At 34.4% G+C, this 121,896-nt stretch overlaps 13 protein-coding genes, 4 long non-coding RNA genes and 2 pseudogenes across 25 annotated transcripts; 10 read left to right on the top strand and 9 right to left on the bottom strand.

Annotated features, from left to right (window-relative positions):
• Positions 1 to 10,135: 10,135 nt before the first annotated feature.
• On the bottom strand, positions 10,136 to 13,476 carry LOC142555866 (putative disease resistance protein At1g58400). The gene is made up of 2 exons (XM_075666995.1): positions 12,297 to 13,476; positions 10,136 to 12,126 (listed from the first exon to the last, which is right to left on the bottom strand). The coding sequence occupies exons 1-2, from the start codon at positions 13,369 to 13,371 to the stop codon at positions 10,436 to 10,438; spliced, it is 2,766 nt and encodes a 921-aa protein (XP_075523110.1). The 5' UTR covers positions 13,372 to 13,476; the 3' UTR covers positions 10,136 to 10,435.
• Positions 13,477 to 22,275: 8,799 nt separating this feature from the next.
• Positions 22,276 to 24,631, top strand: LOC142520564 (putative trehalose-phosphate phosphatase D). Of its 3 annotated transcripts, XM_075623610.1 has the most exons (11): positions 22,276 to 22,377; positions 22,488 to 22,807; positions 22,914 to 23,057; positions 23,151 to 23,222; positions 23,310 to 23,402; positions 23,529 to 23,585; positions 23,679 to 23,780; positions 23,869 to 24,016; positions 24,119 to 24,189; positions 24,271 to 24,363; positions 24,441 to 24,631. In XM_075623610.1, the coding sequence occupies exons 2-11, from the start codon at positions 22,559 to 22,561 to the stop codon at positions 24,495 to 24,497; spliced, it is 1,086 nt and encodes a 361-aa protein (XP_075479725.1). In that variant the 5' UTR covers positions 22,276 to 22,377; positions 22,488 to 22,558; the 3' UTR covers positions 24,498 to 24,631. The 3 variants fall into 3 exon arrangements, with proteins under 3 accessions (XP_075479725.1, XP_075479717.1, XP_075479734.1); XM_075623602.1 differs by having other exon boundaries at positions 22,917 to 23,057; positions 23,310 to 23,585; XM_075623619.1 differs by lacking the exon at positions 22,276 to 22,377 and having other exon boundaries at positions 22,524 to 22,807; positions 22,917 to 23,057.
• A 4,873-nt stretch (positions 24,632 to 29,504) lies between these two features.
• On the bottom strand, positions 29,505 to 33,336 carry LOC142520582 (uncharacterized). Its single transcript, XR_012813957.1, has 3 exons — positions 32,930 to 33,336; positions 32,669 to 32,842; positions 29,505 to 29,620 (listed from the first exon to the last, which is right to left on the bottom strand). It is a non-coding gene; the product is annotated as an uncharacterized LOC142520582 (long non-coding RNA).
• A 5,303-nt stretch (positions 33,337 to 38,639) lies between these two features.
• LOC142555875 (uncharacterized) lies at positions 38,640 to 40,298 on the top strand. The gene has a single exon (XM_075667006.1). It carries the CDS (start codon positions 38,875 to 38,877, stop codon positions 40,066 to 40,068), a length of 1,194 nt encoding a protein of 397 aa, XP_075523121.1. The 5' UTR covers positions 38,640 to 38,874; the 3' UTR covers positions 40,069 to 40,298.
• Positions 40,299 to 49,752: 9,454 nt separating this feature from the next.
• On the top strand, positions 49,753 to 51,411 carry LOC142555883 (uncharacterized). Its single transcript, XM_075667018.1, has one exon. It carries the CDS (start codon positions 50,153 to 50,155, stop codon positions 51,191 to 51,193), a length of 1,041 nt encoding a protein of 346 aa, XP_075523133.1. The 5' UTR covers positions 49,753 to 50,152; the 3' UTR covers positions 51,194 to 51,411.
• Positions 51,412 to 53,358: 1,947 nt separating this feature from the next.
• On the bottom strand, positions 53,359 to 56,214 carry LOC142555891 (putative methyltransferase At1g78140, chloroplastic). The gene is made up of 8 exons (XM_075667027.1): positions 55,904 to 56,214; positions 55,475 to 55,578; positions 55,224 to 55,364; positions 54,840 to 54,924; positions 54,573 to 54,766; positions 54,349 to 54,460; positions 53,811 to 53,918; positions 53,359 to 53,674 (listed from the first exon to the last, which is right to left on the bottom strand). Exons 1-8 carry the CDS (start codon positions 56,093 to 56,095, stop codon positions 53,528 to 53,530), a joined length of 1,083 nt encoding a protein of 360 aa, XP_075523142.1. The 5' UTR covers positions 56,096 to 56,214; the 3' UTR covers positions 53,359 to 53,527.
• A 240-nt stretch (positions 56,215 to 56,454) lies between these two features.
• On the bottom strand, positions 56,455 to 59,231 carry LOC142555899 (annexin Gh1-like). The gene is made up of 5 exons (XM_075667037.1): positions 58,981 to 59,231; positions 58,257 to 58,402; positions 57,742 to 57,960; positions 57,153 to 57,365; positions 56,455 to 57,006 (listed from the first exon to the last, which is right to left on the bottom strand). The coding sequence occupies exons 1-5, from the start codon at positions 59,054 to 59,056 to the stop codon at positions 56,710 to 56,712; spliced, it is 951 nt and encodes a 316-aa protein (XP_075523152.1). The 5' UTR covers positions 59,057 to 59,231; the 3' UTR covers positions 56,455 to 56,709.
• Positions 59,232 to 60,425: 1,194 nt separating this feature from the next.
• Positions 60,426 to 64,779, bottom strand: LOC142555907 (uncharacterized). Of its 7 annotated transcripts, XR_012822469.1 has the most exons (10): positions 64,600 to 64,777; positions 64,452 to 64,530; positions 63,251 to 63,330; positions 63,082 to 63,148; positions 62,733 to 62,804; positions 61,997 to 62,233; positions 61,726 to 61,918; positions 61,517 to 61,647; positions 60,898 to 61,254; positions 60,426 to 60,808 (listed from the first exon to the last, which is right to left on the bottom strand). XR_012822469.1 is itself a non-coding variant. In XM_075667092.1 (9 exons), the coding sequence occupies exons 3-9, from the start codon at positions 63,424 to 63,426 to the stop codon at positions 61,642 to 61,644; spliced, it is 669 nt and encodes a 222-aa protein (XP_075523207.1). In that variant the 5' UTR covers positions 63,427 to 63,497; positions 64,452 to 64,530; positions 64,600 to 64,735; the 3' UTR covers positions 61,289 to 61,641. The 7 variants fall into 7 exon arrangements, 6 of the variants coding, with proteins under 6 accessions (XP_075523207.1, XP_075523190.1, XP_075523200.1 ...); XM_075667092.1 differs by lacking the exons at positions 60,426 to 60,808; positions 60,898 to 61,254 and adding an exon at positions 63,413 to 63,497 and having other exon boundaries at positions 61,289 to 61,647; positions 64,600 to 64,735; XM_075667075.1 differs by lacking the exons at positions 60,426 to 60,808; positions 60,898 to 61,254 and having other exon boundaries at positions 61,289 to 61,647; positions 61,997 to 62,131; positions 64,600 to 64,779.
• An 8,471-nt stretch (positions 64,780 to 73,250) lies between these two features.
• LOC142520588 (uncharacterized) lies at positions 73,251 to 74,689 on the bottom strand. Its single transcript, XR_012813958.1, has 2 exons — positions 74,407 to 74,689; positions 73,251 to 73,679 (listed from the first exon to the last, which is right to left on the bottom strand). It is a non-coding gene; the product is annotated as an uncharacterized LOC142520588 (long non-coding RNA).
• A 1,237-nt stretch (positions 74,690 to 75,926) lies between these two features.
• On the bottom strand, positions 75,927 to 76,621 carry LOC142520595 (signal peptidase complex-like protein DTM1). The gene is made up of 2 exons (XM_075623644.1): positions 76,295 to 76,621; positions 75,927 to 76,153 (listed from the first exon to the last, which is right to left on the bottom strand). Exons 1-2 carry the CDS (start codon positions 76,528 to 76,530, stop codon positions 76,066 to 76,068), a joined length of 324 nt encoding a protein of 107 aa, XP_075479759.1. The 5' UTR covers positions 76,531 to 76,621; the 3' UTR covers positions 75,927 to 76,065.
• Positions 76,622 to 79,500: 2,879 nt separating this feature from the next.
• LOC142555941 (cryptochrome-1-like) lies at positions 79,501 to 83,722 on the top strand. The gene is given in 5 exon segments (XM_075667105.1): positions 79,501 to 79,968; positions 79,970 to 80,147; positions 80,723 to 80,941; positions 82,101 to 82,807; positions 82,916 to 83,722. Coding segments are annotated over 5 exon segments (2,046 nt in total). The 5' UTR covers positions 79,501 to 79,833.
• Positions 83,723 to 85,849: 2,127 nt separating this feature from the next.
• On the top strand, positions 85,850 to 87,112 carry LOC142520603 (protein TRANSPARENT TESTA 1-like). The gene is made up of 2 exons (XM_075623655.1): positions 85,850 to 86,322; positions 86,626 to 87,112. The coding sequence occupies exons 1-2, from the start codon at positions 85,948 to 85,950 to the stop codon at positions 87,028 to 87,030; spliced, it is 780 nt and encodes a 259-aa protein (XP_075479770.1). The 5' UTR covers positions 85,850 to 85,947; the 3' UTR covers positions 87,031 to 87,112.
• A 6,286-nt stretch (positions 87,113 to 93,398) lies between these two features.
• LOC142515058 (7-deoxyloganetin glucosyltransferase-like) lies at positions 93,399 to 97,520 on the bottom strand (annotated as a pseudogene).
• Positions 97,521 to 98,555: 1,035 nt separating this feature from the next.
• LOC142520612 (uncharacterized) lies at positions 98,556 to 100,234 on the top strand. Its single transcript, XR_012813961.1, has 3 exons — positions 98,556 to 98,987; positions 99,074 to 99,097; positions 99,336 to 100,234. It is a non-coding gene; the product is annotated as an uncharacterized LOC142520612 (long non-coding RNA).
• Positions 100,235 to 103,062: 2,828 nt separating this feature from the next.
• On the top strand, positions 103,063 to 106,763 carry LOC142555945 (phospho-2-dehydro-3-deoxyheptonate aldolase 1, chloroplastic-like). The gene is made up of 5 exons (XM_075667119.1): positions 103,063 to 103,676; positions 104,380 to 104,657; positions 104,972 to 105,248; positions 105,356 to 105,601; positions 106,382 to 106,763. The coding sequence occupies exons 1-5, from the start codon at positions 103,128 to 103,130 to the stop codon at positions 106,637 to 106,639; spliced, it is 1,608 nt and encodes a 535-aa protein (XP_075523234.1). The 5' UTR covers positions 103,063 to 103,127; the 3' UTR covers positions 106,640 to 106,763.
• An 820-nt stretch (positions 106,764 to 107,583) lies between these two features.
• On the top strand, positions 107,584 to 109,856 carry LOC142555957 (14-3-3-like protein B). Its single transcript, XM_075667139.1, has 4 exons — positions 107,584 to 108,224; positions 108,918 to 109,040; positions 109,240 to 109,356; positions 109,607 to 109,856. The coding sequence occupies exons 1-4, from the start codon at positions 107,748 to 107,750 to the stop codon at positions 109,661 to 109,663; spliced, it is 774 nt and encodes a 257-aa protein (XP_075523254.1). The 5' UTR covers positions 107,584 to 107,747; the 3' UTR covers positions 109,664 to 109,856.
• LOC142555961 (uncharacterized) lies at positions 109,740 to 110,594 on the bottom strand. The gene is made up of 2 exons (XR_012822486.1): positions 110,543 to 110,594; positions 109,740 to 110,464 (listed from the first exon to the last, which is right to left on the bottom strand). It is a non-coding gene; the product is annotated as an uncharacterized LOC142555961 (long non-coding RNA).
• Positions 110,595 to 112,705: 2,111 nt separating this feature from the next.
• Positions 112,706 to 113,971, top strand: LOC142515074 (diphthamide biosynthesis protein 4-like; annotated as a pseudogene).
• A 735-nt stretch (positions 113,972 to 114,706) lies between these two features.
• On the top strand, positions 114,707 to 120,395 carry LOC142555950 (uncharacterized). Its single transcript, XM_075667126.1, has 7 exons — positions 114,707 to 115,104; positions 115,885 to 115,942; positions 118,701 to 118,781; positions 118,918 to 118,953; positions 119,112 to 119,351; positions 119,434 to 119,575; positions 119,746 to 120,395. The coding sequence occupies exons 1-7, from the start codon at positions 114,929 to 114,931 to the stop codon at positions 120,237 to 120,239; spliced, it is 1,227 nt and encodes a 408-aa protein (XP_075523241.1). The 5' UTR covers positions 114,707 to 114,928; the 3' UTR covers positions 120,240 to 120,395.
• The last annotated feature ends 1,501 nt before the right edge of the window (positions 120,396 to 121,896 follow it).

Consider the following 121,896-nt stretch of genomic DNA (forward strand, 5'->3'; position numbering starts at 1 on the left):
GGATTTTACTCGGTTGAAATTTGAAGCACAAGAAACCAACACTTTCTCTCAATTCTCCATTGATTTCTTTGATGGAATACGTGTAATATGTATATATATATATATATATACATCTCGCATGCCCCGTAACGTGTCTTCCGCAAATTCATCCAAAGCATCTCGCGCATATGCGCGCCTCAATTCCGCGCATATGCGCGAGGCTCTCTGGACTCGACCTGTGCAGCTCGCGCATATGCGCGCCCTCATTTCGCGCATATGCGCGAGGTCTTCTGCCCATTTGGCGCATGGGTGCGCATCACGTCGCGCACGTTCGCCGATGGTACTGTCCTCGCACATACATTTTCACACGTTACTTCAAATCGTGTCTCGGTTAATCCTTTCATAATCATATCAAATTATAAATCCATAATTACAGATTACTAGGATTAAATTTCCGGGCATTACATTTCTCCCCCCCTAAGATATGATTTCGTCCCCGAAATCACAGGCAATCCATCATATCAATAAGAAGGTATGTAATAAAACTGAACAGAAATTTACATCAGTGAAATAATGCTGGGAATTCTTGTCTCATATCTGATTCAGTCTCCCAAGTGGCTTCTTCAATGCCATGACGAGTCCATTGTACTTTCACCAACGGAATCATCTTCGTTCTGAGCTGTTTTTCCTTACGATCGATAATCCGAATCAGTTTCTCGACATAACTCAATGTCTCGTCCAGCTCGGTTTCGTTTGGCTGAATAACGTGAGAATCATCAGGGAGATACTTCCGCAGCATTGATACATGAAAGACATCATGTATTGCAGATAATGAAGGTGGCAATGCTAGTCGATAGGCACGATCTCCTATCTTTTCAAGAATTTCATAAGGACCAACATATCGTGGAGACAATTTTCCTTTCTTCCCAAATCTAACCACACCTCTGAATGGAGAAATCTTCAGGAATACTCGGTCTCCTGCTTCAAATACCAACGGTCTTCGCCGAAGGTTGGCATATTTAGCTTGTCTGTCCTGGGCTGCCTTCATTTTCTTCTGAATCAATTTCACTTTTTCAGTCATATCTCTGATCATATCAGGTCCAGTCTCCGGAACTTCAGAGATATCATCCCAATAAAGAGGGGATCGACACTTTTTTCCGTACAACGCTTCAAATGGTGCCATCTCAATACTCGTTTGATAGCTATTGTTCTACGAAAACTCGCAAAGAGGCAACGCATCTTGCCAATTAGTGCTAAAATCAAGCATCACAGCTCTCAGCATATCTTCCAATGTCTGAATCGTTCGTTCTGAATGTCTGTCAGTCTGAGGATGATATGCGGTACTCAGATGTAACTTTGTATCAAGAGCTTGCTGCAAACTCTGCCAGAAGTGCGAAGTAAATCGAGGATCTCGGTCTGAAACAATCGACTTCTGCACTCCGTGCAGTCCAACCACTTCCTTGACGTAGATATCGACCATCTGATCATATCTATAGGTCATTTTGTATGGAATAAAGCATGCGGATTTGGTCAATCGATCAATCACGACCCAAATCGCATCACAACCTCGGGAGGATCTCGGTAACTGTGTCACAAAATCCATGGAAATGTGATCCCATTTTCATTCAGGAATCGACAAACTTTGCAACAATCCTCCGGGTTTTTTCCTCTCAGCTTTCACCTGTTGGCAATTCAGACACTTGGCTACAAATTCAGTAACATCAGATTTCATTTGCTTCCACCAATACTGTGTCTTCAAATCATTATACATTTTCCTGCCACCAGGATGAATGCTAAAACGACTGTTGTGCGCTTCTGTCAGTATTCGCTGTCTCAATTCCGAAACATTCGGCACAACAAGACGATTATTCACATACAAAACACTATCTCGAACCTAATATTCCGATTGATGACCAGCTTTGACCATTGCAATCGAATTCTGTACGTTCTGATCAACTTTTTGTGCCTCTTTGATTCTCAATATCAATTCTGGTTCAGCTCGAATTGCATATAATCTCAGAGGCTGACAATCTGTTTCAAAAGCTAATTCAGACATACAGCAGTCTTCTATTAAATTCGAGACATCTATCGTCGATAAGGATAAAGAACATATCTTTCGACTCAGTGCATCGACTACTGCATTGGACTTTCCTGGGTAGTATTTGATTTCACAATCGAAATCCTTTAGCAAATCAAGCCATCTCCTCTGTCTCATATTCAACTCGGATTGTGAAAAAAAATACTTCAAGCTCTTATGATCAGAATAGATTTCGAATTTCTCACCGTAGAGGTAATGTCGTCATATCTTCAAAGCAAAAACTATGGCTGTCAATTCAAGATCATGAATTGGGTAACGAGATTCATGGGGCTTCAGTTGTCTCGAGGCATAAGCAATAACATGTCCTCGCTGCATCAACACACAGCCCAATCCTCGGTGAGATGCGTCACAATAAACCACAAAGTCACCAGTACCTGAAGGAATCGTCAACACAGGCGCACTGGTTAATCTTTTCTTCAATTCGAGAAAACTGGTCTCACATTCCTCAGACCAAAAAAATGGAGCATTCTTCTGAGTCAACTGTGAAATCGGTTTGGCAATACTCGAAAAATCTTTAATAAATCGGCGATAATATCCTGTCAAATCCATAAAGCTGCGTATCTCTGGTACAGAGGTCGGTCTCGGCCAAGAAATCACTGCCTCAACCTTACTGGGATCAACTGATATACCATCTCCGGATATAATATGCCCCAGAAATACCACCTGTTTCAACCAGAACTCGCATTTCGATAGTTTAGCATATAACTTTTCAGCCCTCAAAATTCGCAACACAGTCCTCAGATGATCAGCATGCTCAATCATATTCTTTGAATAAATCAATATATCATCAATGAATATGATAACAAAATCATCCAAATATTTCTGAAAGACGCGGTTCATTAATCCCATAAATACCGCTGGTGCATTCGTCAAACCAAAAGGCATGACAACAAATTCATAGTGTCCATACCTGGTTCTGAATGCTGTCTTTGAGATATCAGAATCCCTGACTCTCAGTTGATGGTATCCAGATCTCAGATCGATCTTGGAATACACCGAAGAACCCTGCAACTGATCAAATAAATCATCAATACGAGGCAATGGATATTTATTCTTTACCGTTGCCTTGTTCAGTTGCCGGTAGTCGATACAAAGTCTCATCGACCCATCCTTCTTCCTCACAAACAGTACTGGAGCACCCCCAGGAGATACACTCGGTCTGATATATCCCTTGGCCAGTAAATCCTTCAGCTGTTCTTTCAACTATTTCAACTCGATAGGTGCCATCCGGTACGGAGCCCTCGAAATCGGAACTGTTCCCGGCATCAACTCAATGCTGAAGTCTATCTCTCGAATCGGAGGCAATCCATGAATCTCATCTGGAAAGACATCAGCAAACTCACACACCACTGGCAAGTCCGCCAATGATGGGCTCGACTTCAGTAAATCAACTGAATATACCAGGAATCCATCCGCTCCTTTCTGCAATAATCGAGTCATATTTATTGCAGATATCAAAGGAATTCTAGCTCGAGAACCCTTACCATAAAATTTCCACTCCTCAGCCATTTCAGGTCTGAATCGAACAATCTTGTGGAAACAATCGACTGTAGCCCTGTACTTGGTCAACGTATCGATACCGATAATACAATCAAAGTCAGATATCCCAAGCACAATACAGTCTAACTCAATTTCATGCCCATCATACTGTAATATACACGATCTAACAGATTTCACTGATATCAAACCCGTCCCTAACGGAGAAGAAACAGACACTACTGCAGACAATGACTCAATAGGTAACGCATGACTCAATGCAAATCTCTCAGAAATAAAAGTATGCAATGCACCAGTATCAATCAATACATATGCAGGATAACCAGAAATAAAACAGTTACCTGCCACGACATCATCAGGTGCATCCTGTGTCTGCTCCTCAGTCAAAGCAAATAGTCGGGCCTGCTGTCTAGGAGGCTGGCTCGCTGTCTGGCTCCCTCCTATCCTCTGCTGTGACTGAGTAGACGGTGCTGGCTGAAAGGAATGAACGGCAGAAGATCGTCTTCCTGTTGGAGCCACTGATCCAGACGACTCAGCGGCCTGGGATCCCTGGGCACCTCTCTGGGGACACACTCGGGCGAAGTGTCCCTGCTGCCTACAAACGCGGCAGTTGCCGAACACTCCTCGGCATTGCTCGGTGGAATGCTTCCCTCCACAAGTGCTACAGTAGGGTCCTGTATAACTCTGGCCCTGACCAGTCTGTCTAGAGCCACTCGAACTGGATGAGCTACTTCCAGCTTTCTTGAATTTCTTCCCCTTAGCTTTCAGGAAGTCTTTCTTCCCACTACCACTGCCGCTCTCAAATCGAGGAGCTGGTGGAGGCATCTGTGATCTCGGTGCTGAAGACACAAACGAAGCCTCTTTCTGTCTCATCAGACCAGCTTCAGCTCCCTTGGCTCGGTTCAAGGCATCGGTGAAATTGTTTGGCCTCCCGGTATTGACCAAGGTAAAGATTTCAGGATTTAGGCCATTTATAAACTGGTCCGCAACGGCCTCATCATGTTCAGCCACATGAGGAGCAAATCGGAGTAGAGTAGAGAACTTGGCCACGTATTCCTCGATATTTAGTTGGCCCTGTCTCAAGTTGGCGAACTCGGCTCCCTTGTCCTTCCTATATGAAACTGGAAAGAACCGTTGATAAAATTCAGCCTTAAACACATTCCAGGTGATAGTCGTACCTCGTTGTTCCAAGGCCCGCTTTGTGGTAATCCACCAGTTCTTTGCCACATCATGTAACTGGTGCCCTATCAGTTTCACCCTCTTCTCATCAATATAGTCCAAAGACTCAAACAACATCTCGATATCATCTAACCAACTCTCGCATTCCACTGAATTCTCCGTACCCTTCAGAGTTGGTGGATGGAATGACTGAAATCTCTTTAACAAGGTCTCCATTGGAGTGGCTGTAACGTCCATTGGAGGATTTGAAGTACTACCCTGTTCAGGTACTCTTCTCGGAGGCATATCAGATAATCAAAAGGATTAGTAATCCCAATTACAGCAGATCAGTTTCAATCCTCCTCGGATCATCTTACAATTGATCCATTCCAGATAATACACAATACCATATCAAAATCAGATATTTCAGGTAAACATGTATTAAAACAATAAATCATGCTAGCAATCAAAAGCAGGAAGGAAAACCTCAATCTACCCCGCTCACTAGCTCCTATCTCAGTCTCAAGGATCTATTGCTCTGATACCACCTGTTGTGGGGACCCGGACGCTAATCATGTTCTTAATCATCATTGGGACTAATTAATCAATTATAATAACCAGGGTCTAATTTTTTTTTTAAAATAATGCGGAACGTAGTGACATAAAAACATATATACATCTTAGTATATAAAAGTACCAATTCTGTACCACATACATTTATTTAATTAAGGTTTAACGGCTAATATCAAGTGTCCAACCCTATCTCTAATCCAAGTCCGGTGCCGCCACTCTAATCACGATCCCTCTCTTTATCTCCGTGACCCTGAACCTGTCCCACCTGTTGTCATGTACACATACAGACAAGACAACAGCCGGATAATTCCGGTGAGAATATAATCCCAGTATAAATAAACGAAACATGAAATCATATAAACAAATATAAAGCATGTAACAGGTAACAGCAATATGTATCAAAATCTGAAACATAACTAATATCAAATTGTCGACAATACTCGTAGCTACACAATTTAGACTAGACTCAATCCTAGTCTAGGGATCCCGGTTTCCAAAAGTTGGCATTCCTATATCGACCAACAGTAATAGAAAAGACTCCAGTTCTATCCACGTCGATAAGGTATCGATCACCAGAAATAGAAAAAGGTCTGATTCTATCCACACTGATATGGTATCGATCACCAGTAATAGAAGGAACTATAATTCTATCCACACCGATATAATATCGATCACCAGTAATAGAAGAAGCTCCAATTCTATCCACACCGATACGACATCGATCAACAGTAATAGAAGAAACCCAAATTCTATCCACATCGATAGCCAATCATCCGGTGACAGACTTTGGCACTATCGCCAATACACTATCTTGTGACATCGAGCAATGTGCCCGTGGCGATCCCGCCACTATCAGGCACTTCTGTCACAAGATTACTCGTCTAGTACCTGCTATCTATAAATCAAGAGAACAAGTACATCAATCAAAGCAATGCAAATATCAATGCAACAAAATAAAGTATGTGATTTGGGGAAACTCAAGTCTAAACCGACTTAAGTCGATCTCCCGATATCACATTGACTTATACCTTTCGTTTGTAGTCTCGGTCTGAAGCAATATCAGTTCTGAACTCAAGACTGTCTCTGTAAATCTGAAACGACATATTGAGAATCATAATATCAATATTCCATTCTCAATTCAACACTGAATCTGATTAATCCGGATTTAATTCAAATAACAGCATAACGGCACAATCTCAGTATCCCCGTCAATACCATATCAACAGACATCAATTACAAATCATAACCCATATCCGATACAATTTGTAATCCATTCATAATCCAAATATGTCCGATTTCAGATCAATATAATCAAAAAATCATAACAATTCCATAATCAGTCCGTTTCTTAATCTGACTTCGATTCTATGATGTCTAACATATCAAGAACATCATATATGAATCCTATTCAATTCTGACAATGAAATAATTTCAAAGCATGTCAAAACGTAGCAAAACTTACGTCCAGTTGTAGCCTACGTCGATAGGATTACAGTACTGAAGTCGGATTACGATTCAGACGGACGGATTTTACACGGTTGAAATTGAAGCACAAGAAACCAACACTTTATCTCAATTCTCCGTTGATTTCTTTGATGGAATACGTGTAATATGTATATATATATACATCTCGCATGCCCCGAAACGTGTCTTCCGCAAACTCATCCAAAGAATCTCGCGCATATGCGCGAACTATCTTCGCGCATATGCGCGAGACTATTGTCTCGGCGCGTGTCTTCCCAGCCGCTCGCGCATATGCGCGCCTCAATTCTGCGCATATGCGCGAGGCTCTCTGGACTCGACCTGTGCAGCTCGCGCATATGCGCGCCCTCATGTCGCGCATATGCGCGAGGTCTTCTGCCCATTTGGCGCATGGGTGCGCATCACGTCGCGCACGTGCGCCGATGGTACTGTCCTCGCACATACATTTTCACACGTTACTTCAAATCGTGTCTCGGTTAATCCTTTCATAATCATATCAAATTATAAATCCATAATTACAGATTACTAGGATTAAATTTTCGGGCATTACAGAGCATCTGGGCATACTAGGACAGACCACCCGGGAGTCCACGACAGAGCACCCGGGCATACTAGGCCAGAACACTCGGGGTCATCCTATCAGGTCAGGCCACACTCATTCCAACAGGTCAAAATATTTACAGGGAAGGCAAACTTTTCTACTCGAGTAGATTGCTCACCCCAACTCGCTCAATCTTCTCGAACATCATCATCTTTAATTACTATTAGCATTCTTTTTATAATCCATCGATTGAAATCAATTAACACCAACTTAAAGCATCAAAATGCATAATAATTAATATATATGAATAAAATTAATATCAATAAATTAATTCCAGGGGAGTTCGAAAATTAATTAATATTAAATAAAAAATTAATGATATTGACTTATTTTACTAATGTATAACTTTTGAGTTATTCGAGCTTACTTTTGATTACTTGTATGTATTAAATTCACATTTAGAATTTTATTTTAGACTCTTCTAGAAGTTTAATTACAAAGAATATCGAAACTCTATGAAAATCATTGATAGTAATGAACTATAAATAAATAAAAAAAGATGTTCTAATTAGTTATTAAACGACCACTCACCAATTTAAATAAAAGATTTGAATATCTTCCAACACTAAATGCACCATAGAGAAATGATCATTTAAAATCACCAGTTATATCGGGTGCTAACAATGTTTAAACGTTAACTCAAATATTTTAAAATCATACATTAGCTCAAGCGTCACGTTTCGATTGCTCTATCCAGCGGAGACAGTTATTGTACCCCAACAATCGCACTTTTTTGCAATGAATGAGAATCGAATTCGTGAGACTGACTATGATACCAATTATAAGACATGACATTTGTCGCTTTACCAAAACTATAGCTGGTGGTAACGGCACAACTCAAATATTTTAAACGGTGTTGTAGTTCAATCGTCATGGTTCGATCGATGTATCCAGCAAAGACAATTATTACATTCCAACAATCTCACACCCTACACTCATTGCCATCTATGAGAATTGAACTCATGACTTTTTCTCTGATATATATCAATTGTATGATCATTCACTTCCGTTTTACCAAAAGTTATAACAGGTGGTAACCGTGCAACGTTAACTAAAATCTTTTAAAACCATAAAGCAACTCAAACGTCACGTTTCAATTGTTCTACCTATCATGAACAATTATTGCACCTAACAAATCCGATATGGACGTTATTTTACATTACAGAAATTATTTCTCTAAATCAAATATATTCTCACTAATCAAATAATTTCATCGAACACAAAGTAATTTTAATTAATAATAATAATTTAAACACAAATATTAATTGGTGGGGTGACAATCCTATGCACTCACATATGCTTCATTAAGTTGCAGTCATAATAACAAGGCACAATGAATTGGTAAATATAATTTAGTTAACTCATTAAGTGAGTAATATTAAATAACAATTTTGTGACTTTGAAATGTGGAGCATAGTTTTTTTATGTATATAAATTCATCATATATAATGATAATCTGTAGAAAGGCGGAAAAATTATTTTTATGTATATAATTTCATCATGTACAATGAGAAATAAATTAATAATGAGAAATATAATTTTAAAAACATTATTATATAAAATATTATAATAACACATAATGAATCATAAGTTAAATTACTAAATTACTGAGCTACTATTTATTTAATTATTATCTAAATCAATTTATTGAAATTTATGAACATTTAACATTTTTTTATCGTCTAAATAAAAATATCAAAGAGTTTAATAAATTTTTTGATATTAAATAATAAAAATAATTTAAATACATAATAAATTCTTTCCTAAAAAAATTATTTTATAATAATAACCTAATGTAATTGTAATAATCTGATAAAGTTGAAAACATATAATAAAGTTGAAAAGTTCACAAAATTTATTAGTTATATCTCAAATATTAAACATTTTATTAGAAATTTTAAACTTTAGCTTTTTTTTTTTTTTTATCAATCTATCAATATAAAAATACAAGAGTTTCACAAATTTATAGATATTAATTAATAAAAATAATTTAAAATGAATATATAAAAATTATAAAATTCATAAAAATAATATAACGGGTTTATAATAGTATGAAAAAACTGAAAAATAGTGTTGAAGAACACATAAATTTTATTAATTATATTTTAAAAATTAAAACAATCATTAAATAAAAATATTATAATTATTGTGAAATAAAATTGGTGGACCATTAATGTGTATTATCAATGACACATTATGATTTAAATTTTCTATGCGTATAATATTTCTAACAATGTTAAATAAAAACAATAAGCACAAAAACACCCGCAAACATTAAAAAATATATATAAGAAAAAAATAATGTCAGAAAAACAAAATGACATATTTAAATAAAAAAGTATGATGCTTCTTAGTTCACATTTAAAATTAACTTGTTATAAAAGTGATGTATTTATATATAAAATAAAAGAAAAAGATAAGATATAAACATTAAATATTTATCAGCAACAATGAAAAAATCAACTCATTTTAGCAACCAATTTTAGTAACAATAAAGAAAAACCATCGGTAAATTGATGAATTCAATATATATGTATTAATGTTCAAAATCATTTAAGATGGATAATGAATTACAAAAGAACCCACTAAAAAACTATTGATTTAATTTGCTAACTTAAATGAATAAATGTATATTAGAAAATTCACGATTAGAAGTCATATATTTATATGTACGTTAGATTGGATTAAATTAGATTGGATTAGATAAATGTATTGATTGTTTTCAATTCCTAGAACAACTTATATGAAACTTTCAGTACTCAAACATTTATACACTCAAAAGAAGGAAATTTTTTACACATGATTATTAATGATTATGGTGGAAACACTGAAATTGATGAAATAGGAAAGATACCAACGTGTGGAAACAACATGAAATGGAACTCTGGAAAGCAAATTAAAGTTAGCCTTTCAACCTGCAGTCTATGCTGCCAGCTCCGAAACTGGTGCACCAAAGGGATAAGCCTGCATGCATAGATGGCTTTTATATATGTCGGGCAGCCAAATCCTAAGGAATTCTTCAACCATTGATGTTACTGTAGGAATGATCAGTTGTCAAAGGTGACAATCAGGCCTTCCATTCGCTGAAAGGTCCTCCGAATAGTTTCTTCAAAGATTTTAGGCATTGAGATAATCTTTAATTCTCTCAGAGTTCCCGTATCCATCAATTCGATAGGGGCCATTGCCAGTTTCTTGCAGTCCTTGATCACCAAAACAGAAAGCTTTGCCATGGCACCTTCTTCCACTACCCAATTCTCCAAAAACCTCAAATTTTTAAGCTCCAAGCGTCTCAGTTCCCCGAAGCCTGATTCACAACACACCATGCTATGACCTACGAATGCATCGTTTTGCAGAACAAGACTCCTAAGATTACGTAGGCGCCCCAGTATTGGCATTGGGTCGCTGTCAAATTCAGATTCATCAAAAACAATCTCGGTGACTCTCGAATATTCTATATTTGGGTTCATAGATAGTGTCTTCATGTGACCTTCGACATGCAAAGCATGAAGAGGGGCCAAATCCCACAATGTTTTGAAAATCGAGAGCCTCTCTTCCGAGTGATAACAATCAAAGTCTTTAATAACAAGTGATACTTGACGCAGGTGTTTATTCTTACGGACAAATTCGATGATCTTATTCAAGTCTTTGGGGAGCCCAACTGCAATATCAACTGTGACTATTTGAAGAAGTGTCAATTCGAGTAGATCATCCATATCACATGACATGGAATTAAAATTCTCTAGCAACTCGAGCCTTCTCAAAGCTCTCAGCTTCAGATTACCAGCAATAGTTTGAAAAACTGAAGGAAGATATAAATGGCTCAATCTTGTAACTTTCTTCAGGATATGGTTGTCTGATATAATCAATCTGCAAGCTTTAGCCACACGTAAATCCAATATTTCAAGAAGTTTAAGTTTGCTCACAAATGATGGCAGCTCATTCAGATTACATCCTTGGAAACTAAGGTACCTCAGATAACGCAGTTTTCCTAAGCCATCTGGAAGCTTTTTAACTACAAAATCAACTTTATCAAAGTTCAACACTCTCATCCATTGAAACGCTGCAAGGTCATCGACTCCTGTGGGCCATTTCTTCGCTGGTGGAGACTCGTCTGTTTCGAAGAAAAGGAGGGCTCGCATGTTCTTGGGCTCATTTATTTTTAAATAAACTTTGTCTCCATCTTTTATGTTCAAATATATGGCAACTCGATATACTGAAGATATCTCTGCTTGATAACTTGTGTTTATGACCTGGAAAAAGTTTTCCTTCACCCCAAATGACACGCATATATCATGCACTAAACCCTGGAGCTGACAGGATTTAAACCTTCTAACAGCTGATTCGTTCTCAGTTTCGGCTATAACCAGGCTTGTGAAAATAAGTTTTTTCAAATATTCCTCAGCAACATTCATTCTTATGTTTACGTGCAACGTTTCTTTTGATATGAGCCCTTCAGCCATCCACAATAGGTATAGTTTCTCCACCGGCATCACTTGATCGAGTAGCAGATGCGCCAGATAGAGAAAACAAGGCTTCAAATGTAATGGTAAGTATTTGTAGCTTAGACAAAGGACATTCATTACTACATCACCAGGATCCTGTAGTCTTTCAAGCACTCGATTCCATTCATCAAAATTCTTTCCCCTCAAGATACGGCCAACGACGGCTATAGCCAAAGGTATGCCCCCACAAGCACCTGCTATTTGCGCCCCAATCTCCATTTGACGTGCTGTTCCTTCTGCAAAACACAGACAACATACCAAATTTATTTAATCCTCAATTCGTCAGATTTAGAACATCCGTCCTTAAATGTCAACACTAAATGTGGGAAAAAAATTGGCAACAAGAATGTTAAGCAGATAGTTCTTGTGGTCTACAATGATTGAGAAAAGAATATCGATTGGCGACCTTGGTGCTCTGATATTTCCGATTGGCATTTGAAAAGCATGTTGCTCTCCTCAAGGGTCAACTCTTTCATATGATGTATGTAACCGTTGAGCTGTCCGGCCACTTCTGAGGAACGGGTTGTGATCAGCATCTTGGTGCCACTAATCATAGGGAAAACAAATTTTATCGTGTCGATGCTCGAGACATCATCAAAAACAATGAAGCACCTCCTCCCCTTCTGGGCTTTGTAAACTTCGTCTCTCGACTGCACCGGATCCATCCGGAAGATCACCTCTTTCTTAACTGGGGTAGGCGAGAGACTGATCAAGATAGACTCTAGAATGTCCCTGATCGGTGCATCAGAGCGTACGCTAGCCCACGCGCGGCCATCAAAATGTTCAACCAGCGCAGTGTTATTATAGACCAATTTTGCGAGAGTCGTCTTTCCCAATCCACGCTTACCGCATATGGAGACAAACGAAGAAGAAGCTGTACCTGTATCATTGCTTATCAAAATGGAGAGTAACTTTTGAACGTCTCGTTGGACCACAATCACCTCACTTGGAGCCACAAAATCATCCACAGCTGAAACGGAAGAAGTACTTGCTCTATCAGACCAGGACATTGTTCTTGATACTGGAAGGACGTAGTCAGGCCGTGGCATTGATACTTCCGATACTGGGATTGGAAGAAGATCACTGTCCCGGATTGCATCTACCCTCAACCTGAAGCCTTGGAGAGTGTCCAGGAGTCTCTTCGCATGCGAGCGCTTGAAGAGACTCGTGAATCTACCTCCTGATGATGCACAAGTGGCGTTCTTAACGAAGTAAGATTCCACTGAGTTTTCGAAGTCGTAGGCCAATCCTAAGATTTTTTTTTGTTTGGCCTCGTCCTGATTCATTTCATCTTCATTACGCACTAACAAGAATAAATACCTCTGAACAATTGAGCGGATGTCTGATAGAAGATTCTGAACCATTTCCCTCATTTGTGAATCCCATTTCGTCATAGGAGCCGCCCCTTCCTCCTCCAACATCAACTGCTCAGTCCTGGCCATAACAGCAGATACCATGGCGATTGTCACCTGCATCGTCATCTGGATTACCGCCCTGAAAAATTGTACCCGGTACAGGAATTATGCAAATTATTTCAAGAAAGACAAATACCACCAAGTCAATTCGCTGCGTCAACGAAACAACCGTACAAGATAGCTAACCATTCATTATGCAACAAACATATAAAATAAAAACATATAAAATTATATATCTGTTTGTATTGAAAAAAAAAAATACCAGGTATTGGTCAAAACTGAAACTATGTACCATTTTTGTTTGGATTAACACGTAGACGAATAATGTCTTACCTCGCCAAACACCTTGAAATCACCACTCACAAAATTGGATTAATGAAAATATTTTGTCAACTTTTCTTAGGAATTGGATCGATTTATTTACTTTTCAACTGATGCTCGCTTCTACAAGTTCTGGAACTCTGGTCTAATTTAGATTATGCATATCTGATCATTTATCTAATGATCGCATGAATTAGGAAACAAAAGAACAATGACTATTCGGACAATATAATTTCCTAGTTCTAATCTTCCGAACCACTTAGTTAAAACGACAAGAACAAGAGTATTTATTTTAAAAATGCGTCGACTCAATTTGCCAGCCTAAATTATTAAACGCATGGGATCATTTTATTTTTCTTTAGACATAAAATTAACTCAAAAACTTACATATGCCAACAATACTACCAAATTATACAGAAATTTAAATTTTAGTACAAATGAAGAAAAACTATTAAGAAATAATCCGACAGGGTTACTTTAAATTTAACACATTCAAATACAAGTCATTCACCCAACAATATATGGGCTTAGCCCAAGAAACTTATTATTGATTTCATTGAATCGAATGTGGCGAGGCTCTTGTTCTCCCATGATCCAAAGTCCAACCCAAATAACAAAACTAATCCACAAATTTTATTTGTGATGTCAAGAATACGAACGAAACCGATTTCTATTCATATTTTCGTATTCATGCTCAAACTCATCAAATTATTATTATTATTAATTTTTTTTTTTTAAAAAAAACCATAGATTAGCTTAGTTATCGAGTTCTATCAAACAAAAAGATCAAAATAATATCTGATTAACATGATTTGCATGTTATCGTGGTAGCTTGAGAATTTACGCACTGAAAATAGTAGTTGTTAATTTTATCGTCATAGAAAAAAACAGAGATCGAAACAATACTTTTTAGATAAATAACATACAGACCTTTTGATTATACTTTTTAGACGATAACATGCAAACCTTTTGATTGTATATATTTATCTTTAGAATTGCCGATCCCAACAGGTAAGTACAAGAAATATAAATTTGGTTTGGCAGTCATTACACCAAGAACATGCAATTTGAATTTTATTTTTTGAAATTAGAAATTTTATATTATATTTATGGATGAATATATTTTTAGCTTTTAGGAGAAATCTAACACGATATCCAACATGTACAAGTTAGTGGGGTTTCTGGCAGACAAAAATTTTCAATTTCCAACGTATTAATTGAGTTGTCAACCCGTAAAAGATCGATTAAAGTTTATTATTTCTTCATCAAACCATACTCTATATTTTCACATGGGAGATATGGGCCAACTGGAAGTTTCATGTTTCAAGGATAATATGAGGTACATAGACTATTGTTGTGATATGCACACACATTCATATACATATATTTTAAAATAGAAATATATTTTTTTAAATTTTATCATCTGATTGATATTTTGATACTTTACGCCATAAATTTCAGTTTTAATATCTTATTTTTATCTTTTTTTTTAAAAAAAAAACAATGTTAGTTATTTTTTAAATGTAGAGATGATGTGACACCAATGTAGTGCTATATGTGTAGAGTCATAGTCTCAATTTAAAAAATCAAAATCGCAAAAAGTCAAAGCTAAAACAACTTTCCCTTCTAAAATATATGAGTGTTCAATATGAATGTGCGTGTGTTTTTTTAAAAAATTAGGTGTAAATATATATAAATAAAAATGTATTCTATTTTTTAGAAGATGGACCATTTTCTGTTCCCTATTAATTAAGCTGGTTCATGTACATTGGATTTTGGCCACATCCCGCATAAAGTTTGTTATCTTCGAGTATTAGGTATGACTTGGGAAGAAGAGTGAAAACAAAATTAAAGTCATTTAATTCATCCCAAGATAAGAAAATGGATATATGTATTACTTTAATAACTAATCCCAAAAACCTTCCCCACAGGAAGATATACATACGGATCGAACAAGTTCCTGTGTGTGGGTTTAAAAAATGTATTGTTAGAAATTTAAAATTTCAGTAAAATAATAAAATATTTTTAAATCTTTTATTATATGATACTTTTAAAATATATATTCAATTTGTTCCCACGAGAGTTTGAACTTATCTTGACAACCTGACCACGCTTGTCATGATAACATTTTATAATCCATTTCAACTCTAAGAAGCTCATTCCCATTCTCTCCGCCGTCGATTATTTCGGTCTTTTCAGTTCCGCTTTATGTTACAGCAAAAACAGGACATTTCGTCTACTCCATATATACTCCATATAATATTATATATTTAACAAACAAGTGAAAAACTTTGATTTATCGAGCTACAAATCACTTTTCACTTCTCGGTGGTGCTTGGGCGTGCGAGGATAAAAAGTTGGCATCAAATCAAGAATTGGTTTTAATTTATTTTCCTGATGCCGATTGATTTTCCCTTTTCCAAGATTTTCAACTTTATTTTTTGAAGTTTTTTAATGGAAAAACCAGTTTCCAGTTTGGCTTTGACAATGCAATTTGCTAATATAGATTATTTTGCTGCCTTCCTGCATCCTTGCTCTTGTATTTATTTTTGACAGTTCACGTTTAATAACCAAAAACTAGACATCAGAATTTTTATTTTATTTTTTTGCATTCATTTGAATAGATTTACATTCATCCATTGTTTAAAGTGTTTGCTGCTACTTTTCGAAGGTCGGCAATATGTTCTTGCATCGCATCAGTATCTATCTATCCAGAGACGTAGATATATTTACAACTTAGAAAGTAATAATCTTAAATCCAAAGGTAACTTTCCAGCTTCTATATATGTAATTTGGGAGGCCCATAAGGCACCGAAGAGTTGTGGACCTTCATTGTCTCAAAAGGTTAATTTGACCTTGGATTGTAGCAAGCCAAGATTGTGAACAAGTACCATTATATTTCAATCTATTATTAATTTTAATTTGCATGGAATAAAGAAGGGTTAGGATAGGGCGTTCTGAAGTGGGATTTAAAAAAAAAAATTATAAGAGATAGGGACATTGTTGTTGCCTAAGTGTGGCACATTCTATATTCTAAATTTGTTAAAAATGTGATTTATGAAATATTATGATGAATTAAGTGACAACCGTTATTTTGTGTGCACACTGAGTAAATACATGGACGAACGCATTAGCATGCAAATTACATTGAACAAATCATGTGCGACGACTTGCCCGAGCAAGATTAAGAAGAGAGAATATAACTCATGACCATTAATCAAACGCTTACCTACTCCGTCAACTCGAAAATTCATTCGGGGTGTGATTAAATGATATTTTTTTTATGACAATGGAACTCGTATTCGCTATCTTTCGATGTATATTGGGTAAATCTCCATGTTAAAGCAGTAGCCTGCCATGTTAAAGCAGTAGTGTACATACCATGCGAGCCAGTTAAACTATAATGGGCAAACCTAGTCCAAAAAGTTCACCCGATAAAGTGTTGGGAGGGGGAATCAGATCATTGCTAAGTACCCACCTACTTCACAAACTCGAACAACCCCTCATACATGTGATTATAATATTTATTTTTGTATGACGATGAAACCCTCAACAATCACATCTCGATGCACACTGGGTAAACCTCTGTATTAGCATAATAGCTTGCAGATCAAGCTAATCAAGTCAACAATACTAGACAAGTAATATGCGACATGCTCGTCCAAAAAATGTTGGTAGGAGGAATTAACTGCTGATCATTATTTAAGTGTTCACATACTTCAACAACTCATACACCTATTATAAACATGATTTATTATTTTCTTGATATTACTTATTGTTGCTTTTTTGTGAGACCATTTTAGCACTCGAGGTAGCTTTGAATAGGTGAAGGAAATCATCTGCTTCATTTTATACTATATTTCATGATATATATATATATCATAATCTTAGTTGCGGTAAAACATTATCTGAAAAAGAAAAAATTCGAGGGTCAGATTACTATATATGTGTGTGCATGTGTGTGTTTTGAATTTGGATGATGGGAGAAAATATTTAAAAAACTTGAATACATGGCTAAATAGTTTATTTTATAAATTATCATACATAAAAAAAACAAGAGTAGCTCCATTCTGAATTTTCTTGGTAGCTGATATTAACGGGCACAATTTTAGTTGGTATCCTTGTACGGATACGTGGACAACCATTTGTCACAATATTAGTCGTTCTCCATTCTTATACAAATTTAATAAACTGACAAGTTGCCTTTTTGGTTCTCATACAGCTTCTATACTAATATATCCATGTCTTGCTGTCTAATGATTAATTGACTGAAAATAAAAGGCGAAGGGACTAAGATTTTAAGTAGGGTACGTAACCCACCACCTTTTTAAATAAATGAATTTTCAAGAAATAAAATTTTTTACTTCTTAAAGTTGGATGTCTTTATAATATCTCAAATTCCTACTTTTGAAGCTCTGAATGAAAGTACTCGAAACGTTTCCGAATGAATTGGATGACAGGGTTAGCAAATTGTTTCTTTGCCAGAAAAAATGACGAAAGAAACCCTATCGGATTGTGCCTAAATCTTCACCCAACTCATTTCTCGTTGCTTTAATGTGAAATGGAAACTTATATGGGCCATCTTTATTCTTCATATATTTGTACATTTTAAAAAAAAAAAAACAAAGAAATAATGCACATGATCAGTTATGCCATTAAGAGGCAGAAAAAATGACCTCCTTTAAAGTCTAAAACCAGCCGATCAATCATTACGCCCTATCAAAGCACTCGTGCTTTCAAGAAAGTAGGCTACAACACTTGAAGCTAGCTAGACATATTCAAAAATGGAGATCAAGGAAAAAAAAGTGATTCACGATCCGCGATTTAATTAGCATAGGTAGGAGAATATATAATCGAGCAATAGATTATACATTTTTTAAACAACAAAAACATGTACCGCTTCCGATTAGCTAGCTCCGCCCCTATGCATGATATTGAATAATACCACAGTCTCGTTCGTTATATTTGGATTTTAAATCAGTCGGCTGATGATTTAATATCCAATGTCAAATGGATTTATCGAAAGAAACTATAATAGGTCTTTTGTGAGACGGTCTCACGAATCTTTATTCGTGAGACGAGTCAACCCTACCGATATTCACAATAAAAAATAATAATCTTAATATAAAAAGTGATATTTTTTCATGGATGACCCGAATAAGATATTCGTCTCACAAAATACGACTCGTGAGACCGTCTCACACAAGTTTTTGCCAAGAAACTAATAAATTTGAAATCTTTAACTCGACACGATTAAAAAATCGTAGATACATATATATAAAATTATCATAAAGGATTCTACAAGATATATTAAACGGTAACAACTGTTGCCTAACCAGGGCCATATCTAAATAAAAGGTGCTTTTTTCACAGATCTTACATGATAGATTAAACTTATTCCCACTCACACAAATTTACAACTAAAAATATCTTTAGAAAATGACTTAAAATGAAGAGTGGGGGTAGTTTGGGTGCAAATACTAATAGTATTTTGGTGGAAGTGGTGTATTAATTAGTGGGTCGAGCATTTTGGGCTTAGCGGGCCATGATTAGTGGGCCCAGATGAATCATTGCATTGTCATATCCTATGTGAATACGGGCCCACTAATAGTATGTTTCTCTCATTTCCAGTGGGCCATGGCTGGCAGTTGTTACGGTTGGATTAGTGCGAATTAAGTTGGACTTATTAAATTGAGAAGATTGACAAAGACGCTACGAATTTCAGCAAAATCTCATGGATTTAAATTTTAACATAAAGTGTTTAAGTCCTTGTTGAAATAATAAAAAAAATATGTGCAATGATTTATTTTTCGTTGATTTTAGGCTATATAATTTTTTTCCTAAGTTTAAACGTTTTCATATGCTAGCATGATAAATATATGTTAATATTAAATTCACATAGTAAACAGAGTAGTTATCTTGTAAAACGTTCTCACGAATCTTTATCTGTAAAACGGGTAAATCCTATCGATATTCACAATAAAAAGTAATACTCTTAACATAAAAAATAATAATTTTTCATGGATGATCGAAATAAGAGATCCGTCTCACAAAATACGACCCGTGAGATCGTCTCACACAAATTTTTGCTCAGCAGTAAACAAACGTAATTTACTGATCAAGATGGAAATATATTTAAGAAAAGTAAAAATTGTTATTTGGGTCATTTATGATTTCTCTCTTTACTATTCTAATTCCATGTGTCGTCAAATTTCAATTGAAGGAAGAAGAAATTACATATATATTTAATGATAGCATCTTAGATTCAAATTTGCGTAAATTTATTTTTGACAAGTTCTTCCTTAAAACTTCGAACTTATTAAAAACAGTCTTTCAAAATTCAGCTTTACTTTGTCCAACAAGCATCCTGCTCCCTTTGGTTTTGACTGCAAATCTCCAGATCGAGACATATAAATTGGAATGATGAATCTATTCCTTGTTCTCAGATTCCTGTAAAATGAATATGGACGGTATTCAAGATCGAAAATACGACGATTTTTTGTAAGATATTTAACTTTGCATTTCTGAGTTCATACTATCGCGCTGATGAAAAATCCAAGGGTTCAAAATTGATTTGGACATGTGATGTTCGTAAAAATATATGAAATCCACATGATCAAATTAAAATCGGCTATTAGATATAGTGCGAAAATACTACATTTGTGCTGATATCTCTTCGTTATATAACAGTCTACTTGACTCAGTCACATGGAATACAAGTCTGTTCAATATATGCGTGCGCATGTGCGTAAAAATCACTATTTTACTGCGTCACCATAAAAAAAAATCGACACATTAAAAAATAACTTAAAATCTTACGACTTCACGTTAAATTTTAATTATTCGAAACACAGTTCCAAAAATATTTTGAGTTAGAGAAAATTAAGAATAAGACAAAACGTCGAAATAATTATTAAATTACGAAGGGACCTCGACAAGACTGTAATTCAGTAATTTACAAGCGGTTTGTAGCAATTGAAATAGAACTTTAAACGGAAGAAAGGACATCATACGATCACATTTCTGTCTGAGTAAAATCCAAACAATATTAAATTACAGCTTGTTTTGAGCCAACAGTTTAGGTTGAAGTTGAAGTTGTTGGTTTTAATAAAAATTTCAAGGGGTCGCTCTAATTAATATATATATATATATATATTAACAAAATGTTAAAGTTTTAACGTAAGTTATATGTAGTTCATCGGATAGAGTCATTGTTTTTTGGGATTTTTAGTTATATGTTCAATTCTTATTGAGATCATTTTTTTATTTTTTTACTTTTTTCATTTATTTTTTAATTTATATATCAAAATTACAGTGTAGTTTCTCATTATTTCTTATAATTATATTTTGATCCTCATTTAAATATAAATCAAATGAATTATAAAAAATATTATATAAGCACGCAGCGCGTGCGTCGGTGTACAATATTAATGATGTAATAATGTAACTTTGTTTCATTCCAGGAAAAGGGCTTACTAACGCATGATTACAGTTAGTCCCCACTAGCAAATTATACAAGGCAAAGAATGTAACTCCACAACTAACATCTCCAAATATTTTACATAATGTTCAATAATTGAATTTATTATTTTCCAGGTCAGCTGTAAAATGGTTATATATTTAAAGTTTTGCTATGCTGACAACAAACTGTGTTCATCTTTGTGCCCACCACCTCATTCATGAGCGTCAAGACTACATAACAAAATTATATATATATATATATATATTCGATTTAAAAAATATATACATTATTTATATTTCATTCAACCATGAACCATACATGGTTTGTCCGCATAGTCTTACCCATTGGATAGTTGGGATCCACCCGATCCAATAGTTATGTTTTATATAGATGTTTTATCTATGAATGTATATATATATATAATGTCGTCTCTACTTCATTATTATAATAACAAAAATAGTAATTGGATCCTTTAATTTTTCTTCCCCCAAATGATTGATAACAACACATAATGTTTTTAAAAATAATTCTCTCTAGGTAAAAAAAAAATAAACAGTGTACTACATTATAATCAAAATAATATGATTGCTGTCAAAATTGAATGACTTTTAAAAAACCATTTAACTTGAAAGTATTGCCCAATCTTACAATTACGTCAGTTTCCCAAAAAAAAATAAAAAAATAAAACTATAAGCATTACTTAGTTTAAATACGCATTTAATTTGAGTTAATACATCCGTTTATGATTTTTTCTGTTTGACTCAAATGAATATTTTCAATTATTATACAATTAAATATAATATAAAAATTAACGTGACAGTTTGTGTGTGTGTGTGTGTGTGTGTGTGTGTGGGTTGGATAAATCATATCCTGATTGTTACGAGAAGTTACTGTGGGTGTTTATCACAATTGAAGGAAAACTTGATTTGGCACGCAAAAAGACCCGAAAAAAGAAAAAGATTCTTACTCTGAAAAAGAAAAAAAGAAGACTGGAAACGAAATATTAAAGAGAAAAGAAGGGCATAATGACTCCAAAAGAGTACTTGTAAAATATGAATTTATTTACCCACTCATAATTATTAGGGACTGGATTGTACTAGAAGAGTTGGAAAAATAAAAGTTGGTCTCTTTTTTTGCAGTGAAGTTGCTTATAAATTCGAACACAAATGCATTCGTTTGTCACTTGTAACACATTTGCCTCGAGTCTTGTTGGCTTTCTTTGTTTCATTCTCTCTCTCTTGCCTCTGTTTTTTCATTTCATTTCCTGCAAACTTCGAGCCCTTTTCCAGGTACTTTACATTCCTTGTATATTCTATAAATTTTTTTTTTTTTTTTTTACGATATCGATGGGTCTTATTACAAATTATTATTATTTTTTTGACCCTTGATGTCAATGCAGGCTTGCAAGGTAGCTTCTATATATACAGTTGAAGAGCTTTTAAGGAGTATAATTTATCATATCACTTGATCATGACCAACCAAAATATGGTCATTTCTGATGCAAAATCCTGCTTTACGGCAATCGCCGTAGCCATGTCCGACTCGACTATGTTCCCGCAGACGGTTTCACAGAATGGATACTTGTCACGAAAAAAGTTGTTAAAGAAACTCGAAAGTACCTGCGGGAACGGCGCTAGGATCAATGCCTTGCTTGATTCAATGCGAGCTTCTTCACCCACCCGAAAGGCCTCAGATACCAAAGATCAAAGTTCTTGGACTGTAAGTACACCAGAAATTAAAGAAAGAAAAAAAACAAGGTTTTGTTTGAAATCACTGGATTTTATCGTGGGTGATTGACACATGATTTTTTTATTACCAAATCAAGCAGCTTCACCGTCCCTCTGCTTTGACCATGTTTGAAGAGATAATGAATGCTTCAAAGGGGAAACAAATAGTGGTTTTCTTGGATTATGATGGCACATTATCACCTATCGTGGAGGATCCCGACCGCGCTTTCATGACTAACGAGGTTCGACATCAATTTCATCAAAATTTTTACTCCCTCGACTCATATAGTAAAGAAAAAAACTAACATTCAACTTGTTCTGCATCGTATAATCAGATGAGAGACGCTGTAAAAGGCGTAGCCAAGTTTTTCCCAACCGCCATTGTTAGCGGGAGGAGCCGAGCTAAGGTACATTTTTGTGTTTCAAGTTCATCATCAAATATTAAAACAGGTAATTGTATTTAATTAGTTGTAATCTGGGAAATTTTCTCGCAGGTGTCTAGTTTCGTTAGATTATCAGAGCTTTATTACGCCGGTAGTCACGGTATGGACATCAGGGGACCAACAAAAGGACACAAACAAAGAAGAGTGAGTGTTAAGATAATTATACATTTGATTTTAATTTTATTAAGCACGAGATTACTAACATTAACAAGCATATTGAATATATTTTTTGCCAAGAAAATAATTTCTGTTTATGTTATAATTGTTCAGGAAAATCAAACTGTCATCTGTCAACCGGCCAGAGAGTTTCTGTCAACGATTAATGAAGTTAGTATCACTTCTCTTACAATTATCAATCACTATTTATATACGGTGAAAACTTTGTCACTAACATGCCGATAATATGGCTTTAATTCTTAGGTATACAAAACTTTGATAGAGAAAATCAAACACATCCCAGGCGCTAAAGTTGAGAACAATAAATTCTGTCTGTCGGTTCACTACCGTTGCGTTGAAGAAAAGGTACTGATCGTGTGTGTATATATATATCCTGCTAGTTATATGAAAAATTAAAACAATAATATAAATAAAATTGAAATTTTACTTGCAGAACTGGGGAGAATTGGGTGATCAAGTTAAATCAATAATGAAGGGGTACCAGCAGCTTAGATTAACTCAAGGAAGGAAGGTTATAGAGATTCGTCCCACTATTAAATGGGACAAAGGCAATGCACTTGAATTCTTGTTGGAATCATTAGGTAAGGACAAGGAAATTTCCATACATTTGTGTACATAAAATTTATATACAAGACTAGAAGGAAAAATTATTCATGCATTATATATTTCTCAATATTCTTTAGGTTACGCGGAGTCGAACGATATTTTTCCGATATACATAGGAGATGATCGCACCGATGAAGATGCATTCAAAGTAAGTCTGGGATTTTCATATTTTCATGGCTTAATTAATTATATTTTCGATGTCGAGCTTATAATGAGAAGCGATCTGCAGGTTCTACGGAGGAAGGGACAAGGTCTAGGAATTCTTGTATCCAAGGCTCCGAAAGAAACCTATGCATCATATTCTTTAAAAGAACCATCCGAGGTAAGTACGAGGAAGATCAAATTCGTATGAATTTTGAAGATAGAGTTGGTCTGGTTGTAACACGTGATGTTCTACAGGTTATGGACTTCTTAACACGTTTAGTGGGGTGGAAACAATCACAGTATCCCTGTTAAGGCACTACCAAAAACTTACCCCAGATGTTTTATTGGAGATGGGGTTGGTCGAGATTATATTATATTCTGCACTTTCTTTTATTTTTGTAATTGTAATTTTTGCCCCAAGGGATTATTCCCTTTTTCGAAGAAATCGTGAAATAGTCTATTTTCTTTTTTACAAAGAAATCGTGAAGAAGCAAGTAGATAAAACTATAATTAAATTTATTGAATTTCTATTTATGTAATTGTCTTATTATTATTATTATTATTATTATTATAACTACAATGACATATGTAGTTAAACTACTGATACTACGTATATTTACTGAACTGTACATTGTGTTGATTTATCAGATGCGACCACAAATTACGTACAATATAATTCACTCACAATCATACAACTGTCCTATTTTTATTTATTTAGGGGAAACGGTTTTTTTATCCATTAATATGTGTTCAGTTTTGAGTTTTGGTACATTAAAAGTTAGTGTAATAAAAGTAAATTTTGTAGATCAAAACTAAAAACGACGGACCACAAAAAAAAAAGACCCTTTTATTTGTTTACTTCATTCTAAACTTGAGACATTGATTATAAGTCATCGACCCTATTTAATTTAATTATAAGAATTCTAACGATTAAGACACGATGATCTTGTGAATATATATGTAAATTATTACAGATTTTTAATATATATGTATGTATGTATGTTTGGTAAGTATCGTTCTCATTATAAGTATTTGAGAATTAGCACGAAAGAAACAAATTGAAATCAATGCACATTTATATCGCACGTGCAAACCTATTGTTCGGTTTCTACTTGAAAGTTCTTGGGACCTTCTGAATGTATAGAAAGTCTTCAATTGGCAACCCAAGCATGATTCGATTCGTTGTTTTTGTTGTATTTTCAAGGCATTCACATTTAAGCGTGCTTAAATTGTTTTTAATTAATATTTTTTCTTCCCTTAATAAACTAATAATCAACTTTTATATCCACGACATGAAATACAACATGTTCATCATCATATATATATATATATATATATATATATATAATGAACATTTGAGTTGGGATATGTCACAATAATTTCAAGTAAATTTCATAAATATATTCCCTATTCTTGGCCATTTTCAAAAACACTTCACTCTAAATAATTATATCATATATATATGTGTGATATATGTGTGTGTGTGTTGCACATGCCTTGATTCTCTGAAACATTAAAGATGGAGACCTTTCGCCGGTCAAAACTTAGTATTCTTGATTGTCTTTCCACTCTTTTTGGGTAAAAGTTTTGGTAAGAGTATACTTAACTTAATCTACAAGTTATTAAAATGTTTAAATATTTAAACAGTGCTGAGATACTTACAAGTAATCGGTAAGATTTAAAACTTAATTTTAAAATTTATAAGCCATCAAAATTGTAATTAATTTGTAGTCTATACAAATATTCATATTATTTCTATCATGTTGCAAAAAAAATTTATATATAGCACTAAATTTGTTCACCAAGCGATCATCAACATAGAGATTAACTCTGATATCATTGTTCTGTTCTGTCACGAACACACTATATGAAAAACGTATTTATAAAGAATTAAGATTGGAACAACTTATATTCCCATTGTATCTTCTTGGAAATTCATGATGTAGCCAACTTTGAGTTGATTTTGGTTTTCCCCATTATATTGTACATGATGATGATGATGATGATGATAATAATAATAATAATAATAATAATAATAATAATAATAATAATAATAATAATAATGAAAAATGTGCTAGTGAAATGAATATGACAAAATTAATTTTTGTTTAAAATTAATGAGTATATATATATACATTATAAGCCAAGAAATCGACTAATTACGCCTTTAATTACAATTTTACGACCAAATAACAACAGAAATAGTGAAAACACTGATGATATATATGTTGAAGCTAATTAAACTTGATATATCTTAAGTAATAATGTTCCACATCTTATTTTTATTGTGATATGAAAAGAAATATAACGAGAATACCTTCTATAAACTCTATCATCTCAAAAGCACCACGTACGACATATATGGTAAAAATTGGTCAGCAGTTCAATATTTAAAAAAAAAACGAAAAATCTTTATGTTTCCAATCGAATTCTCCTAACCAAAATTAACCTCTAAAGTCCTACGTAGTACACCAGTAGTATTGTATATAACAATCGACTACATATTCATTACAGATGAGATCAAACCAAATTAAGATGTCTTATATATCAGCACAAAAATGGCTGAAGGCACTCATCCATATATTAATTTCTGATAAGATAATGTGAAATTCAGAAACAGAAAGATGAAAGATGAAAAGGAACTAAACCATTGCTCTCACAACACAAGCAATATTACACTATTGGGTGCTTGGATTTGCGAGTGCCCACCTGATCGAAAGATGAAAAGGAATCTCAAAGTGCATGTTTTTGTTTATGGATTCCATGCCTCCTTTTACTTTATTGGTATCATTATTTTTTAGAAGTGTTAGGTGGTGAAAGTGAAAACCCCTCTCCACTTCCATTGAATTTAGAGGAAAACCGATGAATATTTGTTGAAGGAGGAGTTGGATTCCACTTAGAGTGCTTGATTTATGTGAACAATACGTGGGTTTTGGGACACAAACATGCTACCAATTCATAGATGTAAAGAAAATCATTGTCCAAGAACTATCAGCTTTTTTATCTAGACGTGTAAAGAAGGCCTTCCAAATATAAACTCAATTAATGTGTAAACTATATTGATGGAAGGGACAGACAGAAAAATAGAGGCGATAAGAACAATATAGAGTCAGTGCTTCAAAAAGTTAATAATTTCTCGAAAAATATTATTTCATTTTTTTAAACAAAATTCAAATTTTGTAAACATGTATATATTTTTCGAAAAAATATAAACTTATATATATACATATATATTGTATAGCCCGTCTTGATTGGTGGCCTGGCCTAATAAAATAATTTCAAGTAAATAATAAATACATATAGACACCAATAATTGGTGGAAAAAGGCGCATATCTCCCCATAAGTACCACATTAACCTCATTAAGTAATCACTGGTTCGTTAAACAATGACAATTAGACTTGAATACATATCAAAATAACGCAACTGAGAATATTATATGTCAAATCTTTCTTATTGGCCTTAATCCTAAGGATCGGAAGATCTCAAGAATAATCAAGAACATAATCACAAATATATAAAGTTTCTAAAGTGCAACAATAATGTGAGTCGCGCGTGTTACATTATAAAAAATGGTGTGCATACATTATTCGGGCATTTTAGGGCTATATTTCATGGAACGTGTCAAGTAAAGAAAGAATTTGGGTCCCCACATCGATGCTCGAGCCGAGGTGGTACTGTTGATCCTCGGTTGTCTATGGATGGTTTCATTTCCATGTGGTCAAAAGTGACCAGGTTGGAGCCGACAGTGCGATATAATGTTGGGATGCTGGAAGTTGCCCTTTTTACTACCAAGATTCTTTATTTTTTCAGGATTTATTTTAGTACTGCTTTCACAATGCAGGTAACATGGAACGTGTACTGTGTGTAAACCGTGAAACTTGGTAAATACTAGCTAGATTTTATAATCAACGCAGCTCTGGTGTCCACTTTCCATCGATATTAACGTAAGTTTTAATTTGAAATATATTGAATTTCGACTTAACATTACATTTGGAGAACATAGAGTAGAAAATATGAATAGACCATGATTAATTCAATCTGTTAAAAGAAATTCTTGATTTTATAAATATTATTTGGTTACTTTGGATAACGAAATGTGATACTCTCAGTCCAAGATGTATGAATTTAGAGATGACATTGAGTAATATTGTACGTGAAAGATTTGATACTTCCACAAAATTTTTGATACTTTTCGAATTATACATTATGTTTATTGAAGATGCTATTGTGGGGATTCAACATCTGGATTCTAATTAGGAATCTGGACTTTTGGTTTGGCGGGCTGATTCGGTTTGGGCCAGGACTGGATTTGGTGGAGAATCGATGAGAAATGGTTTTGCGACGTATTTTTGAGCTGTAAACAAAAAAAATTTACAATTTCAAAAATAAATAAATGTTCAATACTCTCCATATTATTTGGTGTCTATTTTTACGCTGATTTGTTAAACAAAGAGCCCGCGAACTTGATAAATAAAAGAGAGAAACATTTAATTATTACATATAAAATATACAAAGTTATTAGCCATGGAAAGTGTCATTTTTCTTAGGGATGTTAATTCGGGTGGGTTAGGTTGGGTTCAGCAACAGCACTATTCAAAAATTGCTCAACCCGAACCCGAACCCGAGCCAACCCGAAAACTCTCAACCCGAATCAACCCGATAAACCCGTATAACCTGATTTTGAATTTTTTATAATTTTTTTAAAAGAAAATTAAATAAAATTCAAAAAAATAATACTAATATTTTAATTTAAACACATAATAATAAAATCTCTCTCATATATATGATTTAAATTTGAAAATCTAATTGTAGAAAAATAAAATATATTTACTAAATCAAATAAACAATTATTTAAAAAATAAAAAAATGTTCAAAATAAATAATAAATTATGAAAAGTTATGATATAAATATACAATAAATATGTTTACATACATACAATATATAAAAATATAAATAATATTTATTAAATATTTTTAAAAAATAAAATAAAATTTTCGGGTCAACCCGATCATTTTTTTCGGGTCAGTTATCGGGTCCAACCCGATCTGACCCGAACCCGAAAACCTCGAACTCAAATCTGATTTTTTTCGGGTTGAACCGTGTCGGGTTGGTGGGTCGTGTCTGATTTTGACGCCCCTGATTTGTGGGGACCCGGACGCTAATTCATATCCTAATCATTATTAATGTCAAATATAACAATTAAAAAAAGTGGAACTATTCTTTTTTTCTTTTTAAATTATAAATGCGGAAACGTAATAGTAATCTATCTGATATACATATCAAAATTAAAGTACAAATCATGTACTACATGTCTCTATCTCACTAGGTTCAACTACTATACATCCAGTGCTGAATCCTATTCTGCTTCTGGGCCCGGATCTCCACGCTAACTCTAATCTCTCATCCTCTTCCTGATCCTGATCATGTCCCACCTGTTGTCATGTACACATACAAACAAGACAACAGCCGGATAACTCCGGTGAGATATATATATCCCAGTATAAACAATGTAAACATGCAGTCATATAAAAACATGTATAGAAGCATGAAACACATATCAATAACAAGTATCAAATCTGAACAACATGTATCAATACAAATTCTGAATCACACTCTATGACTCCTAGACTCTGATTCGACTCATCCTAATATAGGGATCCCGATCTGAATAAGAACGCAACGTTCTCTCATCTACTTTACCCCAGCTAGATGGTGGTACGTTCTTAGTCCCAGACTTTGGCGGTCTATATCGAAGATCTGCAATAGGATTCGATCTTCTCCTCAGTTTATCGATATATATCCAAAAGTCCAGTGACTTGGCGGTTCTGCCATGGCGGTTCTGCCAAAGACTAGGCGGATTTGCCCAACTCTAACTCATGCAGAGTAAGCATATCAATATCAAGCATTGCAAATATCAAATGCAATAATTATTCAGTATGTGATTTTGGGAAACTCAAGTCAAATCTAACTCGAGTTGTGCAATACCGAATCAAAATTTATTTATACATTTCATTTCTTTCTGTCGATCTGACTCTGTCGAAGTCTCAAATTCACTGCCTGTCAAATCAATCTGGCAATAACAATATCGAATACACTGTATCAATGTATAACTCAATTCAAGACCTGTTCTGATCAATACTCAAATCAAATATAATCTGATCAATGTCAACGATGCGATGATACAACCTCAATAACCCCGTCAATTTCAACATTACCGATATAATAACACAGCTCATAATTAATGACAGTACAACCCATAATCTCAACAATAACAGATCATAATCTCAAATCTGTACAAGCTCGCGATACCGGCAATACAATATCAGTATATACGAATCAACAACTTATCTGATCTGACTCTGGATAATATCAATATACTCAGCAATACATTATCAATCAAATATCAATACCAAAATTCCATAATCGATAACAACACAATTCTGATATCAAATCGGTCTAATCACAATCAAATCGACTCTGAAAATTCATAACAATTTCATACGATATCTGTTCTTCGATCCGGTTTCAATTATACGATGTCTGATATCGCAAGAACAACATATATCAATCTTATCTAATTCTGACAGTATCATAATTTCAAATCATATCAAAATTCAATGAAACTTACGTCCTGTTATAGCTGTCGTCGCTAGGAACACAGTACTGTACTCGGATTCAAATTCGGACGGCAGATTGTACCGAATCACGATTAATCTCTTCGAAGGAATAAAACCATTCTTCTGAATTCCTTTCTCGATTTCTTCTGAGAATCAACGTGTATATGTGTATATATATATCCCAAGTGCATGCCAAGCCACGCGTCTTATTTTTCACACTGCACGTTTCACGCTCGGGCGGACATAAAGTTCCGCCCGGGCGCGGAACTCTCGGCCCTCGCAATTTAACAATCGCGCTCGGGCGGTCACAAGTTACCGCTCGGGCGCGGAAATTTCTGTCGAGATACTCAGCTGATCATCTCCTGGCGCTCGGGCGGTAATATTCTACCGCTCGGGCGCCAAACATTATGTCCAATGAGTTTATTGGCGCTCGGGCGGTTCTTTTCTACCGCTCGGACGCCAGATGTTCGGTCCAACATCTTGGCTTATACTGTAACGATGCCCTGCTTCTTCATTTGAGTTTCTATAACCTCAATTCTGTCAATTAATCAACGTCTGATTACAGTAATTAAATCTCGGGCATTACATGATTTTTCGGTGTTACCAGTTATATTATTGTATATTCTTCAAGTACACCTCGTTTCTCTTTCGATCACTACAAGAAAAATGGTTCGCTCAAAGACAAAACCGTCGCTAAGTTTTAAAACTGTTGTTAAAGTCATTGTTGTTAAATGGTTCTTTCAACGGTTTTTCACCGTTGTCGTAGCTATAATTTGCGACGGTTTTCAAAATCGTCGCAAATGATATTTGCAACGGAATCCATATATAAACCGTCGCTATTTAGCGACTGTTTGTTACACTGTCGCTAAACTTAACGACGTTTTATTAATAATCATCGCTAAATATAGCGACGGTTTTCATGTGCAAAACAGTTGCTACTTAGCGACGGTTTATACATGAATTCCGTCGCTAATATTTTAGGTAAAAAAAATTAATAATTTAATAAATCTGTGTTGTGAATTGGTACAATCGTGTAAGAGATAAACAAATTTAAGTGTTGTGAAGTGATAAAATCGTGTAAGAGAAAAAAATTTTAATTGTTTTGAAGTGGTAAAATCGTGTAAGAGATAAAAATTTTAAGTGTTGTGAAGTGGTAAAATCGTGTAAGAGATTAAAATTTTAAGTGTTGTGAAGTTGTAAAATCGTGTAAGTGAGAAAAATTTTAAGTATTGTGAAGTGAAGTGGAAGAAAATGGAGTGAATTTGCAGGTATTTATAGAGAAAGGTGGAAGAAAATGGAGGGAATCTTGGGCGTTGTCGAATTTTTGAAATTAGCGACGGTTTTACTTGATTATGTTGCTAACTTTAGCGACGTTTTAATAACCGTCGCTAATTTGAAATTAGCGTAGCGACGGTTAAAATTAAACCGTCGCTAATTTGAAATTAGCGACGATTTAGATAAAACCGTCGCTAACATTAGAGCGACGGTTGTAGGAAAACCATCGTTAAATACCGTTGTGTTTTATTCTAAACTCACGTTAATCGACAACGGTTATTTAAAAAAACCGTTGTCGATTGTCCAAAAAAACACGCTAGTAGACAACGGTTCATGAAACCGTTGATGAACCGTTGTCATAAACATTCAAAGACAACGGTTTTACAGAACCGTTGTCATTGACCCTAAAAACCGTTGTCTTTGACCCCCAAAAGACAACGATTTTATAAAAATCATTGTCTTTTGCTTAAAAAATATCTACGACAACGTTTTTAACTAAAACCGTATTTCTTGTAGTGGATGGCTATAATTACAAAATAGGGGTTCGGATTAAAAAACAATTTCATTTTTATTTTTGGAAAAACATACACAAAATTTAAAGAAAGCAGGAAGAGAAGTAGGTTCTTTCCGCAGGATCCATGCATTGGTGAAATCAACCAACTCCGCAAAATTGTTTTCACGAAATCTTTAGAATAGGATTTAGATATCGCTATGAGGTTTCCGAGTCGGCACTGCACTTTCTTTTCTTCGCGAACGTCCGAACTGCACGTGATGGGATGCAATCAATGGTTATGGAATAGATTTAAACGAATTAAAAGGTTATAATATTCTAAAATTTAGGATACTTACCGGTGGGAAGAAGAAACAACAAAATTGACAAGAGAAACAATAAGATCCCTTTTGCTTCTTTTGATGTGCATGGCGTTCCGCCAACAATATGGCGTGCTCGGGTGGAGGGACACGGTAGATTAGATCTTTGGGAACTTGAACCACGTACGTTGCTGGTTGAGATGATACAGGTAAAGGGTCGTCATCTTGTGTAGGCGATCCATTTCTGGTGGATTCGGGTAAAGGATCCTCTTTTGCATGTGAGAACTTTTGTGGTTTCATGACTTTGGATGGTATCATTTCCATCGTAGCGGGATCCCTTTTTTTCATATGTAAGAGACCTCTCCCGCTCCTCCATGGATGTGAGAAGGGGAGAGAAGGAATATTGCTGGTGAAATGGAGGGAAAGTGTCGGTATAATTTACAAGGGAAAGAATGTAAGGTGGAGCAAAGAATTAGCCATTAGGTGTGTTAAAAGTAAGACCAATTTTTTTTTGAAATTTGACGAGTCCAGGAGAATCTTGATGCGACATAGGCCGTTGGATAGCTCATTACATTTGGGCCCCATATAATCTTATAATACTTGACCAGTTTATCTCACCACACTACCCCAGCTCATGTTTCAGTTTTCTTGAATTGAGTTTAAGACCATCTCTAACCCACTGCACTATATTCTGTACTACAATAGTGTAACACTAAATTCATCTCCAACCCATCTACACTACATTCTACGCTAAAAAAAAATATTCTCATAATATTCTTATAATATTAATTTTAATTCAATAATAACTATTTATAATTCCATTACACAATTATACATAATAGATATAATTATATTATTTCATTATTTATTACAAAATCGATTAATTATTTTATATAAATAAAATAATTATTTAATTATACAAATATTTTATTTCAATATAATCATTGAAAACGATATAAATATTTATTTCAAGAATAAAATACAATACAAGCATAACATTATATATAAGATAAAAAACATTGAAAATGATACAAATATTTATTTTAAGAAATAAATACGATACATGTACAATATTAAATATTAGAATTACTATATTCTTCCCATAAGTGCTCAATTAACGCATTTCGTAGTTCATAGTGAGCATCTCTGTTTTTTATTTTCTTATACCGAGAGAGAAATTCTTCGAATCTTGTACTTTCGTCATTGACCACCATTTCCACATCGGCAAGCGGTGCTTCCCTTGCATCTTCAATTGGTGCACTGAGGTCACGTTCATCTTCAATAATCATGTTGTGCATGATAATGCATGCTGTCATTATATCATGCAAATTGTTTTTACACCACGAACGTGCTGGATTTGCCACGATTGCAATAATCTATTTAATTTTTTTAAAAAGTTTTAAAAAAATTTAAATTAATATTTAAGTTTCAAGAAAAAATTATTTTAAAAATTTAAAAAATAAAAATATTAATTATATAATTAATATATAATAAAATATTAAATATTTATAATTATTAAAAAACAAATAAAAAATTAAAAAAAAAAAAGAGATGTTTGTGCTGCGCCACATGTAGAGTGGTATATGGGGGAACTCCAGTCCAGCACCATTTTTGGTGCTGGATTGGAGTGAAAAACCTTGCTCCACAATGGAGCAACTCCATTGTGGAGCAAGGATTGGAGTTGCTCTAAGAAAACTGAAACATGACGAAGAATGACAACACAAATTCATTAATATTCGAGGTTGTGTTTGGATTTAAGGATTTATTTTCTGTGAAGGAATTAAAATGCAACTTAAGTTATTTCATTAATCGGGGGATAACAAAAATTGACGGTGAATTAAATGATTTAAAATAAGCGTCTATACATAAAATAGATAATCCGGGAAATCTAGATCCGCAACAACTTTGATTTCAAGCACAGCAGAACAGTCATTGTTCATGATCTTGGCTTGAATAAGCCTTGAAATATTTGCTAATTCTTCTATTCCACATTCTGTCGCTCCTATACGTTATAATATTCCTCCAAGAATCTTATATCGGGAGCAATTATTATAACATATAATCCATGCTACAATGATCAAATAGTTCGACAAACTACAAGCAAGAAAAAGCAAAAGAAACCAGCAGTGGAATAATTGAAGAAGGAAGAAGATAACGAGGGTTTTATCATCTTCGAACTCGATCTACAACATGATATATAGTAACAACAGGTCATAGAAGATCAACGTAATTAATCTTGCAGATAGCGGTCCATTTCCCAGTCCTAGATCGGCTTAAAGAACCGTTTGAATTAATTCCAGAAAAAAACTCAATCATGTCTCATAATTGACCAAGATTCCGGGCTTCCCCAGAGCACATGCGTTGTTTTAGTCCAGTTTCTTCTTAGTCCAATTGACTTGGGGAAATTCGATGAAAATCCTACATTGTGAAAGGGAAACAGACATTTAATGGTATGACAAGAAAAACACTTATAATAAGTTGCCTGTATATACAGGACAAGGAGAACTTAGTTTCGTAACATATTTCAGAAAGATCTATATTACTCAATTCAGGAGAGAAAAATAGAATCATGATGTAAACATTTGTACTACCGTAAGACATCGGCATAAAAAATGCATAAGCAAAGTACCTGTTTTTTCAAATTAGCTTCCACAGGTCACAGAACTAACCACCCGCCAACAAGTGAATTAGGAAAAGACTTGATCCCAGTAGTGTGAGCAGTTGCTAAAAGTTTCTAACGTCTTGAGCCCGCGAAAGCACTCCGGGACATATAGTTTGACAACTTTACTAAAATAAGGGTCAACAAATTTCTTAAGAAACTCCTCATCTGTCATGCCACATAGAATTCCAAGACTAGGCCATTTTTCCAAAAGATTCCAATTTTCCAAATGTTCCAAAACTTGCAGCCGTGGCTTATACCTCTCCGCAGAGCTATACCTAAATGTTATGGGTCTGTTAATAATACATAAAATATTGTACTTTACCGTGGCAAGCAGAAGTTCATTGATATTTTTAATCTTCTCCTCCCATACGCAAAATACCTGAGGTGCCTTCCTAAACACACTCAATATGTCATCCTCGGAAAATCCCAAATTCAGAAAAGCCTGAAACTTGATCTCCCATATCTCATTGCTCATCAAAGAAATAATCCTAACGGCATAAATATAACTTTTAGAGCTCCTAATAACTCCCATTCCATCAACCTTATCAACACATTTACTCAAAACTTCCGGTTTATGTAAAAGAAACCTCGGACAAAAAATTATATGATCAACAATGTGCTTCCTGGGTATGCCACAGCTCTCCAAGAACTTGACATTGGGTAATAAACTTTTTCAAATCCACAGAAAGAAATCAGGATGAAATCTTCAAAACCTTAGTCACGTTGGTAATGACCCGATGACTCTTTTGTTCGCACTACAATACAATATATTCACATCTTTAGAGATCATCTGAGCAGTTTCACTAGAAGAAAAGACTGGACAAAAGCAAGCAAGGCCTACTCCTCAAGAATTTCTCTAAGTGGGTTTTCGAAATTCATTTCCCTTCAGATATTCAAGTATCGAATCAGAGTTTTCTAGGTTTTTTAGACGAGTAAAAACAGATGCAACTCGTGACACCGTTTCAGGAGAGAACTGGTGTTTGTGCAGCAAGAAATCAGAAACAGAACAGATCTTAGAAGGGTTCCTCGCCCCCGAAGTATAGAAGCTGTGAAAGAGAGAGTGTGAAAGAAATATTGGATCAGCCAAGATTTGAAGGATTCTTCGAAAACATAAAGATTAACCTTTTGGGTATAAGTATGTTCATCATCATAAAAGTAACACAAACATGACATGTAGGTGTGATTATGGATGCAAATCAAATGCGAGTAAGAGGGAAAATTACTTGGCCGGAGTACGAAGATGTTTCAGTAAGAGGACAAGGTAGATACCAAAGGCTCTCCGCTATATTTTCTGGAAGAACATAGTAAAACGGGGTGATCGATTTAAAGCCGATTGCGATAAAAGTACTCGAAACGCATCTGGTTAGAATTCCTGCATCCGTTACATTTTTTAAATTATTAAATAAACTAAATTTAAGTTGGAAAAATGTATCAACAAATTTAAAGGAAAAAATCGTCCTTGTTAAATAATTTATCCATAAATATAAAATAAAATAAATATAAATTTAAAGATAAAAAATTTCGATCTGAAATGTCCTAGGGGTGTATTGGTTATAGACTTTTAATGACTTTTATGGAGTTTAAAAGTCTAGAGGTATTCAAACTAGATTTTTATATACTCCATAAAAGTTTAGTGGTATTCAATGTAAACTTTTGTAGAATTTTAAAAAGTCATGTGATATTCAAACTTGACTTTTGAAAACTCTACAAAAGACTATAGTTATTCAAAATATCAATAGACTTTTAACGACTCTATGGAATTCTATTAAGTACAAGAATTGTAGCCTAATGTACAACAATAAAATGTCAAGAAAAGTTTTTAATTCAATCTAAAGATTTGGATGTACATTTAATTGAGAAATCTACCAAATTCAATACAAACTTTCATTCTTTTGTCATCTATTTATTTTTTCATTTATTTGTACTTTTTAAAAACATAATTAAAATTTAAATTTTTTATTAATTATTATATAACATTTTATTTTTAATTATTTTCTTTAATTTTAGTTAATCTATATATTAAATTATTGTATAAGCAAATTCATACTGATACTATACCAAAATTTTCGGTATACCGAACCAAAAAAACCTTACATTTTGAAAAAAATTATAATTTATTCTTTTAAAATATTATATATTTTAAAATTTTGTATATTTTTCCGGTATTTTAGTATATACCAAAATTTTCAAATTGGATATCGTTACCGTACCGAAAAATTCGGTATTGTTATCGTAACGTATCGAAATCTTCGGTATACTTAAAATTCGGTAATTTCAATATTTTTTTGTTATGGTAATCTCGGTATACCGAAAATTCAGTATTTTTTCCCACTCCTAACAGCGCTTGTATTGACATGTGCTATATTACACAATTTTATTTGAAAGAATTGTCAATTTGATGAATTTCAAATTGAACTAGATAATGAAGCTTAATTGTCTTCATCAGCACAAATTTATAAAGGTGACGACTTTGATCAGTAATTAATACTCAAATACAACAACGAGCAAATGCTAATGCATGAAGAGATATCATAGCCAATGGAATGTAGAACGATGTTGATCAAATTGTCAGTAATGGTTAGATTTTTTTTATAAAAGACTACTCATTATTTTGAGTGTTGTTTTAATAAAATTTTATTATGAACTTATAAAAATATTATTCATTAATATGTTGAATTGACATAAAGAATTGAAATTTTGATTTCAATAAATTGGATAGTTCATTTGTCGTTTTTCACAAATTAAATTGATTTAACTTTTAAGTAAGTAAAATTCATTTAAATTCATAAATAAAAAAAATAATTTAAAATTGAAGAGGTTATCTATGTCCAATAATTATTTTAAAAAAATTAATAAAAAATAAATCACAATTATAAACTACAAAATTCACATAATTTCATGAAAAAGTTTACAAAAGTATACAAAAATCTTGAATAAAAGTCTATAAAAGTCTATAAAATTTGTTTTACAATTCTATGAGATTCCATAAAAATTAATAAAAATCTATCGACCCCGTAAAAATTCATCGTTTAAAAAAAATTACTAAAAATCTTTAAAAATATAAAACCAATACACCCCCTTAGTGTCGTCGGGCGAAGCTTCAGTTTAACAAATGTACGTACTACAATGTTGACGAAGGTGGGTGGGTCCGTTACAGAATTGGATGAGCCCCACTAGGTCTTCCGTCTTGGTGTCCTTTCACCTCGGAGCCGAAGATCCCTAATCGCAATTCTGATCGAAATCGCTGATTCTTTTAATTGGTGTGATTGAAGGCTAGTGATTTTATCTTTTCCAAATTCTTTAATTTGAACACAATTTGTTCATGATGTCTCTGATACATAGAAGTCGTATTTACTTGCTTTCGAGAAGTTATGCATCTGCATCTCAGCGCCATGTTTCCTTCTCTTTTTCTCGCCTTCATTTCTTCTCTACCTCATGGGAAGCGCAACCCTCGAACAGTCTTTCCGTTTATGATTACTTGATTCGAAGACACCAATTCTCTCAAGAAACGGCGTCACGAATCGGCTCTATTTTAACTCGTCTAAACAACCCAGAAAAGGCTGATTCAAATATCTCAATCCTGAAAGAGAGTGGATTTTCGAAAACCCAATTGGAGAGAGTTTTGACCTATAGACCTTTTTTGCTTTCGGCTAGTACCGAGAAAGTTATCAAGCCTAAAATCAAGATTTTTCAGGATTTAGGCCTTTCGAAAAGTGAAATTGCCAATATAATCTCAAAAGATCCAGGGATTTTGGGTTGCAGTGCAAAGAATAGAGTCATCCCTTCACTAGATGTGCTAAAGAATCTTTTTGGGTCCAACGCAGAGGTGGGGAAGCTCTTGAAGGTTTCTGGGTGGTTCCTCATAATGGATTTGGAAAAGACTCTGGTGCCCAATGTCAAGTTCTTAGAGAGCTGTGGTATTCCCATGAAGCAGATTGTTAATCATATCTACTTTTTTCCTAGATTTCTTTTACATAAACCAGAAGTTTTAAGGAAATGTGTTGATAAGGTTGATGAAATGGGAGTCAGTAGGAGCTCTAAAAGTTTTATTTATGCTGTTAGGATTGTGCGTTCATTCAGCAATGTGAATTGGGAGCTCAAGTTGAAGGCTTTTCGGGATATGGGTTTTTCTGAAACTGATATATTGAAAATGTTTCGGACCTCGTCTCCAGTGTTTACAATATCAAAGGAGAAGATGAAGATGGTAAAAGAGGTTCTTCTGGCCTCTGGGAAGTACGATCTGTCAAGTATCGTTCATTACCCTGTTTCACTCATGTACAGCATCGAGAAGAGGTATAAGCCCCGGCTGCAAGTTCTAAGGATTTTGGAAACAAAGAAACTCATAGAAAATTGGCCTAGTCTTGGACTGCTTTGCACGATCTCAAATGCTCATTTTTCTGATAGATTTGTTGCCCCTTATTTCAATGAATTGGGTAAAGTATGCATTGACGAACCCGGTGGTGAAGATAAAATAAACACGAAACAATTAGCATCTTTGTGGGGAAAATCAAGATGAGATCTTGGCATGTGTTGTCCGCGACAGTGTTGGTGCCTGTGGTGGGAACTGATTGAACATAATAGGTTCCTTGCTTTTCCACAGCTGGACTAGTATCTCTTATCTATTACCCAATCTTTCAAAACAGATTGTTTTTATTGTCGTTAGACTTGATTTAGATTTGATTTAAGCCATTCTCTCCAGCTAAGGTGTTGCTTATTTCATGTTCATTGGAAATTAATATTTTTATCCGTATTGCTACTAATTTATTGAAAAAGTTCAGATATTTGATTGACAGTAAAACACGTTCTGAACATGATATACCTCTGTTCTTGAAATCTCGGTGTCATTCATTGCAAGCACGTAATACACTTTGTCCAGCACTGCTGATGAAATGTCTCTTTCATTTTCTTTTGTTGTCCCTGTTGCTGTATGTGGTATGAAGTTTTAACGAGCATGTGTCAGCCTTTGGAGACTAATGTTTATGGGAGGACTTCAAAAAAATTGTATCTCTGATGTTCCTTGTGGTTCCAGAAATTTTGAAGATTTTGACGCACTGTTATGTCAACCCAGTCCGATGTGATGAAACATTTTTAGAATTAGCACATAATCAATTTGATTTGTTCTTTTTCATCAGATAGTCGTGGATACTGATTTGGTTTTTTCCACGAGGTGTAACACGGTTCGGTCGAACCTACCCCTGCGGGCACTGCCTGCAGGGTCGATCCAACGGCTCGGATATTTTCGAGCCAATTTTTTTTTTTTTTTTTTACAGGGAGGTGGGCCCGGATCACTCATGTGGAGTGATCCGGGCCGTTCATTGCCCGTGCAGGCACTGCCTGCACGGGTAGGTTGAAACAAACCGTGTAACACCTGTTAACCTAAGCTAAACTTCATTCAAGTGACCTACAGTCTATTCTGGTGGTGGGAGATTTTTTTCTGAGTGAATTTCGTCACCTTTTCTCTTCAATTAGTGGGTTGTTGCTCTGATCGCGAGAAAGACTGTGGATATACTAGCGATTGTAAATGTGTCACTTCAATTGTAAGGGGGTACTCAGAGGAGAATCTCTTGCATCTTGTTTGGAATGCTAATTTGATGCTTGGGTGCTACTGAATTGTACTGCCACAATGTGGTTAGCCGCAAAATCCTTCTTTGTGCCTTTTGTTGTGGGCATACCAGATATGTGAAGGTTCAAGTTTTTAACTTTGTGTTTATTGTTACCGCTCTCAATGAATAAACAATATTCAGGGAATGTCTGAAGTCCTTGTAATGATTCTGTCATCTAAATTAGTCTTCAATACTTCGGTTAGCATGTCATAATCTCCCGATAATCCAATCAAGAATATCTGCACGTCGTGTATGGAAACGGAATGATGCCATATTGATCTGGCTGTATCTAATACGTTAATAGATGTTTCTATCTTGTACTAGTATTCTATTTGACATGTCTTGGCATATGCTGGTTCTGCAGCATGAAAATAAACCCAAATAGGCTATGCACCGTCTCAAACTCATGACTTTTGACATTAGTACGAGTCATCAGCAATGCACCACCACTGGTTGGTTGCAAAGTATTTTTATGTTGGAAAGATTTATGGAGTTGGAATCTTCACCAAATTATAGTAGGATAATACATAAATATGATAACCAACCATTTTATTTACTACTATTGCTACTATACTAGTTCCAAAACTCAACTGCTCGATCCCCTCCATCCTGCCAACCCTAATACAAAGAAGCGAATGCAAAAGCGAGGGCGCTAGGTTGAATCATTTATGCATTTAATTCAACTTTTAAATCCTTTCTTGATATTGGTATTGGTCCACATGAGTTTAGTTAGGAATCTCTCACTATTCTAAGGGCACCCACGTTGGTTGGTTAATGGGTGTTAATAACACCCATTAATTTTCGCCCACCAATGTGGGCGCAAGAATTAATAATCTTGGCTGACATGGCAGCCAAGAAATTCATCAGAATGAACGGCGTTATTTCGAAATTTCGTTACTCTTATCAAATTTATATTAATATGGCGAGGATTTTGGCCAAAAGATTATTAAAAATTATAGAATAGTTTGAGAGAAAATATTCTTATATATCGTGCATATACATTTATTAGTTAATATTGATATATTACGTTAATTCTAAACACCGAACTTCAGCCATATCTAAGTATTAATTAATTATGAATCCAAAATCTTATAATACAAGGCCTGAAAGTATATTAAAAGTTAGTGAAATTATTTAATCTAGTGCCAAAATTTACAAAGACCGATTATTTTTTTCTGGTTTTATAACTTTATTACCTAGTTATCAGAGATAAATTATATGTTAAAAATCAAATTAGACTCGTCGACAATTCAAAGATTAAATTCAGATTAAGAAGCAGAAAATGACTCATTAATGTCCTACTAACCAGTTTCATTAATTTAACTAAATTTTTTTCACATTGGTCACTTTTGGTGTATGTATATCCTCTGAACCTTACGGAAAAACAAGCATTTTCTCCTATCAAAACTAAAAGTTTACTTGTATTTATAATTGGGGATCAGTATTTCAATCTTTATTTTATTATTTTTTCCCTCGGAAGAGAAAAAAAAATACATGCTCTGTCAATGGTTTTACTTTACAAATTTAATTTTGTTTGGTAGTTTTAACTTTTATGTGGGACAATAGCATCATAGGGTGAGAATTTTCTTGTCTTCAAGCTTCTTAAATGGAGGACTGAACTCAGGAAACCACAACCTTTCTCATTCTCCACTTTGGTTCTGCAGTTCTTGCCATTGTTATTATTTCAACTGTTTGATATGTTATTTGCCATGTAATACACAGAAAAAATACATCTAGAACTAGCTAGAGAAGTTATCCAGAAAGCGAAGATAGTTCACTATATATCTTGCAGGCTACAGGCCATGTCAAACATCAAATGGGATCAGCCAATGGCGGAACTCTACCTTTTTTAGCCTAAAACACACACTGTATTTGGAACAAAGTTAATCCACGTGATTTTAACATTCTTTGAAACACAACAAGTAGGCCTATTTTAATATACATCTGTTTTTTATCCGTATGATACAAATTTATTGTAATAAGTATTTATAATATTTTTTATTAAATTAAATTATATATCTTGTATTCATGACCTCAAAAATAATTACTTTAAAGGACTCCCATTTAATAAAATCCTAAGTATATAAATATATACAAAAGCTTATTACATGTTATGAACCATCAATATATAAACTGAAATTCATCTTTATAAATATATCTGAATTTTAATTATTCACAGAAATAATCTTCAATTTATTTATTTAAAAAAAAATTGTACAATGGAACTTGCACTGTCAAAATCCAGTATACAGAAGTAAGCTTCTAAGGCCTACTTTTATCGGCCCAATAATTCACTTTGCCACCTCAGCCCATGCCCGCTAGATGTGGTTGAGTTTTATCTTACATCTTACTCTTTCTTTTCCTGAAATATTTAAGAAAATAGACTTGATCAATTATTTTTTGAGTAAGTCTCTTGTGAGACGATCTCACGAATCTTTATCTGTGAGACGGGTCAATCCTATCGATATTCACAATAAAAGTAATACGCTTAGCATAAAAAGTAATATTTTTTCATGGATAACCTAAATAAGATATCCGTCTCACAAAATATGATCTGTGAGACCGTCTCACACAAGTTTTTATCTTATTTTTTTTTTTTTAAAAAAACAATCTCCCAAGTGTATTTGAAATACAGTGCAGAATGTTATTTTTAAAAAATAATGATTGATTAAGATTATATAACAATATATCCTTTTTCCGGGAGTTTAATTTACTTTGTTAATTATTTGAGAACATTTACACATTATACAAGGGCTAACTTTTTTCTCTCTTTTATTTATATTGATAGCAATTTTTAGATATTCTTTTGTCTAAAAAAATATGGAATTCGGATCTTTTAAAGCTACGGATTTTATAGTGGTTGGTCATATGCCATAACGGACGGATGTCTATATTTACAATAATATTAATTAAGACGAATCTACTCAATCTCCATGACAATCTGCGAATTTTTTTTTTTTTTTTGTTCAAGTGACATCATTTTTGTATAATAATATGAAATTGTTATTTTTTTATTGGATTCCCACTAATTTAATTAATATGTAGATGGAGCTAAGCTAGCTAAATGTGGTTGAACTAATCAAGATATTATAAATATATATATACACCTATTTTACTCAACGTGAGCAGTGAACTTAGTTAATTTTATGTATATTTTGACAGACTAGAAAAATGTACGTGCGAATGAAATTTTGATAATATTTAAATGAATTAAAATATGGCTAGTAGCATTTATATATTGAAACAAACCAAACCACAAAAAATAAAAATCATGACCATAGAGGGTATATGAATCAAAAAAGTTATCTTATCTATATGAAACATTTTTCAATATGCTTCTTGGTTGATTTTGATAACTCAACAACTTTTTTTCATAGTTTTATAGTATGCGTATAACCATTTTGGTATACTCAACAAGTATATGATAATCTTTAAAACTTATTATGTTATTTAGAATCCTCATCTGGGATCTGACATGCTTGTAGTATGCTTCCTATCACGACATTTTTTTGGTTTTCTACATTGTTTTTATCCGCCAATCTTATATTTCCGACTATTTTTTTTGTTAATGATTTTTCACTTTATGACAATCATCAACTGTAACTCTTAAGAAAAATTTATTTTAGTCGTGATAGGTTTTCACTTGTGAGTAAAAGTATGTATAACATATATATCATTCAACAACAATTATTTCTGAATCACTGTGAGAAATAATATTTGAAAATCTATTCAAATTACTATATATTAGAACTGTGTCCTCGTTTAATTTGACGCAATTCAGGAAAGTCATATCGTTAATCATTTTTTTAGAAGCTTTGGAACAATGATTGTGTTCATCATATCATGAAGATAATATAGTTTCAATCTCATTTGTTATGTCTAGAACATAATATTATATTATTCATTGAAATAAAACAAATTTTCATCTATCGAGTTTACATTTTGTTTATAATATTTTATATCATGTGGAACGATATACAAAATTAATTATTGTATTTTAAAAATTTTGAAAAGAGACACGAATAACGTATATTAAGATATGCATATGAGATATCATTCAAAGATATGTAAAAGTATTTGTTTTATTCAATATCTGATCTAATAATACAACTGTTTAGATTGCATGAGCATTTTATGATAGTCAAAATTAATTTGATGAAATATTGTATAATTATATTTGTATTTCACTATTTGGCTAAGTTTATTTATTTGGCTATGAGTTTTTAATGCTACCATCTTATATCTTATGAATTAGCTGATTAGCCGCTTTGACTAAAAAAGGGACAAAAAACAACCTCTTAGCCACTTCGGAATATATCGAGATAATATTGGAGGAAATAAAGTGTAACTGACTCAATGTTTCAATTTACTAAAAATTCACAAAATTGATCTATTGTGTCAACAAAGCTTTAGAATTGTTCTCATACCATTATAAATAGAATGTTGTGTACACTTTGCTTTTCATGTATTTTTTTTCTAGATAAAAGAACTTTATAATTGTTCTCATATCATTATAAATAGAATGAGTATTGTGTATACTTTGTTTTTCATGTATTTTTCTTTCTAGATGAAGAATTTTTTCTTTTTGTAAAATGATTTTATTCTTTGAGAAATATTGATATTTTATATGACATCCATACATCATAATCAACACAAATGATATATAACAATAAAATATGTTAACGCAATGATAAAAAACTCATCTCATTGCAAGAACACTAAATGATCAAATGAAGCATATTATTTAGTAATATTTATTTAGCAGCATATATAAAAAAATTGACCAAATGGCTTAAAAACAATGTTTGAAATCAGTTATATACAAATATTTCTCTCAATCACGTATTTCAATTGTCACATAAAGAGTCTAAAAATATCTTTGTTCTAAAAAGGAGAAAGAAGTTTTATATGACATTAATATTTATTAATAATTTATTTTTATTCAATCTGTTTCATCTCCATTCGTCTTCCCATTATTATCTATAATCAATATGGTAGAGAATTTCATGAATTTGACTGCAATGTATAAATTTAAGTAATTAAAACTAAATTAAAATAATAATTAGTTTGATTGAGTTAAGTACGCTATTAATGATCATTTTAAACTAACATAAAAAATGACTAAAATGACATCATGAATATGACGAATTGTAAAACAAAAAAATGATAAAATAATAAGTTTACAAATGAAAGTCATATATTTAATAGATATTAATAATTAATAGATAATATATTATTTAAGGATCTTTTTTTAGCATCATATATCGAAATTGACTAAATGCTTAAATATTTGCATTGAAATTACTTACATACAAACATTTTATCTCAATCATTTATCTATGTTGATACATAAGTAGTCTAAAAATATCTCTATTTTAAATGAGAAAAAGATGTTTTATATAATCTAAATATTTATTAATAATTTTATTTTATTCAACCTCACTCATCTCCATTCGTCTTCCCATTATTACTGAAATATTAACAATTTTTTAATTTATAACATTATTATAGTAATTTTCTATGAGTTTGATATCAATGTATAATTAAAATAATTAAATTTAAAATTAAAAGTAAAATTAAAATAACTAAATACCTTAACTAAGTACTCTATTAATAATCCTATTAAACTAACGTAGAAAATAATTTGAAGAACCTCATGAACATGACAAATTATAAAACAAACAAAATGGTAAAATAGTAAGTTTACAAATAAAAATAATATATTTATCATAGTAAAATAGATTTCAGTAATATTAGCAATTTTGTTAAATATGTAACATGTAATTAAAATTTAAAAGTAAAATAAAATTAACAACTATCTTGATTGAATTAAGTACACTATTAATGACCATATTAAACACTAACATGGAAAATGAATCTCATGAACATGATAAATTATAAAACAAACAAAATGATAAAATAATAAGTTTACAAATGAAAATCATATATTTATAATAGTAAAATAGATGTGAGTAATATTAGCAATTTTGTTAAATATGTAACAAGTAATTAAAATGTAAAAGTAAAATAAAATTAATAACTATCTTGATTGAATTAAGTACATTATTAATGATCATATTAAACACTAACATAGAAGATGACTTAAAGAACCTCATAAACATAAGAAATTGTAAAATAAATGAAAGGGTAAAATAGTAAGCTCACAATTCAAACTCATATATTTATAACTAGTATTAGATTAGATTAAATTAGATTAAAGCTGGTTGTCACGCAATAATCACAACTTACTATTTGATGAGACATATCGACTCATATTTTGACAGTTTATAAAATTTTCAATCTAAACAATTATTTTAGATCGCATTTGGCGGGGCCGACCAAACCATTTGACATCTCTAATTAACACACGCCAAGGGCTTATTAAATTAATTTATTTCCAGTCACGGACTTTGTTAATTGTATTTGTACACATGCAACCAATACATATATATCGGATAGATGACAATACATGTGAGAAATGAATAATCAATTACGTGTATCATTTTTACATGTGCATGAGCGGCGGATTTATCCCGATATAAATATGGTTAAATATTTCCCATTGCATTCAAAATATTTAAAATCCAGGATCATATATGATATTTATTGAAAATTTAGGATATGATTCCAGCAGATGAGTTAGTCTAGCGCAGGCTTCAAATTGGCTCTAAGTTTGGAATCAGAAGAAGACCGTTAGAAGGGGGCCGGGAGAGTGTCCTGGCGTAGCCCCTCCGACGCTCAAGTCAGAAACTGAAGATATAAAAGTAGAACAGCTAAGGATGCTGCTGAAAAATAATACAGTGAATGATGAATTAGACGCTCAAACCTGATATTTATAAGAGAGTACACGAGCCTGTAATGGGCCACCTATTTTAGATAAGAATGGGCCGGAGGGCCAAAGTTTAGTTTGGGTCTGGTATTGATGGATCCATTCATGATGTATCAATATATATATATATCTTATTTTTTGCTATACGGTCTTACATATCAATATATATAAGACAATTGAGAATGATACTTAAGTTATTAATTTATAGATAGTTAATAATATTTTTTAAACTAAAATTAAAGGATATATAAGTTAATATTTTTTTATATGTAAGTTGTCCTGGGTTTTAAATTTTTATCAAGCATGTTCCTGAATTGAAAACTAGCTAGGATTCTAGAAATGGAATGAAAAACATGAATTTATTTTTTGGCAATCGGAAGCATTTTATTTCATACGCCAAAACATGAGAGAGATAATTTCTTTTGAATGATTGACGTATTGCACAATCATTTAAATTTATAAATTCCCATATGGATACCATGTCAACTCTTTTTCCCACGTATGACAATATTTATTTTACATTAAAAAAAAACATTTTATACTATTTATAATTTGTTTTAAACATTATGTTCGCTGGAAAATAGAAAGTTCAATTCCAATAGCATGGTGTGTAAAGCAAGATCCATCAGTTTGAGCCTTGAAACATATTAGATTTGTAATAATTTGTTCTTGTAGACCAATCGTAAATCGTAATCCAAAATATATTTAAATAGGGAGTATCCATCTTTTATGATATGTTGTAAAATATATAGTATTTGTATCTACACAAAAATTTGTGTGAGACGATCTCACGGATCGTATTTTGTGAGACAGATATCTTATTTGCGTTATTCATGAAAAAATATTACTTTTTATGCTAAGAGTATTATTTTTTATTGTGAATATCGGTAGGGTTGACACGTCTCACAGATAAAGATTCGTGAGATCGTCTCACAAAAAACCTACTCTTGTATGTACTGATGAACTGCACTTTTCTTATACTAATTCAGATATAATTTAGGACAATGATAAGTCAATGTTTTTGTAAACATCTCCCACAAAAGAGACCAACGTGGATTCCAAACTCGCTTATCCTATCTCAAATTCTACCGACAAAAATTGAGTGTTGTATCTCCTATATTTTAAGGGAAAGGTAAAAAATGCATCAACCTTTAATTAAGTTACTGCCGTACGTGAGTAAGCTGATTTTAAAAGAGTAAGTTTTTTTGTGACGGTCTCACGAATATTTATATGTGAGACGGATCAACCATATTGATCTTCACAATAAAAAATAATATTTTTAACATAAAAAGTAATACTTTTTAATGGATGAACCAAATAAGAGATCTGTATCACAAAATACGACCCATGAGACCGTCTCATAGAATTTTTTTTAATTTTAAAAATGGAAGCCATGATTCAAATTAGATTCAATTCACTTTATATATTTCGCGAGAATTATAAATTAGATTAAGTGGTTTATATTAACCCAACCAAACCACCAATACTTCAATTTATTAAATTTCCCTCAATAATTATTATTAATTATGTCTCACTTAATTCGTGACATCGTTTTCTTGGTTTCACACTCAAACATCAAACCGGCCAACCATCTTCTCTCTCTTTCTTGCGTGTGCGACTGAATGTGTTGTACGCTTACGTGTTCGAGTTTGACCCGTCGCCACCTACCGCAGCGGCTTTCATCTCCTCCACTGCCTCCGTGTACCCCACCATGCACCCACAACAAATCTATCTCGATCTACACTTGACATCTTTTTAATAATAATTATCATCATCAACTGCTGCCAGTTTCCTTGATTTCTTCCCGATTCTCACATGTACATGATGTATGTACATATATATATATATATATATACAACACCCTTTGGTTTCTCCTTCTTTCTTTCTTTTTGTGTTTCTTCTTTTAAACCCTACTGCTAGGGGTAGGCACGCAACCCTCTGTCTATCTTCCTCCAAATTATCGATATCTGACTTCTTGTTTTCTTTCATTTTATTCTCGATATTCTGTGTAAATAATTGACGACTTTTTAGAAGTTTGTTTGATTTTCCCTTTGGGATTCGAACCCTTCTTGCACTTATTTTACCATGATCTGTTTGTCGTAAATCTAGCTATTTTATTCACTTTGTTCGGTTAAAGTTATATAAAGAAAGAATAGTACTGTTGTTGGATGGCTTCTGGAAACAGTGGTGGCAGTATTCAATCCTCAAGTAGCGGTGGAGGTGATGAAGAATACGATTCCCGCACCGAATCCATTTCTTCTTTCTTGAGTAAAAACACACCAAATTTTGGTTCACAACACTCGAGCCTACACCCACCATTTCTCCCTCACCAAAATCAATCTTCTTATTATAATTCTCATGTCATTCCATCAGCGCAAAATCTTGATCTCCACCCACCATCAACTCCCAATTTTCAGTACAATAATATAAATATCAGTGATGGTATGATTTGGCCTGCAGGCTTAAGATCTGAAGCCAATAGTGACACCTTAAGAAACCAGTCCCTGGCAAGCTCACAAGCCAACGCCGCGCGGCCCTCTTCTCAACCCGAGGTTATCAAGAACTCGAAAAAGAGGACTCGGGCCTCCCGTCGAGCTCCTACTACTGTTCTAACTACTGATACCACCAACTTTCGGCAAATGGTGCAGGAATTTACCGGGATACCTACCGCTCACTTTCCGGGCTCCCCTTATCCTCGTCGAATGAATCTTCTTTCTGGCGCCTCGGTTGTCAGGCCCGGCACTCATTTGGATGGAATCGGGCCTCTTTATTCTCTCAGACCCCCATCAGAAAATATCGTATCGCCATTCTCTTCCTCTTCTTATTCTCCGTCTATATTTAATGCCACAATGATCGATGCTATAGTTTCCACTACTAATATAGTCACCACTAGTAACAAAACCAGTACTGCTGCTGTTCTCGGTGATATAAGTTCAAACAATTCTCCTTTACTTTCTGATCCATGTCTGTTGAACCTGCAGCATCATCATAATTCTAGCCTACATCCTTCCCTCCAGGGTCATCGATTTGAAGCGAGTGGATCGATCAATTTTGGCGATTATCTTAGTGATTTTCGTAATCAAGAGATTACTTCAGCTGATCATTTGAATATCAATGATGATAACATTACAGTATGGAGAAGTGGTGAATCTGTGAAGAATGATTATGGGATTCAAGAAAAGTTTATGCCTTTTGATGGGAAGAGTTGATTCATTGGGAATATTTTCAAGAATTTAATTGGTCTCGAAAGTGGGGACTGATTATAAGGTAGAGTTGCTTCGTGGATTTGTCTTTAGATTGACTCTTTTTCTTTTTTCATTTTTATGTGGAGTTCTCAAGATTACATTAATTACTCCATAATTAGGATCATATGTATGCTAGTGTAAACGGATAATTCAGTTTTGGTTTACATTGTTCTTGGCACATAGTTACGCTGTTCATCGTTGTTTGGTTTCCTTTGGGGAATTTTTTTTGAATGTGCTTCAAAAAATTAGATTATGATACAGATTTGCTTTTATATCTTAAAAATCTTGATTTTAATGAATAGTTAAATATATTGAATTAAAAGATAATGGAATAGTTAAATATATTTAATTGATAATAGGAAATTCGAGTTGTTTGGAATATGATGTACATGACGTGAAAAATATGTAGGATGTAAATGTAATTGGAAATAAAAATCAGTTATAAATATTGAGAAATTTCATTATTTGTAAATGTAAATTAGACAAAATCTTGAATTATGTGATAGCACGTATCTACATATGGATTGAACTAATTGATGTTTAAAAGGAGAATTGGAATTAACTCAATTTCAAGGTTAGTTTAAGGGGAAGACTGTCCCAAATTCATATGATAAAAACTTGTGTGAGACGATCTGATATTATATTAAGATTGAAAGTTTGATTTAACTCAATCACATAAAACTCTAAAATATTTAATTCAGCTGATATGAAATATTTAACAAACAAGAAATAATTAAGCTGGGGTTTAGGAACGTGTAACCTCCTCATATTATCAAAACAATTAATGGTGATAGTATGAATGAATAAATAAATTTGGTGCACATCAACGCACATATGAAAAATGAATAAATTAGTTAAAAATAAATATAGCTAGGTAATATTAAATTTTGATAATATAAAATATCAAAATTATAAGAGATGAATATATAAGAAGAAAATGTAATTTTTGTTTAATAGTTTATAATTTTAAAAAAAGTATTCGATAAAAAAAATAAATGAGCTTATAAGATTAGAAAATAAGTTATCGAGTTATTTGACCACTTAAAATCTAGTTAAAAATAACTTAATTTAATTTTAAAATATTATGTTAATATGTAAAAAAATAAAATAATATGTAAAAAACAAAACGTTATCCTAAATTTTATTATATTCTTAAAAAAAACTTCCACAGATGTATGAATGTAAAACTGCTTATTATTTTCTTCCTCTTAATATTTTGTTTAGTTTAATGCTTCTAATATATTTATAGTACCATATTTGTAGTTTTAACGAAAATAATAATGGGAAAAAGCACAAATGACAGGTACAGAGCTTGTGAATATAATATTGTGTTCGTATGTTTATATATTTATTTGATTAAAACGTATTTAATATATAAATTAATTAAATATGAGTTCATCTATGAACACATTAAAAATATCAGAATTATTAAACTCGATCTAGTAAATAGATCTGGAATCATTTTAATCTGATACATTTGAATCAGATATCATCCGCAAAAAATTAATTCTTTGAGAATTTCTTATTCCAGAAGATAATGTCTGGGACGCACTAAACTTTCCATTCTATTGATCCAGAACTGATGCAAGACCAATTTCATGCAGTTATATTACATAGCATGATTGTATGTATACATGCAAGACCAATTTCTTCGTACAGGATATGCTCGGTTTCGGCCGGAACCAGTTTAATCCGGTCAGGAACAAATCCAATCTTATCCGATAACATGCCTACAACTTACCTATGAAGCTAAAAGGAATTTTTTTGTCCTTGTTCCATAACATGTCAAAATATTAACCATATCCTAGATATGTCTTGGTCTTTAGCCGCCTGACTTGTAAAGTGATACAAGCCACAAATAGTTATTCGATTTTTCTCCTGCCTAGGAATTAATTTTGGTAAAATATCAGAAGATTTCACGCCACAAAATAAACCAGACAATATCGATGATATTTGTGTTGGCCAGTCCTTGTTCCCAACAAAACAGCGTGCCATACAATAATAACTTTTTGTTGAATACTCGGGAGACAAAATACTCAAGTAAATAAGCAAGATTCTTTTTTTTGATCATTTTATTTGATTTATAACGAAAATTATTATTCGTAGATGTACCGACTTGCATGGGGGAATATAAAAATTATACATTCTAATTTTATTTAATAATAACAATGAGCGCCTTATATTTTGACATATATATGTTTCACACATCAGAGTGTTTCTGTTGTAAACATTTCTATGAAGGGTCAGTCTTGGATTTGAAGTATACAACGGAAAGCAGTAAGCACGACACAAACTCACCTATAACTCAACAGGTTTCATGGCTGAGATCATTGCGAACCTTCGATTTCTGGTGCAAGTAAAACCGGTAAGCCCACAAGATGTGCAGAGATCTTCGAGTTCTTTCTCTGATAAAAATGCATGACTGCCTGTGACTTCTGCAAGGGTCTGCAATCGCAAAACAATTGCACATGCAATCATTAAGGTTGAGATTGAAAATTTCTAATTTTCAAATAGAAACCGTTGTCAAGCTTCAACATTTCGACAGTTCCATCAGTCTATAGATAACGTCAAGTAAACATGCCTGACGTAGAGGTCTACATAGAGGAGCATATGAGAGGACACCATCTAGAATGTAAGTTGTTGCGACAAATATTCCTCCGGGTTTTAACACGCGACTTATTTCTGCAACCTGTTATATAATGACAGAAATTTATACGTTCAGGAACATATGGCGTGCAGATGTCCATGTTTATGTTAGTGACCATCGTAGTTACTCCTACAAGTCCTTTAAAAGTTTCTGCAAATTAATTCAATGAGTCTCATAACTGTTTTATGGAAATAGCTTTAACCTTTGGCCTAATCCCACGATTCCATGAAATTCCCTCCTTTCATATTGAAAAGATGTGATGAAAAAGAATAACCAGCACAAAACAAGAAAAAACCCGATAAACAGATGAGATCTGGGAAACCATTCTGTCCTTAGCAGTAGATCTATCGAATATTGGTGGACACGTTCAGAAGGTTTAAACCAAAATTTTATTACAAAGTATCGGTCATGATGGCTGTCAATCAACGGCACACTAACAGAACGGGACATATTAAGATTGAGGTGTTCTTACCGCTGCTGATGGTGAAGGCCAGCAGTGCAAAGCAGCACCGGCATGCACAGCATCCACAGAATGGGAAGCAAATGGAAGCCTTGAGATATCAGCTCTAACCAGGATTAAGTTCCTATGATAAACCAATTTGAAAAACAAACAAATCCACAATCAAATTTCAAAAGCAGGTGCAAGAAATGTGCAAGCAAATTATTCAAGTATTTATGTAAAAAAAAAAAACATACTCGTCAGGAAAGTTGTCTTCTTGCTTAATGAATTCGTAGCATTGTTCTAACATAGTCTCGGAAAAGTCCAAGCCAACAACAAGGGAAAATAGTCCGCTCTTGGCAAAAAGTCTAGAAAACATCCCACTTCCGCAACTTGCATCAATAATATTTCCACCCAAGATTGGCTTGAGGTAAGTTTTGATCAGTTCAAACTGCAGTCAAATCCATTAAGCGAAATAAGCAAAGGCATTCGTCAACAAAAGTTAATGTCAGATGATCAGTTACCTCCTTTTCTGGGCCTGGAAAACCTCCTAAAAAAGAGAAACTTTGTCGCCACCCTCTCTCATAGAGAAATGATACCAAAGGCAACCTGTTTGAATGAAGAGTTCATCCATTAAACTTGAGAAACAAGTCTGTAAAGTACACATTATTAGTATGTGTTAGCTGATTAGCAAATGAGCAATTGGCACATGTATCAGATCCAACTGCATTTGAAGTCAAAGATAGTTTAGCCATGAGCAGATGATCAGAAAGGTAATAAGAGATCCAACATCAATTTAATTTCACAAAATTATTGGCCTTTATGAACAAGCGAGTCGGTGAAATATTATGTTACAATAAAAAAAAAACGATATTTGAACACATCATGAATCCAAGAATGTCAGTCACCTAAAAATCTCGGTAGAGGCTGCCTTAGATTCGCCATACACCTTCCCACCACCAGTTACTGTCAAGTCAATATGTGACTCGTTGCCAGAATACAACTTCCTGCATTTTTGGCACTGCAAACTACAACGAGCTAAAGACTCCCTGCACGATGCATTCAAGTTTCAATTCCTATTAATAAGACCAAATGATGGATAATAAAATCATCAGCAAATATGTATAAATGATTAGTTGTCGAGTTTCACATCACTCACAAAGATAACCCAGGTTGGCTGTTCCAAATTAATGGCTCGTAGCAAATGGGACAAGATAAAATCTTATTGCGCAAATTTAGCTTCACCTCATCCACAACAGGTTCCTATATTCAAAAGCGGATTAAAACTTGAGAAGTAAATTTATAATTCCATATTCACAATGATGTTAATAAATTGTGTCAAACTGCAAAAAGAAATGATATTTTAGGTCCATATAGGTCGAATTTTATTAAAGCGTCGTAATTAATTATTGAGATAAACAGAGAGCCATTCATGCATTCAAGCAAAATGTAAATTGTGAATGCATTCAATCCCACAATCCTTTTCCAACAGTTGGAGTGAATTTCCATATTTCCGAACACCAATTAAAGCCCGAAAATTTGACAATAAGTACCCGCGAAATTACAAGAATAAAAGAAGGAAAATTACGGGTTTAGCTTCAAAATAGGAAGTGGATGAAGCTCGAACTTCCGGCGGACAAAGACGAAGGGAGCGAACGGTTTCCGGGATGGAAAGAAATGGCTTAACCAAATTGAGGCGGCGCGGTATCGAGTCGCACCCACGTTGACTCGGCAGCAACACAGCAGCTGACAGGTTGTTGCAGGCACCCACTGCTCCCATGATTACAGATATTTCAAGAATTTGACATCAAGATGCTAAGACTGAAATAATGATGTTTTATTTTATTTCGTTGTTAATTTTTTTGGAAATGAAATCATATGCATCCTTTTCTTGTAGCTTTTATATAGATTAATATATGTATGATATATATAAAAAATCCGAAACGTGTGAGGTTTGATCTGTTAATGCTTGTCCTCTGGCGTGGGGTAATACTCTCCAGAAATGCTGGCGGCACGTACTCGGTGGGAACAATTCGCGAAATTCTGCCCATCAGAATATGTAACATCTGAGGCAGTGAACCAGAAATTATAGCAGCATGGAATTATAGATTATACTGTTTTAAAATAAATGGGCGTCAATTGTAAAGATAATTCTTTATTAATACACACATAATATAATGTATAATAACATATATTATACATGAAATTTTTTATATTGAATTGAATACATAAAGAAAGATCCAAGAATCGCAGCCTCATGTTCTGCAATTCTCAATGTGGACGCGTAGAACAACCAAGTTTTCATGTAACACACCTCAGAAAACAACCAAGTTTGATCAAGATGATTTGATATTATTTGTTAATTTATCGGTTCAAAACGCCAAAAAGGGAGACTCAAGCTTCCCCGTGTCCGATGAGAGCGAGAAGCATATCCTCGTAGTCTCCTGTAGTATCCTTAGCAATGGCTCGATCCAGAGGCACGCTAGTTCTTCTGTAATACTCATCTATGATAACTTTCATGTCAACTTCAGCCCTTGTGACAACTACTCTGGTTAAGGCTCCTTCGTCAGTCCCACGACTATTTATTGCAAGCCGGATGACCTTTTCAAAATACTTCTCCGGGTAAACCAAACACTTCACTGTGGCTCTCAGAATGGAGAGGTACTCGTCTTTAGGATCAGCTTTCAAATCCTGTTATAATAATTGTCAGAAATCAAACATCAAACTCCAGTTTCAAATCTTATATTATTTAGATAACTTTAAATTCAATGATAATAATATATACAGGTAAAAGGAACAAATATTTGAGCCTCGGCACCGTGCATATGCATTCATACCTTGTTTATATCGTTCCCAAATTCATTTTTGTACTGATTAAGTGTTGCATTGATTTGTGCCTTGCTCCTCGTGGCCAATATCCTGATGAGATCATCATCGCTGCAAGCCTTCTCTGAGATTTTCTCGTGTAGAATTTTAGCTTCTCTTTTGGCCAGAGTCAAATCCACATCGTCTCCACAATAGCGATAGGAGCTTACCAAGGGGACCAAAAGCTGAAAGAAATCAACCATCTGTTAAATAGCTATTTTTTAACCAGTGACTAAAATTCGCGTATGTCAATCCATAGTGGTTTCTGACAACAATATAGGTTCAAGAACTAGAGTGACTATACTATCTCAGTAAAAAAGTGGGCAATTTCCCATACACCCATCTGCAGGATAGAAAACAACAGATTTTTCGACATTGGACTAGGTGCAACAGTGCTACTAGAGAATATAGATATAGATCACGGCTTAAACAAAATTATCCAAAAGAACTAGCACAAGCATCCTTAAAAATGATCAAAGTATAGGGTTTAAAGCTACAATATACTCATGGAAATGCTCAAATTTAGCATGAAATAGTTCTTTGTTTTTTTCCTTATTCTACCTTTCTGAAGTCTCCAGTTGTGTGATAAGCAACGTCTTCCTCAAGTGACCTTTTAAAACGAATATGATAAGCATCCCTAGCCAAAAGCAATTCTTTTGGTGATCTTGCACACGCTATCTCCACGAGAACTTGATTGCTCGATGTCCACCTCTTTGTAGCTTCATTAGCAATATATGCATCTCTCTCCAGAGGGTCCAGCGTCCAGAGCATCACAGCCCTCTGGCATATACATTTGAAAACACAAATGAAATAAAATAGAACAATACTGGCGCCACGACAAAAATAAGTAACTATAGTCTCAGTCTTTCATGACACATAATCAAGTTTATTCTTTTCTGGGGAGGGTGTCAAGGAAGGTCCCCAAGAACTGATGAACCCATGACCAAATAGGCAAAATGTTGTAGGTGGAAGCTTATGGCAGTAGGTTTTCATGGTCAATCCCATGTTTTACTCTTGCTGCAGGTACCGATAACACAAACGATACCAAAAACAATTATAAAAAACTATAAGGTAACCTCAAAATCATTTGTTAGTTCTTTATCCAAGGCTTTGAGCAAATCTTCTCCATAGGTCTCTGCATAAACTTGTCGAATCAGCTTGCGTTGTGCGGCATTTCTGTGGCCCAAAATGGATATGATCAACCCCTCTTTGGTACCCCATCCTGAAAATCCGGTAAAAAGAAATCAAATTGATTCTATATTCAAAGTAAATATTGCAAACGGCCAGTATATACAATGACATTACATTAGTACAAAGACAAGACAGTGATAAAATTATACTGTAATAATATTATCGAATAAGTAACTATGATATTGATCCGCCATATCCATTTTCTTCGTACTAATATCAAAATATAAGTTTCGTCCTTCCTCGAATCAAACACCATTTGCCATCGTTCAAAACAGGGTACTTACTAATTAAAACTCAAGATCCAACAAAATCTGAAAATTGTAGATTCATATACTGCTTCGAAATCATCTAACCGAAAATTTGGATCAAAACTCGAGAATGATGAATAAAATGCAAAATTTTGAACGATTCAATCCGCCGATGCTCCAGTCACAGATAAAAGGATTTAGACCCAAAAAAAAATTAGCAGGGACTCTTACATGTTAACCGAAGACATACATAATCGCATCGGGATCAGTCAAACAAGGGATCGAACTAATTCCATAACACCCTTTTAACACAAGAAAAGAACAAAACACGCAAATCGAGTCTGGGTTGATCAAAAGCTACCTGAAAATGCTTTGTGGAGTTGTTCACAGTCCTCGGCTACAGAGGGAACTTGTGCTGGTACACAAAGGGTCGACATTTTCTTGTCTCTTTGGCTGAGTGATGATTTGGGTAGTGTGGGGAGAAATCCGAAAACGCGGAGGTATGGATGACACGCGCAGCCTTTTAACGCACAAAACAATGCATTAGGATTCCAGATTTTGACACGTACCTACCGAATATGATGGCATTTGTAGGATCGTGTTTGGAGCATTGACCTTTAAAACTAGGACGTGGACACGATTTTTCATATATTCAACCTTCCGGTCCGCAAATGGTGGTAACTATCGATTTTACTCATTCGTCTTAAATATAATAAATGGTTTTTTTATTTGTTAAATAATATATAATTTATTTTTATACAGATCATAATCAAGATATTTTAATTTACATAATTGCTTATTTTTTTCATTAAAAAGTACACGTTTATGTGACTAAAACTTCATAGGTAGCGTTCGGCAACCACACCCCAATCCCTCCTATAAATGATAATATAAACTTCATCAAGAAGAAAAAAGCCGATTGAAATTTCTATTATTTGCATTTAAATTTGTAAAATTACTATTGCTAAAGTTTCAAGAAATATGTTAGTTGGGAAATTTTAAATTTTGAAGTCTATAGTATATCGTTTCAAAACATGTTTTGTTTTCAAAAATCGATTTTTAGTGCTGTGAAAAGGGTATACTAATAATAATAAAGAAGTATTGAATAATGCAATAATATTTATAAAGGCCGATGGTTGAACCATAGACGTCCACACACACACAATTTCAGTAGAATGTCACCATCAATTCCCTCTTTCCAGATACATTAAATTAAATTTGTGGGCGTTCACTTACACAGCCCAAATCGAGTAATCAATTATCATAGCGTGAATTTTCTCTCTCTACAAATAACATCAAACCCACGGAGATTTTTTCTTTTCAAAAAATTCAATTCAACCCAGATATAAATTATAGTAATTTACTGAGCAAATGTTTCATAATTTGTTTACTACATATCACAAAACACAATGTCAAGTATTACAAAGGTGCTATTAAACAAAGGGCACGAGTCTGCAATGCAGGTGCAAACAATAGCAGTATAATTATAAAATCAAAGCCGCCAAAACGTACGTAGACGACATTTCATTCACGTTTTTACACGGACAGATCAACATTTTTTCAAGGACCCTAGGGCTCTCTACCTATTAAATCCACATAACTTGCAAAATAAAATTGCCACGGTTGATCAGAAACTGAATGCAGCGTCGCAAAAACTTATCAAATGCTTTCAAGCTTTTAACCAATGAAATATTTAGAAATTGTAAGTAAAAAATTAAAAATACTTAAAATAAACTTTTGTAAACACTGCCTAAATCAACTATTTAAGAAAATAACATAATCTATTATACTTGAGATTTTCTCAAATAATTTTGAAACATGTTCCAGATACAACATAATATCCTCCCAAAATCTCTTTAGTGAGCTCCGAGTTTAAACCACCCCAAAGCAAGATGTCAACGTGTAATATACATTGCGAACACTTGAATACATAAATGACCACAAAAATGGAAAACCAGGCTCGAAGATCAGGATTGGCAAGCACATAATAACAGAAGGTAAATTAAACGTGGATCCCTAGTATAAACTAGGGATTTTGATGGAATAAAATTGGAAATGAATGCAAGTAAAACAATGGAGAAACGCATTTGAGAAGACTCAATCAGACTTCAATCCAGCGACCAAAACTGATCTACAACAATCAACAAGATTATCAGGTATCACTTCACAGCTACAGCAGCGATCTCATGCTGTGACAATACAACTAATATCAGATTATAGCTGCGAGCAAAATCCAAATAGAACACCGGCAATGGGGGGAAATCAGTTAATATCTTACCACCATCCTCGAGTATCTTTGACAAAAATGAACGCCTGGGGGTTGATATTTCTCAGCAAATAAAGGATTTATTTGTCAATAGCCTCAGCTACATGGTACTTACAAAACTCTCATTAATTCCAAAAATCATAAGCAAGCAAAGGTTAGGATGTTAATGGGCCAAAATCAGAATTTTAATGTTCTGCAATTAGTACACCTAAAAAGTTTGTTTAGACACCTGTTCATTACCAGCAAGAAATTAAAACAATCGACAGCAAAGTAAAATCAGCATCAACAGCTGCTGCATCATCTAAACACAGCATCAACAGCTGCTGCATCATCTCATCAATCAGCAGCAACTACTTCTCACGAGCACAACTATATAAGGCCAGTAAAGTTTACATATGAGTCAAATGTTCAATGATCCTGTTCAATGATCCACATCCAGGATAAAAATTCACAAAAGCTAATTACCGAGAGTTGAATAAATACTAAATAGAAAATTACAACAAGCTTCACGTGATGCTATAAATAGCAAAGGGAAACAAAAGCTTAGACACTGTTCAAGTAGCAACCATAGCAAGGTGCAAAGACCATCAAACATGACATAGGATTTCATAACAGTTGAGAATAATGCAACCTTCAAAGTAATCTTGAGGACATCACTAATAGCAACCACTACATAGAAATATCCAATTTATCCAAGACAACTGCTGCAAAAGAAGTTGTATCAAGTCATTATCGCATCGAGCAGCACCAGCTCCTTTATTCCTGAAAACAAGATACAATAAAGCATTGTCAAGAACAATTCCAATCAAGCTAATGATTCAAGTGGGTTCCAACACTCACATCAGCTTCAGAACCTGGAAATGGGCTTTGAGAACCATCACGAATAACACGAGGGGACACACTCTTTGGAGTGGCTGATCGTTCTTTGTGATTCTTAGCATCTGGACTTTCATCCCTGGCCAGAGATCTCATTGGAGATGGGCTTCGTCGAGGACTAAGACTGCGATGAACAGGGGAAGCACTGTCGATTGTGCTAAACGTATCATCACAAAACTAGTTTATGAACATACTGTTCAACTCAAGATAAACGAAGGTAATAATGAAGAAATACCTTCCATAAGACCGACTTCGACTGCGTCGTTCATCATTATACTTGCCTCTTCCACGGTCTCTGCGATAAGCAGGACTCCGACTGCCGCTCCAACTTTGGCTCCTGCTCCTGCCATGGTGCCGACGATCCCTGTCCCTGCCAACATCACGCTCACGTTCACGTTCATATCTACCTCTACTTCTACTACGGCTCCTCTTCCGGTAATCCTTATCCTTGTCCTTGTAATCATCTTTGTGCCTAGATCGATTTGTTTTGAGTCAGAGCAATTTACTAAGAAAGATACTTGATTACAAAATAGAAGTGCTCGGCATCTCAATTAGGGAAAACCAAAAAAATGTACTTGCTTTCTTTCGATTTTTTGTCATTGTATAGACATATAGATTTTCTACAGAATGTATCATCTGTAAAAAATGATTAACTCCTGAATAAATTCAAGTGAATCTAGAAAATTAGTCTCCGGATAATAACTGCACAGAATCTGGTCGCGTAGATGACCAAGATAAACAGTGAGCAAATTAGCGAAGCTTTTGAATATGGCTCCTCCATTCTAATTTATAGGGAACTGGAAAAAAATTCAAAAATTCAAATGCCAGACTCATCATAACCCATCACACGATTCACATAAATGCAAATATTTACTTTACTGCAGTTACATGTCCAAGATGCCTCCAAGCTGCTGTAAATCATGAGTTTGAACACTTAAGTACTTAATAAACATGAGAAAAAGGTTATATACCTTGGCCGAGGACTGCGACTTCTAGATCGCCTTCTGGACTTGTAAACAGGTTCTGAAATCCTCCCCTTGTTACTGATGAAAAAGACCATTAAAGTTTGTTAAGTTGGCATTTCTAATCAAACAACTATCAATCAATTGCACAAACAAATGGCAATTCAAAACAGCAACCCAACAAAGTTCTTGAACAAATTCTGATAACATAACCAGTGAAATTTTAGCAGAGAGTAATATTCTGTAAGTGATTCCTTTTCCAACAAGTAATACACACTTTAAAAAGAATCCTCCAAGAAAGAAACTACACACATAATAAAAAGACCAAAAAAGAATAGTGAGGGAACAGCCAACATACATTTTTTCAGCGTCCGGGCCATACTTTGCAAATTGAACCATTATTTCTCGCCCATCAACAACTCTTCCTGCACATGAAAGAATTAAAATTTCCCATGATAAAAAATGACTATGATCTAACAGATTAACACACTTTAAAATCCATTTCACCACCTGTCCCACAAACTTACCATCTAGCTTGTCAACCGCCTTTGCAGCCTCTTCCTGATACTTATATCGTACAAATGCGAAGCCCCTCGAGTCTCCGGTCCTAATGTACGACAGTGACAGTATATAGCACTTCAGCTAAACACAAAGAAGTTTACAGCCAAAATTGAGAGAGAAAATATAACCTCCAATTACACATTTCTGAGCAGCTCAAATTGACAATTTAATGCAAAATGCACTTGCCACCTCAAAGTTCAGACTGCATCTCGCCTGAACTTAAAAGCCCCATTTTTAAATATTCAGATCAAACCCACTTCATATAGTTAAATGCACACTTTACCCAGCTCATCATTAAATAGTCCAACTGAAACCCTCCAATCATCCAACTAAAATATGTCCTTAACCTTTCATCAATGTAACATTAAATTACTCCTACGATTATGAAGATGTTTTATCTATAAATTTTCCCATTTATTGCAAAATGACATAAAATAGTGAGAAGTGCCAATATACATGTTCAAAAGGTTGACACCTATTTTATCTTAATCCATAAAAAATGAAAATATAATGGGCTCACAAATTTTTATGATAAAATAAATATGAATCTCATATCTGTGATTGTTTTTATCTCAAAAGACAAAAGGGATTAAGCGGGACAGGTTGAGTAAGGGAGAGTATGGTCGAATATTAAGGGAGAGCGGAAATGGAGAGGAGGAGTCAAGAGCCAATCAAATATATAAACATGGGTAGCATCTTACCAATTCTTGATTGTTTAAAACCACTGGTGCATATGCAATTATGCCAGCAATGCGGAGCATGATGAAATGGTGCTTTAACTTGAAACAAACTAGGGTGTAATAAATTAATAGCATGGAATTACAAGGAACATTCAGGGACTTATGAGTCTTAGACATCTTTATCGATGGTAAACCATAACAATCCAACAGATCCACATTCTTTTAAACTAGTAGCGAAACTCTATGATATATTTAGAAAACACAACCCCACTTGGATGTTTGTGACCTCACGTCAGAATTAGAAAGTAATATACTGATATTTGAAATTAATATTCATTTTTTATCAATTTTTAATAACGATAACAAAACTTGCAGATTAAGATTCAACTGAAAACATATTCTCAAATATATCCATAAATTCAAAGGCACCGTATATTTTGTTCCATGGTCGCAAATTACATATAACATAAAACTTCCAAACACGTACCTCCGGTCCCTGGGGATGAAAACATCAACTACTTTTCCATATTTGTCAAAGAGGGGAAACAAATCATCTGCCGTCGTACCTAAAAAAAACCGATAAATGAGAAAATTTAACCAGAAAGACCAACAAAGTGTACAAAAAGATGTCCTACGGAAAGTGATGTTGAGGACGAGAAGAGAATAGGTGTCTCTGATGTCCGGCGGCCCAGATCTACCAAAGTGCGACATGCTTCTGTCGACAGAGAAAGGAGAATTTTGCGGTGAGCGAGGTTTTAGGGTTGCGGTTAACTTGCACCGGCCCAAGAAGAAATAGAGTAAAGATAATTTGAGGTTTGGTTTAGAAAAATCATTTATTAGAATTATTTTAAAATAATTTGTACTTGAATGTCACATTTTTAAAATTTTGTACCCATTTTATATGAAAAATAACATGTGAACCTGCATAACATATTTTCATTGATCATGGAAAGCAAACATGTATAAAAAACATATCGATTTTGTTTTCGACAATATGTACAATTATTTGTATCTGAAAGTATGTAATAAGTATGTTAAAATATTTATAATTAATGTAACTTTATAAATTTTAATGTGTATGTTGATAAACTTTTAAAATCATGTATTGATCATACACATTTATTTTTATATATACATATATTCACATATACACATAATCATTCAAGTTATTAAAAAAAATTTATTCATAATTATGTGCAAGAATTTTGAGTTATATTTCAAATTAAGATATATAGATTAATTAAAATTATAGAAACATAACTAAACTGTCCATTCTTATACAATAATTAATAAAAAATAAATTTTAATTACTAAAATTAATATTATTTTCAATTTATAGGATAATAAAATATTATTAAAATTTTTAAAATTGATATTGATGGCAACTTGTTCAACAAATAGAGAATTCCTCCTTCTTTCGAACTTGTATGTAGAGCTTACAAAATCCATATGTTAATATTTTCTGATCGAAAGGTCCTCCTCATCCACGATCCATGAGACCTGCTAGGGAGGTGACATTTCTGTGCGAGCGAAGAACTCTTACAATCCAAAAGCTCCAGGAACACTGATTACTCGGGCAAGAGACATGAGCGAGCTAGGTAGGTGCATTAGTGTGATTAGAATCACCGAATAAAACTGATGGATACTTGGTCATTTGCATTTCCATGCAGTACTAACTAGCATTGTCTTGAAAAGGAATGTCGCAATGTTGGATATCGTGAGCACTCGAATGCTTGGTCAAGTTGGATTTCTTGCGAAGGTGAAGCCATGCATATGATCCAACATCCCTCATAACTGTTGCCACTTGATGGATATCTTATTTCTAGTGCAATTCTTTTTGCAACGCCTTTATTCAGGTTTTCTCAATCTTTGAGGATCTAGATTCTAGGCATAACTGTGGATGTTGTTGCCACTAATGAAGTCAATATTTCCCTGACTTTGGACCCATCCAAGCTTTGGAGCAGAGAACTGGTCCAACAGGCAATCGTACGATACCTGGCCTCATTCTATTTTTTGGCATTTATAAAATTAATAGCTGTATAAGAGAATTCACAATCAGCAAATGAGTCCTGTTTTGAGCCATCTATTTTTTTGCAGATTTGCATGAATTTCTGGCTCTAACTATGTCCTTGTGTTTTGATATGCTTTAGACATGCCTTCTATTCTCCGTTCTATTTTTTTCACCTCACTTCTCCCTTCGTAAGTAGGAAATAGATCGTGCTGTGGAAGAACTAGAAAATATCGCAGTTGTGAATCTTCTTCAGCACAGATCCATCATCTCTCTCATTGGAAATGTTCAGAGATCCTCATTGATTTTAGAAAAGGTTCCGCCTATTTGCTACTTGCTTGTTCATCTTTCAGTATCATATTATACTTGATGCAGATTTGGGCAACAATGTTTTAGTTAACGCTGGTAGAAAATATTGTTTCCTTAAATTATCGTAGGGTCAGAAAAGATTGGTATGAAATGGAATGAAATGAAAAAGTAAAGATATTACCATATTTTTTAAAAAAAATTACAAAAAACATATGTTAAGGTGATCAGGCTAATGTTGCATTTCAATAACTTCTATAGAAACAATATATACAGCGGTTTTTTATCATAAAAATAATTATTTTTTCACCGTAATTAGATAAGAGTTCATCACTTGTTTGGTTTATTTAGTTGAAATAGGTAGAATTTGAAAATTATTGCTACTTCCTTTCATGTCATGATTCGGCATGGCTATCTCCAAGTTTTTATTGTACATTACTTGAGAAATACACGGGTATCGCTTGGTCATTTTTCTTGGCATTAAGAATGTATAGCATTTAGGGAAATGGATTGGATGTGGGACCTGGCCAATGATCCTTCGTGGGTTCAATGAAGATCGTGTCATTCTGTTGGAAAAGTCAAGAAAGGCAGCATAGGAGAGAAAAACATGTAATAAATATGTGTTGTCTATTTTGCAGGAAGTTTCGCAGAATTGATGGAATACGCGTGTTCACACGGTCAGGGGCTCTATAAATAGACCTCTCCCCTTCATTCTGAAATCATCCCTTCTTCGAGTTTTCTCTCATCTTATAAGCATTTGAGTGCTTAGTTCTATAATATTTGTGAGGTGTTTTGTTCTCCTGTATTAAGAGAGTGTGTGTTCTCTTTGGAAACACGGTGAGTTAGTTGTACACCACAAAATATTATAGTGAAATTCTTTTCATCTTGCCCGTGGTTTTTTACCCTAATAATTTTTAGGGATTTTCCACATAAATCTCGGTGTCCAGTTTATTCTTTATTTTCGGATTTTATTATCTCAAATTCCGCACGTGTGACCAACAAGTGGTATCAAAGCCTGGTTTAAAATTTCTTAAAATTCTGAGTATGCTCTGTGGTTGCAGCCTAGACTGATCTTCCACATCAGAAAAGATTTTTTGAGATTTTTTATTTAAGACGAGATTATTTTGTCCAGTCTACAAAAATTGTTGTAGACATAATGGCGGGCAGGTACGAGATAACAAAGTTCAACGGAAGCAATTTTATGCTGTGGAAAATAAAGATACAAGCAGTTTTAAGAAAAGAGAATTGTTTGGCGGCTATTGGAGATAGACCGGTGGAGATTACAGATGATGGAAAGTGGAACGAGATGAATGATAACGCTGTTGCCAATTTACACTTGGCTATAGCTGACGAAGTTTTGTCAAGTATCTCTGAGATAAAAACAGCCAAAGTTATCTGGAATACTCTGACAAAGATGTACGAGGTCAAGTCGCTACACAACATGATTTTCCTAAAAAGAAAGCTTTATACTCTTCGGATGACAGAATCTTCATCGATGACCGACCATATCAACACACTAAATACACTATTTGCCCAACTCACTTCCATGGGGCATAAAATAGTGGAAAATGAACGTGCGGAGCTTCTACTTCAAAGTCTACCAGATTCATATGATTAACTTATCATCAACATAACCAACAATATTCTTATGGGCTTTCTAAGATTCGACGATGTCTTAACTGCGGTTCTCGGATAAGAAAGCCGGCGCAAGAATAAAGAAGATATGTTGGTAACCTCGAAGCATACAGAGGCGTTACCGATGATAAGAGGAAGATTTATGGACCGTGATTCCAGTGGGAGTCAAAGGCGAGGTAGATCAAAGTCGAGAAGTAAGAAGAAAAATATTTACTGCTTTAAATGTAGCGGTAAAGGGCACTTCAAGAAAGAGTGTACGAGTATCGATAAAAGCTCTCAAGGAAATGTGACCAGTACTTCAGGCAGTGGTGAAATATTATTCAGCGAAGCAGCAACTGTTGCAGAAGGCAGGCACAAATTTTGTGACACATGGATTATGGATTCAGGAGCGACATGGCATATGACGTCTCGGAGAGAATGGTTTGATCATTATGAACCAGTCTCAGGAGGATCTGTATTCATGAGAAATGATCATGTCTTGGAAATCGCTGGGGTCGGTACTATCAAAATTAAAATGTTTGATGGCACCATTCGCACCATACAGGAGGTACGACATGTGAAAGGACTGCCGAAAAATCTTTTGTCCTTGGGGCAATTGGATGACATCGGGTGCAAAACTCGTATCGAGAACGGGATCATAAAAATTGTGAAGGGCGCGCTTGTGGTTATGAAGGCGGAAAAGGTTGCTGCAAATCTGTATGTACTTTTGGGAGAAACACACAGGCAGAACTAGCTGTTGCATCAATTGGTTCAGGAGAAGAATTAACAGTGTTATGGTATAGAAAGCTCGGGCATATGTCAGAACGGGGGTTGAAAATTCTCTCAGAACGGAAGCTGCTGCCGGGACTTACAAAAGTGTCACTACCCTTTTGTGAGCACTGTGTTACCAGTAAACAACACAGATTAAAGTTTGTCACTTCTACTGCCAGGAGCAAAAGCATATTAGAGCTGATTCATTCAGATGTTTGGCAAGCACCGGTTGTATCCCTAGGAGGAGCGAGATACTTTGTTTCGTTTATTGATGATTTCTCTAGAAGATGTTGGGTGTATCCAATCAAGAAGAAATCAGATGTTTTCCAGATCTTCAAAGAATTCAAAGCGCGAGTTGAACTTGATTCTGAAAAGAAAATCAAGTGTTTGAGGACTGACAATGGAGGAGAATATACCAGTGACGAGTTTGATGCATATTGTCAACATGAGGGCATCAAGAGACAATTCACGACGGCTTACACACCTCAACAGAATGGAGTGGCGGAGCGGATGAACAGAACCTTGTTAGACAGAAAAAGAGCTATGTTGAGGACTGCAGGTCTAGAAAAGTCATTTTGGACGGAAGCAGTCAAAACCGCTTGTTATATTATCAATCGTTCTCCTTCAGTGGCGATTGATCTGAAGACTCCGATGGAGATGTGGACCGGAAAGCCGACAAATTATTCTCATTTTCATACATTTGGAAGTCCGGTGTACGTTCTGTACAATGAGCAAGAAAGATCAAAGTTGGATTCGAAATCCAAAAAATGTATCTTCTTGGGTTATGCTGATGGAGTAAAGGGGTTTCGTTTGTGGGATCCTACTGTTCACAAGCTTGTCGTCAGCAGGGATGTTATCTTCGAGAAAGATAAAGTAAAGGGAGACAAAGGCACACTGAATTCAGAAACTACTATTTTTCAGGTGGAAAATAAGACGGACGAAGGTCAAGTTTCTTGTGAAGCAGTACCAGAGCACGAAGAACAAGAACATGTTGAGTATGAGGTTTCCAATGTGAGGCAGTCAACTCGAGACAGAAGACCACCAGGTTGGCTTTCAGATTATGTCACTGAAAGCAACATTGCATAATGTCTATTATCAGAGAATGGTGAGCCATCCAGTTTCCACGAGGCTACTCAAAGCTCGGATGTATTGTTGTGGATGATAGCAATGCAAGAAGAGTTGGAGGCATTAGACAGGAATAAAACTTGGGATCTTGTTACACTACCACGAGGGAGGAAAGCCATCGGCAACAGATGGGTCTATAAGATCAAGCGAGATGGCAATAACCAAGTGGAGCGGTATCGTGCTAGATTGGTAGTAAAAGGGTATGCTCAGAAAGAAGGCATTGAATTCAATGAGATATTTTCTCCTGTGGTTCGGCTTACAACAGTCAGAGTAGTATTGGCATTGTGTGCGGTGTTTGACCTATATCTAGAACAGCTAGATGTGAAAACGGCATTTCTTCATGGAGATCTTGAAGAAGAAATATATATGCTCCTAGCCAGAAGGTTTTGCGGAAAAAGGCAAAGAGAACATGGTTTACAGGTTGAAGAAATCTCTGTACGGTCTCAAACAGGCGCCGAGGTGTTGGTACAAGAGATTTGATTCCTATATCATGAGTCTTGGATACAACAGACTGAGTGCAGACCCTTGTACATATTTCAGGAGGTCTGGTGATAATTATATTATTTTGCTGTTGTATGTGGACGACATGTTGGTAGCAGGCCCCAACAAAGATAAGGTCCAAGGATTGAAGGCACAGTTGGCTAGGGAATTTGATATGAAGGACTTGGGACCAGCAAACAAGATTCTAGGGATGCAAGTTCATCGAGACAAAAGTAACAGAAAGATTTGGCTTTTGCAGAAAAATTATTTGAAGAAAGTCTTGCAACGCTTCAACATGCAAGATAGTAAGCCAATTTCGACCCTCTCTTCCTGTTAACTTCAAGTTATCCTCTGAGATGTGTCCTAGCAGTGAAGCAGAGAGGATGGAGATGTCTCGAGTACCATATGCATCAGCAGTGGGAAGTTTGATGTTCGCTATGATATGTACAAGACCGGACATTGCTCAACCAGTGGGAGCAGTTAGTCGGTATATGGCGAATCCTGGACAAAAGCATTGGAGCACTGTTAAGAAGATCCTTAGATACATTAAAGGTACCTCGAATGCTGCATTATGTTATGGAGGATCGGATTTTACACTCAGGGGCTATGTCGATTCAGATTATGCAGGTGATCTTGATAAGAGGAAATCTACTACTGGTTATGTGTTTACACTTGCGAAAGGAGTTCAAAACTGCAGACAGTTGTGGTGTTATCTACAATAGAGGCAGAATATATGGCAGCTACTCAAGCTTGCAAGGATGCAATATGGATCAAAAGGTTATTGGAGAAGATCGGCACAAACAAGAAAATGTTCCTTTGTTTTGTGACAATCAGAGTGCCTTGCACATTGCAAGGAATCCAGCCTTTCATTCCAGGACGAAACACATTGGAGTACAATTTCACTTTGTGCGGGAAGTAGTAGAAGAAGGAAGTGTGGATATGCAGAAGATCCATACGAAGGACAACATAGCTGATTTTCTGACCAAGCCAGTGAACACTGATAAGTTTGAATGGTGTAGATCCTCAAGTGGCCTAGCAGAGACGTAAGCAGCAGGTAATGACAAGATTGAAAGGATGTGTGGAGATGTGTTTGATTCTCAATCAAATCTCCAAGTGGGAGAAATGTTGGAAAAGTCAAGAAAGGCAGCACAGGAAAGGAAAACATGTAATAAATGTGTGTTGCCTATTTTGCAGGAAGTTTCGCAGAATTGATGGCATACGCGTTTTTAACGCGTGTTCACACGGTCAGGGGCTCTATAAATAGAGCTCCCCCATTCATTCTGAAATCATCCATTCTTCGAGTTTTCTCTCATCTTATAAGCATTTGAGTGCTTAGTTCTATAATATTTGTGAGGTGTTTTGTTCTCCTGTATTAAGAGAATGTGTGTTCTCTTTGGAAACACAGTGAGTGAGTTGTACACCACAAAATATTATAGTGAAATTCTTTTCATCTTGCCCGTGGTTTTTACCCTAATAATTTTTAGGGGTTTTCCACGTAAATCTCGGTGTCCAGTTTATTCTTTATTTTCGGGTTTTATTATCTCAAATTTCGCACGTGGGACCAACACATTCCCGGGATCATCTCAGTTTGAATGGTTGAGCTGACTCTTGTAATGATCCCTGAGTTTCATTCAACTAGGAACCGGTTCCAAAACATAGAATAACGTGGGATTCAACTCCTTTGCAGTTTTCATCTTAATTTAGTTCTTAAATCCGTTGGTGAGTAAATTTCAATCACTCGTTGTTGTTTTAATTTATGTTGTGGCAGGCGTTCCATGTCCTTCAAACTAATGGAGTAAATGTCTTAGAACATATGTATTGGGCTTGGTCAATTTGAATGAGAAATTGGACAAGCTTGAGAATTGTAAGTGGGAAGTGTCCCACATAGGAAAAAGAACATGACATTGGTGAGCTTATATTGTTTTACACTTTGTGGAGGTGTAAGAAAGATTGGTCAAGAGACTCTCTTTCGCGTACGTCGGCGTAGGATGCAAATCATGGGCCCGATTTACAGTGGAAAAAGGCTTGACTGACTTGTGTGCACGTGTACGAGCACGACCTGGGTGCGTCGAATGATCAGAACCGATCAAGGCAAAATTACCCACCAACCCGGAGTGCCTATATATAGAGGCAACCTACAGAACCGACACACTCTCCTGCATTCTCGTATTTTCGAATACTTTGTTGTCTCGGCTGTTGTTCCTCTACCGTTACTCTGTTTCGTGATAAAGTTCAGGTACTTTTCAGTTCGTCATAGTGGTGCCTCGTGCTACGGTACTGCTGGTTTGATCTCCCAATTGTCGTCGACAGCAAAACCCATATCCCAAATCGTCGAGGTTTTGTTTTCTGGTTTATTCGAATTTTGATTTTTATTCGCGACCATTATCATCATCATAATTTTGTGGTTGGACATGATCACGGTTCACATTGCTTTCGTATAGACTGTAAGCTTGATGATATGCGCATTTATCTGCGATGAGGTTGTTGGACACGAAATTCAACCTTACGGTTTTGTAGTGTTGTCACAATTAAGTGATAGCTTCGATGCTACATGTGGGGACAGTGCCCCCACATGAGTGCCCTCACATGGTTTGAATGGACAAGATTCATACACATATGTGATTTTAAAAAAATTAGTAGACTCCATGTATGTGTGGCTAAATTTAGACCCTTGATTCTATCATGAGGGTAGTGCCCCTACATGTAGGATGGAATCAAAGTACTCTATTATTTTACAAGTCACCTTTTTTCCCTCTCAGACTGATGGAATTTCACGGCGTCTGGCACTCGCTACAGATCCGGAAATGGTAAAACCGAAAGTTTCGTATTAACTTCAATATATAAACGGAGGCCAAATACCCTTTTTTTTTAATTTTAACTTCAATCTAGTTGATAAGTAAGAGAATAATGTACACACTCTTGATTTTTTGCCACATTATATTATATGATCGGGAAGCAACAAAGCAATGTTTTTTTTAAAAATAAAATAAATAAAAATTAAGATCAACAACCCTACCCACTACTGATGCGGCTAGATTCACGGGTATCTATTGGGTGCATATACTTGCAATTTGGACACGAAGGTGAAGACTTGCACATCATCACCAACATGTAACACTTGTTGCACACTGCAGTCACCATTTCTTGTTCTTCAACTTCAAAACTCAACCACGACGGCGAACGGTTAAGACGCCGAATGTCGAAGTCTCTTGTGCTGGAAATCATGAGTTGATCGCTCGAATGGCTTGGTTAGGCCTGACCAATACCGTGGTTATTTGAATTGTTTACGAAATCATTATTTCGTAAATATTGGCTCGGTAGATTAAGCTCAAGATCCAATTAGATTAACCTAATTGGATCGGTTAAGACCCTCTGTTGAGTCCTTGTGTTGAGGAAGTATAATTGTCCCGACTGCGTTAAAGAGGGTACGTAATTGTTAACCATTGACATTGTCTCGCACTATATATTCTGACCTTTTACCCATATCTACATTTATTTCATCTTATTTACCGATTACATATACGTACGCCAATGTAAAATCATTGTTTTTTTAAAATTTCTATTTTTTTAAAAACGAAATTTGTATAGTATTAAGGTATTACTATACAAATTAAGTCAATTACCTCGGTGAAAAGTGTAAAGGTCAGTCAAATTAACAATTAATAACCCATAAAAGCAACGAGTAATGATATATCGTAGTCTTCATAAAATGATTCATATCATCATAAGCCCTGTACAAATTAACAATTACACAAACGTATATTTTAAGCATGCATATAACATACCAGAGAACTGTGATACATATAAAGAAACACAAAATGAAAAATATAAAGAATAAAGTATTTAAAAAAAAAATTAAAACAGAAGTAATAAAATTTTGAAACTGAAACAACAAGAGAATTCTCACGCTTCAAAAGAAATTTTTAAAACGCTTAAAAACTATTGCAGTATCCTAGCTCACAGACCGCCATTGAATTAATTTGCAAACTTCATTTTTCTACAACCATATTATCATTCCAAATTTTTTTCTTCATGGAATCCACACACACACACACAAACGTATATATAAATAATAATAATAATAATAATAATAATAATAAAGACAGATGAAACCAGATACGAGAGATGAATTTAACACCTTGACATCGAGACAACGTTGCCACTCCATAGGCAAAGGAGTGTGTGTTTGTATGTCGGCTTCATCAAGAAAAATTTCATGGTTTTGGGTTTGTCTATGATCTTCTCTTCATCCCTCTTTCTCTTCTTCGATAATATTTCCTCCGCAGACAAAATTCGTTTCGATGTATGAAAAGAGAGCATTTTTTTTCTTTTTTAAAATTTTATTACAATTGAATGGTGTAAAATATTTGGGGCGATGATATATATAAAGCGTGATGAAGAGAAAGCAGTTGGAAGCTATAATATTTGCAAGGACAATAGCTTTTAATGTGAGAGTGAGATTAACTTGAGAGGACAACATATTTTAATGTGAAAGTGAAAGGGGCCATCTCTATATGTTTTGATGTAGTTTTGACTTGGACATATAATTTTTATCGGGAATTCATTTTTTTTTTTCTTCTTATCTATGTTCTTTTGATTGATTAAGTTAGACCATCACATTTGGAGTAAAATTTCTTAATAATACAATATATTCTTACATGATTTTATGTAAACACTAGAATTTGGAACATTTTAATATTAATATTTTTGGGTTTAGGTTTTTGTTAAACATAAAATTTGTGTTGGCAGTTGATAAGAGTGTGACATATATAGAAAGGAAGCGTGATGAGGAAGTGATCAAGTACTTGTTGGTGAATAAAGACTTGAGGTAGCACACCTGATTTGATTGCATTCAATTGGCACCACTGCAATAGATAGCTCTTGGGTAGTTGGGGTTTTGGTTTCATAAATAAGCTTTCGATGCTACTCATCTATGTAATACAATTTAAGGGTTAACGAGATCATATTTATGTCCTCGCTTCATTTTAATAGGTAAGATCTTGTCATACATACGATTTCAAAAAAAAATGGATCCTACATATGCATGGGTAAATTTTGACCATTCATCATATCATGGAGACAATATCCACGTGAGTAGAATGAAATAAACCCAAATTATAGGTGAGGGAGAAGACGCGATCATTATTATATCATTAAATGAGAGTAGCGTAAACAGTTGTAGAGGGTCTTGAATTTAATGCCTGATGGACCTGTATTTATAGTTCCAACTTTATATTATATTGATAAAAATAAATAACAAGATAAAAACTATCTATCTTAAAACTAGTTCCACCTGATATCGGGCCAGTAGCTCAATGATCTCACAATTTTGTCGGATTAGTCGGTTCTCCGGGTTCCATCCCTCTCTTGTAAAAAAAAAAAAAAAAAAACTAGTTCCACCTTCTCTGTTATATTGGAACTGTGCAGTTTTCCCCCCTTCAGACTCGGAGATAACTGGTAAATCTAAAATTTATTAAAGAAGCACAATTGTGAAGAGTAGATCTGTTGATTTTATTTTGGTGTGCAGAAAGAAATGTGCTGTGCATATTCATTTTTTACATTTAAGATGATCATGACTTTGCAGATTGTTGCATTAGTAGCATCAGACATGGTGAGTGGCATGCCAAGTAGAATCGTGCATGGTGCAATGGGGTTAAGCCGTAAAGACATTGAGAAGTCATAACGAAACAGATTAGCCCTGACCGCGATCATGAAGAAAGATGAGCCACACAACTGGATCGAAGTGTATAATTACAGCCAACTTCATGCAAAATAACAAAAGGTAGCGCCGAGTTCGCTAGCTAGTTATGAAACTCCACCACTTACAAAACGCGAAACCATAAACTGCACCGTAAAGTAGGAGTTTGATTGGGTACATCTTAAACCTGCACGTAAAGGGAAAAAGATTGAGTCATCAAAATATATAATCATCGTTGCTGAGAGTACAATTATTCACCAACTACTATATATATTTTTTTATCAAGTATACGAAAGTTATTCAAGTAACTAACAATCAATCACCTCACCTTGTGGCAGTTACAGGTGTTGCCCGGGCCATTCCATCTGCGGTGACGACGGTGCACCACCGGGAAACACCGCGATCAAGATTATCCCAATCAGGCAACACCACGCCGCAGATGGCAAGCATCCCGAACAAGTATGTAATCCCCATTTTCTTCCATGACAGGGTGTATAGTCCTGTTATCGCCGCCGCCACAGCCAACCAAACCATGGAATTGCGTAAAACGGCGTCGCTCCCCATTGACCGATGGACGAAGATGGGATATTGGAAGCAGTTATTTATCAGCCCGATGCGTACTGCTGAGTAGCTGACTCTTAACAATGTCTTTAAATGTGGAATATTAAAATTCAATGCATTAAATTATAATCTAGCAGAATAAATATAAATATAATATAAATAGTCGGGGAATTCACGTTGCAAAGCATATTATGATACTCACGGGAAATTTAGAGTCCGATCCACGCAAGCGTCACTAATCCAGACACGGGCTCCAAAATTACCCTGGGCCTGAAATCACAAATAAGACCGTTAGGAGGGGGCCAGGAGGGTGTCCTGGCGTAGCTCCTCCGACGCTCAAGTCAGTGACTGAGGGTATATAGGGGGAGCAGCTAAGGGCGCTGCTGAAAACAATACAGTGAATCCAATAATCATACGCTCCAACCTGGTATTTATAGGAGAATATCTGGGCTTGTCATGGGCCATTCACCTGTGGGCCTTAATGATGGGCCGGGAATTTGGGCCGGATCTTGATGGGTCATCCCTGGGTATCATCAGTCTCCCCCTCCCGAGTCGAACTGAATCGTAGGTTCAAAGTTCGATTGATTGCGTTGTTCTCGGTTTACAACATGTGAGTTGTGCATTTTCTTCCAGCCCTCCGTCAGTCTCCAAAAAGTTGGAAACAAATCAAATATCAATCCTAGCACCGCTTCATCATCACCTACCGCCTGCACGCCAGCCCCAACAGCGTGCGTCCGCCCTTGCGCGCCTCGCCCCCTCGCGCGCTCGCCTGGCGCCCTCGCCCCGCGCGGCCGCACAGCTCCCGCGCGCCACGCCCTCCCCGAGCTCGTCCGGCGCCCTGCCGAAGCACTCGCCCCCTCGCGCACCACGCTCGCATGCTCGCCCGGGCGCCGGCTCGCCCGCGTGCCACAGGCTCGCCCTCAAGCCCTCTGCCATGCCTTCGCCCTAGCGCCTGCTCGCCAGCGTCACGCCAGCTCGCCCGCACCCCGAGCTCGCCCGAGCACCAGCTCGCCCCTAGCCCCTAGCCCCTCGCCTGCCGCTCTCGCCCTCGCCCGCCGAGCGTCTGCTCGCCGCACGCCCGAGCGCCACACGCCAGCTCGCCCGCGCCCCGCAGCTCGCCCGCCACTCCGGCTCGCCCGAGCGCCTGCTCGCCCCCGCCACGCCACGCCAGCTCGCCCTCACCACGCCAGCTCGCCGAGAGCCCGCCCGCCCGCCACTCGCTTGCCCTCGCGCCACAGGCTCGCCCTCAAGCCCTCGGCCACGCCTTCGCCTCGTCCAATACGTTGAGAAATTTTATATAATTTGTAAATTTGAGATTGTGATTTTTATTGAAAATTTTAAATTATTATTAACTCATATTTCATTGACCAAAAACTATTGGAAATAAATATTATTTGGGTACTTTTTTTCTTATGAATAAGGAAGGATAAGTTGATAATATGTATTAAATAATATCTTTTATTATAATTTTTTTAATGGTTTTTTCATATATAGTTTTTGTTTTTGGGAAGTAAAGAATATCAATATAATTTTTTGGAGAAGTTGGTGAAAAAATCCTCAATCAAAACATTTCTTTGGGTTTACTCCCTATCCATAAAATTGTGGTACTATGTCATACAAAATGTGGTACACTTCATGTGGAAATGTGGTACACTTCATGTGAAAATTTGGTACTAAAAAGTACCCAGGGACTTAACACAAAAAAACGACGGCTGGGGACTGAAGGTCAATTTCCCGTAATTTTTTTTCCATTTTGAAATTGTAGTAGTTAAAAATAAGATTTATCACACTTTCATTTGTGATAAATGGTCAAATTTAAAAGTTCTAATTAAGTAAATATGAATAAGCTTTAGCGAGTAGGTCTTTTGTGAGACGGTCTCAGTAATCTTTATTTGTGAAACAGGTCAACCCTACTGATATTCACAATAAAAAGTAATACTCTTAGCATAAAAAGTAATATTTTTTCATGGATGACCCAAATAAGATATGCGTCTCACAAAATACGACCTGTGAGACCGTCTCACACAAGTTTTTGTCTAAACTTTACGAATTAGTACATATCGTAAAAAAAAAGTAATATGAGATTGATTTTTATTATAAGAGAACTGTTGAATTCAGTTATATATCTTTTATATTTTTTCATTCTCAAAATAAGATAATGTGTTAAAAACCATTAAAATGCATATTTTTCTATTATAAATCTAATAATTAAACCGCACACAAAATCTACATGTGAATCTTCTTTCTATCACTACTCCTCCTCCAAAGCTTCGCACATCGTAACTTGACTTGTAAATAAAAAATTGCTGAAAACTATGCATAACAATTAGCAAGTGGTTGTCTCGATCGACTGGTGGCAAGCATATCCTTTCAAGTCTATCTTTGACCTAAAGACAAAATGTTTTGGTTTTATTTCTTTCTTAAGAAAAATATCACATTTCAGATCTCGCAATTTCATTAATCAAACTCAAAAATTGTTACCGGGGGTGTTTGAAGAGATCAACCGAAATTGCAAAATTCGTATGTAATAATTATGAAAACCCAACAAGTTTGGTGCTTTTTCAAACCAGAAATATATATTTTATAGATTATGTCGAATTAATTGAGAGTGTGTCTGAACTTTTGGGTAAAACAATATTCGAAATCAAACTCGACGTAACACATTACCTAAGTTCAACTTAACTCAGCTAATTTCGGCATTTAAAGATTTGGTTATTGAAGAATATAAATGCTCAAATGGAATACGTAGAGTCCCAAGTGCAGTCAAGCTAAGCTTGACATTTATTTCCAGCCCGCCATCTTGGAACGATCAACGAAGGTGCTGGATGGGCTTGATGTTTTTTTTTTTGTTTTTGCATCGGATAAGAAACCAAGATCCAAAAATAAAAATAAAAAATCTCGAAAACTTAAAAGTTGTGGCTGCAATTTGGCCGGCAGTTATCTTGCAACCCCACAACCTTAACCAATCACCATCACTCCCTGTTTCTCTCTCAAAGGTTTCTTTTTGCTATTGCTGAGTGCCCATTTTTTCGTACTATTCACTTTAGGCCATCAAGATTCACGGAGAATTAAATTCTTCCACGCACTCATATGTAATTTACGCGACAAAGAAAGTTAAAGATCAGTTTTTTTGGTTCATGGTCTATTCTCTTGAGTCTCGATTGGTGAAAAAAAGAATAGCAAAATCAACAGGTGTCAAGAGTGATTTGTATCCCAATCGCAAGAAGAGAAGAATTCTGATGTTTATAGAAGAAACGTAATTTGTTCGTGTGTGTGTGTGTCTATTTTCTCGAAAATTTATTGGGCATGTCAGGAGGGGGGTGCAGTATAGTATGGTTCAGGAGGGATCTAAGAGTGGAAGATAATCCAGCATTAGCTGCTGGAGTGCGGGCTGGAGCAGTAATTGCAGTATTTATATGGGCACCTGAAGAAGAAGGGCCTATATTTTCCAGGAAGGGTTTCAAGATGGTGGCTGAAGCAGAGTTTAGCACATCTCGATATTTCTTTGAAACGTCTCGGCACTAATCTTCTCACTAAGAGATCTACAGATAGTGTTTCTTCTCTCCTTGAAATTGTTAAATCCACTGGAGCTACTCAGATCCTTTTCAACCATTTATATGGTCAGTTTTCCTTCTCATTGTAGAGTATTATATTAATTTTCTCTTAGTTTTCATATACTTTAAGGTGGCACTTGGGATTTTGTCAGTTCCTTGTACTGTGCTTTTAGCATATTATATTGATGTTTATCGTTACTGAAATTGGTATCGTTTAGTTATTAAATAGTGGTAAAGAATTTTATAATTGTTTTAACCTTTTTTGGTTTCTCTTTTTGGTCCATATCATACTGCAATATAAACATAAATGCCATGATTTCTTTTGACTCTGCCAGTCATCATACTCAATTTTATTTTAAAATAACCCTTCTTTGGGAAAGAAGTGGACTTTCGTATTAGTGAGGTAGTATATTAGTGTGTTGTTTCTTTCTTTCCATATGTAGAAATGGACTATCTTGTTGTCTTAAAGCTATAGCTTTTATCTTTAATTTAAAGGCAACAGGTGGTTAGAAAAGAAGGCATTTTACATAAGGCCTAATTTCCCCCTCAAATTTTTATATTTTAGTTTTATCCCCCTCAATAAGATTTTTAGCTCTACTTCTGCTGGAGTTCAGCATTTATGTGCTTGATTATTATTTTAGATCCTATATCGTTGGTTCGGGATCACCGAGCGAAGGATGTTTTGACGGCCAAAGGAGTGGCTGTCCGCTCCTTTAACGCGGACTTGCTGTACGAACCCTGGGAGGTCCATGATCAGGAAGGCCTACCATTCACAACTTTTGCAGGATTTTGGGAAAGATGCCTTAGCATGCCACATGATCCCGAGGCTCCACTTCTCCCACCCAAAAGAATAATTTCTGGTAGTAGGGTCTTCTCACGTTTTGACAATTATGATTCTCACTGTGTTCAATCTTATCGACTCTCACTGTGTTCAATCTTATCGACTCTACTAATTGCTAGTCCTTATGCGCACTTCATCAAAATTTTGTGGTGATATTGCTTATATTGGCATTATTTTTGGTAAACAGTAATGATAAATAGTGTTGAAAAGGATATCGTTTAGTTTCAAGACCTAAATGATACTTGAATACAGATAACATCTAACCTCTTTCGCTACAAGTGCTAATTATGTTGGTTTTTGATAATCCTTTCTGACTATATTGTATATATTAGCATATTATCACTCATGCTAATCAATTGTATAACTTTGTACATGGTATCCAGCTGGTGAATTTAAATTCCAACAGTTTCTGAAGAAGTTATTTTATATTTTTGTCTGTGAGTCTCAGGCAATTTCAATAAATCGTAGTTGATCTCTGTGTTCGAATATGGAAACTATTCAAAAGATCCACTTATTCTTGTCCAACAAGTGTGTTTTGGAAGAGGAAACATGATTAAAATTAACTAGACGAATGTGCCCTAGTACCGTAATATCTTAATACTTGTGTCATGATGGTAGCTGTATCAGCTGGGTCGTTCATAAAGGAGATATATTCAAGCAGCTATTTGAATTATATGTTTTTAATTTTGCTTGTGTATTAGTGATCCCTTCATCAGGGAAAGAAATATTAGTGTTCCTGGTTGAATTTGCAGTTCATGCTGTAGCAATGTTAAAAATCTTCGATTCATTTAATGTCTGGCTGATTATAAACCCAATTCATTCATAAAATTCTATTGCAACAATGAGTCAGCATGTGAGTAGTTGTTTACTTAATGGGATTCTTTAGACCAAGACGTTCTTGTCCTGTGCTCTATCTTCTCATAAAACTTAATCAACATGGACAAGAACAGTAGTTGAATAGGAAAACATTGACAATTGCTGGATTAGGTTTCATGAGAAAACTTGCTATGACGGAAGAGTATTTGGTGAACTTCATCCTGGTATTCAATTTTGATATCTTTATGCTGTTTTCCTTTATTTTTCGCATATGTTTTATCGCTTGCTAGTGTGTCCCTCAGTTTCTAGTTAACCATTTTTTCTTCGGATTTGCATTGAAATTTATGCTTGATCTTTTTTAGTTGACATGCCAATATGTGCTTCGGACACTTTAGTATTTGAAGATGAGTCTGAGAAAGGAAGTAATGCACTTCTTGCTCGAGCTTGGTCTCCTGGCTGGAGCAACGCTGATAAGGCTCTCACCTCATTCATTAACGGACCGCTCGTAGAGTACTCAAAGAACCGAAGAAAAGCAGATAGTGCTACCACCTCGTTCCTCTCTCCTCATTTACATTTTGGCGAAGTCAGTGTACGGAAGGTCTTCCATTTAGTTCGCAGCAAGCAAGTTCTATGGGCCAATGATGGGAACAAGGCTGGTGAAGATAGTGTCAACTTATTTCTTAAGAGTATTGGCCTCAGAGAATATTCGAGATATATGAGTTTCAACCATCCATACAGCCATGAAAGGCCGTTACTTGGTCACCTTAAGTTTTTCCCTTGGGTAGTGGATGAGGGTTACTTTAAGGCATGGAGACAAGGCCGAACCGGTTATCCTTTGGTGGATGCTGGTATGAGAGAGCTGTGGGCCAGTGGCTGGCTGCATGATCGGATACGAGTGGTGGTCTCAAGTTTCTTTGTGAAGGTCCTGCAGCTGCCGTGGAGATGGGGAATGAAGTACTTCTGGGATACCCTTTTGGACGCGGATCTTGAAAGTGATGCCCTTGGTTGGCAGTATATATCAGGGACTCTTCCAGATGGTCGTCAGCTTGATCGCATTGACAACCCACAGGTGTTGATTGATTTATGTATTACCTTTGATTTTTCACATATTATGTTACCGTTCTCTCCAAATTCTCAACAATGGTGCATTTAATTTACGTATATTGTCATTTCACAGTTCGAGGGTTACAAGTTTGACCCAAACGGTGAGTATGTTCGGCGATGGCTTCCTGAACTTGCTAGGTTGCCAACCGAATGGATACACCACCCTTGGAATGCACCAGAATCTGTTCTTCAAGCAGCTGGAATCGAGCTTGGTTCCAATTATCCTTTACCAATTGTTGAAATCGATGATGCAAAAGCCAGGTTACATGAAGCACTGTCACAGATGTGGCGAAATGAAGCAGCTTCAAGAGCCGGTAATGGAATGGAAGAGGGACTCGGAGACTCATCTGATTCAACCCCTATTGCGTTTCCTCAAGAAACAGAAGTAGAAATGGAAATGGATAACGAACCAATTCGAAACAACCATATAAATACAAATATTCGACTATACGAGGATCAAATGGTCCCCAGCATCACTTCTTCTTTTGTCAGGGTGGGAGACGAAGAGACATCTATTAATATTCGAATTTCTGCAGATGAGAGTAGAGCCGAGGTGCCATCAAATGTAAATGTGGCAGAGGAACCAAGAAGAGACGCATTTGGACGGGTTACTACGGAAACAGTTAGACTGAACACTGGTTTTCTACAATTTAACAGAACAGGTCGGAGGAATTCTGAAGAATCTACTGCAGAATCATCCAGTGTCGGTAGAAGAGAAAGAGATGGAGGTCTAGTACCGGTTTGGTCTCCCTCAAGTTCAACTTACTCGGACCCATTTGCTGCTGAGGACAGTGGTATTGGAAATGGTTCCTCTTACTCGCAAAGGCACCGACAATCTCACCAGCTAATAAGCTGGAGGCGGCTTTATCAAACTGGGTAAGTGAACCATTTGAGTTTCAAGTGTTAATTTCGAAGTCAAATGTTATCGTGCATATTATGACTACCACCACTCTGTGCTCACCGGTTGTCACTCCTCAGGTTCCCTAGCCTACGGAAATAAGACTGTATTTGAGTTCCAATAGAAATTACCTTGTGTCCGTACTCACTTTACGAAAAGTGTTGATCGGAATTGCTTGATGAGTCATGTGTATTCTTATATACTCTGCCATCGAATTGACATGATCAAAATCCCAATTCGTTCGTGCTTGCATGGAGCTCCATTTTCAAAGGATCAAGTGATTGGGGTTTTGCAAACATCTAGAAGTTTTTATCATAAAACTTGTTGCTATTTGTTGATTCAGTGACTTCTCTTTATATTTAACTCTGTCAACAGGGAAAAAAGGAACGGCATATGATAATTGATATAACCATTTGTTATTGAGCAAAGATGAAATTACACTTTTATCATTAATGGCAATTCCCTTCAGCACTTCTGTTGTGCAAATCCCTTGATTTTCATTGTTTCACTTGGTACTAGATAATTTGAAGTCAGTATATTAGTGAACCGGACATGGGGTAGAAACTGCAAGATGAAACCAGCACGGGTGTGGCACCGTCTGTTTTGACCAACAATCCATCGGCATCCACATTTTTTGTAGTCAAATGGGATGGTTCATCTGTATCCATCGCTTGCTGTCCTGTTGTACAATTTGTACGGTTTTTCTGTACAGTTTGTGTTTGGCCATCACTATAGCAGAAATTCGGTGACGGGATTTGGAGTTTTTTCGATTTTAATAAATGCATGTTTGTGCCTTGTATGCTTGATGTACTATAGGCAGCTATTACGTTTACAATATGCTTTTGTTTGATTCAAAATTCTATGCCCGAAGACCTGTGCTTGTAAGGCTGGCTTGCTGATGGAGTTTAAGTGATCATGAACGGAATTCGAAAGTGAGCGATTCTAGCTTGTGTTTCTACTTCAAAATTCCTCCATCCATTGTAGTTTCATGGACCTTCACTGAAAGTTTTGAGCTGGTGGATCGTAGAAAATAAAAATTGAGTCTCTGTGTTTGATATCCTTGAAAATTTATTGTGTTTCCCTGCAATATTTCTTCATGTTGCGTCATTTTTTTTACACCATCTTTTTCCATGCCAGTGACTCGAATATAAATATTCGTATGCCAGAAAACCAATGTTGAGTCCTTTATTTTTACCAATTAATACTTATATCCCGGAAAGAAAACATACTTGTTAGACGAGATATCCTTGCAGCAAGTTGCGTATGTCTAATAGTATATTCAACTAAAGAAAAACAAATAAAATCATAATTTGAACATGAAAATTACGAAAATATATCACCACCAGGATTTTATGGTAATCCTTGTGAAAATCATTAAGCATAATTAGAAATTAAAGAGTTTTAATTATGATTAGTTTATTAGTTAATAAAATAGTGGAGCTGAAAGAATTGAATTTAGCACTGAAGTTGAAAAACCTAGGAGAACATAAATAAATGAAATGAACCTCGTGCGAGCCCGAGATTTTTCTAGTTCAGGGCGTAGCTCAGCCTGTCCAGCATACCCTTCTGACCTAAAAAAAGTAAGAATTTGTACTGGACGATATTAAATTAGTCCCATAAATATCAAAGTCACTGGTTTATGCCTCGTCCAAGAAATAGAATGCATGGGCCACAGTCATTATTACATACCCAAAATCAGATATTCCACACCAACAGCCGAAATTAACTGTGATCACCTCAACTAAGGTTGCTTTTGTTCAACCAACTTATTCATCCATTAAATTTCTTGCCTCACATTCCCGAGATAATGGGATGTGACGGTTGGCTCACATAAATCCATTTATCAATCTATCTAGCATTAACTAAATATGAAATCCAAGATTTCTTGTTGCAAATTAGGGTTGCAACTGGCAAGTCGAGTTGGTTAGAGATGATGAACTTGTCCGAGCTCGAGCTCGAGTCCGAGAGCTCTCTGATCACAAGCTTGAGTTGATCAAGAATTTGATTTTCAACTTCATTTTTTTTCTTTTTTGAGCTCGAGTTCGATATTCGATACTATTTGATATAGACTATGAATATCATCACACTCAATTAGAAGTTAAGCCATTTTCGTATGACTAACTTTCAATAGAGGTTAATATAATAATACTGGTTACGTATATATAAGAAGACCTTGACACACAAAGAAATATGCACGGATCATAAGCATGGAAGGTTCAGGTGGTATTTCATTTAACCCATTTTGTTCTCTAGTTTCCTCCTCGATTGTCAACAAAGATATCGAACAATTCAACTTCTTCCCAAACAAACCATTGACTTCTCAAGAGAAATTGCATACCAGAAACGCTTCTGATCAAAGCGATGGTCGCGCTAAAGAAGATGCTGCATTTGCCTTGCAAATAGGCCTTCCCAACGGTGGATTCTTCGATACAAGTGCTGATGTTGGTCGTATTAAGGATATAAGTTCAGTAGAGCTAGTTAGCCCATACTGGATACCTACACCTGAACAAATCTTGGTGGGTTTCACTCATTTTTCATGCCAAATATGCAAAAAAACCTTCAATCGCTACAACAATCTCCAGGTGCATACCCTCATACATATACATATATCATGCATCATGCATGTATGAATACATTATGTAGCTCAAACTAATTAATAGTACTGTATTTATACTGAAGAAACTCAAGATGTTTGGATCTATGTTATCGTTAGAAACTATTAGTATCTTCAGCTTGCTCCGAATACTTTGAAAATATGACTTCCATCTTGCTCCGATCACATAAGAAACTATTAGTATCAAGAACTCCAATTATGATTGTTGTTTTAATTTCTTACATGTGTAAGATAATTTCTTTGATTATCTCATGTTTGATATATAAGTCAGATGCACATGTGGGGTCATGGCTCAGAATATCGCCGAGGCCCTAACTCACTGAAAGGGACTCAACCAAGCGCCATGTTAGGAATCCCATGCTACTGCTACAGAGAAGGATGCAAGAACAATATAAACCACCCCAGAGCCAAACCCCTTAAGGATTTTAGGACTTTACAAACACATCACAAGAGAAAACATGGAATGAAGCGTTTTTCATGCCGAAAATGCGGCAAGCGTTTGGCCGTTAAAGGAGACTGGAGAACTCACGAGAAGAACTGCGGCAAACGCTGGCTGTGCGTCTGCGGTTCGGACTTCAAACACAAAAGATCACTCAAAGATCATGTCGCGTCGTTCGGTTCTGGTCATGGCCCCTCTTTTCCTCCCACTTTTGATGAGGCGAAGCTTGCTATATGAAAAATCGATCATTAATATTTGATTCTGAACAACTTGTTTGAATGGCATTTTTGGTTGGTTTGCATAGAGAAACTATAAAACAGAGAAAAACACTTTAATAAGCCCAATTTTTTGCTAGATGATATTTACAATTTTTTTTTATCTCAAAACATATCATATTTTTTTATCAAATTTCTTCATTCAATATAAAAAGCGCAACTTTTTTCCCTAAAAAATAGAAAATGTTTTGATAAAACAACAAAATTAAATAATAGTTTTTCTTTTCTTTTTAAGAATTTTAAATCTAAAGAGAAAATCCAAAAGTTATATTTTCTGGGTTCTTGAACACTTTTCTCGATGAACATGTATCTCCAAACAAACAATCTTTTATCTTTTATTTTATATTTTTTTTAAAAAAAGAAGTTTTTGCCCCTTAAATACATTTAATTGACTAAAACTAACTTTTCTATTCTATTAATGTAACCTTTGTCTAAGTGACCTATGTTGTTTGCTTTTGATGGAGAGTTGGTTTGTGAAGAGCAAATCAAATAATCTGGGACGAATTTTCATGCTAACTTGACATATATAATTTTTGAATCCCAGTATTCTAGAACAGAAAAATGTTAAAACGCAGGATATTGGGAACTAAAATTAAAGGTATAATATAATTGTGATTTTTTTTAATTGAGATTTCCGTTTGGATTTAGTAGCTTTTTTCTTAAAAATGTTTTTTTATATATAATTAAAAATTGATTTTATAGTTTTATTATGTTTGGATATGTATTGTATTGCTTTTAAAAGCACTTAATTAAGTTAAAATAATTGTTTTTTCAAAAGACCAAATTTATAGCTTTTAAGTGATTTTCTAAATAAATCATATTAAAAAAAATAATTTTCATCTATCTATCCAAACAAAAAACTATCAAAATTTTTACTTAAAAAAATATTTTTAAAATCAACTTAAAAAACACTTATTTTAAGTAGAATGTTTTTAAATCCACACGTACTAGAATCTATTTTACTCAATTGTCCGTGTTCTAAAAATCCATCTTTTTTTACACCATGGATTCTTTTACATTATTTTTTGTCAGTCCCATCTGCAATTGGATTCAAAACCCCGACCCCAGTCAAAATTAATTAATTAATAAAGCTTAAAAATTCAAGCTACTAAAATATTGTTATTATAAAATATATGTATAATCCACATTTATATTTTTTTTTATTTTTATTAGTAGGACGAATGAATTTATATTCATAATACGGGTTGACACGATTCATACTTGATATGAAAAATAATATTATTTATATATAAAAAGCCAAATAATATTGTAATTTTGTACTAATGATTTGATTGATATATGATACGATAAATAATCTGTGTATATATATATATATATATATATATACTAGAAAAGTGCACGTGCGTTGCACGTGAGCAACGAAATTGATGAAAATATATGAATGAAATTTTGATAATATTTAAATGAATTAAAATATGGCTAGTAGCATTTATCAATTAAAACAAATCAAACAAAATAAAAATAAAAATCATGAACATAGACGGTATATTAATCGGAAAAGTTATCTTATCCACATGACACATTTTTTAATAAGCTTCTTGGTTGGTTTTGACAACTCAACAACTCTTTGTCATAGTTTTTATAATAAACTCAACAAGTATATGATCATCTTTAATACTTATTATCTTATTTAGAATCCTCATCTGAGATCTGACATGCTTGTAGTTTGCTTCCCTATCACGATATTTTTTCGGTTTTCTACATTGTTTTTATCCGGTAATCTTATATTTCGACTATTTGTTTTTTTTGTTGAATGATTTTTCAGTTTATGACAATCATCAACTGTAACTCCTAAGAAAAAATTATTTAGTCGTGATAGGTTTTTACTTGTAAGTAAAAGTATGTATAACCTATATATCCTTCAACAACATAACCAATGAATGGTGTTATAATTTTTTCGAACATCGTGATATTTGTAATATCAATTTTATATATTCAGTATCAATATTATTAACATATAGCTATAAGGTTAATAAATTTTTAACAATTATTTCTCAATCACTGTGAGAAATAATACTTGAAAATCTATCAAATTACTATATATTAGAACTGTGTCCTCGTTTAATTTGACGCAATTCAGGAAAGTCATCTCGTTGGTCACTTTTTTAGAAGCTTTGGAACAATGATTGCGTTCATCATATCATGAAAATAATATAATTTCAATCTCACTTGTTGTGTCTAGAACATAATATTATATTATTCATTGAAACAAAACAAATTTTCTTTTATCGAATTTACATTTTGTTTATAATATTTTATAACTTGTGAAACGATATACAAAATTAATTATTGCATTTTAAAAGTTTTGAGAAGAGACACGAATAATGTAATTAAGATATGCATATGAGATATCAAGATGATATTGGAGGAAATAAAGTGCAACTGGCTCAACATCTCAATTTACTAAAAATTCACAAAATTGATCTATTGTGTCCACAAAACTTTAAAATTTTTCTCATACCATTATAAATAGAATGAGAATCGTGTACACTTTGTTTTTCATGTAATTCTTTTTCTGGATGAACAATTTTTTTCTCTTTGAAAAACGATTTTATTCTTTGAGAAATATTGACATTTTATATGACATTCATGCAACATAATCAACACAAATGACATATAACAATAAAACATGTTAACGCTAGGGTAAAAAACTCATCTCATTGCAAGAACACTAAATTATCAAATGAAGCATATTATTTAGTAATATTTATTTAGCACCATATATAAAAAATTGACCAAATAACTTAAAAACAGTGTTTGAAATCAGTTACATTCAAACATTTCTCTCAATCACGTATCTCAGTTGAAACAAAGAGTCTGAAAATATCTCTATTCTAAATGAGAGAAAGAAGTTTTATAAGAACTTAATATTTATTAATACTTTATTTTTATTTCATCCGTCTCATCTCCCTTTGGCATCCTATTATTATCTATCATTAATATGGTAGAGATTTTCATGAATTTGACTGCAATGTATAAATTTAAGTAATTAAAATTATATTAAAATAATAAATATTTTGATTGAGTTAAGTACACTATTAATGACCATTTTAAACTAACATAAAAAATGACTTAAATAACATCATGAATATGACGAATTGTAAAAAAAAAAAGGTAAAATAGTAAGCTCACAAATGAAAGTCATATATTTAATAGGTATTATTATTAATAGATAATATATTATTTAGGGATATTTTTTTAGCATCATATATCGAAATTGACTAAATGCTTAAATATTTGCATTGAAATCACTCACATACAAACATTTTCTATCAATCATATATCTATGTTGATATATAAATAGTCTAAAAATATCTCTATTTTAAATGAGAAAAAGATGTTTTATATGATCTTAATATTTATTAATAATTTAATTTTTTTCAGTCTCACTCTTCTCCATTCGTATTCCCAATATTAACTTAATATTCGGAATATTAACAATTTTTTAATTTATAACATTGTTATAGTAATTTTCTATGAATTTGATGTAAATGTTTAAATAACTAATGTAGAAAATAATTTAATGTTTAAATATGTATCATGTAAACTAATGAAATTCAAATAGTAATATTAACAATTTTTTTAAATATGTAACATGTAAACTAAATGAAATTCAAAAGTAAAATCAAATTAATAATTATCTTGATGGAATTAAGTACACTATTAATGTTCATATTAAATTAACTTAGAAAATGACTTAAAGAACCTCATGAACATAAGAAATTGTAAAATAAATGAAAGGGTAAAATAGTAAGCTCACAATAATGAAATTCAAAAGTAAAATCAAATTAATAATTATCTTGATGGAATTAAATACACTATTAATGTTCATATTAAATTAACTTAGAAAATGACCTAAAGAACCTCATGAATATAAGAAATTGTAAAATAAATGAAATGGTAAAATAGTAAGCTCACAATTCAAACTCATATATTTATAATAGTATTAGATTAGATTAGATTAGATTAGATTACTAAAAATTCACAAAATTGATCTATTGTATCCACAAAACTTTAAAATTTTTCTCATACCATTATAAATAGAATGAGAATCGTGTACACTTTGTTTTTCATGTATTTCTTTTTCTGGATGAACAATTTTTTTCTTTTTGGAAAACGATTTTATTCTTTGGGAAATATTGACATTTTATATGACATTCATACAACATAATCAACACAAATGACATATAATAATAAAACATGTTAACGCTAGGGTAAAAAACTCATCTCATTGCAAGAACACTAAATGATCAAATGAAGCATATTATTTAGTAATATTTATTTAGCAGCATATATAAAAAATTGACCAAATAACTTAAAAACAGTGTTTGAAATCAGTTACATTCAAACATTTCTCTCAATCACGTATCTCAGTTGAAACAAAGAGTCTGAAAATATCTCTATTCTAAATGGGAGAAAGAAGTTTTATATGAACTTATTATTTATTAATACTTTATTTTTATTTCATCCGTCTCATCTTTCTTTGTCATCCCATTATTATCTATCATTAATATGGTAGAGATTTTCATGAATTTGACTGCAATGTATAAATTTAAGTAATTAAAATTATATTAAAATAATAAATATTTTGATTGAGTTAAGTACACTATTAATTACCTTTTTAAACTAACATAAAAAATGACTTAAATAACATCATGAATATGACGAATTGTAAAAAAAAAAGGTAAAATAGTAAGCTCACAAATGAAAGTCATATATTTAATAGATATTATTATTAATAGATAATATATTATTTAGGGATATTTTTTTAGCATCATATATCAAAATTGACTAAATGCTTAAATATTTGCATTGAAATCACTTACATACAAACATTTTCTATCAATCATATATCTATGTTGATATATAAATAGTCTAAAAATATCTCTATTTTAAATTAGAAAAAGATGTTTTATATGATCTTAATATTTATTAATAATTTAATTTTTTTCAGTCTCACTCTTCTCCATTCGTATTCCCAATATTAACTTAATATTTCGAATATTAGCAATTTTTTAATTTATAACATTGTTATAGTAATTTTCTATGAATTTGGTGCCAATGTTTAAATAACTAACGTAGAAAATAATTTAATGTTTAAATATGTATCATCTCCCTTTGTCATCACATTATTATCTATCATTAATATGGTAGAGATTTTCATGAATTTGACTGCAATGTATAATTTTAAGTAATTAAAATTAAATTAAAATAATAAATATTTTGATTGAGTTAAGTACTTTATTAATGACCTTTTTAAACTAACATAAAAAATGGCTTAAATAACATCATGAATATGACGAATTGTAAAAAAAAAAAAAAGGTAAAATAGTAAGCTCACAAATGAAAGTCATATATTTAATAGATATTATTATTAATAGATAATATATTATTTAAGGATATTTTTTTAGCATCATATATCGAAATTGACTAAATGCTTAAATATTTGCATTAAAATCACTTACATACAAACATTTTCTATCAATCATATATCTATGTTGATATATAAATAGTCTAAAAATATCTCTATTTTAAATTAGAAAAAGATGTTTTATATGATCTTAATATTTATTAATAATTTAATTTTTTTCAGTCTCACTCTTCTCCATTCGTATTCCCAATATTAACTTAATATTCGGAATATTAACAATTTTTTAATTTATAACATTGTTATAGTAATTTTCTATGAATTTGGTGTCAATGTTTAAATAACTAACGTAGAAAATAATTTAATGTTTAAATATGTATCATGTAAACTAAATGAAATTCAAATAGTAATATTAGCAATTTTTTTAAATATGTAACATGTAAACTAAATGAAATTCAAAAGTAAAATCAAATTAATAATTATCTTGATGGAATTAAGTACACTATTAATGTTCATATTAAATTAACTTAGAAAATGACTTAAAAGAACCTCATGAACATAAAAAATTGTAAAATAAATGAAAGGGTAAAATAGTAAGCTCACAATAATGAAATTCAAAAATAAAATCAAATTAATAATTATCTTGATGGAATTAAATACACTATTAATGTTATATTAAATTAACTTAGAAAATGACCTAAAGAACCTCATGAACATAAGAAATTGTAAAATAAATGAAAGGGTAAAATAGTAAGCTCACAATTCAAACTCATATATTTATAATAGCACTATTAATGTTCATATTAAATTAACTTAGAAAATGACCTAAAGAACCTCGTGAACATAAAAAATTGTAAAATAAATGAAAGGGTAAAATAGTAAGCTCACAATTCAAACTCATATATTTATAATAGCATTAGATAATTGCAAACAAACATTTATTACTGTACCAAACATAACATAAGATACAAGTTCAACTTTAAACAATTGACAAATTGTCTAATGCTTGTGAGATTCTCATGAGATAACTCTTTAGCCAATTTCTTCCACTCCATGGCCATTTTCTTCATCTCTTTCCTTTTGTCTCCACTCATCAACTCTACGACCAAACTTCTCACTTCGTCCCTCTTCGCATTATTGTCGATCTCCATGCTATTGCCCCGACGAGTGCAGCAATACCCAAAAGTTTGTCTTTTGCTCCGCAAAAAACGGCCAGCAAATCATCGGCACCCCGCTGCATATGCTTTCGAGGGTCGAGTTCCATCAACTGTGAGTCAAGAACCCTCCAACGGAGGAGTGATTCAGAACTTTTTCTCGAGGGCACCAATATGCCATAAGAGATCTTTCTTTCGTCGCTTCAAGAAATTCAGGCGGGAGAATGGCCTTCTCCCCCGAAACGAGATCAGGCCTTATAATCCACAAAATGTTTGATTACGTACGGTTGGCAATCCTCTTTCCACATATTCGTTCCAAGAAGCTCTAAGCAATTTTTATAATTAATATTGTTCTTCCAGAATCTGCAAAGGCCCGATAGCATAAATTGGGGTAAAATTGATGACAGTTCTCTCAGAACGTCCATTTCAAGGTCCTCGAATGTGTTCAATACAATAGCAGAAGTTCTCTTAGCTCTCTCTGTTTCAGACATCACATATTTGATTCTGAAATCATCTGGGCTTGTGGTTCTAATGAAACTTGGAACATCCTTCAAACGAATTCCTTCCATGCATGGAATGTCATATACAATCGTGTTCAAATACCCATTGGTCAAGTAGCTCTCGTCTTCATTGTTCAACCAAAACAATTATGCAGGTGTCAACCGCCAGTCGTCAGACTGCCGGCCGAGATAATGACCCGCAACCTAGATAGTTTCCATTTATATTACTCTTATACTCGGACTTTACTAGATAAACGAGATTTCAGTGTCATAGTCTCATAGAGATTGATATAGTTATTCATATTCCTCCCTAACAATATAATATTCAATTCTAAGAGCATCAAATTTTTATCTAAATAAGTTCAAAGATGTAGGTTTCATATTACAGAACTAAAAGTTTCCTTTTAGTGGCGAATATCTCTTCTCATTGAGCTTAATAGACTGAGTGTAAGCATAGAATCCACATGCACTTGTGGTCCAGAAAAAGACATCAGGAATGCAAAGTTCTTCAGCAGCTTGGACAGTAAAATTCATCACCCCATCGGAAGCTAGCTATACGCGTCACCGGTGGAACATTGGACGATTACTTCGCTGTTGTTTAACTGAGCAAGAAGGTCTCTGAATGGGACCTATACAAGTAGTTATTCATATTCCTCCCTAACAATATGAATTTTTTTTATTTTTATTTTTACTTTAGGTTGCTAATATGATTTGTCCAACTAGTCAAGTATGATCAACTACAATAATAGAGATTAGAGATTTTTAATTATTTTGGAAACAATAACTTAAAATATCAAATCGATTTTTAAATATCATAAATTTTTAATTATTTTATCTGATCGATGTAACAAACAAGTATAATTCAAATTAGACATAACATAATAATCTCTTATAAAAATAAATCAACGCACGCATATAATTTCGACAGCATAACTTTTCAAGCTGGCCATGCATTTGCGTATCAGATACGCCACGAGAGTGGAATTATGAGGCTCAAGTACTTCCTATTGTTTTTTAATTCTTTTGCTGAGTAAAACGTGATGTTCATTCTTTTGTCTTTGTTCTTGTATCTATTATATTTTATTAAAGTTGAAGATATCATGTAAATTATCAAAGATACTGAAATATGTATACTCATTTTTGTTTCCTCATTGTGAACAAATTCACCAAAATTATTTTCTATTCAAATTGCACTGTAATCTATCAATATTTCTTATATAAATCACATTTTTCATCGTGTAATTTCACGGCTTTCCTCTGTTCATTTTCATGACATAGACCTCTTATCATGAGCGAAAAACTTCAACTACTCAACATTTTACACGTTTTCATGTAACCCAACACTTTGGCTGCTTCTTCAATACTATGGGAAAAAATAAATTTTGGTCTAATAACTTGTTCTTTTTGGGTTTTGATCCACTAACTTTTAAATTTTTTGTTTTTGTACAATAACTTCTGAATTTTGATTATTTTGATCAATTAACCACCATGACATTCAATTTTATTGCGAAAAAGTTATTAGACGGTGGTCAAAGATGACATGGTAAAAAAAATCGGTGATTTATTTATTTATAAAAGTCAATTTATTTGGCATCAACTTAACATGAAAACATTTCAAACAAATCAAGAAAATCTTACTAAGTTATATGCATTTTGATATTTAAAAAAAAAAAAAAAATCAAAGACCGTGACATCAAAATATGTGTTAGCAATAATTTAATTGGCGATTTCTTGAAAAAAAAATCAATGTTCCGGAGTTAAATTGACCAAAACAGACGAAATTCAAAATTTATTATATCAAAATAAAAAATTGAAAATACACTAGATAAAAAAAATACAAGTTACCAAACAAAAAAAATTCTCGTATAAATATATATAGTCAAATAAATAAAAAAGAAAACAACTGTTGAGCTGTAATTCCAGTGGTGAATGGTCAAATAAATATGATCTGAAAAATAAAAATATTGTTTATTGAAAATAAAATAACAAGAAAGAAGAATAGTCGATTTTTTTTATTTTTATTTTATGGAAAAATGAAGTTTATGGCAACTGTTTCGATAAGCTGACTTGTGGTGATATTTAATACTTTTGTAAATATGATGATTGAAGTTGAATTACTTACTACTGTTCGTTTTCAAATATTATAATGGGAAAGATCGTTCGAGATTTGATTCCACTGATTGGGTGTGAATTATTATTGAGAAAATGTGCATTTTAAAAACAACAGATCGATTACTAAATTACAAACGTGTATTTGTCAACTTTCAAAGAGTTTGAAATTAAAATGACAGGAAAGCTTTAATTAGCATATTTAAAGATGAATAATAGCCTTCGGAGAAATTCAATTTTATTATTAATACACTAAATATGTTTTCTATTTGATTGTACAAATAATATAATTCAAAAACAACAACTGAGATTCGAGAGTTTTCTGTAGTTCAATTTTCACCCACAGACACAATAAAAAGAAAAGTCAGAATCGGTTATTAGAAATTGAGGGAAAAACTCGTGTGAGACGGTCTTATGAGTCGTATTTTGTGAGACATATCTCTTATTCGGGTCATCATTGAAAAAATATTACTTTTTATGCTAAGAGTATTACTTTTTATTGTGAATATCGGTAGGGTTGACCCGTCTCACAGATAAAAATTCGTGAGACCGTCTCATAAGAGACCTACTCTACTTTTTATTGTGAATATCGATAGGGTTGACCCGTCTCCCATATAAAGATTCGTGGGATTATCTCACAAGAGACCTATTCTAGAATTGAACTCATTTCAAAATCAACTAACAAAAAAAATGCTTCTTATCTTTTTACTTAAAAAAAATCAGATTTATTACTAGTCTTATGCAAAATATTATGCTTTTGTAGATTATGAAACAGTGAAAAAAAAAATTGCAAGTTGATAATTTATGAAAATAAAAGGGTTAAAAATGATAAGGAGTTGGTAATTAGAATATGAAAGCTGGTTTCATTCTGATTCTGATCCTTCAAAATTGATTGTGACATTTTGATAAATAAATATAAATTATTCTGGACAATATACCCGATTGTCTAATACAAAATTATCCTTTTTATATATTCAAATAAGTGAAAAAAGACGTATGTTCTCTAATAATGACAAATATGTTATTTTATTAAAAAGATAATATGGATATCATTTATTTATAAAAAAATTCCACTTTAAATTTTTTTAACTTTTTATTTTTAAACACTACCCATTTTGATTTTTTACTCAATTTTTTATAATCTATAATTTCTAAAACGTGATTTAAAAACACAACCTTTGGCAAAAACTCCGTAAATATACAGCATTGGATAATGACATGCAGAGGAGATGAATGGATTTTCCAAACCAAACATAAGACGGGCCTTGATAATAGCCTCGTTCCTATATGAACCACGCATTTAAACACTTGATTGATCGAACAAATATTATTTCAAAAAATAACACTTTATGACATTGTGAGATTCAATTGGCCCATTTAAAGAATTTGAACCAAATCCATCCGACAAAAAACTTATGTGAGACGGTCTTAATGATCGTATTTTGTGAGAGATATATATCTTATTTGGGTCATCCATGAAAAAATATTACTTTTTATGTTAAGAGTATTACTTTTTATCGTGAATATCGGTAGGGTTGACCCGTATCACATATAAAGATTCGTGAGACCGTCTCAGAAGAGACCTACTCAATCCATCGAACGTGGCATGTTAAGGAGATTCCTATGATTATATTCAGTGTTAACAAATCGGAAAATGATTTTTCATACATTATACCATAGATTCAAATATTCATTGCATCTACAATTCTAATGAATGAACCTTTTGAAGTAGCATCAAATGTATCTTAACCGAGTGGCCAAATCTGCTCGATCTTAATGATTTATGCCATGCAAATGAGCAAACATGGATTTCTTGGTGAAAATTTTCACTCGTTAGTCATGTTTAACATGAGAATTCATTGTTGATATTCAATCTCAACAATGTTGAAGATTTTTCCAATGCGAAACATGCAACTATTAAATGAAGGGAGGAGATTCAAATATTCTATAAAATAAGGGTTGAAAAATATGTATCGATTAATACGCATATGCGTTCGAAGGTGTGATGCATGATACTTTGACTATAAAGTGTGAGCCGCCACGTTATCGATCCTCTGTATATATATAACATATGTAAACAGTGAACAAATTAAATGAATAAAGATAAATAATTATTAGCATCTTCACGAAATAAAAGCAAGGATCAATTAATTATCAAGGAGAAATCCAATCAGGTTGGATTCGGTTGGTTAATGATTTTACTTAGATGAAGTGATGTGAGAGCCCAGCCCGTACACCCCAAGCCCAGCCCAAAGTTTAAGCAAGGATAAATAATAAATAAATAAATAAGTAATTTTAAAAAAAAAAGAAATAATCATCATCATCATCACCGATTTCTCTCTCCTCACCCGTGACCTTCTGTCGAAACATTTTCACCATTTTCGCCGCCTCTTTGATCGCCGATTGTGGCCGTACCGGTCGCCAAAAAATTCAAGTAAATATACGATTGGAAAGCTCTCGACGTAAGCTTTCCATTGATACCACTCTTGCTAGGTGAAATCGTGATTTCCGAAAACCCGGCGAAAAACGCCGCCTCTTTCACCGCTAAATTCGTCGTCTTCCGCCGCTCAAAACTAAAAAATTGATTGAGGGGTTTTGTTCCTTATGTCGTAAGCTTACTTTTGATACCACTTTTGCAAATTTTCGAGAACTCTCTGTTTTTAGCGTAATTCCGGTCATCTTCTCCGGCGAGTTTGCCGTCTGTTGCCGGTTAGCTTTGGTTGAGGCTCGGTTTCAGCCACTGTTGTTCGGATTACAAGCTACCTCGGTGCGAATTGTTGCTCACGTGAATTTAATTCAATTTCGACTCAAATAATGTATCATTATTGATTAATCATTGGGTTATTGTTGTAGGTTCCGAAATTGTGCAAGTTGGAGGTAGAGTGTGGTGAACCTAGAATTTATCGCAGTCGCTTAAATATTAGTTTAGCGTCATTTAAAGCTAAAAAGAATATTTTGCGACGATAAAATAGAAATAATTGATTTTAGGTATTTTAGTCGAATATTGAGAATTTAGAAATTTAAAAGGCCTAAATTATTGAAATTGGATTTTTAGTGAATTTAAATAGTTCTGGAATTTTTATATGATGATAAGACCATTTAAATTAATATTCAGGTGATTTGTCTGAGTTGGCATTTACCAGACTTTCTTGAGGATTTAAGATATTTTGTGGTAAATTAAAGTCCAGTTGAGGTACGCATGAACTGTTTTATTATGACGTCTATATGATGTGAAATGACGTTAAGTACTTTGTAATGAGTTGTGGCGTGCCTTATGTGTTTCTGTGAATACGTGATTGCATTCTCGCATTTATTTGAGTTGATACTATTGTGGCATAGCATTTCGAGCCTTGACTCCTTTGATTGCTATTGATATTGATCTATCGAGTTGTTGCTTCATCGATGGAGTGGGTGGGTAGGATTAGCACTCCTGGTGACTTGCATGAGGGCTGAGCGGGTCGCTCCCGTACCCTCGATGCTACGTGCATGGTTGAGCGGCGACATGATATTACGTTGCTGCAGGTCCTGGCACAGGTGGCCACTGTTACTGTTGCTGATGCGTTTCATTTGGACTCCGCTTTGGTATCCATTATTTTGTTGTTACCGACACGCATTGCATTTCATTGCATTTTACTTGATTTTATTTCATGTCAGTTATATTTGTCGTAATATTACTGGTTCGTCGTACTGGAGCCCGACCCCTCGTTTCTTTTTATGTTGTGGTTGTTTTTGATGCCATAGCAGGTTATCCAGGAGGATTTGACGCGTCTGGTGGAGCGTCAGGTAGCGGTGCCCAGTAGCTGGATTGTGATTGAGAGTTCCCAGATATATACTATATTATGGAGTCATACATTTACCGGGGAGATGTCCCGTGTAGCTGTACTGTTATTTTTACGATGTTTTGTATTGATAGTTGTGTGATCGAGCCTTGCCGGCTCTATATGTGTTTAGTCCTGGCCAGTGCGGCTATAGGGTTGTGAATTGATGTTATGACTTTATTTCGAGTATATAAATGTTGTTTGTGTGGTTTGAAAATTTTTGGGATGTCCTATTTACGTGAAGGTAATGTCGAAATTTCTATTGGCCCAAAAGGAAAATTTTTAATCGCTTTCGCTGTTTACATTAATAAATCCTGGTTGTTTTGTCATTAAAGATTAATCAGGAGCACGGGCCCCCACAAGTGATCTGATTTGGAGTGACTGTTTGAAGAATGGATTTCATACAGAGTGTATCTAAAATTTCATTATTAACTAAAATTATACAAACATCTAAAATATAACCTATAATATTTAAGCCTGAAGATTATAGTTTCGTGTGTTGAGAGATGCAAAAGTAACCATTTTCTAATGGTGAGATATTATATGAATGACGGCGTACGAGAAAGTCTTTGAGAGAAAAGGCTCAAAAGAAATTCGTTTACAGGAGAATGACTCAGAGGGAGCCTATGATCGGAATAGCTCATGGTCGTTACATATTCGACTAAAAAAGATCCCTAGAGAAAGATTATTATTTCACGACAAAAATTTTTTTAGACCGTATCATGGATCAAGTTTGTGATACAAATCTCCAAACCGACCCCATTATTAGAAAAATATTATATTTTACGCTAAAAATATTACTTTTATTTTAAATATGAATCGGATTGACTCGTCTAACGAAAATATATATGTGAAACCCTCTCATATGAAAATCTCTCTTACAAAAAATCATGTCATTATATCATTTTGTGATTAGTTATTTGTCATTATATCAGGTTATGACTAGCTACAAAAAATACATATATTTTTAAATTGAATAGACAGATAGACCTATGCATGTAAATGAACCAAACCGTTTGCGAGCTATTCGAAGCTCGATTCGATAAAAAGCTCGTTTGAGTTCGTTTGTTAATTATATCAAGCCAAGCTCAAGCTCGATTTTGAGCTCGAAAATTTAATCAAACCAAGTTCAAGCCTAAAGATATTCGGCTCGTGAGCTCGTAAACATGTTGATAATAGGCTCGCGAGCTCGAGCTCGGCTCATTTAGGTGGCTCGTAAGCTTGAGCTTGATTCATTTGTTGAGTTGACAAATAAAAATATTAGTACTAATGTCAATGGAAGGAATTGAACACAAGACAAATAAAAATATTAGTACTAATGTTATTATGAACTTTGCAGGATACTTGACAAGTTGTTATTGGAGATGAATTTGTAATTTCTGATTTTAATGGATTCTTTGACGTCCTCCCTACTTTCTCACCAGACTTAGCTGAAGTACTAAAGGGGTGAAATTATTTCATTGTTATTTATATGGTGATATCAGTGTATGATGGATATTCTAGATGTATTATTTTGGAATGTTCAATAATATATTGATTTATGTTTTTTTTAGCTCTTATTTGTGTCGTTTTGGTTATTTATGAATGAATTTACATTTTTATGTCTGATTTAAAATTAATTTATAGATATATTTAATTTTTAACCAGCTCGAATCAAGCTCAAACTCAAGCTCAATTCTATGCTTTACGAGCTCGAAAACGAGTCGATCTCAAGCCATGCTTGTTAAAAATGAAAAACAAGCTATTAATGAATCAAGCTCGAGCATGGCTTGATTAACATGTTAAACAAGCTCTTAACGAGCCGAGCTCGAGCTTTTCCCGAGCTTGGTAATTTCAAGACAAACCAAGCTCGAGCTTGATAATAAAAGCTCGAATCGAGCTCGAGCTCAAGCCTCAAACAATCTTAAACGAACTAAGCTCAAGCCTGATACTGTTTGGTTTGGTTTGGATCGTTTACATCCCTAGATAGACCCATTAAAAAAAGTTATTTTTTTTTCAGGTACCTGATTCTCGATCCGGTATCGGTAAAATACCCAAACCCGATGATAATGTTTCCGGATACCCGAATCCGTTATTTTTTTTAAAAAAAAATACCCGACTTTTACTCGATCGGGTCGGATCGAATATCTGATACCCGAGAATAAACGTCCACTCCTACATATAATACACCCCCATGACATATAGCCTAAAGTAATCAACATCTTCAAAAATTGAGCAACAGATTTCAGAGACTGAGTATTTAAAATAAATAATTGTTCCGATTAAGCTACGTAAAAGAAAAACAAAATATTGCTCATGATTTCTTATTCGACAAGAGTTGTTAAGAAGTCTGAGTGACAAATTTAATTTTCGACTTGCCAATATTTTTATCATCTTTTTAATTTTTTTTTTCAAAAAAATTAAAATAAAAGGTTAGGTGGCCGCTGACCAAAGATTGACCATCTTTTTCGTGAAACATGATTCACTTCCAAAATTGCTCTCAACCTACTTTGTAAACTAGCATTTTCCTACCCCTTCTCCCAACTCTTTTCAAATGTCATGGAACATCCAAAGCTACATGTTGCATGGTCGTAATCTTCTATAATTAATACAACATGGATCTATTTAGATTTACAAAATTATTATTTTTTAAATTTAATAAAAAAGGACATAGGATTTTGAATGTTCTAAAATTGTGTTTCGATTGTTAGATTTGAGATAATTCGCTTGAACAAATAAAATTTAAATGAATTTCAAATTGAATTCAGATCAAATTATATAATTTGAATAATAATATTTATGATGAATACTTAACTAAATTCCTTTGTTATTATATCAATCATAATTTTTATGTTTTTTTTCCATATAATTAAAAATATGCAAAAATGTGTATGAGACGGTCTCACGGATCGTATTTTGTGAGATGAATATCTTATTCGGATTATTCATAAAAAAATATTATTTTTTATTGTGAATATCGATAGAAACGGGGACTCGAAGGTGGGCCATGGCACACCAACCCCGATCCATTTGTATAAAATCCCCGTACATTTACTCTTCAGGCACAGCCACCTAATTCTTTAAATCTCCGGCATACCTTCTCACCACCCATGGCACTCACCGCTCAAACCTCTCTCCTTTCCGACAAATCTTCTCTTATTCCGCAGTATCAACCACTTTTCTACACCAATCACTCCTCTCTTACCATCAGATCCACCTCCCTGAAGCCCATCTTGGCCGTCCATGCAGCCGATTCTTCCAATTCCAGGACCGCCCCTGTCGCCCCGGATGCTGCTTCCGTGTCCGGCGCCTCTGCCCCCGCTGCTGCTGTTGAAACGAAGGCGCATTCCAACAAATGGGCATTGGACAGTTGGAAATTGAAAAAGGCATTGCAGCTACCCGAGTACCCGAATGAAGAGGAACTGGAATCGGTTCTCAAGACCCTCGACGCCTTCCCTCCGATTGTGTTCGCGGGTGAGGCACGCAATCTTGAGGAACGCCTCGGTGAGGCGGCCATGGGAAATGCTTTTCTCTTGCAGGGGGGAGACTGCGCCGAGAGTTTCAAGGAGTTCAGTGCCAATAACATCAGAGACACTTTCAGAATCCTTCTGCAAATGGGCGCTGTTTTGATGTTTGGCGGCCAGCTGAATGTCATCAAGGTTAAAATTTATTTTTTTTATTTTCTTTTTACCTGTTTCCATCTTTGCTATGATTTGATGAAAAGAACTGAGTATTGGATTCATGTTGTTTCTTGTGGTTATTTTAACATATACAATATCGATTTGGGTAGTGGGTTTTTGCTAATTTTCACGCTTTAGGTTGATATGATTAAATTTGTTGTTACCCTCTGATGTCTCTTTCGTGGAAAAATAGTTTATTCTTGTGTTTTTTAAACTGCCAAACGGATAATACTTTCGAGTTGCTAGAAACCATTTTTCCTAAATGTCCCAGCTACTTTGGCATTAGTTTTATTTCAATACGCATGTGATTCGAGTATTCAGTGCTCAACAGTAAAATGCAACATATCACAGCTACTACGCCTACCATATTAGCAATTGTATCTCCTAAGATTGCGCTTAGATTGATGCATATAATTTGGAAGGAATTGGTATTGAAATTACCTAACTTGATATTGAATGAATTTGAAATCAACTTGATTTTTTATCCATCCAAGCAAGTCAAGGAAGTGAGATCAATGGATTTGAAATACCTCCTCTCAACTCCACCAGTCCAAGCACAACCTAATAGTTTGACTTTATGAGTGTTGATCAGCATTAATTGCCTACTTTAACACGCCTTTCAATTTGGTTTCCGCCATCGCTGTGTGATGTGATCTTAATGTTTGTTGGTAACGAGGAATAGGTGGGAAGAATGGCGGGCCAGTTTGCGAAGCCTAGATCTGATCCATTTGAGGAGAAGAATGATGTAAAGTTGCCAAGTTACAGAGGAGACAACGTGAATGGAGACGCTTTTGATGCAAAATCGAGAATACCTGACCCGCAAAGGATGATTAGGGCCTACTGTCAATCTGCTGCTACTCTCAATCTGTTGAGGGCTTTTGCAACTGGAGGATACGCTGCAATGCAGAGGGTTACTCAATGGAACTTGGATTTTACAGAGCACAGCGAGCAGGGTGATCGGTATGTTCAATGCCACCTCGAATTTAATTTAACTACCTCTTCTCATTTAGGTCTATATATGAATAGAGGATAATTGATATAGAACGATTTCTTAGACAAAATCATTTTTTAGCCCTTTCATTCGTTAATATATGGAACTTGGGCCTTTTTCCTATACAGAGGAGAAATCGTCCCTTGTTTCAAATTTTTAACTTTTAGTTTCACACTTCTTTTGTTAATTTTTTGGCTACGCCACTACGGGCATCAGGCTGATGTACCAAGTTATCAACTGTTGGACTTTTAATTGTAGGATCATTCTGTTTGTTACAACACAGGTATCGTGAACTAGCCAACCGAGTTGATGAGGCCCTTGGATTCATGCAAGCTGCAGGACTTACGTTGGACCATCCAGTTATGCAAACTACAGAGTTCTGGACATCTCACGAGTGTTTGCTTTTGCCATATGAGCAATCACTTACACGGCTTGATTCTACGTCAGGTCTTTACTATGATTGTTCTGCCCATTTCCTTTGGGTTGGGGAAAGAACGAGACAATTGGATGGAGCTCACCTTGAGTTCCTTAGAGGAATTGCAAATCCCCTCGGTGTCAAGGTGAGAGCTTATAAAGATGTCTCATTCAAAATTTGTATCGAGAATAATTTTAAAAAAATCGCGTGATTATATGATTTTGCTACAAATGGTGTCTTCTATTTTCTCAGGTTAGTGATAAAATGGATCCTAATGAACTTGTCAAGCTCATTGAGATTTTGAATCCGCATAACAAGCCTGGAAGAATTACAATCATCACGAGAATGGGAGCCGAGAACATGAGAGTGAAACTTCCTAATTTGATCAGGGCAGTTCGCAGGGCGGGGCAAATCGTCACTTGGGTATCTGATCCTATGCATGGAAACACTATCAAAGCTCCTTGTGGCTTAAAAACTCGCCCTTTCGACGCCATCAGGGTAAAAGTTCTTTATCATGAATTATATCGTCATTACTACTTCGCATCATGAAATTCCTTCTCACATGCGAATTCAATTACGAGGGATCGGAAAATACATGTTTGTTTTCCCAAAAAACATGCCAAACATGAACTTTTACATGTATCATAGTTGTAACCTTAAAATCGAACAACCTTTTGATACTTCTTATTTAAGCTCGTTAAAATGTTATTTTATTAGCCACGACCCTTAATTTTCAAGTGGGTTGAGAGGAGGTCGAGAGCTTTAATCATGAGTCATGACGAAATATTTGAAATTTAAGAAAGAAAGATACTATAGACAAAGTTGGTAAGAAAAAAGACTTGACTTGTGTTGCCTATGATAACCTACCATGGTTGGTGAGCACACGTTTCTCTTGATTATTACTTTCTTAGCCGCCCGTATGCGTGAATTTTTTATGATAATGTGATGCAATTCCACATGTCTTATTTCATGTATTATCAAAGTAGACAACTCGTGTTCTTGACAATTTAAATTTCAAATTTCATACTGGATATATCGATTATGCCAATGATAGCGGTGTGAGCAATATTATTTTTGTGAGTTATGTCGATTTAGTTAATTAAGTTCCTTTTAGAAAATTGTTGTGATTAACCAATTAACTTAGTAGTCGCGAAGTTGGTTTCAAAAACTCTAATTCTGGTTTCAAATCATGCTAGACAGTAAGAAAAAGAGGAACTCTCATAATATATCCTTAAATAACATATGTATCATGTTCTTATATGCATCTTATTACCTCAGGCGGAACTGAGAGCTTTCTTTGATGTGCACGAGCAAGAGGGAAGTAACCCTGGAGGCGTTCATTTGGAGATGACGGGCCAAAACGTCACAGAATGCATAGGTGGATCACGAACGGTGACGTTTGATGATTTGAGCTCTCGCTACCACACTCATTGTGATCCAAGGCTCAACGCCTCTCAATCTCTCGAGCTCGCTTTTATCATCGCGGAGCGGCTTAGAAAGCGGAGACTGAGTTCTCAACGCTCACTAGTTAATTAAAACTCGGGTGTTCCTTTTCTTCAAAAACCAAGTTGTTCTGAAAGTTTGTTTCAATTATGCTTTGTACCGTATGTGTATACTAAAAGAGTGGAGAGAGAATAAATAATAGCAATCACTTCATTTATCTTGGATCATTTATCTTTGCATGTTCGCGATGTGACGATGAATGATACAATATATTTGGATAGGATAATGATGTATATGACACTGATCTTTGTATAATTTGAGTTGTATTAGATAAATAAAAAATGAATAATCAATCAATGTTGTATCTTTTTCTTTGTCAAATCTCAAATATAGTTGGTTCAAAGTTAAGGGAGAGTATGAAAACACAACTAAACTCACCAGATTGGAATATTATTTATGAAACAAGAACTGTCATATGAACTGGCTCTCTCCATTTCCGGGAAAAGAGATCAAACCATTCGAATTTTAAGATCATTTAAAAATTCATGATGAATTCGGATTGTTAAACTAACTTGATTTAACAGTTTGTTTGATTGACCCAAAGTTTCATATGTACTTACTTGAAATTAAACATTGTATAGAAAAGTGATATTTTTCATGAATTGAATCGTATTAGATATTTGTCTCGTAAAATTGATCTGTAACGTCATCTTTTAAAATAATTTATGAAAGATATATTATATAATTCGAAATTTTATTTTTAAAATAATTTTTATTATATCAATTTTTAAATTTATAAATGATATTTGAAATCAAATCAAATCAATGACTGATAAATCATATCATATCAAATCAAGTAAAATACTAATTACGTAAGGCAAATGAATGAATTGTCTTGGGAATTTTGTCCATGGCCTCAAATCCATTGGACTATTTCAAAGTCCAGCCTCAGCCGTTGAATATCCACCACTCTCATCGAACGGCCCATGTTGATTTTTAAAATATTAATGGTCATCCCTTGAATATATGCCCTAAATCGACTCCTTGCCTCTGAATTTCAAAACCGCCCCCCCTCGCTGCATCCCTCCACTCACTCTTATCTACAGAAAAAAAAATTTCCTTTGAATCGCACAGATCTTGCTTCCTCACCCTCCAGCATTTCCTTTTCTTCCCAGGAGAGAAACCCGAATTCAGAATCACCATGTCGGCGCGTGAGGAGAACGTTTACATGGCGAAGCTGGCCGAGCAGGCCGAGCGCTACGAGGAAATGGTGGAGTTCATGGAGAAAGTGTCGATGTCTCTGCCTGAGAATGAGGATCTGACGGTTGAAGAGCGGAATCTGCTGTCAGTTGCCTATAAGAACGTGATCGGAGCTCGCCGCGCGTCTTGGAGGATTATTTCCTCCATAGAGCAGAAGGAGGAATCGAGAGGAAATGAGGGCCATGTTACCACGATTAAGGGCTACAGATCCAAGATCGAGACCGAGCTCTCCAATATCTGTGATGGGATTCTGAAGCTGCTGGACTCGAGTCTCATTCCCTCTGCGTCCGCCGCCGATTCTAAGGTTTTCTATCTCAAGATGAAAGGGGATTACCATAGATATTTGGCTGAATTCAAAACCGGTGCGGAAAGAAAAGAAGCTGCTGAAAGCACACTCACTGCCTACAAGGCTGCTCAGGTTTGACTTCTTTTTTTCTTTTCTCATTTGTATCCATTAATATTAATCGGTACCAATTTAATGAATTCTCACTCTTGAAATCCATTCAAGCTTTAATTTGGATTCTCAGAAACATGTGTTTGTTCTTATATTATCATTGCAAGGATACGCTTTAGGGCTGCTTTTAGTCTTCAATAGTTATTTGAACATAGTTTGCTATCTTGCATCAGGTAATTTATTTATAATTTATTCTATTTACCACAAAGCAATTGGCAAAGAAAACTAGAATATATTTTCAATTTCTTTAAAAATTCAGCCTTTTTGTTTCTGTCCTGCTTGCATATTTAGAAAGCAACATTGTTAGCTACTGCTCACAATTTGATCTTTTGAGTTAGCGATCAAGCAAAATATGGCAATCATATCTTAAGAAACTCGTTAATTGAATCATGATAAAAAAATTGGTGGATATCTGGAAACTGCAATCGCAAATTGTGTATTTTTTTAAAAAAAAATTTAGACTTTTAATTTCCGTGTCTACCTGAATAAAAAATTTCCATCAAAACACAGCAATTGGTTCATCAAATTGTTGTTGGAAACATTTGGTTGCGGCTAATATGTCTATTCTGCTGATCTCTACACCATATATCACACGCCAGATCTTAAAAAATTCAGATGATTCTTCTGAAATAATCTCAACCTTTTACGCTTTTGCAGGACATTGCTAACGCAGAACTTGCTTCGACACACCCAATCCGACTTGGACTGGCTTTGAACTTCTCTGTTTTCTATTATGAGATTTTAAACTCTCCTGATCGTGCTTGTAATCTGGCGAAACAGGTAAAAGTGTTAACATATGTGAGCTGAGTTCTAGTTCTCATTTTCACTCCACTTTCATCCAACAAAATTCCAAATAAAGTCTACCTCAATCTGGTAAAATCGATACCTGGTTTTCGGATGCTTAAGCTCAATCTCATCAGGTATTACTTTTTAAACACTTGAAGATGTAAGTTGTATGATTCCTTTTCTTTATCAACAGGCCTTCGATGAAGCTATAGCTGAGTTGGACACCCTCGGCGAGGAGTCCTACAAAGATAGCACATTGATTATGCAACTTCTTCGTGACAACCTCACTCTGTGGACCTCCGACATGCAGGTATTCCTTTCTCCGCAGCTCTATTGTATATTTTATTAGGAGACAATTAAAAGCTCGGTTGTGGTTTCACCAAACAAAACAATGTAAGATCGAATTTGGTAAAAAAATAAATTGTAGAAGATGCTCAATCTCAAATAATAATTTACTCTTGTTGTAGACCTCGTGAATTTGCTTGCTTCATTTGTCACCAGCTGCAGTTATATTGATTAACTAATTGAAAGTATTTATTGTGTTTTGTCTTCTGCTGAAGGATGACGGGGCTGATGATATCAAAGAAGCCAGCAAACCTGATGATGCACCACAGTGAGGATAGTCGCCTAAACAGTCATTTCTTCTCCATTGTGTTTTTTATTTGGTGAAGTTTCTTTGTTATTTTCTCCCCCTTGTTTTAGGACCTCCCATATTTGAGTTACTCTATGGATCGATTCGTTTTAAATACAACGCGAACGCTCGTGTGTGCTACCTTAATTTAAATATATATATGGTGTTTTTAATGACAAGTTGAATGTTTTGTCCAATCGATAGGCAAAAATATATGTAAATTCCGTTTCATTTTTATGTGTTATATTTAATGAGATTTATATCATTAAATCTTTCTTTGAAAAAGTAATATTACTCTTGATTTCTGTTTGCTCTCACTTGAGTTAATGGATTATACAGTAATATAAAATTTAAAAAATTACTGCTTTAGGTTATTACAATAACATCCTCAGTACTTGTAGGATTCTTAAAACAATTAAAATGGAAAATATATAGATTTTAACTGTTGTAATCATCCTACAACGATAGATCCTACGTTACCTTGTGTGAAGATCACTATAATTGTTTGATTTACGACAACTAATCAACTTCACATTTGTCCCGCAGTCGTATTAAACAATTCACACAAGCGAGATTCTGAACCAAAAATTTTGGAGTTTTCACTGCTACTATTTACCACTAGACCAAAGTCTCATTGACCAATTATTATCCTTTCTTACCCCCACAAAACAGCGGAACTTGTTTCTTTAGATTGATAAAAAAAAACAAAAGAGCGAGTAAGATCAATATCGAAATCATAATGTTACCTAAAGCGAATTGATCCGTTGGGGCCTCCAGATTTTGTTGCCTGCAAACTTGATGAACAAATACATCACTGTTTTGTTTTCATAATCTTCAGCGGACAATACAGAAGACTATTCCTAACCTTGTCATAAGTCACAGTGTCATTGAGTGCCAGAATTAAAACTGATGACAAAGATCTGGGTTCACCTACATGGACCAAATTAAAAATGTAATTCATTTAATTTCCAGTGAAAGAAAAGAAAAAGATCAAAGTATTGTGAGACTAAGATATACCTTCAGTGCAATAGAAAGAGTTGCTTTGATCTTTGCTCAAAAATAGACAAATGCACTAATTTTACGCCCAAAAGGGACAAATCTGTATCATATCATTAACGAATGGAAGTTCTCATAAAGCTCACATTGAAATTCAGCGCGTTGTCCACGCTGGATCAAATCAGCAGCATTAGCCACTTCATTGAAAGAACTGGACTTCCTATCAAGTCCTGAGAAAGTCGATCGGCAGAACATTCTGCCACTTGCATTTGTTCAAAATGGCCAAAGCTGGCCAATATCTTGGTGAAGTAAGATCAGAAGCCTACCATATTTAAGTTTTCATTTATGTGTGAATGAAGATTGTTTGTCAGTCCATGTGTGTGTATGTGCGTGTTTTTGGTTGGAATCACGTAGTATGGAGTTTTGAAAATGATTTCCTCTGTCCTAAGTCGATAATACACCTGTATAACTTGATTGTTAGGTATTTAATCAATCATCAAGAGATATACGTGTTGTATGGGGTATTCAAATATGAGGGAAAACAAGAAGAAAACAATGAAAATGGCTTTGTAGAGGGAAGTGTTGAACACTTTGTCCTTAAGAAGAATTTGCCCTCACAATGTGCTAGAGTTTGTGGCAATCTTCTCCCAAGATACAACTACAACACTTGAATAATGAGCACTCAAATATTCAAGTTCTTTCACAAAGAAATGAAGGAACTCTCTCTTTAAGAAGAAGGAAGAAGACAATATGCATATGATGTTATGTGTGTTTGATTTTAAATAATCATGCATTTAATGTTTTTCAAATGAAAAGACATGATCTTTAATTCATAGGGGGTGTCTCTTGGCTATTGTAACTGATCACAATCATCAAACAATGCCAAAGGAATTGAAAAACCATCAGAAAATTCGAAAAAATCCGAAGGGACGCGTCTGTGCGCGCAGGGGCACACGCCCCCTCGCATGCTGCCGAGAGCACTCGGCAGGCGCGCGCATGTGCGCGCCAGACACTGTCAGGCGCGCGCACCCGCGCGCCGGCCCTCGCGCAGGTGCGCGCAGACCCGCGCACGGGTGCGCGCCGGCCCTCGCGCAGGTGCGCGCAGACCCGCGCACGGGTGCGCGCCGGCTACTGTCCATGCCGAGTTTTTTTTTTTTTTTTTTTTTTTTTCGATTTTCGTCCCTTACATGTTCCGACTACTCGTTTTAAGTTCGTTCAACATTTGATGAACTTGTTGCGAGTTTATTTCAGAACCACTGAACTTAATATTCGTTCATTAAGCTTCGTTTCGAATTTTTCCAATCAAATACATTGATTTATTTGCTTAATTTTCATTCATTAAGCATCAAATTTTCCAACAATACGTTCATTGAAGGATCGACAATCCAAAAGACTAACTTTTAGACGGGAGAGCAATTCAAACTTATTGCTTACTCCATTTTTGTTAAACCGATGGAGATTATATGATTGCAATCCCTTTGAGAAGCAGCTCATGGCAGCTTGCTCTAGATAAATTTCAACGGCCTTTCAATATGCAATGCGTGTATCTTAATTCAATCTATAACATGAATACAACCCACACAATTGACACTGTTCTGCCAGTGGCTATTCGCACAATCACCCCAACTTTTGGGTCTATTCTGAATAATAACATCAATGTTAAGTCACTAGTTAAACCAGAGAGCCCAAATCCAAGACTAGGCATTAGGAAGTAGATCATCCCCAACTTACAGGCCACTCCACAATTTCTATATAGCCAGTGTGGGATCAAAACAATCTTATAATCTTGGTTCAAATCCCAGCCTTTGACGTTGTATGATCCTCCATCACAAGGATTTTTGTTCTCTGCTACAAAAGACGCACTAAAAAAAGCCATCAATTTCATTTTCCAAAATATCAGACAGCAACTTGTTATTTCTACAATGTCATGACCACGATTACAGCAATTCAACACAAAAATCAAATATACATTACACATGAATCATGACGACTAATAATGTAAACTAGAGCTTCAAGAATTGCTAAATAGTAAATGCGGAGGAAGCAAAAACCTGACCATTCCAACGGTAACTCCAAAACAATTATAATGTGGCGTCGCGAGGAACTATACTTATTTTCGGGATCAGCTTCCACTTTGCAACTTATTGCTCGCTGAAAATTCCCATAAAAACAAAAAACCCTGACACGCAATTCTTCCGGAAACATCCTCTACCACGGAGACCGTTTCACATGGATTAAAAGCTCATCTACGACGTTGCATCGAGGTGATATTGAATTGTTTCTCACGAGTTGTGATTCTGCATCCATTTTCTTTGTTAATTAATGTGTATAGGTGGATCGTTCTTTCAATACTGAATCTTTTTATCTTCCTCTCTGGCATCCCTGTTTTATAACTAGGATCATCATATTGGTGGATATTCCTAATTGATTTTCTTTGTTCTCATACAGTGAATTTTTGGATGTCATCCCTGGTCAGTCACGGTACTTGGAACCAAGTTCAGCCTGAAAACCCATTATGAAACTATGGGTGTGAAGGAAGATGCCAGCCATGAAGAAATCCGTAAAACTTATTGAATGACCATTCTCAACTGTCATCCTGATAAACACCTGCAAATGACCTCAGAAACATCTAATCACAAACATGGATCCGGAAGTGAGTTTTTGGAGGTGCATAAAGCATTGGAGATCCTCAGTGATCCAAGATCTCGTGCATTTATGTCGATGAACTGCAAATACTGAGACATAATTCTGCTCCAGCTTGATGATCTCAGGTTACAGGACATGACTTTTGAAGATGCTGGTGATAGTTTTGAATTTTCCTACCATTGCAGGTGCGGTGATTGCTTCTTGGTCGATTCTTTGGAGCTGGAAGAAATGGGATATACATTTTTGAGGAATGATAGTAAAATATCCTTACAGACACCAGGATCTTTACGAGCATCAATTATTCTTCCATGTGGATCTTGCTCTACTAAAGTCGAGTTTTACATTGATGCAGAGGTAACATTCCAATTTTTGTTGAATAATTTGATTTTTTATTTCAATCATCTGTGATTTCATTGTTGTGTAATTTATAAGAAGCTCCTTAATCCCCTTGGGAAGATGAAGAACAATTCTGTTTCCGTGTGGATCGAAGAGAAAATGGATTCCCTAGCACATATATGTTTTTAATCCCAAAAAAAATAAAAAATTCTTTATATTCAATTGCTATTCAAATCTTGTTAAATATTAATTACTTAATTTCGATACAACAATGTCCTCATGGGGTAATTTTGTTTGTGATTTAACCCGACGAAACTTTTCCAATACAATGACATATCTGTCATACAGCATTGGCTAGCCCATTGAATTCGATAGTTGCCTTGCCCAACAGCGTGCGACTTTAAATTAATCGATGTTAAAGTTATCTATCTAATAATATCTTAAAATTCATGAAAATCACTCGAACGTACGTGTTTTGTTTGTGATGGGGTAGCATCCCGTCAGAAATAATCCTACTGTTTTATATATATATGCTGATGTTTTCCCTTGAAGCTATATTTTTATTGTGCAAGAACATAGATAAAATCGAAAATGTGATGTAGTCATTTCGCGCATCCACCAATCATTTAATTTCATGGATTCATCAGTTAAGAACATCCACCAAACAGATGTCAGTGAGACAACGATTGATAGCTTCAATTGAAGCCATGTTTACCATTGAACAATTTCATCCCCAGTTTTTTGGTAAAAACCCAAAAAATTAATATTTGATAATTTTAAGGCATGAGATTCAAAGTTTAAATTGGGAGAAAGTGGGATATACTCCAAATTCCATTTTTTTCCAGATTCTTCATTATTTAAAAGTCGCCACTATTTTTATCTGATTTTGTTGTCTAAATAAATGTCATATCCCTGGATGAAGTATCTAAGCCAAAATCTCTAAATTGAAGGTTATCCGTACACGGAAATATCCTCGTATCAGTGTAAAATATTAAAAAAAAAAAAAATTAAAATTTGTTTGACCCGATTGTCTGAAAGGCTATAAGGGAATCGCGGTGAGCTTAAAATAAAGTAAATACATCCCAGTCCCACAACCATTACATTAATCATATAAAAATTTCAAGTTAACATGCTCTTTTTTTCCTTCAATCTCCTATATAAAGCTACATCCGGGAATCTGCTCTCGTGATTCGCTTGTGATTTTTAGAAATATTGGCCAATTTTCTTGGAATTCTTGTTTGTTTCTTCGGAGTAAAGGTCGAAGATTTGCAATATGTGGGGATTTGGAGGAAGGCATTACTGGGGAAGAAAGGAGAGGGGAAAAGTGGAAGGAATAGTCGTGGTGTTTGCGTGGATGTCGAGTCAAGACAATCACTTGAAGAATTATGTCGATCTCTACTCTTCTATTGGATGGAATTCCCTAGTTTGCCACTCCCAATTCCTCAATCTGTAAGCTGGGAAAATATAATTTTTTTTTGCCATTGCGGCGCCGTGGTTCTGATTACAGCTTGCTTTTATTAGTGTTGAGTTTGATCCGGTTTGAAAAAAGATTTGATCGTATTTGTGTTTTCTTTAGTTTTGTTCGTTCGATGAAGTTTGAATGTTTTGATTTGGCTTCGGGTTGAATTTTAGTCTTTTTACTATTACGTGTTTGTGTGATTGATGGGTTTTTGGTTTGGGTGTATTAGTATATGGGATCTAGTATACATGCCTTTATTCGAATTTAATTCTTGCATCCAAATATTAGTGTATAAGTAGTTTGGGTTGATAGGATACTCGAATCCATTTACTTTAACTTTGCTAGGTGAATAATATGGGATGATGTGGTGGGTGCTTTAGAATTAAGTTTGAAAAGATTCTCGTTGACACAGTTTTGAAATCTCGTTTTGAGGAATCATTTTATTGCAATGGAATTTCTCCCCCGAGTCTTTTTCGATATGTTTGTCATCAAGACTTCAAATAATTGTCTCCTGAGAGTGCTTTTTTAACAATGGAAAGTCAGTAAAGAATGCTCCATGGATGAATGTTCCTAACGTTCAGTTTACTGTGTTTTTAATTCGATAGAATTATGCTTATCTCGATATCTTATCTTGCTTACTTGTCTGATGAATAGGAATCTAGTTGCTGCTGTGTATTTACTCTCGGTTGTATAAACTATCAGAATCCTTTCCATGGTTACATGCTTTACTGATATTCGAACGTCAATATCTGTGTCTTGTTTATTTGCAGATTCTTTCCAGATAAAGCTGAGTCATTTGCTCTAGAAATTGTCAGCGAGCTTGTTCAGGTGAGTCATATGAAATTGACCTACTGTCTCCGCATTTTACTTTTAAAAATATACATAATCTGAAAGGTGTTTATCTATATAAAACATAACGAACATATATTTATTAACAGTCATTTTGATTGTTCCAGACTTTGTGACCATAACACGTTCCTTCTTTGAGAATGGAGAAAGCAAATTAGGATCAAATAAAAAACCAGAGATGTGGCACCCAACTCGGGACTTAGCCCTCGAAGAATGCCACAATCTCTAATAACATCTCGTGTGGAAATTTTGTCTCCTTTGAAGTATTGCAGGCAGTTAAAAAAAAAAACTTCTAAACTTTATTAGCGGAAACGAATCTTACAAATACTAGTAAATTACAATAGACTTTTATAAGATCAGAATAAAACAGAAGATACAAAAAAATGACAAGGATTTATTATAAATATTCCAGAAAACAACTGACAGATCATTCACTGACATTTCCTTCTTTATCCAATTCCTGGATAACTGGCTCTGGAAATTACAATAGATAATCATTAAGGACTTAGTGAGAATTAAATAATGATAAATATGATGTTAAATTTAACAGAATGATATGATAGATAATATGGTCGGCATCCGTTTATATGAGTGCATGAAAAAAATATGGTTAGTAAAGAATAACGAGCCAAGTGAACTAATATATTCGGACCAAGGTCACGTTGTTTAATGGACTCAATCTCCAGACCAAAGTCTGTTGTCCAGAACTCTGTCTCGGTCGATTACTTTATCATTCAATTAAAACCTCAATTGGTGAAAGCTTGATAAGAATCACACTTAGTGTGATGATATTACAATGAGAACATTTCATTGAAGCATTCAATAAAATTATTACGGAATAACAATAATGAGTAAATTAAGTAGAGTAAATTAATAAATATGATGCGATCAAGTTGATAGATTTTATCAGTAAGAAGGATATCGGCATGATTGAGGATTCAATATGATAAAAGTAGTGGCCATCGAAGTAGTGCATATTTTTATGCATCAACGAGATTAAGAGATACCATAATTATGCACAGGCACAAGAAATCAATAGAACATGACGAATATCATTTAAGAATATATTACATCATAATTTCCAGACCAAATGCCAAGACTATAGGAAAAACGGCAAAAATTTCTCACCTTAGTGACTTACTATAGATGAGTGTGATAATCCAAAGTTCAAGCCAATTCTATTGACCAAGGTGATTATCATTAGTATAGTATAACACTTTCTAATTCATTTTAATATAGACTATCCCTAAAATTTACCAAAATAATGAGTATTAGCCCATAACTTTATAAACTTTATTTGGTGTCTTAAAATACTATAGTGATAATGGACTCGTCTTATGTCTTAATAAGTGTATATACTTTAAATATTCATAATAATAGCAAATTATCATAAAAATAAATATAAAAAATATTATTCCGAAAGTAACATAATTTTTTTTATATCGAATATATAACTCACAAAATTATAGTAAATAACTCGTATGTCCAAAAATTATAAAACTTCATAGTTACTTCCATTGATATAATTTTGAAGTATTGAAGGCTAGAAACATGTATAAAATGGTTAAGATGATCATATAAGTATCAAATCATATCCGAAAATTATAGTATTAGCATTTAAAAAATTTACAGTAAATGAAATACTCATACAAAATTCACGAAACTTGAACAATAGCCTAGAATAACATAGAACAAGGTTTGAAAATAAAAATTTTGTTTTTCACCGGCGTCTATCCGACACTCGCGTCCCAGGTTTTTCTAGCATATGCAAAAAAGGATTTCCCACAATTTTTGTATTATTAGTTTTCTCAAATTCGCAGTCAAATCGTGCCAGAAACGAAATAACTAGTAAAACTCATACCCCTACTTTGATTGTCGGAAAACACTATTTCCGATGTCGATTCCGAGAAACCACTGACATAAGTGAGAAATATGACGTATAATGAACAACTTTCATGCTCAGACTAAGGTATAATATAGTCAAAATAAGTATGTAAAATGAGAATGAAAACAGTACCTCAAAAATGAGTTTTCTGGCATTATTTCCTTCCCGGGAAGTGGTGGTTTATGAATTTTAACGAAAAATCGGCTGATGATTTTTCGGCACCTCATTTTTTGATAGCTTTCTGGCTAAATAGAGAGTATTGTGGAGTTTTTTTAGAATGTTTGGAGGAGTTTGAGATGCATAAAAGATTTTTTTCCCTCTTTTCAACTTTTTTTAAAGCTCCATTCTCTCACCATTCTTTCCTATTCTTGACCAGCCTCTTAAGCTCGAAAATTAGGCTATGAAACTGTTGAAATTCTTCAGATGAATGGTCTCATTTTATAGGCAAGAACCAAGCCTTTCCTCCGATCCATGTTGGACAAGTTCCGATCATCGGTTTGGCAAGGAAAGAGGTGGTATGTTAGTTAAGTAAGTATGATGATGACAATATTACATCCCTATCTATGTATGTATGCATGTGTGTGGGTATATATATATTTGTTTGCTATGTGTTTATATATTTGACTTGCTTATTTCAATTTTATTTTATTTTGCACTATATAATAATTAATAAATTTAAGTAATGAAATGCAAAATATTATATATGTATATACCTTAATGATGGGGTATTACAAGAGAAAACATGCAAAGGGAACAAAAATGCTATTTGGTTATAACCAAATTGCAAAGACGTTGTGATGTCTTTTTCAAATGCCTCTGTTCACAGACATCCTTTGTATTTTCTGTATGCAGGAGCTAAAAATACAGCCATGCCCAGTTGTCTTTGCATCTTTTTCCTGTGGGCCAAAAGCTTGCATGTATAAGGTTCTCCGTGTAAGTGCCATTTTTTAAAATTAAAATATAAGTATTTGTTTTATCTATCTGTTTATTGGTTGTTGTTTGTAACTTTTCTCCGCCAACTATAGCAAATAGCTAAAATCGAGATTTTACTATGTCCATGTGGTTGCAGATAATCGAAAACAAGTGTGACATTGAAGTTAATATGGTATACTTTCTTCTGCATATCTTGATGCTTTTTATCCCTGTATCCATCTGTTATTTTGCTCAAGGAGTTTTTACATTGTTGCCGTAGTGCAAATCCTGGTTCTACTAGAATCTTAGGAAAAAAATTCGTCGAACTGACAGTTGTATTTCTTTGTGAAGCATGACTTCCGGCTTGTTAAAGACTGTCTTTGTGGAAATATTTTTGATTCCACTCCAGTGGATTTTACCAGCGACTTGGGCACTCGATTTTTTCTCCATCCAAGTGTGCTTAAAATGTCGCGTCCTCCCCGAATGGTGACATGGATTTGCAATGGCATCTCTTCCAGTCTAGATGCAGTCTTTCTTAGCAGATTTGAATCACAACGTGCCGAGTACTGGCAAACACTGTACTCCACAGTTGTAAGAATCTATCGTATTTAATTGAAAGCTACTTCTTTAGCTATTAGTTCGTCATTCACTCTTATTGTCATCTTGTCATCAGAGCATGGGTGCCCCATATCTCATATTGTGCTCGGAAGATGATGATCTTGCTCCTTTTCAAATAATTTTCAATTTTGCTACGAGGCTTAAAGACCTTGGTGCTGACGTTAAAATGGTCAAGTGGGACAGTTCATCTCATGTTGGTATGTTTCTGGATTTCATGTTTCAGTCCCTTTATTTTCGTTACCTTGGTTTGTGCTCATATTAAGTAATGAAGCGTTCACCTATCTAACGATTGCGCAAATCTAAAATTTTTTATTTGACAATTTGAAGAACTGTGAGTTTTCTAATTGAGTCACTATATCTTACGCAGGCCATTTTCGAAATTATCCTGTAGAATACATGGCGGCTGTGACAGAGCTTCTTGGAAAAGCTGTTACATTATACTCTCAAAGAATACGAGAACTGGAAGGAGAGAAAGTGGGCTTAGAAGGAACCGATACAGAGATTTCGGATCCATTTCACAACTTCAGAAAAGCAGCTTCAAGATCAAATCAGAGCTTTGACAGAATAACCCTGGACTTAAACAACCAATTCGTTGTGCCCGGGTCTGTAGAGTATCATGAGGATAGGGGCGTTGGTTCGGTGCAAGACGAACGTAAGGAAAGTTATATTCCTCTATCAAGCCCACCGAAAATCGGTGTCCATGGGATTCTTGGTCAATTCCTGTTCGATGTCTGTGTCCCAAAAAATGTGGAGAACTGGGATATAGGATCATCACACACATTGAGAAGGGAGCCTTTTACGTCTGGTCGGAGGCATTCGGCTTTCAACCCTATGAAATGCTTACGACGCTCAAGATTATGAATTTCTGGTTGAAGTATTTGTCCATTTTATCGCCTATGGATACTTTTAAGTATGATAACTTTTATCCAAACAAATACGGATGCAATAAACTCTGTAAATTATTATGATGTTAGATGAAAGATCACTATATTGGAATAAATTTGAACGTTCAACTTCCACTATTACCCTTTTTTTCTGTTGCATCGATTTTCCTTCTGTGGGGACCCGGGCTCTAACTCAATTTTTTTCGGGATCAGTCGGATCATTGTTCAAAAATACGCGTCTAAATTTTGCTTTTAACATTAAATCAAATGTTTATAATTCAGGCACAAGATAATTCTATATTCATTTCATTACAACAACCATAATATACATGCTTCGTTTTATTCATATTCTACAAATCAGTAATTAAATACAGTGCATATCAAAAGTATAACTACTAGTTCGTCTGCTACGCCCGTGATCACCACGCTATGTCCATCTCTCATCTCTGTCGCGACCCTGATCCTGCCCCACCTGTTGTTATGCACACATACAGACATAACAACAGCCGAAAACTCCGGTGAGAACAAATCCCAGTATAAAACATGTATATATGCTGATACGAAATCATAAATCATGCATGAAAGCAATAACAATGGCTCCATAGTCTATGAAACCGATCTATCTAAACATGCAACCCAAATCAAATCATGTCTTGACTCGAATCGACTCTACTCTAGGGATCCCAGTATGAATAAGACGTCACTGTCTGTCACCTACCCTCCCAATCGGGGTAACTGTACGTCTTATTCCTAGACTTCGGTCAAGTCTGTATCGAATGTCTACAATCGGAGTGAATCTGATCCGAAGCGTCGATACCACCGAACATCTAGTTTGGCAAGTCTGCCAATAACTCTCCTATCTCAAAGGCTTGAATATAAATCTATAAACAAGACATCATCATATCAAGAGATTTGAATATAAATCTATAAATAAATCGTAATCATATCAAAAGATAAACAATAATTCTAGTATGTGAGTTTGTTGAGAAACTCAAATTGAATCTCATTTGAGTTGTGTCTTCCCCAAACAAAACATGCATTATACATTTCGTCGCACAATCTCTGTCGCTATCGAAATCTCGCTGTCAAAGTTGCCAATACAAATCTGAAATGGCATCATCAATGTACATTCTATCAAGCTCTAGTATACCTCAATACACATGAGATTCAATATTTCATTTCAATGCAATTTCGACGGCATAACGGCGGATTCTCGATATACCGATCAACTCATATAACAGAAATCAATAACCATAATCCAAAATCTTCATGAATCACATGTACTATTCTGAAATCTCCACCATCTCAATTCCATACATGCTGGAAATTCATAACAATCACATATAGTATTATTCCTTCTATCTCTTTTTCCACTATATGTTCACAACAATCATAAGAACGCAAAATAGAAACCAAATCTGATTTCCTTTAACAGCTCAACTTCAAAACATGCTGAACTTAATAAAACATATACCCTTTTGAAGCCCTTGATGCAAGGAACAAGAATCTATACTTGGAATGAAGTTTGGATGTGTAATTCTTTCAAAATCATAACTTTGAAGCATAAGGAATTGAAGTTTCTCCCCACTCTCTTTCGTTTCTCAGCTGATGGAAGTGGAGAGAAATGAATCAGC

Source organism: Primulina tabacum, chromosome 1 (assembly GCF_025594145.1).
Source record: "Primulina tabacum isolate GXHZ01 chromosome 1, ASM2559414v2, whole genome shotgun sequence".
Lineage (NCBI taxonomy): Eukaryota > Viridiplantae > Streptophyta > Magnoliopsida > Lamiales > Gesneriaceae > Primulina > Primulina tabacum.

Bases quoted from the DNA above. Each gene is read 5' to 3' on its own strand.
- LOC142555866 (XM_075666995.1), bottom strand. From the start codon at position 13,371: ATGACGATGCAGGTGACAATCGCCATGGTATCTGCTGTTATGGCCAGG. The intron at 12,127-12,296 runs GTCGCCAATCGA...TGTGTTTTGCAG, and splicing joins GGAAATATCAGAGCACCAAG to AAGGAACAGCACGTCAAATG.
- LOC142520564 (XM_075623602.1), top strand. From the start codon at position 22,559: ATGACCAACCAAAATATGGTCATTTCTGATGCAAAATCCTGCTTTACG. The intron at 23,223-23,309 runs GTACATTTTTGT...ATTTTCTCGCAG, and splicing joins GCGGGAGGAGCCGAGCTAAG to GTGTCTAGTTTCGTTAGATT. The intron at 23,586-23,678 runs GTTAGTATCACT...TTTAATTCTTAG, and splicing joins TTCTGTCAACGATTAATGAA to GTATACAAAACTTTGATAGA.
- LOC142555875 (XM_075667006.1), top strand. From the start codon at position 38,875: ATGATGTCTCTGATACATAGAAGTCGTATTTACTTGCTTTCGAGAAGT.
- LOC142555883 (XM_075667018.1), top strand. From the start codon at position 50,153: ATGGCTTCTGGAAACAGTGGTGGCAGTATTCAATCCTCAAGTAGCGGT.
- LOC142555891 (XM_075667027.1), bottom strand. From the start codon at position 56,095: ATGGGAGCAGTGGGTGCCTGCAACAACCTGTCAGCTGCTGTGTTGCTG. The intron at 55,365-55,474 runs GTGAGTGATGTG...TGCATCGTGCAG, and splicing joins AGCCAACCTGGGTTATCTTT to GGAGTCTTTAGCTCGTTGTA. The intron at 53,675-53,810 runs GCATGTTTACTT...TTGCGATTGCAG, and splicing joins TATGTAGACCTCTACGTCAG to ACCCTTGCAGAAGTCACAGG.
- LOC142555899 (XM_075667037.1), bottom strand. From the start codon at position 59,056: ATGTCGACCCTTTGTGTACCAGCACAAGTTCCCTCTGTAGCCGAGGAC. The intron at 58,403-58,980 runs GTAGCTTTTGAT...CCGGATTTTCAG, and splicing joins ACTCCACAAAGCATTTTCAG to GATGGGGTACCAAAGAGGGG. The intron at 57,007-57,152 runs GTATGAATGCAT...TTATTATAACAG, and splicing joins TTGGGAACGATATAAACAAG to GATTTGAAAGCTGATCCTAA.
- LOC142555907 (XM_075667050.1), bottom strand. From the start codon at position 64,675: ATGTCGCACTTTGGTAGATCTGGGCCGCCGGACATCAGAGACACCTAT. The intron at 62,805-63,081 runs GTATGTTGGCTG...CTTTTTCATCAG, and splicing joins GGCCCGGACGCTGAAAAAAT to TAACAAGGGGAGGATTTCAG. The intron at 62,234-62,732 runs GTATATAACCTT...AAATCGATCTAG, and splicing joins AGTCGCAGTCCTCGGCCAAG to GCACAAAGATGATTACAAGG.
- LOC142520595 (XM_075623644.1), bottom strand. From the start codon at position 76,530: ATGGGGAGCGACGCCGTTTTACGCAATTCCATGGTTTGGTTGGCTGTG. The intron at 76,154-76,294 runs GTGAGGTGATTG...CTTTACGTGCAG, and splicing joins ACACCTGTAACTGCCACAAG to GTTTAAGATGTACCCAATCA.
- LOC142520603 (XM_075623655.1), top strand. From the start codon at position 85,948: ATGGAAGGTTCAGGTGGTATTTCATTTAACCCATTTTGTTCTCTAGTT. The intron at 86,323-86,625 runs GTGCATACCCTC...TATATAAGTCAG, and splicing joins ATCGCTACAACAATCTCCAG to ATGCACATGTGGGGTCATGG.
- LOC142555945 (XM_075667119.1), top strand. From the start codon at position 103,128: ATGGCACTCACCGCTCAAACCTCTCTCCTTTCCGACAAATCTTCTCTT. The intron at 103,677-104,379 runs GTTAAAATTTAT...AACGAGGAATAG, and splicing joins GCCAGCTGAATGTCATCAAG to GTGGGAAGAATGGCGGGCCA. The intron at 104,658-104,971 runs GTATGTTCAATG...GTTACAACACAG, and splicing joins CACAGCGAGCAGGGTGATCG to GTATCGTGAACTAGCCAACC.
- LOC142555957 (XM_075667139.1), top strand. From the start codon at position 107,748: ATGTCGGCGCGTGAGGAGAACGTTTACATGGCGAAGCTGGCCGAGCAG. The intron at 108,225-108,917 runs GTTTGACTTCTT...ACGCTTTTGCAG, and splicing joins CTGCCTACAAGGCTGCTCAG to GACATTGCTAACGCAGAACT. The intron at 109,357-109,606 runs GTATTCCTTTCT...CTTCTGCTGAAG, and splicing joins TGTGGACCTCCGACATGCAG to GATGACGGGGCTGATGATAT.
- LOC142555950 (XM_075667126.1), top strand. From the start codon at position 114,929: ATGTGGGGATTTGGAGGAAGGCATTACTGGGGAAGAAAGGAGAGGGGA. The intron at 115,105-115,884 runs GTAAGCTGGGAA...GTTTATTTGCAG, and splicing joins CACTCCCAATTCCTCAATCT to ATTCTTTCCAGATAAAGCTG. The intron at 118,954-119,111 runs GTATACTTTCTT...TTCTTTGTGAAG, and splicing joins GTGACATTGAAGTTAATATG to CATGACTTCCGGCTTGTTAA.